At 39.2% G+C, this 144,179-nt stretch overlaps 2 protein-coding genes across 2 annotated transcripts; both read right to left on the minus strand.

Moving 5' to 3' along the window:
* Positions 1–47,948: 47,948 nt before the first annotated feature.
* Positions 47,949–96,719, minus strand: GHRHR (growth hormone releasing hormone receptor). The gene is made up of 13 exons (XM_061996917.1): positions 96,677–96,719; positions 65,257–65,362; positions 64,542–64,649; positions 63,238–63,338; positions 59,988–60,085; positions 58,180–58,312; positions 57,094–57,247; positions 55,784–55,844; positions 55,608–55,677; positions 54,155–54,246; positions 52,580–52,709; positions 51,021–51,062; positions 47,949–48,807 (listed from the first exon to the last, which is right to left on the minus strand). The coding sequence occupies exons 2-13, from the start codon at positions 65,327–65,329 to the stop codon at positions 48,685–48,687; spliced, it is 1,185 nt and encodes a 394-aa protein (XP_061852901.1). The 5' UTR covers positions 65,330–65,362; positions 96,677–96,719; the 3' UTR covers positions 47,949–48,684.
* Positions 96,720–101,016: 4,297 nt separating this feature from the next.
* AQP1 (aquaporin 1 (Colton blood group)) lies at positions 101,017–119,937 on the minus strand. The gene is made up of 4 exons (XM_061997436.1): positions 119,354–119,937; positions 104,206–104,370; positions 103,731–103,811; positions 101,017–102,829 (listed from the first exon to the last, which is right to left on the minus strand). Exons 1-4 carry the CDS (start codon positions 119,741–119,743, stop codon positions 102,650–102,652), a joined length of 816 nt encoding a protein of 271 aa, XP_061853420.1. The 5' UTR covers positions 119,744–119,937; the 3' UTR covers positions 101,017–102,649.
* Between the last annotated feature and the right edge of the window lie 24,242 nt (positions 119,938–144,179).

Raw genomic sequence — 144,179 nt, forward strand, 5'->3', positions numbered from 1 at the left:
GCATCGAACTTTATTTCCAACAACTTTCATTGTCCCTCTTTCATTGCCTGCAGCTGCCTGCTGGAGTTCCTCTATCATAATTCCATTTTACCCTTTCTTACCTCTGATTTTCTTTTTCCATACTCTCTTCTTACACCACTCTCGTCACCTTCCATCATGTCTTCCTAACAAAAAATCAGAATATGCATCTTCTCTCCTCTCTCTTGACCTACTACTCCTGTGCTCTAGAGCTGCTCAGATAGTTTTTTTTCAAATTTCTTGTAAGATCCATGATGTTTTCTTTTCCTATCCTCTAATTTCTCTAGACACTTTTCTCCTCTTTCAGAGAATCTTCATTCAGTCTTTCTCTACCCTTTTCCAGGTCACATGGCAGGGATCAGGTAGGTTCCTGAACTGGGAAGGTTCGGATTAATCAAATACTAATTATGTTCTCTGTTTTCCAAAGAATTATTGCCAGATGCTTCAAATCCAAAGGGGTTGTAGGTGAGTTCATAGTCTCTTCTCTAATTCACCATAGCATTTTCTTCATTAATCAATACATAAAGATAACTATCACACTGATCCATCAGTCCATTGAACTAGGAGTCTCCATCAACACAGACACTTCATATCTAAATCATTCTAATAATCTTTAAAGGCATTATATTCTATGTATGCAAGAAATTCCTGCTTAAGCTCTCAACCTCACACAGTATTTCTACTGTATCTTTCTCTTTGTTGTTGATACTGTTTTAAATCCCAGCAAAACCTGCTTTCTCTATCATCTGCTGTATCACATCACTGCCAGCCACTTCCTCTCCTTTGTTTGTTTCTAATAGCTTTTATCAAACTCACTCATCATTTTTTATTTACTAACAAGCTATTAACTTAAATTATCTGTCACCCTCAATAACCCTATTAATTGCCAAAGGCTTATTTACTTTGCATGTTCTGCCTTTCTCAGATGAGATAGGTTTCCCATTAATAACGGAAAAAACCCTATTTTGTTATTCACCTTTACATTTGTCTTCACAGCTTTTCTTCACCAAACACCTCAACCAGTCAGTGGGTTCTGTGCTCATAATATTGCCCATTGTGGTGACCAATGTTACATCATTCATTCCTTCTACTGTCTGTTTATCCATCCATGTCCAGCTTTATTTTCATGCCTTACTCTTTCTTGAAGATTCCTGCAGTAAGAAATATTTTATCTTATGTTTTCTGTCTTAGAGTTCCTTACATTTCTTCTTGAAGCTTTCAGAGAAAGTAACAATAAAGGGGGAAAGAAAAATTAGCTGCACTTCTAAATATACTCAGGCAAATAACAAATGTGAAATATCTTACTATAACAAAAATTAGTGCTAAATAGTGTTAATCCTACAAAAACGTCCTTGTTTGCAAAACAGAGTCAATTAATGAGTGTTTTTGTAAAATGTAGTGATTTCTGAGTTACTGCCAACTTCCCATGTAGTAGTAATACTGACCTGAAATTCCTCTTTCATTTTCGTCTGACTACCAGATCTGATCAGGAAATAGAAGGTATTTTACTCTTCAACATGTAGAGTTCATGGTGAAAAGGGAGTAAAAATCTTTAAGTGGGCCTAATATCAAAATCTTTCTTTTAGAGGATTCCCATCTGAGTACTCATGACTTGTTGATTCGTATTCCAATACAAAGGGTAGAAGTAGCACCATCTGAAAAACTAAGAAATCATTAATCTCAAAATGATATTTCTGATCCTAAAAATATGTCTTTCTTGGAAGACAAAAGTGATTACTTTACAGTGAGCTTGCACTCTTGTCCCAAGTGGCTTAGTCAGTGCTTGATAGTCTCACAAGATGGTTTCATTCAGCCAATCTAGGTTTTGTGACCTACACAACTATAAGACACAATATACTGTGATCATGTCTTCTGAGAGTGTTCATGAGCAGCAGAGTAGAAAGCTGTCATTGTTTGCTTCAGCTAGCAAATAAACACCACAACAGTCTCTCACTCAGTGTCCCCTATCCACTCCCACTCTCATTAGGATGACAGAGGCCCCAGTGAAATGGGAGGAAAAAGATAACCAAGGTCATTATGGATTAAGATAGGGGCAGGGAGGGCTCGCTGACAATTTCAGACAAAACAGACTCCAGTACTTGACTTAGGTAAGTAGGAAAGTTTACTCTACTATCTACAAGAAATAGAACAGAAGCAAAAAGGGAGTAGGTTGATGAGAAAATTACAACCAGCACTTTAAGATCTCCCTCTCCCATCCCTTCTTTCTTCCTGGTCCCAGATCACTGTTCCTGATATCTCTACCTCCTCTCCCCTAAAAGGCTCAGGAGGGCAGGGAATGGGAGATGTGGTCAGTCTCTCACAGATGGGCTCTGCCGCTTCTCTCCTCTCAGATGAGGACGACTCCTGGCATTCTTCCCCTGCTCTGATATGGAGTCCCTCCCACAGGACACAGTCCTTAACAAACTTCTCTGGTGTGGGTTCTTCCCAGCAGCTGCAACTTCTGCCGATACAGGGTCCCTCACACGGGACATAGTCTTTAGTGAATATTCTCTTGCGTGGATTCTTCACCATGGTTGCAGTTTCTGCAGATACAAAATCCCTCCCTCGGGATACAGCCTCTTCTGGGCATAATTTTAATGAGCTTCTTTAGTGTGGGTTCTTCGCCACAGTTATAGCTTCTGTGAATATGGGGTCCCTCATATGGGACATGGTCTCCTCTGGCCATAGTCACTGCCCCGGCACGGGGTCTTTAATGAAGAGAATCACTGCCCCTGATGCAGGATCCTTAGCAAAATGAGTCACTGTCTCTGATGCAGGATCTTTAATAAAACACAAACAAATCTCAGCTTCACCAGCCCTCTCCATAGAATGCAGGGGAGTCTCTGCACCAGCACACCTCTTCCTCTCTTTCCTCACTGACCTTGGAGTCTGCATGGCTGTTTCTCTCACTCTGCCCACTCCTTGCACCATCACCAGCCAGAAAAGAAGGGACAGAAGGAAAGCAGAAACTAGAAGAAGCCTCCTCTTCTGGCTTCTTCTTAAAAAGTGATCATGGAGGTGTCTAATTGGCTCAGCCCTAGAAGTGGGTCTGGCTCAGAGCTGGGGAGCGTTTCAAGCAACTCCTTACAGGAGCCATCTTTACAGCTACTTCCCCCTTACCAGAAAAGTCTGTCATGTCAAATCATGACACTGTTTTTCAGAGTATTCAAACCATCTAGAGTATCTCTCTAGTTCTACATCAATTTTGAACACACATCTGAAAAATGTGTCTTCAGTAACTGTCCTTAGTCTACTTCTACTTTGTGTGGCAAAACATGCAATGACAATGTTAATTACAGATTGCTCAAAGGCTGATCTCCTAGTAATACATCTTTTACTATTTCTCCTTTCAGATTAATCTGTTTCAGTCATCCTTCTACTTTGTTCATCAGCTGTAGGGGCCTGGGCTATAATGAACATTGTAGAGTTAGACAAAGACTGAGAAAGTTAGAAGTTCATGTTTGAATCACTTTCGGCAGTAGAAAAAGAAAAGAATGCCTATGTGACAGCAAGCTTGAGCAGGGAGGAAACTGAAACTACAGACTAACAGAGACAAGGTCAAAACAAGAAGACAGGATAGAGCATTCAATTAAGCATTGTGTGATCGCATGTATGTGACTAACAAATTGCAATATATGTAACTAACAATGGTATAAAGCTAAGCAAAATGTAAGGTAAGCATAACCATAGCCTAGTGTGAGAGAAAACTAACTGAAGGCCAAATAGATGGGGTGATATTTTAGGCACAATAAGGTTGATGTTTAAGTACAGTAAGGTTGGTGTTTTAACACAATAAGGTTGGTGTTTTAACACAATGAAGTTGATGTCTAAGTTGTTACAAAAACAAAACTTTGAAGCTTTATGCATAGCGCATGAACCTTAGTATTAAGTAATTATCATGAATTGTAGCACGTATACAGCATTTGGAAAAGTATATAAGTGATGATTATGTGACAGTAAATTTGGAGTTGATGCACATCATATTGGTGTCTGGTCACTCCCGTCTCACATGATGAAGAACAACCCCTGCAATCAGCTGCCTATAATTCACCCAAGCAACAGCTGTTCCTGAGATGTCTTGGGGAGAATCTTTCCATGTCATTTTTCCCAATATGGAAGATCACCCATGAGTTTTTCTTCACTCCAGTCACACTGCTTTTGAGTCACATTCTGTGCCTTTGCCATTGGCTGCTCTAAGGATCTGTTCTGATGGTGGAAATAATTTTTCTTTTTCACAGTATTCTCTCTCCAAAAAACACAAATGAGCATGTTTCCCTTGCCACACTTTTCCCTCCTGCAAATCCCACCTATGTGATTATTATATTAGATGTTGTCTTCTTTGTTCGCACATTTTTTTTGTAGAAGATACCATGGCAGAAAGCAATGTGCCCTCATAGCCAAGAAGGTCAATGGCATCCTGGGATGCATCAAGAAGAGTGTGTCCAGCAGGTCAAAGGAGGTTCTGCTCCCCCTCTACTCTGCCCGGGTAAGGCCTCATCTGGAGTCCTGTGTCCAGTTCTGGGCTCCTCAGCTCAAGAACAACAGAGAACTTCTGGAGAGAATCCAGCACAGAGCCACCAAGATGATCAGGGGACTCGAACATCTTTCATACAAGAAAAGGCTCGTAAGAAAGTCTAGAGAAGAGGAGACTGAGGGGAGATCTTATTAATATTTACAAGTATCTAAATGGTGAGTGTCAGGAGGTTGGGGCATCACTTTTTTTCAATGGTATCTAGCAACAGGGCAAGGGGTAATGGGATGAAGCTGAAACACAAAAAGTTCCATTTAAACCTAAGAAAAAAATATTTCACTGTGAGGGAGATGGAGCCCTGGCACAGGCTGCCCAGAGGGGTTGTGGAGTCTCCTTCCTTGGAGGTCTTCAAGACCCGCCTGGACATGTTCCCATGTGACCTGATCTAGGTGGACCTGCTTCTGCAGGGAGGTTAGACTAGATGATCTCTAAAGGCCCCTTCCAACCCTACCATTCTGTGATTCTATGATTCTATGAAATGGAGTCAACAAAATCAGAAGAAAAAGAAAAGACATGAAAAATGCAGAGTTAATGGCCCTTCCATGATTTAGGAGTATAGTTCAAGTTTCTTAAGCATCAGAAATCAAGGTGGATTTTTTTTAACACACATTTGTTCTATTTTGGAAGTATTTTGGAGCTTGGAGTGGGTGGAGTGGATGCCTTGTGAAGCATTCTGTTTGCAGGTCTGATTTTAATTTATCTAACTCCAAGTATCTAAAAGTTAGTCATCTAGGCTGACCTAGTCACAAAGTTCCTTCATCACGAATGACATAAAGACACCTTTAAAAGGTGACTTCTTGGTCTTTAGATAGTTATTTTGTTATGGACTGACTCTGAACAAACGTATCTTTCCGTTGTACTTCAAAGACAATTTACATGACTGGTCTATTTTTTAATGACTAGAATCAGGTGGAATGAATCCTGTTCTCTATACCAGTTCTATGGTTGCTTTCAGCTGTGGGAATCTGAGCATAGGGGTTAGCTTAATTCTTCTAGTGCTTCCTGTCTAACTTCTCTAAGAATTTCAGTAAATCCCACAAGTCGGCCATAATATATATGTATGTCTAAATTGTGTTTAAGATTTTTGACTCACCACAATGCTAAAGCTAATGCAGGTCACGTTTAAATGGGAAACTTCAGGAGTTCATCTGCAAACCTTACATTTTCTGCAAAAAGATGTGACTGATAATATTGTCCTTATAGTGCTTTTGGTTGATATAACCTGTAACTGCTAATGTATAAAGATGCTTTTTCAATAATTAAAAATGTGCTTTTAATATGAAAATACATTATTACCTAAAGCCTAGTTATGTTCAGTTACTGACATAATGGAAGAAGTTCAGTGACACAGAATATGGTCCTCATACAACAGCCCATCACACCAGTAAGAGTTTGGCCATTGACTTTATAGCCCAGTCCTGCAGCTACTGGATAATTTGTCTTCTTTTGGTGAGACTGTACTTCTACTGAAACTTTCACATTAATCATCATTTTGTCATAAAGATGCCTTGACAGGCAGTCGGACTGAAAGAATATGTAGAGAAGTAGAGGAGGTAAAGAAAACATTTTTTTACCCAGGTATGTCATCAGCCAAGCTCATAGTCTTGAGACTAGTGGGAAAGAAAATTTATGAAAGATTGGCAACACATACTATGTGTCCAATCACTGGAAAATAAAAACAAGGATAATCAAGACAGAACTTTTATGGAAAATAAAAATAAAGGAAAAAAAAAAAAACCTAAAGAAAAATCCACACACCTGATATAGAAAAGATATCTCTCTGAGTAATTGACCTGGACACTTTTACTTCAGTTTATAAGTCCCCTATAACTCTTAATCTATTTAATCACCACTTTAATATAATTTTCCCTAATGTAAAGATAGGCAACTAGAAGGCAAAAAAGAGTCATGCCATGACTAAGGTTATACAAGAAGTCCATGGCAAGTCAGAAAATTAATCGAGATCTCTTTACTTCTAGGCTAATATAATTATTTTAAATACCGGCCAAATCCCATCAGATAAATGAAAAAAACAAAACAAAACAAAACGAAACCAAAACCACATAAAAACATAAAACCAAAAAATCCAATTGAAAAGCCAGAAATCCTAAGATTTTTTCAAAATATCGCAAGGACTGAGTCACAAGGAACATTTTTCACCAGCAAGAGAAGACACCAAAGCCTCATGTTACATAAATTCAGAGCTGAATATCTCAAAGTGAACAGTCATTTGGAGACCCAGCAAAACCGATGAAATCACTCATAAGTTCTCTGCCATGTTTTCACTAGCTTTGTACACAAGCAGGCACATTTTTTTTGCCAATAGCTTTATGTAACTGAGAGCTTCTCTGTCAGCAATATGCTACTTCGTGCATGCAACTTGGCAAACAGACAGATCTTACCAGAAATAGGGTGTGAGATGACATAGTTTCTGTGTAAAGCTGTCTTCTTCAAAGTACAAATAACATTCTTAGTAAAGAATTTTAGGATATATCCTTTTCTGCTGAGTCTGTTCAAATCCCACATTCTATTATCCATACACATCATAGATGAAGTATTGTAAAACTGTCTTTTGTGTCTTTGTATTAACAGGCTGTAGAAGAAAGACATTATGATTCTCCTCATTGCTTTGACAACCAGATTTGGATTTAAAAGCAAGATTTCTTCCTGGGGAGATATATCTGACCATGGGAGACTATCCAGCTGGAGACAGTGTGGAAGGGTGCTGTAGGGATGACTCCACAGGGTGCTTCTCAAGTCTGTGAATAAGAATAGATGGAAATGTAACAGCCACAATGTTGACATGGATGGGAAAATTGTTGTGACATATATATTGGTCTGCGTTAAACTTTGGGTCTCTTCAGCTTTGTGAAAAAACATAAGAGCATTGCAAAAGACATTTAAACAATTTGAAATTCATATTTTGGGATCTGAGTTAGCTCTGCTGTGGAACACAAAACTGTATTCTTCCTCTAAAACATGGGAAGGGGATCAGAAAGAGGGATAGTTCAATAATGTAAGCAGATTCTCACATGAATGGTTCTAATTTACTGGTGAGGTCATCCTCCATACAGTAAAACAGAAGTAAACGCAGAAATGGGTATCTACTTTTTACAAGTGTGATAAATAAAGAGTGTATAAGACAAGCTCAGTACCGCGTGCTCCAGGATTCTGAAATGATGTCTCCTTGATGCTTTTTGCCTGTGTTTAATGCCTTTGCCACCACATACATCCCAAACAAAGACTTTTACTAGTGTTTTACAATCAGATACACGTAGAGGTGGAAGGATCATCTAGCCCACCTCCAAAATGAAAAATGGGATCAAACACTCTGATAGGTGTATTCTTGAAAGTATCCATTAATAAGCATTCCTCCATTGTTGTAGGTAGCTGTTGTAGGTAGTTGGTAGCGTTAAGGACCAGACTAATTTTACATTACTTTATATATGTATAAATACCTATATCATAGGTATTGACAGGTCAGCCATTACTTCGGGGTTCTTTTACAGTTGGTGAGATGAACAGAGATGTGGAGCATGTGATTCACTTAATTTGCTTCAGACATCTGCTCTGGCATGAGACATGCATTTTTTCTGCATCTACCTATTGAATAGAAGATGTTTCTGGTCATAGCTAAAATGGAGACAAATATATCTGTTACTTGAGTGCCACCTCAACTTTTAACAGTATGATTCTGTTTTGAATTCAAGTACAGACCAAAATTCAATGTTACCTCCAGGTCCTCTTTGAGTTTTACCTTGTGATTAACCAAATGTTTGTCATGTGAATTGTATATTAAATGTTACTTTTAAATCATCCTTATTTATTTAGCAATTTATTTATTTTAAGGATTGCTGTAATATATTTTAATTCTGTTTGACATGGTAGTAATTTTAAAATTTAATTAGATCCAGATTAATTATAATCCAAATGCTAAGTATGTGTATACACCTTTCTAAATACACACACCCCCTATACATGAAGATTCAGAAGTACAGATCTATTTTATGCATGAATGTAAATAAAATCCATTTGTGTATTTGAAGATAAATGTAGATTAAAAACTAAATAGTAAAGTTACTTATATTTCTTTGTGAAATTTTGCAGTTTAAAGCTTGAAAATAAACCTAGTATAGAAGACTTCAAATATAATGAGTTATGCCTAGCAACTACCTTCTTGTTTGCACCACCAAATTGGAATATACTTTTATCTTTGATTCAAATGTCTGTTCATTTTGAAAATGACAAATGAGGAGGAAAACATTTTCACTGACATTGGGACATTAAATTCTTAGAACTCACAGCTACAAAAGCACTGAGTGGTCAAAATTATGAAAAATGGTATTCCATTTTCCCTGGGAGATATATATCTTAGACTGCCCAATTTATTTTTATGCACTGCAACATTTATTACTATAGTAACAACATAGAGCTCTCTAATTTGCTTGATTGCGCTCTCAGAATCAGAGGAAAAAGCAGATTGGCAAAATTTTCAGTAAGATATGAATCTTTCTACTTAGAAAAATGTCCAAGAAGGAACATTCAGTCCTCTGTTGTAGCTAAACAAAAATGAAGACATTTTATTTTCATCTTCAAAAACACCTGATGGAAGAAAAAACCTCAACCACTTTCTGCTTTCTTTTAGCTTTTATTAATTCTAATTTTGACACTCTGAGTATGGAACTTTCAAAATAACTTGGGACTCCAATATTTCTTGATTTATATGGTTCTCAGCAGAATCACACCTTCCCCAGCATTAATGTTTTGATCCACTCTTTTTCATTTCATTATTTCATTTCATTTCATTTCATTTCATTTCATTTCATTTCATTTCATTTCATTTCATTTAGTTTCATTATTTTATTTCATATTTGTTAAAACACTAGTAACTCTAAAATTCAATGTAATTTTTTTTTTTCTTTCAAACTCCACATATAAGGATCCAGAATTTTTCTCATTGCTATTACTGGGAGAGATCAGGCTTGTTCTGGCTAATTGAAACATTCTGAATCCCTGGTACTTAATCTGTATTTGCCAAGGAGAGCGTCAATGGTATCTTTTTTCAGTCTAAATTTCCATTGCCGTCTTGACTGTGATTTCTCTAAATGAACATCTATGGTCAAAACAACCACTGTAGTTACAAACACCCAAAGAAATGTCCAGGGACTAATTATTTCATCTTTTTCTTGATATGTATTTCATTTGAGATCCTGTAGCAGAACTTCAGAAGCAGTATAGGCAGGTTCTTGATTCAGCTGCTCAGAGGAACTGGCACTGTGGCACAAAGAGTTTTGGCAATCTGCAGATCCAGTTTAACTCTGTAAAGGGAATCATGACCTTCCATCAGCTGATTCTCATTAATACTATTGGAAATTGCAGAGAAAGCAATCAAAAAAAAGAAAGGTAGGTCTTTCTGCTAGTTGCTCTGTGTATGAGGTTGAAAAAGCTACACACAGTTGAGTGAATGCATATTTTTTATTTCCTGTCTACACCTATTTTCAGGAAAAATTCACTTTTTACATCTGTAAAGATCTTGGTCAAATGCAAGCACTTTCATCCTCATTTTAAAGCACAGAAATTATTCTTTTTCCTACAAATTTCTTTTGATAACCTGTACTATTCAGACTTATTGAATCAAAAAGTGTTACCCTTCACTTGAATATAATGTGGAATACTGTTATTCTAGGAATGTAAAATAGGAAATGAGTTATATTTGGCATGAGAAAAAAAAAATATTTCTGGCAGAAAAAAGAATTCACTTGCCTAGAGATGTTATTATGTATGCTGAAACCAAAGTGCTATTCAGTTACCCTTAAAGCAGCATAATATACATAGAGAAAATTTATAAAGCAGAAACTCTGTCACTTACTCTCTAGTGTAATTCATTCACTGTATCCACCTCCTCTGAAGTCATTATACACTTGATAATAGAATAATCAAAAGCAAACAGATAATATTTTTTCTATAGTCTGTTCCGGCTGACATCAAAAGAGTCAGGAAAGCAGAAATGATATACAATTTGAGTAAACTAATTTCAGTGCTCTGCATTTGTTTAATGGTCAAAACAATGTGTGGGAGTAATGAGGGTTTTTTGGGTTTTTTTCTTTTTTAGTTCAATGGTGATTTATGTTATTATTTCCATACTAATGGCCACAGATTGTACTTTTGGAATGAACTCATAAGAGATGAAGTAGAAAATGAGAGAAGTAACAACACCTACTTGATAAACGCAGAGGTCATATAACTTCATGCTGCATTCGATCTATAAACTGATATTCCACCAAGCAAAATGACAACACTCTCTTGCAAACTCCTATAGACATAAAGCTGCCATGTCATGGAGAAGAATACCAGGGCTGCTAATGTACTGGATCTAGAAAATAGACCTCCTCACCATTTTCTCCAGGTTTCAGATTGCCTGGTGCTACTGAATTTATACAGAACAGGAGTTTAATGATCTCCTTCTGTATAATCCAGATATTTGGGTTGCAGCTACAGCAAAGAGAGTAAGGTACATTCTTACAGACATTACTTTGGCCCACTCTTAAACTGATATACAGGGCAGTTATGATGAACCACTATCTGTTGCCATCCTGTGCTATACAGGAGAAACAAAAATAGAGAGATAGTAAACATCCGTACTTTACCCTGCAACTGAGAGGAAAGGGGAAGAACTTTTACTGTATGCAGTACAATGAGTCAAAAATAAGTTGTATACTAGCTATTACCCTTGATAGTTGCTGCTTTGGATACCAAAGATCATCACTCTAGCTGTTTGTGTAATGTTGGAAATGGAAGTAAGATTTCATGAACATCATTTAATATTCAATGGCGGCTAATAAATATGCATAACTTAGAAGTAGTAGTTTTAGTAAGAAAATTAATTAGATTACCTACAAGCATTCCATCATGTCTTTTAAAATCCAAGCGTCATTCAGTTACCCACAGAGTACTATTGACGGATAAAGACAAAATTATTTAACTAACTACTTTGTTGTTTAACGCAGTGAGAATATACTATTCTTCAGTGTTTTGCTGAAATGGGGACTAATAATAAATTTGATTTTGCTTGGCTTTTTTTTTCAATGGAGACCTTTAAAATAATTATATATTTATACTTAATTTTATGTAAGAGTGTTCTGGTTTAGCAAGGAGCAGCTTTTGGCTTAGTAACAGGGGGAGCGGGTTGCAGTGAAGACCTGGTAAAAAGTTTGCGGACTCTCCCCCGGCTCCTGGGTTCACACCCACCTCCGGCCCGGCTGGGCCAATCTGGCACCTCTGCCATCACTATTTAGGGGACGGGAATTTGAATGCGAGGCAGGAGGTGTATGAGTGATACAAGATGGAGGCGACCACGCGGACCCTTCAGCCAGAGAAGGAGGAAGGAAGGAGAAGCAGTAGATCAGAGACCCTTCTGCAAGCCGTGGCGAGAATGCAAGCTGTGCCCCTGCAACCTATGGAGATCCATGGCAGGATCGAGAGTTACCAGTGAGTGAGCCCGGACGGGCGAGGGACTGTGTGGGGAGATGGCCATGGCCCTGGCCGTGCTGGAGAGCCTGCGCGCCGCAGAGCAGCCCCACACAAGAGGCAGAGAGGAGCTGCAGCCTTTGGAATAAGTGCGAGTCGGAGCAGCCCGTGCAGGGCTGCCATGCGTGTGAGTTACCCCACGGACTCGCAGGGAGGACTGGTGTGGAGTTCACCCGTCCTGAGGAGGGACAAATGGCAGAAGCTATCGGGAACAGACTAACTGAAACCCCCACTGCCTGCCCCCCCGAACCGTTCAGGAGGGGACAGGGTAAAAACACCGGGATCAGGGCTCTGAGCCCGGGAAGAGGGGAGGTGTGGCAAGAAGGTGTTCTTAAAAAGGCTGGTTGGACTCTTCATTGATGTATTACTCTGTGTTGTTTCATTTTGGTTATGTTTTGGGTTTTTGGGGGTATGTTTTAGTTGATGTTGCATTAAATGGGGTTTTTTTTTCAGTTTTCTTCCCCAAACCGAGTGGCCTGGTCTGTTTTGTCCTGAACCTTAAGCTGTAATTAAGCTCTCCCTGCCCTTGAGCAATTTTCAGCCTCTTAGGTACTCGAGGCTAATCGTGGTCTTTGTTCCCTGATGGGCCTAAACCACAGATTAGGCCTAAACCTAAAGGGACAGACCATTAGCTGGAAATCACTACATTTTTTTTCTACTGAGGAGAGACAGCTAGCTCTGCATTTCATGTTTTAAAACATTCAGAATGTTTTAAAACAACTGCAGGTTTCCTCCTCAGTTTCTAAAAATCCATGTTAAATGAATTATCTGTTGATACAGTCTCTTCTGCAGTTTCATACAGTAATTTAATCTGAAAATAAGATTTCTAATGAATACAGTAGAAAGTTCAAACATGTTTTGAGAAATTGAAAATAGGATTTTAGAAGGTGTTAATGAACCTTCAGTATAGCAACTCTTCTTGATCTCAAAAAAATCTAGGTACTCAAACTCTCAATACAAAAATTTTTCAACTTGGCTTCTTTGTACAGCAGATTTAACCCATCTGAGATATAGCATAATGGAAATTTTATCTGACATTTATATTATCTACTCATAGCTTGTAACTATAACTGTAAAAGGAAAGGAATCTCCAGTCCAATGCTCATCCAGTCCACTTTGGGGGTTTGTACCATTATATGAATTGTTTAGGTTGGAAAGGACCTTTAAAATCACTGAGTCCAACAATTCCCCCATCACTGCCATGGCCACCACTAAGCCATGTTCCTCAGCTATAGGGCTGGAGACTCAACCACTTTCCTGGCAGTCTGTTCCATGTCTTGATGACTCTCTTGGGAAATACTTTTTTTTCCTAATGTCCAATCTAAACCTCCCCTGGTTCAACTTTAGACCATTTCCTGTTGTCCTTTTGAATGTTACCTAGAAACAGAGATCAATCCCCACCCCAGCACAACCTTCTTTCAGGAAGTTATGGAGAGTGATAAGGTCACCACTCAGCCTCCTGTTCTTGAAGCTAAACATCTCCTTATCCTCAGCCTGCCCCCATAAGAATTGTGCTCCATATCTGTCCCCAGCTCTGGTATGCATCTCTGAAAATGCTCCAGCACCTCAGTGTGGGGTGAGGGTCCCAACACTGAACCCTATATTGAAAGTGCAGTCTCATCAGTGCTAAGGATCCTAAAGGATCTTTCCTGGAATTCCAGAAAGCAAGTTGCGTAAACATTCTCTGTAATATCTGTCAACTCCATGTAGATGTTTTGGATACCCAGTGACAGCTTAAATTGCAATAGATGTCTATACATAGGTACTTGGAGAGGGGTTCAGGCATCTAATTAATGTATGGAAATCTAGACTGCAACAGCTAAATTTTAGGTCTCTGAGTCTAAAACCTTAAGTTAGAAAACATGAATTACATACCTAAAAATAGATGCCATAGCTCCTGCAATTAGTGATTTCTCCCTCTTTTTCCAGGAAGACGTTTCCTTTCAATCTCAGTTAAAGGTGTAAAAATTCTACAGTCTAGACAATACAATCCAAACTTTTAAAGGCTAAAGGAAGAAAGATGTAAATACGGGTTGGATCCATTATTATTCATTATTGAATATTACATTTGCTAACATCTGAGGGGTAACAGTGATGTAAAGCTTTATACTAACATGTGCTAATAAACCTTATACTAACTTATTGCAATAGTATAAAGCTTATTTTTCAGACAGGACAAAATTCACACAAGCTGTAAAAGGTCACGCTTATCTCCTCACACAATACCTCCGGGGTCCTCCAACTTCCTTGAGGGCAGAAACCGGTTCTGCAAGGGGCCAAGTGATATCTGAAGATCAGGGGTGAGAAAGCCTCAGGACTTATCAGCCTTCATCTCCCAAGGCCCCAAAGACCATCACCGGCCATCACCGGGGGACATCACGCAAATGAAAGGAAGAAAAGACCTAATTTACATGCGAAATCGGGGACAGGTTGTGTCTGTCTAAGCAGATAATGTCATCATATGATTTTGTAACTTTGTAACAAATATAAGTCAAGCAAGTTGCCGAGTCGGGTGCACACGTTTGTGGTGGGGCGATCCCCCGTGTGCCTGGCGCCGAATAAACATACCTTCTTTATAACTCTTTGAGTTATAGAGTTTGATTCCGCAAGTCAACAGTTTAAATGAACTTAAAAGTTGCTGCAAATAAATGATCAAACATACACCACGTATTTTGTTCATTTAATTAAATACTGTGGCTTCTTTAACCACACAGCATCTTCCACTACATTTTTGTCTGTGAAGATTGCCTGAAACCATACAGCAGAACATTTTAATATTCATTTAGAATCAGAAGGGAAAAATCTCCCTTTTGAAAAAAAAAAAAGGGCTAATGGATTCAGAGGAACATGCTGGTGACAGAAGGGGAGGAAAGGAGTAGAAATACATTAAGGTCTTTAATTGAGCTCTATCACTTTTTAAACGAATAACATGCAATAGCTCTTTGGCAGTAGTAGCTAGGCTATTTTAAAGAACTGTCTGACAGTAACCACAGGCCATATTAATTTTCCTGATACTTGAAAGCATTAGACCATCACATGATAACTTAATACTCATTAGATTCTCTTCTAAACCACCTCTGATATGCTACAGGACTGACTAACAAAGAAGAAACAGACTTACCTAAATTAATGTTTCCAATTTCTGAGACAGATGCCTAAATTCTATTCCCTCGATCCTTTTCTGAAGGGTTTTTTTTCCTGATTGCAACATGAAAATGAGTGTATGGTGAAGTAAGCGACATGTGCATGATTCTGCCCTTTAGCCAAGTGGTGGTTGACCATGCTTAAGTTGATTATCAGTTGTGGTGTGAAGTGAAACAGATGAATTAATAAAATTTCAGAGTGTCTTGCAGTTTTCCCCTGAGAAGCAGCAGCTCCCTGCCAATTGGTGGTAACTCTTCACAAAATGCAAACTTGTTAGCAGCAATCACCTGCTGATTCTATGAGATGCTGCACACTCAAACTGTAGTGTTACGAAACTTCTGTTCAGAGATGTGAATGATAGCACCATATGCCAAAATATGGAACAGGACTTGCCAGAACTCATGTGAAAATCATGTTTTCTTTTTGAAAAGATCTATTTAACTTCTTTAGTAGTTAGTGGAGATAAGGGGTTTAGAACATGTTTTATTTAATCTATTTTAGATGTTTATTTCTCAAGGAGAGAGTAGGTTATACAATCCACTGACTATATTCACTAAATCTCCACTGTCTATAGAGGGAATAAAAAATTCTACATCATATATAGATATCTACATTATAAACATCTACACTTTGTCATATAAACCACCCACTTCATATTGAAAATTAGCCAGTCATCAAATTCCCAAATAGTGAGCCGGTAGGGCAGGAAAAAAGCAGCAGGCAGTGATCAAGAGCAATCTTCATATTAACAGAAACAATTCCTTGAGTGACTGCACTTCCACCAATCACCTTCCATGAGCTGATAAATATTGACTTTGGGGCATGCACAAAACCTTTTACATTCTGATGGCACTGAACGGTTAAGCATGTAGTTCACATTTCATAGAATCATAGAGTCATAGAATCATAGAACAGTAGGGATTGGAAGGGACTTTTAGAGATCATCTAGTCTAACCTCCCTGCAGAAGCAGGTCCACTTAGATCAGGGCACATAGGAACATGTCCAGGCAGGTCTTGAAGATCTCCAAGGAAGGAGACTCCACATCCTCCCTGGGCAGCCTGTACCAGGGCTCCATCATCCTCACACTCAAATATTTTTCTTAGGTTTAAATGGAACGTTTGGTGTTCCAGCTTCATCCCATTAGCCCTTGTCCTGTTGCTAGATACAACAGAAAAAAAGGATGTCCTAACCTCCTGACATCCACCATTTATGTACTTGTAAATAATAATAAGATCCTCCCTCAGTCTTCGCTTCTCTAGGCTAAACAATCCCAGTTCCTGGGGTCTTTCCTCATAAGACAGACGCTCAAGTCCCCTGATTGTTTTGGTGACCCTGCACTGGACTCTTTCCAGAAATTCTCTGTCCCTCTTGAACTGTGGAGCCCAGAACTGAAAAAAGTACTCCAGATGAAGTGTCACTAGGGCAGAGTAGAGGGGGAGCAGAACCTCTATTGACCTGCTGGTCACACTCTTCTTGATGCACTCCAGGATGCCACTGGCCTTCTTGGCCATGAGGGCAAATTGCTGGCTTATGTTTAGCTTATTATCAGTCAGGTCTCTCTCTGCAGAGCTGCTCTCCAGCAGGTCAGTCCCCAGTATGTATTGGTGAATGGGTTTGTTTGTCCCCAGGTGCAGGACTCTGCACTTGTCCTTGTTGAACATGTCCTCGTAGAAAGCTATCAGGTTGGTCAGACAGGATTTCCCCTTGGTGAATCTATGCTGACTGCACCCTGATAACCATCTTTTCCTTCATATATTTAGTCACTACATTCAAGATGAGTTGTTCCACCAACTTTCCAGAGATGGAGGTGAGGCTGACTGGCCTGTAGTTTCCCAGGTCATCCTTCCTGCAATTTTTGAAGACTGGAGAAATATTAGCCTTTCTGCAGTCCTCAGGCACCTCACCTGTCCTCCATGATTGTTCGAAAATCATGGAGAGTGGCTTAGCAACCATATCAACCAGCTCCCTCAGCACTCTAGGATGCATCCCATCAGGACCCATTGACTTATGAGCCTTAAGCTTGGCCAATGAGTCTTTAATCTATTCCTCTTCCATCCAGGGCAAATCCTCTGTTGTTCAGGCCATCATACGATCCTTGCTGGACTGGGCTTCCCAAGGGCTGGCCTGGGCCGTAAAGACTGAAGCAAAGAAGGCATTTAGTACTTCGGCCTTCTCTGCATCCTCAGACACCAGGACACCTCTGTGTTTATCAGTAGGCCCACATTCCCCCTCGTCTTCCTTCTGCTGCTGATGTACTTGAAAAATGCCTTATTACTGTCTTTAACTTCCCCAGCTAAATTTAATTCTAGAAGGGCTCTAGCCTTCCTAGTTGCACCCCTGCATGCCCTGGCAATGTTCCTATACTCTTCCCAAGAAGCCAGCCCCTGTTTCCACCTCTCATAGATGGCTGCTTTTTGCCTGAGTTTTCCCAGAAGATCCTTGCTCATCCATGGAGGCCTCCTATCTCCTTTTTTGTGCTTTCCTACATGTTGGGACACACTGATCCTGGGCTGGGAGGAAGTGGTGCTTGAAAACTGATCAGCTCTCTTGGGCACTTCTACCATCTAGGATCTTATCCGATGAGAACCCTCTAAACAGGTCTTTGAAGAGACTAGTCAATTCACCTGAAATCCAGGGTCATGGTCCTGCTTTGTGTCCTGCTTCTTCCACACAGGATCTTGGATTCTATCATCTCATGGTTGCTGCAGCCAAGGTTGCCTCCAGCCTTCACATCCCCAACCAGACCCTCCTTATTTGTCAGTACCAGGTCCAGCAGCACACCCCTTCTTGTTGGTTCCTTGATCACCTGTGACAGGAGGCTGTTGTCAACGATCTGTAGGAATCTCCTGGACTGTGTGTGCTCAGCTGTGTGGCTATCCCAGCGAATATCATGAGGATCCAGGACTTCTTGGACTTGTGGACTTCTGCTAAATACAAAGACGTTAGGGTCAGAGTTGGGTGCAGTTCAATAAGATCCTGAACATCTGCAGACCAGTGAGAGACCTCCAGAATTTGGAATAACAACCTGCAAAAGGTGTTAAAAAGGAGGTGAAAGTTAGTTCCTCTTCTAGTTTACCTCATCAGGTAGTTAAAGACACTGTTAAATTATTGCTGCTGTATTCTGGGAAAGGGATATTTTCTTCCTGTATGCTATTTTTTCCTCCTTCTTTTGTTCCATATCTCACAAAGAAGTGTTGTTTTGTTAAGACAGTTGATTCATAGTTTGGGACCAGAGCTCCTTATACTCAGGGGTTGATTTTAGCTTCCAGATCTCTGGGCAGGGTCTCAAGCTGGTATTTCCAGAAAGCTCCTGGAATTCAGTCATACTGCTACCAAACAAAATGAAGGAATTACAGAGAGTCTGTTTACTTCTATATCCAAACACATGATTTATAAAGGCTTAAGGATAGGAAAGATCATCAGTTTGTCTCAATCTTTCCCACTTCCATTTAGGCTTTTAATTTCATCCAGTCTCTTTAGCAAGGGGGCAAAGAGCTCTTGATGTCTTCAAATGGGCTCTGCTTTGAAAAGTGTCTTTTCAAAACCTATAGAATTGACTGCTGTGCTCAGAAGGAAGCTGAGGCGAGAGAAGAGAATCATTAAGTCACAGATTATTTGCTCTCATTATGAAAACTAAATTTTATTTTAATTTACTTTGTCTTCTTACTGTTGATCAACACAAGGCTTTCCTACACTAATACCTCTTTAGGATCACATATAGCCACTTTCATAAATCCTAATAACTGCAATTTCCCTTTCAATAAATCTAAACACTAGTGCAACCTGACTCAACATAAATAACTACAATAAAGTATAAACATTTATTTTAGAAAGAAAACCAGCCTCAGGATTAATTTGAAGGAGCTTTTTAATTGAGTTGCCCTCTCTTCCTTGTTCAATATGCAAGAAGAAAGAAATGAATTCCTAATATGCCCTAATTTTTCAGAAAACAAAATCTGTCTTCTCTCGCTCTTAGAGCAACGTAAGTCCTTCGTCTCCGTTCTTCCCCCTATACCTCAGATCATCGGCAGATGTTTATGGCATTCATTGTGTAAGAAAGTTTTTGCTTTCTTATGTACTGTTCAGGAACTGTCAACAAAGGAGGAGAATATTACAGCCCTGTAGCTACTGCTCAAACAAAAGGAATGTCCATGCGAGTGAATCGGTACCTACTTTAAGAACATCAGACAAGCTCTGAGTTTCCTTTATGCAGGCCTCACACTAATAATAATTATAGTCTATAGCTCTTTACTCATAGAAAGATATAAAGAAATTTGCAAATGTAATTTTTTTTTTTTTTAAAAGGGAAGAAAAATAGAGTCAACTTTTTAGGGTGTGATAAGGCAGAAATACATGTCACAGTGATGCCATTGGGTACAGTGGCCTGTCCCAGTGAATGATCTCACCTGAGAGTTCCTTGCTCCTCTCACAAAATCACAGAATCTCAAGGGCTGGAAGGGACCTCGGAAGATCATCTAGTCCAATCTCCCTGTCAGAGCAGGACCATCTAGAGTAGGTCACACAGGAACTCATCCAGGTGGGTTTTGAATGTCTCTAGAGAAGGAAACTCGACAATCCATATGGGCAGCCTGTTCCAGTGCTCCCTTACCCTAACAGTAAAGAAATTTTTCCTTGTATTTCTTTGGAACCTTGTATATTCCAGCTTATACCAATCATCCTATCACTGGACATCAGTGAGAATAGCCCAGCTCCATCCTCTTGACACCTGCCCTTTATGTATTTGTAAACATTAATGAGATGAGCGCTCAGTCTCCTCTTCTCCAAGCTCAAGAGCCCCAGCTCCCTCAGCCTTTCATCACAAGGGAGAAGCATCATCTTTGTGGCCCTGCACTCAACTCTGTCCAGCAGCTCCCTGTCCTTCTGAGGGGCCCAGAACTGGACCCAGTATTACAGATGTGGTCTCATGAGGGCAGAGTAGAGGGGGAGGAGAACCTCTCTCGACCTACTGCCCACAGTCCTTCTAAATTCCCTCCAAGGATGCCATTGGCCTTCTTGGCCACAAGGGCACATTGCTGGCTCGTGCTCATTCTGCTGTCCACCAGGACCCTCAGGTCCCTTTCACCTACACTACTCTCTAACAGTTCATTCCCCAACCTGTACTGGTACATGAGGTTACTCTTTCCCAGATGCAAGACTCTACACTTGGTTGAATTTCATTAGATTTCTCCCAGCCCAACTCTCCAGCCTGTCCAGGTCTCATTGAATGGCAGCACAGCCTTCTGGTGTGTCAGCTACTCCCTCCAGTTTAGTATCATCAGCAAACTTGCTGACAGTGCCTCTGTTCCGTCAGCAAGGTCATTAATGAATATATTGAACAGTACCAGTGCCAGCACTGACCCCTGAGGGACTCCACTAGATACAGGCCTCCAACTAGACCCTGCCCCATTGATCACAACTCTGCCTTCTTCCCTTCAACCAGTTAACAATCCATCTAATTATCTAATCATCCAGCCCACACTTTTTAAGTTTTGCTGTGAGGATGGTGTTGGAGACATGTCAAATCCTTTACTGTAATTGAGATAAACCACTGCACTACCACCATCTATCCAGTCCTCCAGGACTGTAATATGCACATGACAGTCACAAACCTGAAACTCTTGTTGAGGCTCTCATTTTATGCATATGGACACCATTCATCAATTTATAGATGAAATCATACAATGAGTGATGCTATCACTGAATCATCTTAAGTGACACCTTGAGCATATTTCTCTGAATTTAATGTGTATGAAGAAAATTAAAAAAAATAATTCAAATAAGAGCAAACCCTGACTAATTTAAAGTAAAAGCTGCCTCCGACGAAAGTCTGAGTTTCTTATAGTTACTTATCTTTACCTTAAGAACTCCAACTCTCAAAGAATCAGTAACTAATGGGAGGAAACTTCAAGAATTCTATTATCCACAAAACTTACTCCTCAAAAAATTTCAAGAAATATCCTTTCCCTTCTACACTTCAAAATATGATATCCTGTCCCGCTCAGAAATAAACAAAATGCAAATATATCCATTTCTAGAAGGTGCAGAAAAGAAGTAAAATGTATGTCTGCCTTTCCTTATATCCCTTTTTCTACTGAAGTGAGGAAAAGTTGATGGGAAATCAGTGTGGATTTTCTCAGTAATCTCTTAGGTATTTGATAAACGGTTTCATAATTAACGATGAAGTCAGTGATTGACCATAATCCAGTCAATTATATGAATGCTATTCACAGTGAACATCATTTCAAAAAATATTTTCACTGGGTGAACAGAGATTTGTCTCTTTTTTCCAAGCAATTGGGAATGTTCTCGTTACATGTTTGTTCATCCTGTGCATACTAGGCATTTTAGGCACTTTCTATATACTTATGAGTTAAATTAGTCCTCCTTAGAGGTGAACCTAATTTTCTAGATAAAAACACACCAATTTAATTGTCTAAATATCTGTATCTACAGATGTGCAAAGTGTTCATTGTGGTCAAGGAAGGTCTGAGCAATACTATGGAGCCTAAAGAGTTGTTCATAGAATCATAGGAGTTGGAAGGGACCTTTAGAGATCATCTAGTCCAACTCTCCTACCAAAGCAGCTCAACCTAGATCAGATCACACAGGAACACGTCCAGGTGCATCTTGAAGACCTCCAAGCATGGAGACTTCACAGCCTCCCTGGGTAGCCTGTGCCAGTGCTCAGTCATCGCTGTGGTTTGGTCCAGCCAGCAATGAATCGACATGACAGTCTCTAACTTGGTGCCCCTCATTCACCTCCACCCTCGTTAGGATGACAGAAGCCCCAGCAAAATGGGAGGAAAAAGATAACGAAGGATGTTGTGGATTAAGACAAGGGCAGGGAGGGCTCACTGACAGTTATGGTTCCAGGCAAAACAGACTCCAGTACTCGACTTAGAGAGGAAAGTAAGGAAAGTTTATTCTACTACCTACCAGAAACAGAACAGAACAAAATCAAAAAGTGAGTAGGATGATGAGAAAATTACAACTAGCACTTTAGGATCTCCCTCCTCCATCCCTCCTTTTTTCACGGGCCCAGCTCACTGCTCCCAATATCTCTACCCCCACTCAACAACTCAGAGGGGCAGGGAGTGGGGGATGTGGTCAGTCTCTCACAGATGAACTCTGCTGCTTCTCTCTTCTCAGATAAGGACGACTCCTTGCATTCTTCCCCTGATCCGATAAGGAGTCCCTCCCACGGGACACAGTCCTTAATGAACTTCTCTGGTGTGGGTTCTTCCCATGTCCCTCACACAGTCCTTGGTGAATATTCTCTTACATGGATTCTTCACCATGGTTGCAGTTTCTGCAGATCCAGGGTCCCTCCCTCGGGACATGGTCTCTTCTGGGCATAATTTTAATGAGCTTCTTTGGTGTGGGTTCTTCCCCACAATCATAGCTTCTGTGAATATGAGGTCCCTTACACAGGACACAGCCTCATCTGGCCGTAGTTATTGCACAAGGCTCGGGATCTTTAAAGAAAAGAATCACTGCCCCTGGCTTGGGGTCTTCAACAAAATGAGTCTCTGCCCTTGGTGCAAAATGCAAACAAATCTCTCCGTAGAATGCAGGGGAGTCTCTGCTCTAGCAAACTTCCTCCTCTCTTTCTTTACTGACCTTGGGGTCTGCATGGTTGCTTCTCTCTCTCTTCCATTCCTTGCACCACCACCAGCTGGAAAAGAAGAGGGGACAGAAGGAAGAAACAGGAAGCACCCTCCTCTTCCGGCTTCTTCTTAGAAAGTGATCATGGAGGTGTCTAATTGGCTCAGCCCCAGAAGTGGGTCTGGCTCAGAGCTGGGGAGAGTTTCAAGCAACGTTTTACAGAATCCATCTTTACAGTCACTTCCCCCTTACCAGAAAAGGCTGTCATATCAAACCATGACAGTCATCTTCAGAATAAAATAGTTTTTTCTTATGCTTAAATCAAACTTTTTGTGTTCCATCTTTTTTCTATTACCCTTTAACCTGTGGCTAGATACAACAGAAAAAAAGGGATGTCCCAACCTCCTAACATCCACCATTTATGTACTTGTAATTATTAATAAGATCCCATCTCAGTCTTCTCTTCTCTACATTAAATAGCCCCAGTTCCCACAGTCTTTCCTCATAAGACAGTCCCCTGATCATCTTGGTGGCCCTATGCTGGGTTCTCTCCAGCAGTTTCCCAGTCGTCTTGAGCTGGGGACCTCAGAACTGGACACAGTACTCCAGATGAGGCCTCATCAGGGCAGAGGAGAAAGACAACCTTCATCGACCTGCTGCCCACACTCTTCTTGATGCATTCCAGGATGCCATTGGCCTTCTTGGCCACGAGGGAACATTGCTTACTCATGGTTAGTTTATTATTAACCAGGACTCCCAGGTCTCTTTCTGCAGAGCTGCTCTCCAACAGGTCAGTCCCCAGCCTGTATGGGTGCATGGGGTTGTCTGTCCCCAGGTGCAGGACTCTGCACTTGTCCTTGTTGAACCTCATGAGGTTCCTCTCTGTCCAACTCTCAAGCCAGTCGAGATCCCACTGAATGGCAGCACAGTCCTCCTAGTTTGGTGTCATCAGCAAACTTGCTGTTCCACTCACCAGATGGAAGACAAATCTTCTAGGGCATACCACAGCAGGTCGGTTTTGGTTTTCTGTTGGTCTCTTGGGTCACCCACTGAGACACAGCATGAATGTCTCAGACATCTTGGCATGTCTCCAGTATTGTTTGTCACCTGTGTAATCAAGCTGTTCACTGACAGTAATGGGGGCCTGGACAACGTATACGCATTTGGATAAGATACTATTTATATAGAAAGAGACTAGAAATACAGCCTGTCTACTTTCAGTTGGGAAAATATTTGCAGATTATTAGCCCCTTTGGAGCTGGAATGAACAATTTTCTTCTCCAACAGAACAGAAAGAAAAGGTCACTCTGATTTTGAGCTAATGGCTGTTGTCATCGACAAGAGGGATAGGATGTAAGCATTGATGGTCTCACTTTGTGTATTCCCAACTAAAACTTTCAAATAGTACCTTATTCTGAGAATCTTTTACAGTGATGGCTACAAGATTTCTCTTCACTAATGAGTCATGAAGGAAGGAAGAAAATCTAAGAGATTAAAAAATATTTGAGACAAGATGCTTAGAGAACATTCATCGTACTCTCCCACTCACTTTTTGTTTTTCACTTTCTGGTTTGGGTGGTTTTCTTTTTGGCAACAGCTCCTGAAGTGTTATACTTAGCATTAGCATCTAATTTTCAACTCACTTCATTGTACCTCACTTTTTTACTCTAGAGAAATAACTGTCAGGGATTTACAATTCATTATGTCTCTGTTACAACAGGAAGGCTCTCTGGAGAACAGAGTTTGACTTGTGCATCTGACATTGAACTGTGGTATGTTTTTAGGTAAATCCCAGCTTGGTTGGTTGAAAAGTCTCATTAAATTTAATTTACTTTGTTTCCATCTCTCTCTTTCTGCTCTCAGGTGAGATTCATTTACGAAAGATAGGCAGGTTACCTGCCAAAGTCTGAACTTGTTACCCTGACAGTCACTGGAGAGAAATCAAAAGGGCAATAGAATAATTTGTCAAACTCTAAGATAAAAACTACTTCCCTAGGTGTCTATTTCTCTCTAATGACCATAAAAATATTCATAATTCGGTGAAGTGAATTATATGCTTTACGAGTAGGACCTCAGGCGAAAATGCTTTAAGTCTGTTGTTAAAGTGGTCCGAAAGGAGAGCTCTCACAGTAAAATCAATTACAATCAATTAACATCTCAATTTCAATGATTCTGTAAAGCTTCAGGAAGTGTAATTAAACAGTTGCTTGTATTGAGCAGCAGAACTGAGAAGAGATAGAAAAACATACAAGTGCAAAACTTGTTTTTTGTCAACTTTGATTTCTAGCATGTATGCAATATGTTAAAAAAGAACGGCAGAACACAGTCGTATTTGTTTGGTATTTGGGTTTTGAATGTCTGTGTGTACCTCAGTTGTATTTCTCTCTCTGGTATTTGATATCTTAATCTGTAGGATTTTCCAAATCTATCTGTTACATTCTGATTAGGAAGCCTGTATAAAATGAAAGAAGGAATAATTATGCTTTTGCATAAATAATTGCATTAGCAATTAAATAATTGTTAAATAATAATTATTTAATATATTTATATTTAATATAGTTAATATTAATAATTATTAATTGTTGTTTAATTGCTTTTGCAATTAAAATCCCCCATAACAGGCTTTTGAAGATATAAAATATGCCTGTCAAAAGGAAAGCTGTACATTCATATATGTATGTGGTTAAAACAAACAACAACAACAAAAAGGATTTAAATCTCAGCAAGAGATGTTTTAGGTAATTATAAAGGCATTAGTTCAAGAAGTGTCTCCAGATGGACCGCATTATTCTAATTTCTGGATTGCATCAGAAGCAGACTATATAAATATGTAAAATAATTCTTTAGGTAAGCAGGGCTTCCCTTGGGGAAAGAATATAGGTTAGGCAGCCTATTTAGGCCTTTCTAGATGTATTTTCAATATCTTTTTCATTTTGTGCTTAGCTGCAATGAAAAAGTAGAAAGCAAGTCTATCAGGACATGGATTTCATTGAGAGAAAATTGAAGGAAATCAGGACACAGGCTGCACAGAGAGCTTCAAAACAGAGCCAGCTAAATTACTTGTTATTGATACATGACTCAAAATGCACAATAATAATTTTGGACAATGATTGCAGATTGAAATTTCATGTTTATATGAGCTACAAAACTCATGTTATTATTCCTCTGTTAGCCTCTTCAATTACTTAACAGCACTGAACAAATAAATTGGCTCTTTTTAGACTACTTGGAAGATGCTTGATAGAGAAATGCATGATTTAGAGGACCAGTATGGGCTATAGATAAACCATTTGAGGTGATGGTTTAGTGGTGGACTTGGCAGCGTGAGGTTAGTGCTTGGACTTGATGATCTAGGTAGTCTTTTCCAATCTAAATGATGATTCTTTGATGTATAAAATATAAATGAAAGCAGACCTAAAAGCAGAGTACAGATTGACCTCTTCCTGATAAATTCAGTCTGATAAGGTAGCTGAAAAATAAATATTATTCCTCGTAAAGTTTAAAACTTATCATCTAAGGCCTAACTCATGCTCCTTTTTTGATTCTCTTGACATTTTTTTTTTTTTACAAAAATAAATGAAAATGATTAAACTTTGATAACCTTTAATCATAATTGCTAGGGAAAAAAATTATCTTACATCAGAAATACTATCCCATACAGCTGGATTTCATCTAATTCAAACCAAGATGCGTGTCTCAGGTTTCTTATGTAGTCAATAGGCTACACAGGCATTTCTAGAGAATGGTTACATTTTACCAAGCAGAACATGTAAGATAGTGACATGAACCAGACTACAGACATGCTATGACCAGTGGCTTTAGTTGTTAGCTACGCAACTTTAAGTATCTGTCCTGGTTTAGGCCCATCAGGGAACAAAAGACCATGATTAGCCGCAAGTACCGAAGAGGCTGAGAATTGCCAAAGGGCAGAGAGAGCTTAATTGCCGCTTAAGGTTCAGGAGAAAATAGACCAGGCTACTTGGTTTGGGGAAGAAAACAGAAAATAAATGCAACATCTACTAAAACATAACCTTAAAACCACCAAATATAACCAAAATAACGCAGATAATACAACAATGAAGAGTCCGACCAGCCTTTTTGCCACACCTCCCCTCTTCCCGGGCTCAGAGCCCTGATCCCCGTGTTTTTACCTCGTCCCGCCGTGAACGGCTCAGGGGGGCAGGGAGTGGGGGTTTCAGTCAGTCTATTCCTGATAGCTTCTGCCGTTTGTCCCTCCTCAGGACTAGCAGGCTCCACACCCATCCTCTCTTCAAGTCCGTGGGGTACCTCAAACACACGGCAGTCCTACACGGGCTGCTCCGACGCACATTTATTCCAAAGGCTGCAGCTCCTCTCTGCCTCTCGTGTGGGGCTGCTCTGCGGCGTGCAGGCTCTCCAACACGGCCTGGGCCATGGCCGTCTCCCCACACAGTCCCTCGCCCGTCCGGGCTCACTCACACGGAGCTGCTGGCAACTCTCAGTCCTGCCATGAGTCTCCATATGCAGGGGTACAGCCTGCATTCTCGCTACGGCTTGCAAAGGGGTCTATTGCCTCTCTTTCCTTCCTCCTTCTCTGGTTGTAGGGTCCACGTGGTCGCCTCCATCTTGTATCACGGTTACACCTCCTGCCAGCACTTCAAATTCCTGTCCCCTAAATAGTGATCGTAGAGGCGCCAGATTGGCCCAGCCGGGCCGGAGGTGGGTGTGAACCCAGGAGCCGGGGGAGAGTTCACAATCTCTTTACCGGGTCGTCACTGCAACCCGCTCCCCCTGTTACCAAGCAAAAGCTGCTCCTTGCAAAACCATGACAGTATCTAAACCACGGCATATGAATTCCAATTCAAGAATCAACAAACAATCCTGCCTCTATTGCATGTATGTGTAAGCATGCTTTTTTTTTTTTTTTTAAACTGAATTTCATCTGAAAGGGGGCTGAATGATTTTCACTACCACATTGCTTTCTACAGAAATAAGGCAGGTAGGATACTGAGAGTGAGAAGAAAAGTTAATAGAGAAACAGAATAAAAAGCAGAGGTGCTCTGTGACACTTTGCCGGTACAGAACATGAAAAAAGATGTTAAGTAGAGGTGCCCACAAAAGAAAATGGAACGGGACAGATCCTCCACTTTAAAATCGAGGCAATTGCTCTGTAGCAGGTGAAACAAGGTGAAGTTGGTGATAAATGTCAAAAACTATTCAATTGGCCCTCTTTTTGCTATTCTGCTTACTTCAGAGTCCTCTGTAGGACACTCAGGAGACACTCCTGGATATTTTCAACAGGTAAAATGTTTAGTTTATTCTTCTCACTTTTCAGACGTTAGGGCTGTAAAAAGGAGAATCCTGCTGCTGCATGTTCTGATTTTTTTTCCAGAGAGCAAACTGAAGAGATTAAATAGATCTGCATTGTGGTCCTTAGAGCTGACTTTCCCCATCTGCTTTTCTACACAACTGGTGTAGAACTGTTCAATCAGTGCTCATGAAATGAGATTTTGCAGAAACAAAAAAACAAAACCTTATCATCCCCTTTATTGTATCTTCAGGAGTTCAGTTTCAAAACAAGAGGTGAAAAAGTATCAGCTTTGCAGTCCTATGGTTTTTGTTATGCTCTACATTGAATTTGCCTCACAAGCTTTTTTCATACTAGCTTTCCTGTGTATTTCAAATATGACCTGTATTCATCCTTAGTCAATTAATTTCCATATACAATTCAAATACTTTGGGTAGAACTCGATTAGCTTAACAATAGAGTTCCAAACCTCCACTAGTCAAGCAAGACTCTATGAATAAGTGATGGAGAGAAACAAAGGTCTTTCAGAGAGCAGTACTCATGACCTTAGGCATAGTACTCTCAGATGAAATAAATTGTCCTCTCCTTAAATCCACCAAGGCCAAGAGGACAACTATGTCAGACGGAGACATCAGACTTCCAGTACCATGTTAAAGGAGACAAACTGTGTCCTGCATTCTAGAGCTGCAGAGAATTTTCTTCTTATTAATACATTGTTACGAGCATGTTTATGTTCACGAAAGAATGTAGGTGTTAGATATTGCTGAGAGATGGGACTGGTATCAGTTAAATCTGAACTTGTAAAAAACAACTAGATTCAGTTGTTCATAAAAGCCTGCTGCTGTTTGAGATGTCCTGAAAATCTTGTACATCAATGTTTTACTGATAAATATAGTGTAGGAGCTGCATGAAACCTATTGTCTTCTGACAAGAAAGTCAGGTAGAAACATGTCTTGGGGGAGAGCTAATTAGTTGGTGTCTTAAGATGTTAGTTATCTATTGTGGTGAACATGATATGAGCTGCTCATCATTTGGTTCCAAAGTAGTTATATGTGACTGACAGACAGGATCCAGGTCAGATAACTGATGTCTTAAAGCAGTGTAGTGGGTCTGGGACGGTAGTGATTTTCCACAGCAGCTCCTGCAGTGCTGTGCTTACTGTTGATATCAATATTATGACTACCGCTTGCACAACATCGGGGCTGTCCCTCCCGCATTCCTTCCCCCACCTTCACCAATAGCTGTGAGTGGGCATGATCTTGGGAGGGACTATGGCCAGGACAGCTGACCCAGGCTGACCAAGGAGATATTCCATACCATATGACGTCAGCTCAGTAATATAAACTGGGGGAGAGGAGCAGGAAGGGGAGGCGAGATTCATTTCTGGCCTTCCCAAAGCAACCGCTACGCGTACTGAAGCTCTGCTTCTCGGGAGGTGGCCGGACATCGCTGCTGATGGGAAGTAGAGAGTAACAGCTTTATCCGCTTTTGCTTTGCTTCCCGCGCGCGCGGCTTTGCTGCTTATTTATTAAACTGCTTTTATCTCAACCCACGAGACTCCCATCTTATTTTCTCCCCTTCCCTGGCTTGCTGAGGAGGTGGGGGATAAAGCGGTGTGGTGGGCACCTGGCATCCAGCCAGGCTCAAACTACCACAGCCCTTTTGGCGCCCAACGTGGGGCGAGATAATAGCAGTTTTACATTAACTCCATTGCAATTACAGTAAACCAATGAGAGCAAAGTTCCTGTGCTGGTCACGGAGCCTTGCTGTTATGCAGCTTATCTTACACTTTCTAATGTTTGGGAACACGATGCTCCTAACATTGACTATCTGCTGTGCTTTAACCTTAATAGCTTTGCTAAGCTGGCTATATAATTTTGTGAAAAGGATGAAAGGGCCTGGGAACATGATGGCCCAAATAATAATAGCAAGTCTCATTCTGTTACTGATGAATTTAGTGTGCTGTGGGAGCTATCTTGTGGAGGCCATGGGGCAAAGCACCTCTTTCTCCTCAGCTCGGACTGATCTAGACAATTTTGTTACACAGACTTCCCAGGTCCTTAGTCACCCTTATACGAGAGTTTTAATATTACTAATTAACATGGTTGGTATATTATATATCTTGTGGAATCTGGAGTCATCTGGGTATCAGAGAGTACAAATTTGCGATGGAAACATGTTAAAATGCCCCCTGAAGCGGCCAGTCCCTGGGTGGCAGGGTATGTGGATGAATTTAGGCAAATTCCTAGGACGGTTATCACCTCCTGTAATCTGGGATTTTACATCTGAACAGATAAAAAACCCTGCTCTACTGACACGCTACCTGATAGAAGGGTGTCTTACCTACCCTAATGAGGCCCATCAGGTTCAGGCACTATACTGGGGCCTAGCCTCTGCCTACCGAGCTGCATTCCAGTCCTCTCAGAGAACTATGATTGAAATGGAAACTCAAACGGTACCTGAGACCAACATAGTTGAGTCAGTCGCAGTCCAGCCCTCTCAGAGAACTATGGCCGAGGTGGAAATTCAAACTATACCTGAGACTACCATGGTTGAGTCAGGGAACCAAACAACAACTACAGTGGTTGCCCCAGTAGTGAAAAAGAAGCAGTGGATAAGGAGGTCAAGTCCATATCATCGATTAGTAAGGGCAGAAGAGGAGGAAGAGGAAAGGCTAGAAGAAGAAACTGGTCCTTCGGTAAGGAGATCAGGAGAAGAAGTGAAAGAAATCGAAAAGGAAATGGAAACTACTCGGTCCCTCACCTCAACAGAACTTAGAGATATGCGAAAAGATTACAGTCGCCAGCCAGGTGAGCGGATTGGTGCCTGGCTGCTCCGATGTTGGGATAACGGGGCTGACAGTCAGCAATTGGAAGGCAGAGAAGCCCAACAGCTAGGATCTCTTGCTAGGGACCGGGGAATTGATAGAGGCATTGTAAAGAAGACCTCAATTTGTAGTCTCTGGAAAAGACTCCTCTCAAGTGTACGGGCAAGATACCCATTCAAGGAAGACCTTGTAAATGCCCGAGGAAAGTGGACTAGAGCTGATGAAGGGATACAATATTTAAGGGAATTAGCTGTGTTGGAAGTCATCTACGGTGATCTAGATAATGCCGAGGCCTCCACAGATCCAGACGATGTCCAGTGTACACGGGCCATGTTGAGAAAAGTGATTCAGAGTGCCCCAGCTACATATTCTAATATCCTGGCAATGGTGTATCATCCAGACATGGACATACCAACAGTGGAGAGGGTATCTTCTTGGTTACAGAACTATGAAGAGAGCCTCTGCACCTCCTCATCAGTATGGGATGATGGCCTGATTGTTAGATCTGCCTCAAGAATTCAGTCATCCACTGTCCCGACCAGGGGAAAAGGAAGTCCCAGACGCAGGAGTACACCGCGAAATGAACTCTGGCTCTTTTTGCGTGGCCAAGGAGAGGATATGAGGAAGTGGGATGGTGAACCCACTTTTAAGCTGGAAGCGCGTGTACGTGAACTAAGGGGGAAGACAGCTGTTAGAAAAGGACCGCCCAAGAGGGCTGTCAGCTGAGTGGCTGCCAAAACAAAGGAGGACAATCAACAATCTCCAAGACATAGAAGAACTGCAACTACTTCCTTCGATGCCAATGAGGAGACTTCAGGTCTGCAATTGCAAGGATCAGATAGCGAATACTCTGATGAAGAACAGAAATAGAGGGTCCCTGCCTCCAGCCAGGAGGAGGAAAGGGATGACCGAATCTACTGGACTGTGTGGGTTCGATGGCCTGGCACATCAAACCCACAAAGGTATAAAGCCTTAGTAGACACAGGGGCACAGTGCACATTGATGCCATCAAGGTATAGAGCCACAGATTCTGTCTGGATCTCTGGAGTGACAGGAGGATGTGAAGAATTATCTGTATTAGAGGCTGAAGTGAGCTTAACAGGGGACAAATGGAAAAAACACCCCATTGTGACTGGTCCAGAGGCCCCTTGTATTCTTGGCATAGATTACCTCAGGAGAGGGTACTTCAAAGACCCCAAGGGGTATCGATGGGCTTTTGGTATAGCCACTGTAGATACAGAGAAAATCAAACAACTCTCTAATTTACCTGGCCTCTCAGAAGACCCTTTTGTTGTGGGATTGCTGCAAGTTCAAGAGCAACAGGTACCAATTGCTACCAGGACAGTGCACCGGAGGCAATATCGCACGAACCGAGATTCCCTGACTCCCATCCGTGAGTTGATTCATCAACTGGAGGCTCAAGGAGTAATTAGCAAAACTCATTCTCCATTTAATAGTCCCATATGGCCTGTGAAAAAATCTGATGGAGGGTGGAGGTTAACAGTAGACTATCGTGGCCTGAATGAAGTGACACCACCACTGAGTGCTGCTGTACCAGACATGTTAGAGCTCCAGTATGAACTGGAGTCAAAAGCAGCCAAGTGGTATGCTACGATTGACATCGCTAATGCATTCTTCTCAATTCCATTGGCAGCAGAGTGCAGGCCACAATTTGCCTTCACATGGAGAGGTGTCCAATATACCTGGAATCGATTGCCCCAGGGGTGGAAACATAGTCCTACTATTTGCCATGGTCTAATCCAAACTGTGCTGGAAATGGGTGATGCCCCTGAACATTTACAGTACATTGATGACATAATTGTATGGGGCAACAAGGCAGAAGAAGTGTTTGAGAAAGGGAAAAGAATAATACAGATTCTCCTAAAAGCTGGTTTTGCTATAAAAAGAAACAAAGTAAAGGGACCTGCACAAGAGATACAGTTTTTGGGCATAAAATGGCAAGATGGGCGTGGGCATGTGCCTATGGATGTTGTGAATAAAATAGCTACTATGTCTCAACTGACTAATAAGAAAGAAACACAAGCTTTCCTGGGCCTTGTGGGATTCTGGAGGATGCATATCCCTGGTTATAGTCAGCTTGTGAGCCCTCTCTTTAGAGTAACCAGAAAGAAGAACTGTTTTGAGTGGGGCCTTGAGCAACAACAAGCTTTTCAACAAATTAAACAGGAAATAGCTCGTGCAGTCGCCCTTGGGCCCATCCGTACAGGATCAGATGTGCAGAATATCCTCTACACTGCCGCTGGAGAGCATGGTCTCACCTGGAGCCTCTGGCAGAAAACATCTGGAGAAACCCGAGGTCGACCATTAGGGTTTTGGAGCCGAGGATATCGAGGATCGGAAGCCCACTACACCCCAACTGAAAAAGAAATACTAGCAGCATATGAGGGACTTCGAGCTGCTTCAGAAGTCATTGGCACAGAAGCTCATCTCCTCTTGGCACCACGTCTGCCTGTGTTACACTGGATGTTCAAAGGGAAAACCCCTTCTATACATCATGCAACCAGCGCTACATGGAGTAAGTGGATGGCGTTGATTACACAACGATCTCGGCTGGGGAAATCTAATCGCCCAGGAATCCTGGAAGAAATCATGGACTGGCCAGAAGGCAGAGATTTTGGAGCATTGCCTGAGGAAGTAGCTCGCGCCCAAGAGGCACCACCATATAATGAACTATCAGAAGATGAGAGGCATTTTGCTTTGTTTACTGATGGATCTTGCCGCGTGGTAGGAAATCATCGTAAGTGGAAAGCTGCTGTGTGGAGTCCCACACGACGAGTTGTTGAGGCCACTGAAGGAGAAGGTGAGTCAAGTCAGTTTGCTGAAGTGAAGGCTATCCAACTAGCTCTAAAGATTGCAGAACGAGAGAAGTGGCCAGTACTCTATCTTTACACTGACTCCTGGATGGTGGCTAATGCTCTGTGGGGATGGCTACAGCAATGGAAGACCAACTGGCAGCGCAAGGGTAAACCCATCTGGGCTGCTGCATTATGGCAAGACATTGCTGCTCGGGTGGAAAATATGACTCTGAAAGTACGTCATGTAGATGCTCACGTGCCAAAAAGCCGTGCCAATGAAGAACAATGGAACAACCAACAGGTAGATAAAGCTGCTAAAATTGAACTAGCTCAGGTAGATCTAGACTGGGAGCGTAAAGGTGAGCTATTTATAGCTCGATGGGCCCATGAAACATCAGGACATCTGGGAAGAGATGCAACATATAGATGGGCTCGTGATCGAGGGGTGGACTTGACCATGGAAGCCATCACACAGGTCACCCATGAATGTGAAACATGTGCCGCAATCAAGCGAGCCACACGAATCAAGTCTCCCTGGAACAGAGGCCGATGGCTGGGTTTTCAGTATGGTGAGGCCTGGCAAATTGACTATGTTGGACCACTACCACGAACACATCAAGGCAAGCGGTATATACTCACCATGGTGGAAGCAACTACCGGTTGGTTGGAAATATACTCTGTAAACCACGCCACTGCCCGAAATACTGTCTTGGGTCTTGAAAGGCAAGTTTTGTGGCGACACAGCACTCCAGAAAGAATTGAATCAGATAATGGAACTCATTTTCGAAATAATCTCATAAACTCCTGGGCAAAGAAACATGGCATTGAGTGGATATACCACATCCCCTATCACCCACAAACCTCTGGAAAGATTGAGAGATATAATGGGTTACTAAAGACCATGTTGAGAGCACTGGGCAATGGGGCATGGAAGCAGTGGGATAAAAATTTAGCAGAAGCCACTTGGCTGGTCAATAGCAGAGGTTCAACTAACCATCCTGGTCCTGCCCAAACAAAACCACTACATACTGTGGGAGGAGATAAGGTCCCCGTAGTGCACCCAGGGAAATGACTGGGGAAGGCAGTATGGGTTGCACCTCCCATGGGAAAAGGCAAACCCATTTGTGGGATTGTCTTTGCTCAAGGGCCTGGCTGTACTTGGTGGGTGATGAGAAAGGATGGGGAAACTCGATGTGTACCTCAAGGAGACTTAACCTTGGGGGAAAAATAACCTGTTATGTGAGTTATCTGTTGTAGATGAACTTTGCAAGAAAAACTGGACAAGTGGACAAACCAAGCCGGTGCTGGTGCCCAACACTGAACATACTGTTTCCCCTGGCCTGGATATTCATCTTGATGGATGAGACAGAAGTTATGACCTGCTCCAGGGAACATCTACAGAGGATGAAAGATATAAGAATGTTGTTTGTTTGTTTGATGCAAGATGCAAGAGGGAATACAAGAATGATGTTTGTCTGTTGAAGAGTGGGGGTACTGGTTAATGAGAGTATATAAGAATGTATATGGGTTGTTAAGATGGTTTGTCTGAGCATGACGTAAATGGTATGGAATAAGGGGTGGAGACTGTAGTGGGTCTGGGATGGTAGTGATTTTCCACAGCAGCTCCTGCAGTGCTGTGCTTACTGTTGATATCAATATTATGACTACCGCTTGCACAGCATCAGGGCTGTCCCTCCAGCATTCCTTCCCCCACCTTCACCAATAGCTGTGAGTGGGCATGATCTTGGGAGGGACTATGGCCAGGACAGCTGACCCAGGCTGACCAAGGAGATATTCCATACCATATGACGTCAGCTCAGTAATATAAACTGGGGGAGAGGAGCAGGAAGGGGAGGCGAGATTCATTTCTGGCCTTCCCAAAGCAACCGCTACGTGTACTGCAGCCCTGCTTCTCGGGAGGTGGCCGGACATCGCTGCTGATGGGAAGTAGAGAGTAACAGCTTTATCTGCTTCTGCTTTGCTTCCCGCGTGCGCGGCTTTGCTGCTTATTTATTAAACTGCTTTTATCTCAACCCACGAGACTCCCATCTCATTTTCTCCCCTTCCCTGGCTTGCTGAGGAGGTGGGGGATAAAGCAGTGTGGTGGGCACCTGGCATCCAGCCAGGCTCAAACTACCACAAGCAGATATAAAAAAATTCTTTAGTTGTACAGGCAACTTGAGTTGTACTCAAGCACTACGGTTTATATCATGGACACTTGTATTTAGGAGTCTATAACTAAAGCTGAATCAAACTACTAAAAGTGGGAATATTAATACCAAGTGCTTAATGCAGTTGTACATGCACAGGACTTTTACGTTGTATGAGATGCCATAGACTACTCCGCTTAGCAGATCTGATTCCCATCAGATATGGTTACTCAATAAAATATGACAGAAATCCTAGAGGAGACCTGTGTCCTTGTGAACCATCTACTAGAGACCTAGTTAGGAATTTGATGGATGATCTTCAAGACCTGCCTGGACATGTTCCCATGCAACCTGATCTAGGTTGACTTGCTTCTGCAGGGGGGTTTGACAAGATGATCTCTAAAGGTCCCTTCCAACCCCTACCATTCTATGATTCTATGATCAATGTACATGTTCCTTGAGCTGCCAGATTGTGTGATAACTTATGCTGTGGATTATACTGACCTCAGCTTTTAGATATAATTATCATTATTGTTGTCTAATTTAGATGTTAGGATTTACTTGGTGTCCTGGTTATTTTTGAAAACAGTACCTTAAGAGAGACTGAGGTTTCTGACTGAGACTACCGACTCTCACTGTACGATAAAATAGTTTTTAACCTTCGACTGTACTGTATGATAAGGCAAAGCTTTCTCAGCCAATGAGTGAAGACTGATCATAGCATTTATTCAGTGACATTTTTGCTACATGATGTTGCTATTCAGGAAAAAAAAAATACTTTTAGTGTCTCTGTAGAGTTTAGAAGCCACAGGCAAGACCTTGTTCTTGTCTCTCACTGTAGTGTCCTCTCAAGAGGTTAAAAATAAAAGCATGAAGACTTCAAGAATTTAAGAGTTTCTGGTAAAACAGATTGAAAGAATGAGAACAGAAGAAGTTGAAGAAGCAGCATCTTCTTTTATGCAATATTTTTTTTTAATTTTATACAAAGAAAATACAACTTTGTAAAGGGAAATGAGCATAATCCCAAACAGTGCTCAGACAACTATGGCAAGCTGTTTAATTAGGTATGCAAATTTCAGAAGAATTAATCACAGTTTATGGACCCACAAAATATCATCGTAGTGTTCAGTTCTTTTAGATGACGTAAGATCTGAAAGCAGAAGACAGTCTTTGTGTATATTACTGCATTGGTGAATTTTTCAAATAGCATATTTTGTAATAATATAACAGATTTTGATGCATAAATCTGACTACATGCCAATTAAACCTGCAGAGCTAATTGCTTCTGGAAAGCTTAAAATCCTTAAGTTAGTTTGCATTGTTACTTCTAGACATTGCCTCTGGGGAGGCTGTGGGATATAAAGGAAGATAAAAATATGTGCAGGAAGACTTTAAAGATGAAAAAAGACTTAGTGAGTGGTGAAGAATAAATTAGTCCAAACAAAACAAGTGGGTTAAGTTATTTTACTTTCTATCAGCTATTCAGAAGTCAGAAATCAAATCTAAGTTGTAGATCATCTCTATAGTCAATAAAATTAAATCCCATGAAACAAAATCCAGAATTTTCAACTTCTAATTCATCCAGCCTCTGTTAGTCACAGTTTAAGGGAGATTGAACTGACATTTGGAAATGTCTATATGACCCTTTTGACCACCTACAAAATTAGCTTGAAGAAGAGGAGAGAATATGTTACATTGGAAAATGCCTACAATGATCATCTAGTCCAACTGCCTGACCAATGCAAGGCAAAAGACCCTTTCTTTTAAATGAGGTGAGTCTGGCTTTATCTGTCTATCCAAAAGAAAGTGTTTTTAAAATCATTGTTCATCCACATATGCAGTCTGTAGCTCATGAGAGTGCCACACACCAAGAATCTGAGTCCTAGATACCAAAGAGTATGAATTTAGACTTTTGACTTTTTAATTCTGAGCTTCCATGGACGTTAAATTTCTATTTCTCTCAATAAAGATAACCTTCCTCTCTCTCTAGTTTGAGAGTGCTTTAGAATCCAGGAAATTCTATCTGCAGAGGACAACCTAGAAGATATATACATGATTTATTTTCCCCTGGGTAAGGATATGAATCAGATTAATTACTTTTTCATAAGCAACTGCTGACAGGTTGACCCCAGCTATTATTACAACCATTAAGTAAGAAGGAAGATAATGTGTCAGTCAGTCTGTTGGACTTGCAATCTTGTCATCTGAAACAATCAAGCAGATATGTTCATCTGCCTGCTCATGTATTTTTCTGTCTATTAATATCTTCTAGATAACAATCTCTACCTGTCACCTAATAATCACTACTTTGGATGACACATTCTCAACTAGTACTAATGTAGAACTGTTCAAACCAGTTGAGTATTAGCAGTTTTCTTTTACTGATGGGTCAATCCAGTACTATTTCCTATTCATAGAGTGAAAATTGGATGTAAATGAAAGCAATTAACTGAAAGCAATGAACTGAAAAAAGGACAGCAGGATCAAAGGAATGCAGCAGAAACCCAGCACAGGAGAGGCACTCTCTCCTTTTCCATCTCCAGCAGATTTTACGTATTGAAGATAAGCATGTTATTATTCAGGACTTAATTAAAGATTCAGTCACTAATAAGCAACATTGTCAACAGCTGTTTCTGTTAAATATTGTATAAATCATCTCTCTACCCATTAATCAAGTGGACAGAGTTCTGCTCAGAAGAGATTTCCTACCACCTTTCTTCCACCATTCTTGTGATGCCTATTGTCTTCAAGGATGCCTTCTGTGCAATGAGACAGTCCTCAGTGTAAGAATGGACAAGAGGCAGCAAGAAAAACTCAATGATTGTTCGCACTCTGGAATGTCAGCAAAGCTCTTCCCTGTGCTATTAATGAGAATGGGACAGGCTACCCAGGAAGGGTGTGGAGTCTCCTTCTTTGCAGGTCTTCAGACCTGGACATGTTCCTGTGTGACCTGATCTAGGTGAATCTGCTTTGGAAGGTGAGTTGGACTAGATGATCTCTAAAGGTCCCTTCCAACCCCTACCATTCTGTGATTCTGCGGTTCTATGAAACCTGAACCGTGGAGCTTAATTTGTGTGATTTCCAGTGCATCTGTACTGAAAATGTGAAGGCAGTTCTCTTAAGATTTGGATTTTTTCCTAGAGGTTTTGTTGATTTATATCTTAGACAGAATCTGACTTAAGTGCCCCTTGCAGGAGGGAACTCTCACCAGCACTACCAATTTCTCCTTGTCTGAGTTCAGTCCATGTGCCTTCCCTGTCAAAATCCTTCTTTCTCCACTGCTGCAGAGGTCAGATACCTGCTCTCCAGCTGAGCATTTACAGTAAAGTAGTTAGTGACTACTCACCATATCTAGTTATTTGGGCTGCCCACATACCCCCTAGCAATGGGCTCTCACATTTTGGTTTTACCCAGCACATGTCAATTCCTGCAACTCCTTCACTTACAGGGTAAATTCACTTACAGGGAGACCAGACACAAAGGCCATTTACTTCTCTATTGTCTTTTCCTCTACACATTTCCCAATGTGGAAATAGCTACTTGGTGTTTGTGCAATTTTGCTGCTAAAAGCCTTGTTCTTCTCATTAACAACAACATCATCAAAAATCTATTCAGCATGTCACATCTCAAAAGCCTATAAGAGGGGACATGTTTGGTTTATGAGAATCTTCTATCACACTGCATTTCAGTGTTGCCCGTGTCCCCACTTGCTGATGCCACACACTGGCACAGATTCTAGTTCCAATCTCTTTATTGAGATCGAATTTCTCCTGAAATTGAGCTGTAGATCAAAGTTGTAAAATAATTTCAATAATTTCAATAGTTTAAGAATAGGCTGTCTTTATGAATTATCATTAAGTCATCAGCAGAAGACGTTTTAAGCGAATGTCTATTCCAATAGCCTAATGAAGGCCTAAGGAAAATGCAAAAGTAAAACATTCAAAAGGGTTTCATGGAGTCAAATTGTACTGAAATGTACAGGTCTGATATCTGAGTCTGCCTTTTACTTTTTCAGTTAGATCAAACATTTCATCATGAACTTCATAATCCTTCTTCAAAACCAATAATCTACACAAGACATCTTGTTTTGATTGAGGAAAGACTGTTGACTTCCAAAACTAACCAAGAAATCATTAAAAGAATGTTCTAGCCATCTGTAATAGAAACATTCTTGTTTTTTCTTTCTGTAATTTTAATGTTTCATTCCTCAAATATGTATCTGCAAAGAAAGACAAGTGGAGCACTAAAAGAAATATAGTACATGACCAAATGCTAAGCAGTCACCTATGAAGGGAAAGAACCTTAAAAATAGAAGAATATAGCTTCCTTTTGTCTCAGTATGTCATTATATGACTCACCAAATGTTCTTCTCCATCACATATCAGGAGTCAAGATACCAGTGTTCTGGCAGTTTTCTTGCTGGGTATGGAAATAACCACTTCCTGTTAAAACCATTTGAATTGTATTCAAGTAGCTGATAAATGCAAGCACCAACAGAAAAGAAGGGGAAAAAACAAAACAAAACCAAAAAGAAACAAAGAGAACCCAACATTTTAAATGTGAGCTGTGAATTTATCAAATTTAATCATATTCTCCACTGTGTGTCTGGGAGAAAAGAAAAATACCGGTGTTCCAATAGTTGCTCCTTTATTAAATGGCACTCTATTTTTTTTTTCAAAACTTTTAAAGCAGAGATAGACCAAGATTAAAATCCATCCACCAGTTAAAAGCTATTTTCCTTTTGTTATTGAGCTTCTGAAAGAACACTAAGGAAAACAGATGCAATAAAAGCTGAGGGATGAGGAAAGACAGCACTTGCACCTGCTTGCATTGCATTTTATCCTATGCCCATGCAAATCCCAGAAACAGCAAAGTAAATGCCACATGTCAGCAAATTAGGTAAGCACCTGCTTAAATAATGAAAAAAAATATTGGGATTTTCTGGAAAGTTAAGTGAGAGAAATCAGGATATGAAAAGACATTGGGTGTATTTATTAGTAAGCCTACAATTGCACTGGGGACTGAGACTGGGATTTAACTTTGTTTTTAACATGGCTAGGAAACTTTTTCCAATACCCAGGTCTCTCTGTGGTCCCACTTTGCTGATCTATGACAAAACAGGCTGCCACAAGCAATAATTCTTCAGCTGCAGCAGATCCAGCACACACAGGGTTATCTGCTGGAAAAGCCAACCCCAGGAATCGCACCAGGCAGACAGATTAGTCCAGGGGTCTGCATACCTAAGTAGGTCTCTGGGAGACTTCTGGATGCAAAACATCCTGCAAGGTCCTCACACTTCCTAGTGCAGGACAACAAAAGGGCTTATGAATGCATGAAGTACCCCATGGATGTCAAGCAAAACAGCTGACGGGTCACATCATAATAAAACTGGTCACTGATCAGAGCAGTCTTGAGGAGACTCCAGAATGGTCTTGAACGCTGTAATTTAGTACAGTGTCAGCACAGTGAGTGCAGGCAACGCTCACAACTTTCTGCCACTTGTCTGTATGCAGAAGCGCATACTGGCAGGGATCATTTGCCTAAACATCAGTCCATCTGCAGCTGATCTAGGTGGGCTTTCCTTTATTTTGGCTATAAAGACAGTCAGGACTGCCTGGCCTGAAATTAAGCATCTACCTCTTTGATGACTAGATAACATCAAGTGTATCCCATCTGCAGTGTATCCCATCAAGTGTATCCCATCAGCATCGAAAGTTTATGTTTCCAATACCTTCTTTGTTGCAGCCTTTTCTTTATCAACAGGAAAGTGAAAAAGCTATTTTCAGTCAAAATTGGAATGTTATTTTTTAATACCCTTTAATCTGTGATGGTGGCATGTGGAAAATAATTCTATTAAAAACCATTTAGCCATAAAATTTTCTTATTATTTGTTCTTTCTATTTTACTTATCCCCAAATACTCAAAAAAATTCTTGCCTAATTATCTCTGTACAATCACCTACTAGAACCAGATTACATCTGTATTTTAGTTTAGCCCTTATATCAAAACCAGTCCTCACAGAGGCCACAACAATTCTACAAGGTTTTCTCTCTAAAATCCATTTAAAAATATTAAAACACCTTAAACCATAGAATCATAGAATGGTCTTGAAGACCTCCAAAGAAGGAGACTCCACAACCCCTCTGGGCAGCCTGTGCCACTGCTCCGTCACCCTCACAGTAGAATAGTTTTTTCTTATATTTAAGTGGAACTTTTTGTGTTCCAGCTTCATTCCATTACCCCTTGTCCTGTTGCTAGCTACTATAGAAAAAAGGGATGTCCCAACCTCCTGACACCCACCCTTTAGATATTTGTAAATGTTAATAAGATCTCCCCTCAGTCTCCTCTAGACTGAATAGCCGCAGTTACTGCAGCATTTCCTCATATGAAAGATGTTCCAGTCCCCTGATCATCTTGGTAGCGCTGTGATGGACTCTAAATTCACTAATAAACTAAAATAAAGATAGGGAATTATTGGGATTTTGTCCCAATATTAGAGGGTCTCACATGATTTTTAGAGCTGACTTCATAAATGAATCCACTACTGTCCCAACTAAGTGACCGAGCCACCATGGAGACATCCGTCAGTGAGTTTTCTAAACTGTGAACAGCCAAACAGCTGTTGCATTAAGCCCTTGTCAGTTGTTAATTTTTTTCTTGGCATCTTAGGTGGATCTTAAAGCTTGAATTGATCTCCATACAATCACGGCAATACTGCTGCCTGTACCTGAGGTGCAGGCTTGCTCACAGAATCCATGTTTGCTGCTTGATATGGTATAGTCTGAGAGAGCCCTACTTCTGGCAGGAGGTGTTTTCACTCAAAACACCACTTCAAAGGCACTGATTGATACATTAAAATAATTCAGCTTTTGTTTTTTCAACTTTGCTATCTACCTGCTTCTCCATTGTCTGTCCAAATGGGAGGGGACAACCCCACAGAAGTCCATCTCCTCCCAGACACTCCCACCAACAATGCAAAGAGTTTTCACAGTTCCAAGAGGGACTGCAATGTATTCACTCCATGCTTGAAGTTGTCTATAGGCTGCCATGGTAAGCCATTATGACCCTGAATGGTCTCCAGTGTGGTTGTAAAAGTGAAGTGATACATACTCCATTCAGCTGTCAGTCAACAGTAGCCTTGCAAACATCTTGTGGGCTCCTCTCCAGCTGTGTTTAGTGGTCCAGGAGTCTGAAGACCATACTGAGGGATGAGTAGGAGTTTCATCCTGCCTGAGTCCACACTTACAGTCTCATAACCTATACAAGGCTTGAGAGGTTAGCCTCAAGGTTGCCTTGGGCTCGATCTGCTAAGGAATGTCCAGTGTAAAGACAAGGCATTACCCTGGAGTTGTCCCTAGGTGCCTTCATGATCATCTCAGCAATCCCAAGCAAGCAGAAAGGGAAAGAAAGATGTAAAGACCTGACTGTAGACTGGATAGAGGAGTCAATCAGTGCTGTACTGAATGCTGAGTCTCACTTGAAAGTTGGTAAAATAATTCATCCATTGAATAGAACATCTTAATAGCTCCCTGCGAAGGGAATTGCCAGAAGTACAACCTGGTTTCAGTGAGATGAGATCTGTGAAGGTCCTGGCTGCCATCTAGTGGAGCTGTGATGTGTCTTTATATTAAAATAAAGATATAAATTTCTACATATGGGAATAGCAGGGAACTGGCCTGGAAACTGTAGGTTAAATAGCCTCATTACTTGAGGGAAAAAAACAAACAAACCATACATAAAAAAATAAAGTAGCCTAGATACCAATGCAACTAAGGACAGAACCGCATCATAATTAAAGAAAATAGGGAATAAATGAACATTGAGGTTGTCTTACCAACTGTTTCTGAAAAGGTTTGTGTCCTCCCTCACCTCAGTGGAAAAACACACAAGTGTTTTCTTTCCCAGCTAAGGAAAAGTTGGGCTGTTCTCAGAGTAATCATATAGTATTTTATTTCCCTCCAACCCAAATTGTTTTCTAGCAGGTGCATTTTACCACACAACTGTCCCTTTTTTTTTTTTTTTTTTTTTTTTTGCTAGAAAAAGTGGCAGATGTCTTCATTGAAAGTTCACTTTATAATGTTCTTTCTGGCACCATTTGCTCACCCTCCTAACAGATCAGAACACACATCATGTCTAGCCTATACCTTCTCACTGATGGTGGCCAAAAATGACACCTCAGGAAGAGTGCAAGCGTAGGGCAGGCATTTCCTTTCCTTCACTGAGAACCTCCTAGACTCCAACCCACTTTTGACTGTTATTTTCCAAACTTTCCATTCCTTTCTCAACCCTTTGCAGGAAAGCCAGTGGTGTTCATGTGGGGATGCATATGGACAATGCAGAGCAGCCAATATAGTTGATACAAAACCGTTTATTGTTCACTCTCTTCTTCCTTATATACCATGATTGTTAGTTTCACCCAAGTGATCAGGCAAAGTCCAATTGATTGCTCTCACAGCACGTGCTCTTGAATGATTGGAAACAGCTTGCCAATTTCATCCTCTCAGCATTCCATTCCTGTAACAACTTGTTTCTCTTATCTCTTTCTAACTTCTTTGCTATACAAACCCTGTTTATTTAACCGTAACCTCTCTTGAAACTAAGGAAATATCTGGCTGGTCCAAATCATATCCTTTTTCAATTAAACACACACCCACAAACCTTGTGTTGAATCTATACAAAAAAATTACTTCAAGATGTTTCCTCCCACTTTCTTTCTCTACACTATGAAATTTCATCTGTATTGTAACAGGTAGCTATTATAAGAAATGAATATTTTTTCTAATATTTTAAACACAAAAAGTGTTGAGAGAGCAATCTGACTCAAATCACCTTTGGTGAAAGGAAGTGGATAGCTATAGTCCTCCAATTTGGAAGTGGATTGATGAGAAGAGGAACTACATAAGGTAAGCTTGGAGTGAGGAATATCATCACCATCATCTAGACAGCTCTGCACATGATCGAGTATCGTACAGATAAAATGGTCTTTCAAGTTAAGTGAGTGTAAAGGTGGAATAAAAAAACACATGTTCATGTAGACATTTGTGTGCACACTGCAATGTTAACTATTTATTGTATGTGGTATTTATTGTCCACTTTGATCCAGCAGTTCTGTTCAATCACATGCAAAATGTCAGGAAAATCCTATTGCTACATAAATTACAAATAAAATTTTCATTTTCTTTTATCATGTTATAAAATATTCAACTATATTAAAAATTTATAACATTTGAATGAAAATATAGTAGAAATAAACATTTCCAGTGATTTAATATTATGACATGAAATACAAATACAATGTACTTTTATTTGCAACTAAACAACTTTGATGTTCTGCAAGCATGAAATTTGTTGAATATTCATGCAAACTACAATTCCCTTTTTAACATCTTTAGTTATAAGATTTTCAAAGTATGTTATAAAAACATTTTAACTAACCAAAAACCTCACCATCATTCTGACATATTTTGCAATAGGCGAGATCTGACTAGAAGTTTTATTCCTTATGGATAACTACCTTAAGGATAATATCTTAATATCTTAATAATGAGAACAAAACTCAAGATAAACAGTGATTGTGTAGATGCAATTGTCTCTTTTGCCATCAAAGATGATGTGGATTACACGTGTCTGATCTCAATTTCAATCTCCAGGCCTCTCCCTGATCATCAGTGGATAGCACCATGATAAATAAAGGATGTTTCGTGCTTATTCCCAAGTTATTATATATAGATAAAGACATCTCCCTTTTCCTACAGATATGTACAGGAAATACAGAAGATGTGGGATCTTAACACATGGAAGGATTTCAGGTACAAATTGGTTTAGATGATAAATTTTATCACTGAGATTTTTGGCACTGGATACTTTTGCCACTTTGATTGCAATGATCAGTCTAAAACTCACTAAACACTTTGGGACACTTCTGATATTTTCATGTTTTCTCTTCTCTACAGTGTCTTTCAAAAAAATCAATGTCATCGTCATTGTTGGACATCCCTTTGTATAGGTACTGAGTGTTTACTGTATGACAGCTTGAATGTTAATTCAAATAAAGAATGAAAAACTGTTCTTACTTCACTCAAATTAGAAATTATTTCATGATGTAAAACAACAATAGTAACACTGTCTTGATGTTAAAGACAGAAGAACCATGATTACTTCCTGTTAGTCATAATATCAGTCATTGTATTAAGCATTCATTTTATTACTATACAATGTAAAATATATAATGTTTGTAGGAGAGACTTTGCCATTATTCTTGATTTCAATTGATGTTAGCAATAGTTATAATGTGTGGGGACGCAATATATGGCACAAAGCTAGATAGGAAAAAAAAAGAAGTACAAAAAGATGAGTACTTGACTGAGATAAGACTAAAAATTGATGATAAACTTATAGACAAGAGTCTAACAGAAAATGCTACTTGAATGTGTACAGAAGCAACTAATCAAATGGTGTACAGTGTGATCATAGAATCATGGAGTCATTTAGGTTGGAACAGACTCTTAGAATCAAGTCCAACCACTACCCTACCAGTGTCACATCCACCACTAAACTATATCCTTCAGCATCACATCAATGTGTATTTTAAATATCTCCGGGGACAGGGATCATATCACTTTCCTGGGCAGTCTGTGCCAGTGCTTGACAAACCTTTTGGTGAAGAAATTTTTCTTAACATCTAACCTAAACCTCCCTTGATGCAACTTGAGGCCATTTCCTCTTGTTCTGTCAATTGTAGCTTGGGAGAAGAGACAGACTCCCACCTCACTCAACCAGAATGTTCCAGAGAGTGATGTCTACCCTCAGTCTCCAGGCTGAATATCTCCATGTCCCTCATCTGCTCCCCATCAGACTGGTGCTACAGACTCTTCCCCAGTTTTGTTGCCTGTCTCTGGACACACTCCGTCACTTTAATGTCCTTCTTGTAGTGAGGAGCCAACATTGAACACAGCACTTGAGCTGCAGCCTCACCAGGGCCCAGTATAGTGGGACAATCACTATCCTGGTCTTGCTGGTCATACTATTTCTGATGCAAGCCAGGATGCTGTTGGCATTCTTGGCCACCTGGGCTACTGACTCATGTTCAGAAGGCTGCCAACCAACACTCCTGGGTCTTTTTCTACTAGATAGCTTTGCCCTCTGCCCCAAGTGTGTAGTGTTGCCTGAGGTTGTTGTGATCCAAGTGCAAGATCTACCACAAATATCTACATTGACAAGAATAATGGAAGGTAGGGTCTTTAGTGATGCCATGCTGTAAAATATATTACTTATGTTTAGAAATCTGGCAAGTGTCTTTTAAGGTAATAGGAGAAAAGTTAATCAGTTTTATACATTTTATTCTGATACAAGATAAAAGCCAAATCCAGGTGATTTAAGTTGCACCTAAGATGGCAGAAACCTGGGAGTTGCATCTAAAACTACTTACTGCACTGACAGCAGCTCAGCTGTTGCATCTGGAAGATCTGTTTTATTTCTGTCTTTGCTCATTGCAATGTAAATCCAGAAGCAATTTGCAGACCCTGAGAATCATTCTCTATCTTCAGGTCAATCTTCTACTGCTCTGGCCCTATTCCAAGTGAAAGTAAGTCACACATAGCAAAATTTACTCTTCAAAGGTTAAGGAGTTTCTGTTACTCACACTTTCCATACCTGTTTTATCAGACTTTGAATGTGACAGACAAGAACTTCTAGAAACATAATCTTATGTGATTAGTATGCACATGCTTCTAAACTAGTGGTAAGCTCAGTAAAAATAATTTCCATTCAATGCATTCCCTCTCCTTAAAAATGGAATTGCTTACGTTTTTTAATTCTGCTCAACATTTTATATTCATGATTGAATTTGCTAAAACAGTGAAGTTAATATTCATTCTATCAAAACTGATATTGATATCAAACTGATATTGATATAATTCTATCAAAACTGATATTGATATTCTGATTAAATCGAGTCACATCTTCTGATTTTAGCCACTTCTGTTTCCAGCTTCTGCTATCTCACGGGAGGATATTCCCTCCCTACTCTATGAGGATTCCTGCCTCCTGTCATATTGGAAAAAAGCTGACTAGAAAAGGACAAAGACCAAATGTTCAATAGCCCTGTTTAGGTGAGAACAGTTGCTCACATACTTTAATGCAGCTAAATAATTATTGTACATGATAGAAAGCCAATGGAAATTATTTGGACAGGCTGCTGGTATTCTTGCATCTGAGTGATCTGGGGCCAAGTCCTTAGTGCAGGCTTCTTTAAAAGCGGAAAACAAGAGCCCCAAGAAGTGTGTGTATTCATGTGCTTTCATATCTATTACTAACATGTCCATTTAATGTCAGAGTCATCATGCTAACACCATTTCAGAACTGTAGGACTTATTTACAAGCCAGAAAATTCATTAGATACAGTCAAAATTCACAAGTCGTAATATGAAGTGTTATATCACTGTTTGAGACATAGAGATAAGAATGTCATCATACATTTGAAAATCACTGGAGCCACACAAGAAGAGGTGATTTTTGTGTTTATTGTGATGCATAGTATATCGATAAGAGGATTATTTTGTGTTTAGAAGGATGGTCAGTGTTTAATCTGTTACTGCAGTGCTTGTCCTGCAAAAGGCACTCATTGAGGAGAATTGTTGTAGCAGTGGATTCTCCTTCAGTTTGCTCAGTATAAATTGCAATCATTATATTTTGGTGAGTTTGGATTTTTTCTGTCATTGGGTTTTAATTTTTTTCCTAATCAGGCTTTTATATGTAATTACTCCAGACCTTGAGATCTTTAGCACATGGATGTAGTCATTTTTATTCCAGAACTAGATGGCATGGTCCACCGTGTCCTCCTCCACACTCGCATAAGTCCATATCTCTTACCGTGCCACCTCCGGCCAATTTCCGTTTGCACCTCAAAAGGAAAGAGGAATGCTATGTTACAGTCATATACTGTTTGGGACTAGAGCGATGGGAAAGAGGAAAGACAGAAACAATGGATAAAGAAGTGTAAAATTTAGACATCTCAGTCCAAACTAGTTTCTCTGAGCTGCCTTTGTAGCTGATAGAAAAATGGCATCCTCCAGAGAATGTTTCATCTGGTCTCTCTCAGCATGCCCATTCCTCTGTGCTGATGAAAACATCTCATGTGGCTAGCTCGGAGTTAGCCTCTCATGTTGAAAAGAGTAAATGAACTCCACCCTGCTTTTCGAGAAGTAAGGACATACTTTATGTGAGTCCTATGTAATGACTATGAGCCCAATATGCAACATTTATCATTAGAGCTGTTACACAATTAAATAAGTGAAAAAAGGCCCATTTCTATTTTTAACTTACGTTGCTTCAATTTCTAGTTGTGTTCCTCAGTCCACCTTCCTATGCTGACCTGAAAAGTCTACCAATACTAAATAACATTCTCCTGTCAGAGTAGAATTATAGAATGGCAGGGGCTGGAAGGGACCTCCAGAGATCATCCAGTCCAATCCCTCTGCAGAAGCAGGTTCACCTAGATCAGGTTGCATAGGAACATATCCAGACGGGTCTTGAAGACCTCCAAGGAAGGAGACTCCACACCCTCCCTGGGCAGCCTGTGCCACTGCTATGTCACCATCACAGTGAAATAGGTTTTTCTTATGTTTAAGTGGAACTTTTTGTGTTCCAGCTTCATCCCATTACCCCTTGTCCTATTACTGTCTACTGTAGAAAAAAGGGATGCCCCAACCTCCTGACACCCATCCTTTAGATATTTGTAAATGTTAATAAGATCTCCCCTCAATCTCCTCTTCTCCACACTAAACAGCCCCAGGTCCCGCAGCCCTTCCTCATATGAAAGATGTTCCATTCCCCTGATCATCTTGGTGGCCCTGCGCTGGACTCTCTCCAGCACTTCCCTGTCCCTCTTGAGCTGAGGAGCCCAGAACTGGCATATATAATATATATTTATATTAATATTATATCTTTAGATTATAAATATTTATACCATCAGAAGAAATTAGATTTATTAACACATTAGTGAACAGGAATGTTAACTGAACACAAGCATCTTTAAAGCACCCAATAACTCATAGCCATAATCTCATTCAAAAGGCAAAGAAGTGTTAATATAATTGAAGACATTTGTTTTAATATTTTAGAAATTTATGATAAAATTGCATGGATCACAGCACACATAGACAATTAAATCTTCACTGAAAGCTTAATCTGCCCTAAATTTTAACATCAGAAAATGTAGATTTAGTCAATACAACTCAGGGAGTCTAGTGTGGTTCAGCTATCTCTAACACAGACAACTGTAGTTGGCTATTTCCATACTTTACTGACTGTGATGATTAGGGCCAAGTTTCCGCTCCTAAACACGTCTTTGACACTCTGTGAGATGCCCTGTGAAGTGATATGTATGAAGCAGAACTCTCTCTTTTTAGGACCTGCAGGTAAAACTAAGTGATCTGAAACTGAATCACAGTCCTACTCTAAATTAGGTATTTGGTTACACTGTAGGCAGAAAAGAGGTGGAAATTCCAGGGTTTCAAACCATCCTAAAATATGAAGGATAAAACATTATGTTTCCTATATGAGTAATTTAAGATGCACTCTTCTCATAACATCTGGATTCTAAGCTAAATTAAATTGTTCCAGTCCCATCAACAGTAGAATTCTGACATCCACTCTAAATGGAAAATGAGATTTATCAACATGAAAAACTATTGGGAAGCTTCATGAACATATTAAAAATACTGGAAAATAATGTTTGAGTGTTGGGCAATCAACATAAATATAAATTATTTCCAGTTCAATCATAGCCCTTTAGTCAATGGATAACTCTTTGCATCATTGCAGCAGACCGTACTTTCAGGTCAGGAGCTAGCATAGATTTTGCAAGACCTGTTATAGTACAAAAATATGCAGAAAAGATACAAAATGCTTGATGGAATAGCAAAATAGTAAAAGTCCGTTTCTCCACTAGATGGCTTCATTCCCATGAAGATAAATTCCCATGAATCTTCATTGATTCTCATGTTAACAAGAAATCCTAAGAAACTAAAAGGTTTGATTTTCTGCTTTTATGAAACTATTAACTTTGTATATCTGCCAGTGAAAGCAGTATTCAAAGGGATATAGTTCCTTTACCTCTTGGTTCAGGAAACAGTAGAGAACTGCTACAATAAACCCCTGAAAAAGATAAAACCAAAATTTAAAAAGTGTTCAATGTTAGACCTGTTTGAAAAAACTATTTGCAACATCTGACTTAATGATAATATTGTGTTTGTGAATTAATGCGTATAACTAGAGGCTAGAGGATTGCCATAAGTGGGAAAGTCCTTTATGTATCTCCAATGAAGGTGATCAGCCAGATAATAAACTAGTTAGTAACATTTCACCAAAATCAGTAATGTGATAAGCATTCATAAGAATAGAAAGTATGACAACTGAAGTTCTGCCACGTTTGTGCTTACAGAAGTATGGTCCATTCGACAGTTAAACACATTGAGAGCTAAATCTTTTTACGTTGTAAATCAGTAAGGAAACAAACTTTGTAAAGAACTCATACTGCTTTCCAGTCAACTTCTGTGTCATTCTTGTATGTCAGAGGAGATCAAATTCTGGCGTAATTAGTGCTTTCTATTAAGAATGTGAAATGAAATAAACCCAGGAAAATCCTAGGAGGTAGTTGGACCTATGTGATCAGATACTAGTTCAACAATTCACTCTTTTACTCAGCTAACTTATTCTTTACACTGTTAATTAATTCAATGCAGGCAAATTTCAAATCAGAGGTCAAGATCAAGGTTTGAAGGATATATTGGACAGGACTAACACAATCAATTAAATCCTCAAGAGGACTTAAGCAGCACAACTGCTGGATTTTTGGTGATGCTCGCTGGTAAATGCATATCCGCCAGTGAAAGCAACCATTCAGAGGGACGTTTCTTGTAGTCTCTGAGGTGCAGCTAAGGGAAAAGGAGGAAAGCAAAGGGCAGTTGGGCCCTGCCTTATTTATAACTCAGGTAGCAGACCCCTGGAGGGTATGTCAAAGGAACCGCATTAGCTGTTCTAGTCAGCACCAGGCTTCTCAAGCTGTCCATTTCCTGTGTGCCAATTCAGAGCAGGTGGTGGCATCCAAAGTACACCATTTTTATTACCCAGTTGAGAGACACATGTAGCACTCCTCAGGGAAGTAGTCTGTATGTGACTAATATGTACATCAGATCTCATTTTGGTATTTATATGTTTGCCTGCCAATTTATTATTTGCCAAAGACCTAGCAAGGGAGCTGGACCTATAACTTTAATTTGCCCTGGATAGTTTAACATCAGCCCAAATCAATTTGACCTCGTCAGTGACATCGGAGAAGATATATGGATTATTAATAATCCACATATGTAAGTATGTGGAATATATGAAGACTTTCCATGCTTGACTTTGACCCACCATCCAATTTATACATGCATCTGAAAGAATTTGGCTTGTATTTGAAAACTCTGCAAATACACAGTCTTTCTATCCTATAGCCAGGAGGATATAGGTCACACTTTCAGATATGGTAACCATGAACTCTATGAGGAGACACTAGCTTCAGAATTCAATGATTTTTATTGTTTTTCTGTGCAGTACTAGTTGTCATGTAGACACTAGATTAAATTAGAATAACTACTAAGAAGGAACTGAAGCTTTTGCAGTCATTTTACCTGAAAAGATCCAATGCAGAGGTCTAAGTAAAGACGAACCCCCAGGCTGGTATATTCTGGCAGAAAGTTGAAGACAATATAGTGGGTTCCAAATAATGGAATTAGAAGCAGAGTTGATCTTGAGAGACGTCTGACACAAAACATGAAAAGAATTAAGGTAATATTTCCCTGAGCAAAGACTAATGCATGCACAGAACCATGGAGTGGTAGGGTTCAGAAAGGACATCTAGAGATCATCTAGTCCTCTCAGCAGTCAACCCTCCTACTAAAGCAGGTTCACCTAGACCAGCTCATGCAGAAACATGTCCAGGTGGGTTTTCTTCTAGAGAAGGAGATTCCACAGTCTCCCTGAGAAACTTCTTTCGGTGCTCCTTCACCTTTACAGTAAAGTAGTTTTTGCTTATGTTCCAACATAAAGGAAATTTTCTGTGTTCCAGTTTTTCTCTATTACCCCTAGTCCTGTCACTTGAGACAATAGAAAAAAATGTCACCCCATCCTCCTCATATCCACCTTTCAAATACTTGTAATTATTAATGAGGTTGCCTCTCAGTCTCCTCATCACCAGGCTGCACAGACACAGATCCTGCAGCCCTTCCTCATAAGGAAGATGCTCTAGTCCCTGATCATTTTGGTAGCCCTGCATTGGACTCTCTAGAAGTTTCCTGTCCCTCTTCAGTTGGAGAGCCCAGAACTGGACACAGGCCTCACCAGGGCAGAGTAGAGGGGAGGGAGAACCTCCCTCAACCTGCTGGACATATTCTTCTTGATGCATCTCAGGATGCCATTGGCCTTCTTGGCCATGAGGGCACGTTACTGGCTTATGTTTAATTTGCTGTCCATCAGAACTCCCAGGTCCCTCTCTGCAGAGTTGCTCTCTAGCAGGTGAATCCCCAGCCTAGTAACACCCCTTATGTCACAGTAATGAATGGAAGTTAAAAACAGGATCTAGATGTCTAAATATGAAGTTTGTATATCTTGGGACTATAGTATTGGACAAAAAGCATAATGAGGAACCATCTGGAAACAGCTTTCTGATGCTCATTGCCTTATTAGTAACACATATTCACGGTTTTTCTTATGATGTTTTGGCAATCTATCTTTCTGAATGGGATTATAGTTCAGGAAAAGAGAAAGGAGTAGAAAATATTTTGCCCCGTTGTAACCATTGAATATTTGACAATTATTTGTAACTAAATATAGGTAATGTGGGCTCCTTTCATAGTCTGTATACAGGCAAAGACATCTATAATGGGTTATTTATCTCACTCTAAGTCAGAGGTCTAATGTAGATATAATGAATAGTTTCCTAATCTCCCCATTGATCAATTGGAACAGAGACATCTGAACTAATCTGAATACATTATGTTGAGATAGTCAATATTAGGTGAGATGAGTCTCATCCTTTTAATTATATCATTGGGAATGGGATAAGGTTTAAAATTTCTAAAATTCAATGCCAACCAACCCAAACCTGTCTGTGACACTGGACAAATGCTGCTCTGTTTAGAAAAGATTGTATATATATATTTAGCATTAAAATAATTGACTTTTCAAATTATTATTCCATACAGTACCTGTACTGAGAAGAGTTATTGAAGTTGATTTGTCTAGGATTTAGTTTTTTCAACAAAATTCTGATGATGTTGATAAATAGGACAAAATTGACCTGTTCACAATATTTAGGGGAGAAAAAAGGAGAAAAGTTTACTTTCTAATGTGAAACTTTGCAATGAAAATTTCTTTTTTAAATTCGGTTATTATGTAATATGTGCAGTTTGAGATCACCGTTGTAAGATTAGTAATGCAGTTCCTATTAGCAGCATTGAAGCATCTAAATAGTCTCCAGTCCTTAAAGAAATAGCTGAAGATGAATTTGACTCTGTTAAGCAAACAATTTTTGTTAATAATGTGAATGATTCTTTTTATTTTTCATTTGATGATGCATTATTTTGTCTAATATCTTTAGACGTTATTAGTAGACATCATCTGACTACATATAGGTATCTGCAATGGGATGACTGCATCTGAGCTAATCACCCTGTTCTGCTTTTGTAGTCAATGGAGAGACAACTAGCTTAGTCAATAGACACTCAGGTGGAGTTGGGGATGAGTCATCCCCTCCAAAGAGCATCTGAAGAGATCTCAGAAGCATTAACTCAGTTCCAAAGCTAGCTAAAGTCAACCCTAACTTGCAAATCAAATTTTGTACAAATACAATTTGGCACAACTTTACTATTGTAGCTGCTCAGTTTTACATAATCAGTTTCTCCCTATGCATTTTTGTGTGTCCATGCAGATCAATTCATCTTTAGATGAGGCTGAATGCTGAATTTTGACTAAGAATAGACACATTTTACCAGAAAGCAGAATCTCATTTTGCACATTGATTATGCCTTAAACATATTTTAGCAAAAAAAAATCATCACTGCAATCCCCCGAATCTCTTCACTTTAGATGTTGATGCCAGATGAACACTAGTAGGAGGGGAAATAACAGAGGTAGGAGGAAATTTAATACTTTATTAAAATATGGAAAAATAGAACCAAAATTCAACTTGAGCTTCTTTATTCATGGAGTTTGCATATATATGACTTATTGCATCTGTCCTTCGTAATCAGTGAAAGCTCAACTGTTTATTCAATAAATGTCAGCCTTAAGAGCTTTTATCATTGTTACCAGCTATGAGCAGAAAACTATTGCCCTTGAAAGTTTCTATTACAATTTATGGCTGATTCTGGACTCCTGAGCTAAAACTTTTCAGATATTATAAGGATGTTTAGACATTCACCTGCTGTTAATTTCAACCAAACTGACAACTCTGTGGAAGTTTTAATTTGTTCGAAGCATGATAGCTTGGGGGGAATGGCAGCTCTCTGCCTCTCTTTACTTTGCGCTAGACACAAGCAAGTTTACAGTAGAAATCGTGCCATTCCTTGCTTCAACCAACATTTCAGCAAACATTAACCAGATTTTAATTTTGAAATCTTTTTTCTTCTAATCACTAATGACAAACTCAGAAGAACCTACCGCAACAGAAATTATAATAGGTCCTTTGATTAGCCACCAGTAAGGAGAGCCTTGATTAATATCCCAGCATCTGAGCAAATGACAAGAAGTTTACAAAAAAAGTGTGCATATAAAAACAGCAATGAATTAAAAATACAATCCAAGAATACAAAATAATGTGGGAAACAATTACTTACGCTGTGTCTTCAAAATAGAATTTTGCTAATGTCCATGTAAGGGTGAAAAGTGTTGGAAAGCCTGTGAGAAGTTAAACAAAAACTGTGGTTGTCTAGTTTCATCAATTAATCCAAATCTTGTCCACTGAAACTCTGTTGTGATGATATAGATCACTTGTTTTCAGAACTGCAATTATCCTTTAGATCCTATCCATGTAACAGGATTTACTTTAAACTTACAATAAAAACCTGAAAAGAAATCCCCTAATACTTATGAGGAAGTTAAACAAGTGATGACATTGGCTGTTTGGTGAGCACCCATCACTGTGAAGATGTAAAGGGACACAGGAGTTACTTTGCACATAGTTCTGCCGCAGAGGCCTGAACTTGCAACGTTTTATTAACATGAACACAGTTCACCAGTGTGACCTCACTTGAAGTTAGCACTTGCATGTAGATAGCACATTAAAGCTCATTTTTATGTAACAAGGCTGCCTTTAACTTGAGAAAATACTGGGGAATAGCACTTTTCAAACACATGATGCCGTCTGCCTTAAACCTTCCTAAAACACCATTTGAAGTCTCCCCAAAACACCAAGAATTTTGCTTAGTTGTACCTTAAACTTTGATAGCAACACATAAGGATTGCCTCCCTAAACTGACCAAAAATTCCCATAGGCAAGTGCATTCACCTGCCATAAAGGAGTTTTCTGCTTTTTCCTTTACGTTGCAACTGTATGTGGTCAGCCACTTAGTTTGTGATTTCTAAGGCATTACAAAGGTCAGAACAATTAAATTTATTGCAAACTGCAAGAAAAAAAGGAGTGTGGATGCTGCTGTCTCATGCCGGCACTATTATTTAATAGACTGAGCTACTTTATTCATGCAATTGTTCGAAGTATGGGATATAGCAATATCAGGACCACAAGCATGCCTGCTGTGACTCCAGATAGCCTCATTCTCAGAAGACTGTGTAACTATATTCTGCATGAACAAGAACAAGGTATACCTAACTTTTATGGTTGTGGTAACTCCCTAGGGGTATCTGTGTTTTCAAAAGGGAGAAGAAAGTTAAATGCACTGTAACTCCCTCTGTGGGTTCCCATATGTACTTAGTTTTCCACTTATTTCACAGAGAATTTGATGCTGTACTTTTAAAAAAACTGATAGTTTCTCATTAATATGCATGTAAAAACAAATTCCAAGTAATGCCCAAGCTAGGCACTTCAGTTAAAGTATTTTTAATGGAGTATTCCAGTATTTTTAAGGGAATGGATGAAGCCTTGCTTAACATCTTGCTTTTTTTAATTTCATATAAATGCCTTACTTACCCCATCCAAAGAGAACAAGCCACCAGAAGTATCTTCTTCCATGAGAAAGGGATGAGAGTAGTAGACAGTTTAGATAAAGAGCCTCTACTAGCAGCCACATGAAATTGGTCATCATGAAGTAGTGACAGAAAACAACTGAGATCTTGCATTCAGTCTAGGGAACAGGAAAGTCATAGTTTAAGCATTCATTGTGGATACATGTGTTTGATTTGTAGATGTAGCAGGCACCTGTAATTCTGGCTTCGATCTGCAAAGAACAAGATCTCACACTTACACGCATGTTTAAAGTGAGACCTTCAAATGTAATATGGCTTTCTGACATGAAGGACATAGGTCAGAATCATAGAATGGTAGGGGTTGGAAGAGACTTCGAGAGATCATCTAGTCCAACCCCCTGCTAAAACAGGTTCACTTAGATCAAGTCAAATCTAGATGATGTTTATCTATCACAATACTCTGAAATCTCCACTGTATTTTCCTTTAGGTCTCCCAAGTATGTGTTTTCTCCCACAAATACACTACCTTCAAAATATCTTAAATGACTAGAGTAAAATGCTCCATTAACCCTTGGTCAAATGTCCAAGAACCCACTTTCCTACTTGTGCTCAGTTTTAGATTTTTGTGTGGCAACAAGGAACACAGAAGAATCATACCCTAAGCATCTGAGCAAAAACATTGCCATGTTGCCAATATTTGTGACTGTATCAAAGGTAAGTTGGTTAACTAGTACCTTCTGTATATTGCAGTTTAGAATTCAGAGCTTCCAGACAGAACATGAAATCCAACATTTCCAGAAGAAATACCTTTAAAACGTGGTTCTATGAGGTAGTCAGAGATCTTAAATTTTAAGGTTCAGATTATAGAAGCATAACAGTGTAATCATACTACTTTAACAAAGTTTATATCTGATTTAGAGTACTGCAAGATCACAAATTAATGCGTTCAGAACATATTGAGTAGAAGAATTTTATAATTTTCATTATCAGGTTAGAAGGAAAAAAAATGTAAGTGGTGAAAAAGAGCCATGAAAAGTGAAACCATTTATAGATGGTATGCAAAAACAAGTGCTGCTTTTCATGTGCTTACTGTAGAGAAGGTGCAATGATCAATGTCTTCCTCTCGGAAAAGGACAGCATCCTTAATAAAAATGGCAATAGCTTTTAAGATAAAAGTGAAAAAGAGTTGTACATGGATATAATTCCTTGGACAACGAAGCCTCCTGGAATAAAAGAAGAGAGATCTTTCTGCAGTAATTAACTGATTTTTGCTGGCAGTAATTAAAAGACACAATAAGCCTTTGCTTCTTCTCAGGTACTTCCAGACATGTATAGAAAGAACATTTTTGCCCACTGAACTCTCTCTGCAGGCAGGGATAGAAACCTTCTTCATGTAAAACAGTTCACCCACAGTCTACATCTTAACCTCCTTCCATGTTAGATGGTGCCCTGGTGAAGTTCCCCGCCTGCTAGATTTCAGGAATTGCAGATTTAGTTTATGTTCAGTATACCAGAACCAGGGTTTTGATTGGCATTATTTTTGTGCCAAGAGAAATCTGCATTTGAAGATAGATTTTCACTGATACTATTCTGATTCTGGCTTAACCATTCCTCAATATGCAGGGATATTCTATACTAAATAGACAGCTCTCAAAGAAGAGAGTAATGATTCCTTAGCAAGATTTTTCTATACTCTATGCTATCAGTGAGTTAAATTGCATAAAACTCCCATATAGACAGCTTTATCCAGAATTACAGATTTTTTAATTAGTTTACCAAAGTTACTTTTATGTATTAAATTAACCCAGATTAAAATTTTTAAAACAATAAGGCAGATATATTTGAAACACTCAGTTAATTCAAATTAATTTTTGAACATTACTAAATACAGGCTTTTGGAGGTTTCAACTTTGTATTTTCATTTTGAGATTAAGATTTGAGCTAATAAGCAAAAAATTCCATTAAAAGCTGAATTCTATCCAGATCCAGTAATCTCAAGGTCACGTAATCTTACAGATCACATAGTGTGCAGAATTTTATTACTGAACTCAAATGCCAACCCCATTGTTAACTCAACTTTTTCCTCCCTACTGCTAACTTTCTTTATGTCCATTGTTTCTTTCCCCTTATTTGGGCCGGTTTGTTTTCCTGAGGTCAAAGTGGATGTCAATAAACATATCTGTTGACTTCCAGACATGAGCTAGGAGCCAACAGAGGTCAAGAAACTTTCCTTAGAGAAAGCTGATTCTCACAGCATAATAATAAATCTCTATTTTTTTTATCGTCTTGAAGAAATGCTAGAAATAAAGAAAGGTTAATAAAATAAATTCTACATGGCAGCAAACCCAAATCTACGTTAAATGAGGAAATAAACCAACATTTTTTTCTCTAGGTACTCTAAATTATACCTGAAATGGTTAATAGCTGCATAGCTCAGTAGGAAAAAAATTCTTACCAAATGTAGTCAAAATCAGAGCCTAACATTCAAAATATGTTTTTAGTTGTAAATGTTTAAATAGTAGTATATACAGTTCCATAGGAAAGTTGAATTAGAATCAAGTTTTTTGTGTATATTCTTCTTATTAATATAAAATTAACTGAAGCCATAAAAGGAAAGCCCACATAGTTTATAAAAATTATCTTCATTCCTGCTAAAGCAAGCATATTTATCTATTGAATATTTAGAATCAAAGTGACTTGCTGAGTTTTACCAATAAACAGACAACTTTTCATTTCTAGCCTCAATTTAATATTATTTAACAAATATGGCCAGAAATTTGTATTTTTGTTCTTTTGGATTTCTATCTATATTACTTTGTTGTGCCTAATACTGTCTTATGCAGTCTAAGATACCAAGAACTGTTAAAAGAATCGAGATCGGAGGATAACTTTACATACCTGAACGCAATAAGAACGGTAACAGCAATAATGAGAGAGGTGATGGATATACTGTATCCTACAGTGTAGATGATCTTTATTGTAGAAAAGTAGGATTGCTATAAAAGAATAGAATTATTTGTCACATAACTTGCAGCCAAATGACAGCTGGTTTATTTATTTTGGCAGTTTTGCTTTGTTTGATTCTTTCACTCTGTTCATATCCTTGACTGACTTCTTTTTTCTCTTTTAATCTCACAGTTAAACTCAATTGAAATCTTTCATCACATTTGCTTTGTGAAGACCTATTCCATAGCTATATCAATATAACCAAGTCATAGAAACAAATATGTATTGGCCAGGATGGTTTCAATCTCATTCACAAAACTGTAAAAAAAAAAAGCCAGTCTTCCATTAAGGCATTGTAAAAACTCTTCAGCATTTTTATAAGCTCTGCATTTTATCCCTTGTTTTCGTCCACAGTAGTAGCAGAACAATTCTTCTGGCAGCTGGCTGCATGATGAATACAGAATTCTGTCAGCCTTTCCTTATATTTCTCCACTTTCCTTCACTCTGCTTCCTTTCTCACAAATTTGCTATCTATTCTTTTTTATTTTTGTTGTGTTGTGCTGCTGATTTTTTTCTGGTCTGTTTTTTTTTTTTTTTGTTCTGGCAAACTCCATAGTTAGTCAGAATGTCAATCAAAATCCATTTCAATATAAGCAGCATCTCTATCAGACATGATCTCTGAGTGAGGATAACCTGACTTATCCTTATGACATGAAAGCAGAAAATAGACTGAATAAGCTGTAGGTTGCAAATCTTTCTCTTCCATCTAACATGGTAAGTCTATTGGATCCTATTAAAATGTTTTTATATCCTAAAATCTATGCAGCTGTGCATTGCTTTGATACAGTTCACTGTGGGGAAGGGCAGATACTTGTTTTCAGCTTTAAGTATAACTTACAACATTATAAGGTTGACATTGGGTAGAATTTATTTCATTTATTTTGAGTACTTAAAATTTAGCTAAGTCTTAGCAGCTGATATAGTGACATATGCATGGGAGAGAACGGCCACAGGCCTGTACTGTTTAATTGTTAACACAATCCTGTTTCTTTTTATTCTTTCATTTCTAGGTAATAAAGGGAAACAAGCACCCCCAGAAGACAATTCAATTCATTGTGAGGTAAAACCTTTTCACTTCCTGTCAGCAAGAACAAGGATGTGTCACTATATCTACCTTAACAAGTGCAGTTTGATAAGTCTGGTTTAGTAGAGCTAAACCTTTGGTGCTGATGTTCTTACATCTATTTTGTGTGCATTTCTGACCAGCCATAATCTAATCTCATGGATTTAACTTTTGCTAATGGTCAGGGCACACTAAGTGCACCCTGAATTTGTCTTCCAGTTTGCTTTCATCCATGGGAAGCCAGATTATCCTTTCTGAAAACATCCCTCAGTGTAAATGCAATAAGTAGGGATAGCCAAGAGATTTCCTTGAATATATCACACCTGACCCTGATCAACTATGTCAGGATTAGTTTGGGCATACATAGTAGTTTTTTGAGACTGATGAAGTTAAATGCTGTGGAAGCCATACATGGTGGCCTTTTCTGTCTGGTGTATGATTACTGGTGTACCAGGTTATTCAGGCACAATTCAAGCCAGAGCTCAGAAAAATCTCTCAGAGCTACAAAGCTAGCCAGGAAGTCTGGAAGACATCACTCCATAAAAAACATATCAAAGCTATGTAGATTGATCTCAATTGACAACCTCTGCTTACAAATCAGAAATGAAAAACACAGAAAATAATAAAATCCTTAAGAGGCTAAACCTGCAACTACTGAGTTTACCTTGAGGTAAAACGCAGGCTGCTCATTTAAGATTTGCATCACAAATGTAAAGAATAAAATAAAAGAAGGAGAGAAAGAGGAGAGTTGCATTTCAGTGTGTTTATTTATTGGGAGCAGAAAGTACTCTAATTTAGAGGCTGGAAAGGACATTTGAATTAAACAGCATTATCAGGGTGTTTGTTTATTGAGAGCAGCGAGTACTCTAGTTTAGAGGCTGGAAAGGACATTTGAGTTAAACAGCATTATAGTAGTCATTACAAAAAAATACGGGGAAGACAAGAGTAATCTCTCTGTGATGACATAAACTAAATTCTCTCCATCAGGTTGAATGGACTTTATCAACTACTATATTAAATTTATTTTCATCCTCTCCATAGTGGACAAAAAAGGACAGAATTCACTTGACTTGTATAAACAAAGACAAAAGTGCGGTGTTTAGCCTGTAGAGAGGAAAGGTAGAGATCAAAAGTTAGACTATTACTTAATCACTTAAAGTGATTTCAACCTCCTAGCGATTTTAAATTAGTAAAGACTTCTTCAAATTCTCCACAGCAGCTAATAGGACAGGAAAGCTTAAACACCAAAACACTTTCTGTAACCATAATTTTCAGGACCGTTGTATTTTTCATTAAAATATGAGACATTTTGACTTCTCTTGAAGAGAAGTTATGCAAAGCTGAGTTCATCTGTACAATAAGTTTATATCTTCATTAGATAGAAATCAAAAACTAAATTTTTTCCTGAACTTGTAATCTCTAAATACCACCAGTTGTGCAAATCTAGATTAAGAAATATGTCAAAATCTGATCTGCACTAGAGAGAGGTAGATTTGAAACTTTATTTTCCATGTTGAAATTGGTATTTTCTGCTAGGCAGAATGAGAAACCAGAAATACTCTTTGTCATTTTCAGTGGAGGCTGGTGCCTGGTTTTCGAATCATCTGTCAATCTCCAGCTCTGCTAGTCTAATACTTTGGAGTCTACAAGATGATGTTTAGATAAATCCTTAGATAATGCTGAGTTTGGAATAGTGATATTAAAACTGCACATTTGCTGTACTGATACTGTGATGTCATGAAATCATCTTGCTGACTGATATTTTTAAATGCCTTAATTCATGTTTTATGAACATTTTGTGATATATCTCTAGCTGTTATATCTACAAGTAAGTACAGCAGAGCTTCAAGATTGTATGGAATTTGGAGATGGCTTTATTTTTATTACCCTTTTATACCTGAATAATAAAACTTCTGTAGTAATTTTTAAAAATAAAAGACCAGAGTAAAATTTGAACTGCACTCCATATTTGGTAAGAAATTTCGGGTTCATGCGAGTTTCCTTCCCCAGTGATTTTCAGGAATAGAAAGGAATCCTCTAATGTCAGCACACCACTGATACGTATTTAGTTAAACTTACTTCTTCAAGTGAAATCTCATCTTCTACTGGACAAGCAGTATGGTAGGGAGGGAAAGGGTCAGACCAGCCTTTCTTTGTGCAGTTTCTTTTTATTATCCCAGCTGAAACAGAAATACTTTTTTTTTTTTTTTTTTTCTGATTAAGAGCCACATAACACAGAAAATAAAAGCCAGGAGAAGATCCCTTGCTGGTATGAATGCTATATCAGAGAAGACAAACATCTCCAACATCATCTCACAAAGTTGATAGGACATTTTGCATGTCTATATACAAGTAGTCAGATCAAAAGTTTTTACTTTATCTGAAGACAAACAATGGGAAGAATTGGGACAACCAAGGTGACAGAGGTAGAAGTGGGAATGAATAAGGAAGAAATTGTGTCAGGGACAAGGAACTCCATTGAAGAAGATTGGGAAGCACTGTTCCATCAGACTTCTGCCTCACTGAACATTCACCCCACTAATGTATCGCTTCTCACTCCCAACTCCCTAGGGGCTTACTCTTTCTTTACAGATCAGAGGCTGGGATAAGCAATTTGTTCTATGAGGACATCACATTTCTATAAAAGGATTTATGAGTCAGATGAAGGATAAATAAGAGAATCCCAGGGCTGGAAATTAATCTGCACATATGAAAGGGATTTTCCTTATCCGTCATTTATAACTAGCATGTGTCGGGTGAGACAGAGGTTGGGCTTTGCAGATTTTTTCTTGTAGAACTGACAAATCTAGGTATTTCCTGGAAGACTGTTCCCTTTTTAAGGGCTCACAGTTTGTTCCTAGCCATATTCACCCAGCAAGTAAGCAATCACAAAGGCATAAATTTTCAGTCTTGCATTTGACCCAACACATCTGCTACTCCAATGACAAAACTGTGCTTTGTATCTCCTTCCTTATTCCATCCATCCCATTATTCACTCCTCTGTCTTTCATTTCATCCCACACTAATCAGAAAATAAATCTCATGCCTAAGTTCTGACTCAGACAACCACTATATGAGTTCTGGAGAACTAGCACAACAAGTTGATCCCAAAGCCTATGGAAACCAATGAAAATAATTCCATTGATTTCGGCGTTTGTCTCGGGGCCTGATCACAGACTGTGAGATTGTATCCAGTTATGGACAATGCTTAAAGTATGAGAACTGCTAAAGTCCCTCAGATTCTACTGAAATCTTTGCAGTACAGCTCTGATCCAGCTAGAGAGCAGGAAGTTGCAATGTTCTGTCTTCATTCCCCAGTTTTAGAAATGCTCTTGCCAGTCATGCAACATAGCAATTGGAGTATAACCATGACAACACATCACCTGGCTCCTTCATGAAGTGAAAGAGGATGTTTGGGCATGGTAAGGCAAGAGTCTCTCCAGCATCTGCCTCTGGCCAGCACAATAATTTGTCCCAAGTTCTCTTGCAACCTCAGACAGAAAGTGAAATATATTTTTAAGCAAAATTATGTTTCAGCAAAATAAAAACCCAAGACTTTTTAAACATTGCCAGTACAGCCCTTGCATATCTTATTAAAATAGTTTAGCTACAATTTTTATTCTATAATGAGAAATAAACACCTCTAGAGTACTATTTAATTTGATTTAATTAGATCCTCCATATTAGACTGAAATGTGTTTTCAGAAATAATGCAATAAATGAAAATGTCTTGTGAAAATGGGGAGAGTGATGCTGGAAGAAAGACTAGGTTACAGTACCTTTTAAGGAGTTACTCTGTTTTTAAAGATCAACACACCCTCACATAGCAAGCATGATGGCATCCATTTGGGGAAGGAGTGGGAGAAAGACATAAGAGATTCACTCAGATAGATTAACTGTTCACATTTGAATGTGAAAATAATGTTGAGAAAAAGAAATGAAAGGAATGTGAGTAGATGGAACAAGAGCTGACTAGAGAAGAGGGATGTAGGGTAGGAAGTAAGACACTTAAATATGCACATCAGCAGTATAGCCATGTCTGAACTCTGGTAGAGTATCACTTCTCTCTCACTCTTTCCATCCCTCACACATGGATACCTGCTGGTGTTGCATTTCCACGTTCTTTCAAGTCCTCCAAACATTCAGCCTCCTTTTTCTTCAAGTCCATCATAAAATCACATTCTGGGTGGACATTCCCAGCAACCTAGAGAGAGAGGAGTTTCATTTGATTAGTAAGAAGAGTTTGGGTAGAATCTCATAAGCCTTTAAGTCCAGACCCACTTTTGCAAACTACCAAGGCTGTGTTAAGGACATAGAACATTAGCTGAAGGTTTAGCAGTCAAAGGGTGCCATTGTCTCTGCACAGACTGCAATACTTTCAGTAGATTAACCCAGCTGAGCTCTTTCAAAAAAGGTTACACTATGCTACTTTACATCGGAACAAATCATTAGGCATTATAGCTGCTAAAAAGATGTTATCCACAGCTCGGCACTAGAAAGCTTGTAAGATGTCTCTGGGTATGTTCATATTGAAAGACTATTTTACTAGGGCCTGCATTTGAGCGCAGGATTCATTTGCATCCTAACTTTAGCCCCTACTAAGTCTAGGGATATTGAGTGCACTTTTATAGGCTCTTTTACTTAATAGTGACGAGTCCAACACTGCAGGACATGCTGAGAGCTCACTTACCCCTCAGCACAGACAAGCCCATGTCGACCTCTGAAGAAACAACAGTTTGAAACTACATACAATAATTGTAAAATTGTCTTCTGAATGAGGTCTTCATTCCAAAAGAAATTAATCTGTTCTCTCCCTTCTGCCATCTGTCTTTCGTTACAGAAGGTGGGAGGCAAAACTCCCGTCTTTGGAAAGCACCAAAGCATTTGTTTGTTTCATATGCTATCATAAAGAAAAAAAAAATGACACCCAGTATTTTAACAGAGAGAACGTTATAGTTGCTTTAGTTCTTACTTAGACTTGTGCTTACATAGACACCATAAGATAATTAGAAGGCATTCAGAACACCTTGGCCAGCAAAGGAGAAAGTCTGCAGCAGGCTGTTGCACACCATGAGTGCTGTGGGTGGACCCACTGTGCAGAATTACAGAATCACAAAATCCTAGCATGGTGGGGTTGGAAGGGATCTCTAGATATCATGCAGTCCCATTGCCTGCTAAAGCAGGTTCCCCTTGTTCAGGGGACACGGGAACACATCCAGAGAACTCAGGAAGATTTGGGAACCTCTAGAGGAGACTTCCCATATTTCAGCTTGTGCCAGTTACCCCTTGTGCTGTTACTCGGTACTGCAGAAAAAAGACTGACCCCATCCTCTCAACACTCATCGTTTAGGTATTTATAAGTGTTGATAAGATCTTCCCTCAGTTTTCTCCAGTCCAAATAGCCCCACGTCTCACAGCCTTTCTTTATGAGAGAGATATCCCAGTCCCCTCATCATCTTGGCTCTGTGCTGGACTCTGTCTAGAATTTCCCCATCTGTCTTGAACTAGGGAGTCCAGAACTGGACACAATACTGCAGATGTGGCTTTACCAGGGCAAATTAGAGAAGGAGAAGGAGAAGGAGAAGAACCTCCCTTCACCTACTGGCCACACTCTTCTTCTCATATATCTATTTTTCACAAAGAAAGCGATATGTGCCTTGTCTAACCAAAACCATTGTCCTCAGTTCCAGAAGGCCAGTTGTCATCAGAGACATTAAGCTTTGCTGGTGCCAGTGTGCTCTGTATGAATATGAATATAAGGACACATATGCACAAACAGAAAATAAACTCAGGGTGAGTTTTGCATGAACAGGTGGCTGACATATGTCTCAGTTTTGAACTACCCAGGGAAGATTAATATTCAAGGAATTTGGAAAATAAATAGCTGGTTTTCAGTTCATTCAGGAGGTAGATCATATTTGTTCCAATAAGCTGATGTTTCCTCTCCATGTTAATGTCCATATTTCACGTTGGTTTGCAGAGCATTTGAAAGTCATATTGACTAACACTTTGAGACACTCTGGAGAATACCAGATTGATTTCACAGCCTTTGTTCTTTTGGGATTTGGACTCTGGCAGTTGAAAATGGAATGTATCTGTATTTGTCCTTCATGGAGACAGTCTGCTTCTCATTTACTGCACTTTAGCACAATATGGCATTCCTGCCAAAACAACAAAGTGCCATGGGGTCAGTTTAAGGCAGCAATGAAAAAGAGGGCCTCATACTCAAGGCTGAATGAAGTTTGGTGTATGTGAAAGGAAGGTAACCATGAATACATGAAACAGAGGCCAGCCACTGGTTTAGTCCCAAGAGGAGATCTAAAGTGGAAGATGTCTCAGTATTGTCAACACCAATCACTAAAAGCCAGCAGTTTAGGGATCCCACCAACCACACTAAGATACACATTGGCAGACAGGATGACAGAAAATGGGTGTCTATTTTGAACATCTTTGTTCAGTTGATATCTCTTATGCCAAAATATATTCTTCCCCTTTTATGCTCTGAACGATGAAAATCTGAAAATCTCTCTACCCATCATGTATGGTAGCTATCACAAAAACCAGATTTCTTAGTCAGTAGAAAAAGCACTCAAGCCATTTACTGAAAAAATGTTTTACAACTTTCTCCTAGTTTGGTGAACTATGCCCAGAAAAACCTCAATAGGCAGGAAATATACCCATTTGTGTGGTCCTGAATTATTTCTCCTGGCACAAAAGTGACTGGTTTTTGTCTATGAAAATTATCTTTGCTCACTGAACTGTTTATGACATGGACAAAGTTTGTTTGGCTTATTCACCAGTCCAGGAAATCTAAGACTTTTCTAAATCTTTTCTTTCTAAGAGTCGTGAGAACACTTTACCACATGCATCTCAAATAGAAAGGTGAGGTTAATCAAGTGTCAAGTATGCAAATTATTACCTCTTCCTTCAACAAGACCTGTCCTTAGGAGATGCTCTCACAGTTTATACTCATGTCAGTGCTAATCATTGCTTGAATAAACACTGAGTGCAAGATCTGCTATGACAGAAACTCAGTTAAAATTTGACTATCAGATCCGTATGCTTTCTGAACAGCTCTGAGTATTATTCCCAAACAAGGTGTAGAATCAGGTTCTCAGCTACTCTAAAAACATTGATAGACTTGTTCAATCTCATTTCCTACCTCCTTCTCCTCTGCCCACTTCTGGAAGTAGCAAATAATGGGAAAGAGGTCCTTCTTTAAGACAAGAATAAATGTCTTGTGTGTGATTCAGTTATCTTTGGTGTCTACCTCTACAGAAACTTCATCTAGTCATCTTAGGTTCCTTTCATGAAGATAACAGCAGATGCTGATAAATGCATTTGAAAATTTTTAATGCATTTACTTTTGTATGGAATGAGCTATAGTTTAGATTCAATTGACTGTAATTCCCCTGATAAATCCATGGATACTTTCTAAACTCAGGCTTCAGCAGTGAGTTAGATGAATATCAGTTCCTAAAGAAATGAAGCTCCATAAAATCTTTTGGTTTGTCATTTCGATAGTTCACATTTTAGAATCCTCTGTACAGAAACTCCCTCTGCAATTCACAGATCACAGAATGGCTGAATATAGCCACAATCTTTCAGTATTATCTAATGCTAATGGACAGATGTAAAGTACTACTTCATTCTGTAGACCTTCTTGAGTAGCTACAACCATTTCACAAAGCTGAGCAGAACATCTGTGTTTCCTTTTAAAATGCTTTATCACCAGGTGAATTGCTCACTTTTTTATGAGTTTATTGGTTGAAATGTTCATGTGGAGTGCAGCAAACCCACATTCAATTCCATGTAAAACCTGAGAAGTTTCTAAATTTTGTTTCCTATTTTTTTAGGGGAAAAATTATATATCCAATAAGTATATATCCAATATAGTATATCCAATAAGGCTTGTTTAGGCAGAAGGTTCCTAACCATGCAGCATGAAACCATTCTGAATCTGCACATACAACTTTCAAGTCAAAAGTGGGATGTGCCTGAAAAATTTTGATATCTCTTAGCAGGACTTGAAAGAAAAGGAAATGGAAGCAGATAAGAATAGATGGATGGCAGTTTCAGAAGGCATCTTTCCAAGTCCATGCCATTCTGAATATATCTATTTTAGATCAGTCTTTCAGCTGATTCCATAACTACTTTTTGGTGTTACTGATGAGCAAGCACATTTGGGCCCTGATTTTCCTAGAGCTTTGCATTCCCAAAACTTCCATAACAATTCACTAAGGCAGAGTAAATTGGACAGCAAACTTACCGGGCACTAGGTAACCTTTAAGGGACCTTGACAGTTGGAAGTCAGCAACATCTTCATGATGGTTCCACTATCATCAGATAAAATAAATGAACTTAACTCCAAACTGAGTTGCTGTCAGGCTCCTGAGTATACTTGGTGACACTGCTCAGCCTACTCTGGGGCCTTATCCTACTCTGCCTGTGGGCCCAGGACTCCTTTTCAGCACAGTCTCTATCCCAACAATGCTGTAAGATGGGGATTGCAAGCTCCACCACAGCTCTGCCATGCCCAGACATAGACCCCACTATGTCTCAGCCCATCCTTGTCCCCATGACCCTATCCAATCAACCTGGGCTATGTTGAACCCTAAATCCCCTCAGACAGGCTGATCTGGCCCTCAGTCTGTCCTGCCTCTTCACTGGAGATAGTAGGATGGGCTCTGTCTGGCAAGGTCCTGCTCTGCCAATCAAGCTATCACTTGCAGAAAAAATATAGCTTAGAAAAAATATAACTGCTTTTCCTGTAGTCATGTTAACTTCTCGTTTGGACTTAAGGAGGCAGATATTTCCCCAATATTATTTTTAGAAGGGTAAAAATTATAAGAATTGAGTAAAATTGAAAATCTTTTTGAGAGAACCATAGCTAATATTTCAGGAAAATTAAAATACAAATAAAACAAACACTGATATGTTTCAAATAGAAAATAAATTTACAGTTGCTATGTTCATCATCTAATGTATTAAATGGAGCTGTGAGTTAGCATAACCACTGAAAATCCAGCAAATCTTTACCCTTGTTAGAGAGTCCCTTCAGAAAGTCTTTTTAATGTGGTAAGATAAAAATCCCGAAAAGAAAACCTTCTTCCAGATCAGATTCTAAAGAGGTACATGAAATACACATGTAAGACATTTTAAAAATTATTCTCTGTGTTTTCATAACATCATGCAAAATTTGTTACTTGAATTATGCTTTTCCTCTGTTTTCTTTTATAAACAGCAGTATAGATGAATATTTGCATTATTTTCACATTTTAGTAGGCCCTATACAAGCAATATGAACAAAATAATCTCAGTTTATGGCAGCTGAGAGTCAGTCTCCTAAACATTGAAAATCTCTGCAAAAGTTAAGTTCAGATCGTCTTCATACCAAAAATGAAAACAGATGGCAGTTTTTCCACCCTTTTCTACTCAGATAGGAGTTATTTGCCTATCCTCTATTATAATAAAGCATGGAACACAGACTAGGAGATTTTAATTATACACATACATAAATTTATATTTGATCAATACATAATCATATTAAAACCAATCCAACTTTATAGAAGAAAGTGTTATTTCTCTCAGGTAAACAAAATTGAGTCTTACAGAGACCTTTAGTGATGCTTTTAACAATTAGCAATGGATCCTGATATTACACTTACGAGCAATCATACTTATCTGCTTCTGCTACAGAGAAGTAGAGCTTGTCACACAGATAATACAAAAGAAAGTGTAGTTACTCAACTGAAAATTCTTTTTAGTTATTTCAGAGTGTTTCATTTCTCTTGACTCAGAAAAAACAAGCTGCTATGCCACCTCTCATGAAAAGCTCCATCAGAAGAGAGATCCTCAGTGAACAGGAACAGATATAGAAGGATCACAAGAGGAAGATACTGAAAAAATACTCTCAGAAGGGAAAGGAAAGAAAGGAAAATATCCTTCCCTCACTTTTCACAGACATTTCCTGATACTATGTGATCCTGAATGCTGGTGTTTTGAGCAACTTTGTTGTTCAGAACAAAATATCAGCAAGACCTCTAGGCTTTTTCCAGCATTTAGATATTTATTACGCTGCTATATAAGCATCTCTGTGAGTTCAACTCATTTGCTATTTGTAGCATCTCAACTACTCACCTATTAAATAACATTCATGCTACCAATGAGGCAGATGAAATAGTAACTAATAAGACTGAATAATATAAAATACAGGAAAACTCTACCAAAACTTATCTGCTCTGATGTAACAGCTCTCCTCCACTTTCTTCTTAGCTACTGTCTTCTAAAGCCTACATACAAGAGTGTTTCTGCCAATTATATTGTTTCTCTTTAGTGATTGTGTGGTGAAGCAACAAAGTACATTGATATATAGATCCCACAATATGTGTCCCTTCCGCCACTGTTCACACTTTTTGTAGCATCTTGCCTTGTTTAACTGGAATCCAAAGCAAATACAGGGAAAAGATACTCATGCAAAAAGTAAAGCTGTATCTGACCATCTGCTCCAAGAAGAAAAGGAACAATTATTGAAAAACTAAGTAAAAGCTTTTTTTCATGCAATTACTTACAAGCACTGCCAGACACAGGGTGTAAAGAGCCCAGTGGTATAAAGCACTAGAGTTCATGTTGCAAAGCAAAAGTCAGATTTCACTTCTTTAGTTTTTCTTAGTGTCTTTCTTCTGCTTTTTTGACTTCTCTTTCTCTTATCTGTTGCTGATTTGAAGCATTTATCTCTTTGCACAGAAATGACGCAATGGTAGAGCAAAGTGGGAAATAAATATTAACAACTCTCTAAGCTGTATTTAACCTGCTTTCCATGGTTTTTTACTTTGCTGCATGACCAAAGACTGGATGAAGTGAGTGATTGATTCTAAGAGTATAATGACCATAGTACTATATTTTAAAATATAGAGTCAAAAACTACTTACAGGCATGTGAACTCAAACTCTGCTGGACACCTGATGGACATTGATTTGAAGGCAAAAATCACATGGAATCCTTCTCACATCAGACTTCTGAAAGTTCAATATCTAAATTTGAACTAGCTATTTTCTCTAGTTAAAGCAGAGAAATTTCTATACTCAGTTTATTTGTCTCATACTGAGCTTTAAAGTTGGCTAGATAAATCCCATTCTGGAAATACCCAGTCTAGACATCATGAAGTCAAATGTACTCCAGACATGCTCCGTATTTATGCAACCATCTATCAATTTACATTATTATTAGACACTGACACAGGCTGCCCAGGGAGGTGGTGGAGTCACCATCCCTGGAGATATCGCAAAGCTGTGGAGCTGAAGTGCCTAGGGCCATGGGTTAGTGGTGGGCTTGGCAGTGTGAGGGGAGGGGCTGGACTTGATCTTAAAGGGCTTTTCCAACCGAAATGCTTCTATGATTCTATGATCTTGAAGGACTTCAAATTCCACATCAACATTAAGCAAATGTGCCAAGTCAGAGACACAAGGTATGAAATACCTTCAAAATACTGTTCTCAACACTCCTATTCTCATATCATGCCATTGCTTAAAATCTGTTCTTAACCACATGGTCCATCCTACAATCTGATTTCACTTCTGTCCTTACTTTTTGTCCATCTTCCCCAGTTATCTTATATTAAGTGACCTCTTACTGCTTATCTACACAGGTTGAGTTGGGGAATGTCGAGAACTTGGAAATGAGCCTCCCAGCTCCTAGAGTGACCACAGCTATGAGGAATTAAAGTTGTACTTATGAAGAGCTGGGCTACATTTGGAAACATCTGTGGGCATGAAGACTTTAGGATCTGCTTGTACATTGGATCTGCAAGGGAATTGTATATGTACAATACAACAAGGTGTCTTTGGAGAGCCAAAGTTGGCAAGCTTTCTTTTCAATGTGTCTGTAAGCTTTTTTTTTTTTTTTTTTTTTCCACAAAACCTTATACCTTGTCTAAATTAGGCAAGTTTTCACAGGGCTGTCTAAAACAAAATTAGAGCTGTACTCCCAACAATTTTCGTAATCCAGTTCCAGAGGACAAAGGTCTAGATCTTCTAAATGAAGTCTTGTAAATATATTTATTGTGGACAAATTATCATCTTTTTCCTAACCTCATTTCAGAAGTTACAGAATACCAAGAACTGAAAGATTTCTCTGCAGAGATATAGCGTGGAAAAAAAATCAGACTATAGTGTTAAATTTAATTTTTCAGATGATATAGTTATGAAAAAAATCTGGTAAGAGAACTCAGAAGCACACAGCCTTGATTCACTGTGTCACTTGCCTTCAAAATAATGTCTGGCAACAGTATTCGATTCTTATCAGTGTTTTGAAAATTACCTCATATTACCATTTGAGGAGGTAGACAACCTGAGTATTTACACTACTCAAAGTGCTTTCAGGAGTAAGACTGCAACAAGGAGTTTTAGGTGCCTTAAAAATATTTAATATTGATATAGTCCTTAAAAATCTAATAAACCATAGTGACTGGTGCAGTTGTCCTAGGCCCATGCCAGCAGAGACTGTGTTGTAGTACTCAGGCACATTCCCTCCCCTTTCCTTTCCAAAGAGATTTCAAATTAAAGAAGAAGCTTTGGCTGAACATCCATCAGGTTTCCTGTCATGTATTTTCACTACTGAGGTTAATGGCCTAGACTATCCAACAAATGGTTTAGAAATCATGCACCCTACAGCCATTTCAACTAGTGTTTGAAAAAGAATTATAAAGAATCTCAAATTAGTAATATCTCACATTTCATGGGGATGCAGTTTTTTGGTCCATGTATTAGAAAAATATGTGTTCTATGAGTAAGCTTTTAATGTGAGTATTAGAATTTTCCGTTTCAGCCATCACATCAAAACCATTGTATGTGTTTGTTCAGTGCTGTTGAAGTCATGCCTATAAAAACTGCAGAAGTCATTACTTAACCATTTTTCAATGTAGCAAAACACATAGAGAACGCTTTGTAAGACATTTGAAAATGCTTTCATATTTCCGGTACAGAGAGCATTGGTATAGAGGGATCTCATACTGAAGTCCACACCATGGGTCATTTTGGAAAACCTGCCTTTTCTGTATTTTCAACCTTATTCAGTCAATCTGAAGTACAAATATTCCATTACAGTGAGTTTTTTTCTACTATAACTGTTCTGTGCGTATTTCCAGCTGTTTGCGGTCAAGGAGAAGGACATGTCTAAAAGAAAGTCATGGGATTATGGGTGTTCATTTTTTCCTTAAGAATGAGTGTTTTTTCATTTAAGCAAGACAGTTTCCTCAATAACTTACAGAACTTTGAGCTTTTTAGTTTCACCATAAAAGTACATCTGAAGGACCAGCACTCCACAAGCATAGACAAAGTTATCACCTCCTACCAGTTCTATCCAAGTTTTTCAGTCTTGAATACCACTACCCCTGCAATTCCACTCCCACACTTCTCCTGAGCAGAGGCAAATATTTGACAGAATAGTAACTACTCCATCTTCTCTCCACTCATCACCTCCATGATGCATGCAGCTCCTCTGCCAAGTTATTTCTAGTGCTAGCATCTTGCATTTAGGACAGCAGAGCTGCAGAGGAGAGGTTGAATATGCAGCAGAGGAAATGTGTTTTTCTCCATGGGCTCTCCAAAGGTGAAAGTCTGACATTTTCAAAGCTCTCTCAAGGATTCACTTGCTGCTTTTAGCAGAAAGATTTCAGCTTGTCCTGCCAGCTTGTGTAGTTTGTAAGATAATACCTGATTTCACAGCAACTTGCTGGTTCCTCCCAGTCCTGCTACCCCTGCGCTCTTCTCACACACAGAACAGCATCCCAAAATTTATATACAACTCTTGGGGGGGTTCTACTACTTTTTCTCCCTCTGCAAGACTCCCTTCATTATTGTAGCTACATGGACATTTACATAGAAATTGATCTTACATAGTTGAATTGTGGTTATTTTTTTTTAATTTCATTTAAACCATATTTTTAAAATGTCTGTGGAAATCTGCATTGTTTGGAGTCAATCTGGTTTGATTACTGGTTTTGATACTGTGACGAAGCATAAAAATAATAAAAGTAACCTACCAAAGCTAGATGGCTTCACTGAACAGAATAACTAGATTTCCCCAGGCATCAAGGCCAAGGGCATAATTATTTTAGATTACCATTGTTCTCTCTTCACAGTCTTGAAGGGTACAAGATCCTGGCTGGTGGTGACAGGGCTTAATTTCACCCATGGTATGAAACTTTAACCAGAACAATGTAGTCCAAAATTTGTGAATATTTCAACAACAGTTAATGATAACTTCTTGTCTTATGATGATACTATAAATAAATTTTTCACAATCTTAATATTTAACTAAAAAAGATAACAACAACAACTTATTTTATTGACATTAAAAAAGGAAAAATTGAGCCTCCAAAATCAAAAGTAAACAATTTAAGTTAAATAGTCAATTTTTCTGACATGAAATTGCTGCAGCTTCATATTTCATAGAATCATAGAATGGAAAAAGTTGGAAGGGACCAAGAATTTTCCAAGGTACATACCCACAAAAAAAGTATTAGGATTCAATATTGAGAAAAGAACTGCAGTTAGCATTTTGACTTGAGTATTTTGGGGATGCATCAAGAAGAAGGGATGCATGGAGAAGAGTGTGGCCAGCAGGTCAAGGAAGGTTTTCCTCCCCCTCTACTCTGCCCTGCTGAGGCCCCATCTGGAGTCCTGTCCCCAGTTCTGTACTCCTCAGCTCAAGAGGGGCAGAGAACTTCTGGAGAGAGTCCAGCATAGGGCCACCAAGATGATCAGGGGACTGGAACATCTTTCATATGAGGAAGGGCTGCAGGAACTGGGGCTGTTTAGTCTGGACAAGAGGAGACTGCAGGGGGATCTCATTTCTCTTTACAAATATCTAAATGGTGGATGTTAGGAGGCTGAGGCATCTTTTTTTTTTTCTATTGTATCTAGTGACAAGACAAGGGGTAATGGGATGAATCTGGAATACAAAATGTTTCAGTTAAACATAAGAAAAAACTATTTTACTGTGAGGGTGCCAGAGCCCTGGCACAGGCTGCCCAGGGAGGGTGTGGAGTCTCCTTCTCTGGAGTCTTCAAAACTTTCCTGGATGTTTTTCTATGTGACCTGATCTAGGTGGACCTGCTTTGGCAGGGAGTTGGACTACATGATCTCTAAATGTCCCTTCCAACTCCTACCATTCTATGATTCTATGATTTTTGTCATGACTCCCAGAGGACTGGAAGATGGCTTATGTGATACCCATCTACAAGAAGGGTCAGAAAGAGGATCCTGGGAACTATAGGCCTGTTAGCTTGACCTTGGTGTTGGGGAATGTTATGGAGCAGATCATCCTGAGCACCATTGTGAGGCATGTACAGGATAACCAAGGGTTGAGACCCAATCAACACGGCTTAATGAAGCTTAATGAAGCTCTGCAGGTTGTTTGATCAATCTCATCTCCTTCTATGACCTGCTTAGTGGATGAGGGAAAAGCTGTGGATGTGGTCTTCTTGGACTTCAGTAAGGCCTTCTATACAGTCTTCCACAGCAACCTCCTGGAGAAATTGACTGCTTGTGGCTTGGATGGACCTCCTCTGTGATGGGTGAAAAACTGGCTGGATGGCCAGGCCCAGAGAGTGGTGGGGAATGGAGTTAAATCCAGTTGGCAGTCACTGGTGATATTCCCCAGGGTTCGGTACTGGGGTCTGTTTTGTTTAGCACTTTTATCAATGATCTGGATGAGTGGATTGAGTGCACCCTTGGTCAGTTTTCAGATTACATGAAACTGGGTGGGTGTATAGATCTGCCTGAGGGTAGGAAGGCTGTTCAGGGAGATCGGGACAGGCTGGAGCAATGGGCTGAGGCCAATTGTATGAGGTTCAATGAGGACAAGTGACGAGTGCTGGGTGCTGCACTTGGGCCACAATAATCGTGCAATGCTACAGGCTTGGGATAGAGTGGCTTGAGGATTGCCTTGTGGAAAAGGATCTGGGGGTGTTAATGGACAGCCAGCTGAATATGAGCCAGCAGTGTGCCCAGGTGGCCAAGAAGACCAATGGCATCTTGGGATATATCACAAATAGTGTGACCAGGAGGACCAAAGAGGTGATCGTCCCCTTGTACTCAGCACTGCTGAGGCTGCACCTCGAATACTGTGTCCAGTTCTGGGCCCTTCTCTATAAGAAGGACATGAAGGTGCTGGAGCATGTCCAGAGACAGGCAACAAAGCTGGTGAAGGGTCTATAGAACAGGTCTTATGAAGACCAGCTGAGGGAGATAGGAGTGTTTAGACTGGTGAAGAGGAGACTGAGAGGAGACATGATCACTCTCTACAACTACCTGAAAGGAGATTGTAGAGAGGTAGCTGTTGGTCTCTTCTCTCCAGTAATGAATAATAGAACACAAGTATATGGATTTAAGTTTTGCCAGGGGATATTTATATTGGACATAAGGAAGAACTTTTTCACTGAGGGTGTTGCTAAGCATTGGAATGGGCTGCCCAGAGAGGTGGTGGAGGCACCATCCCTAGAGATATTCAAAAGATGCATAGATGAAGTACCAAAGGATGTGGTTTAGTGATGGTCTTGACAGTGTTAGGTGAGGTGAGTGGTTGCACTCAATGATCTTAAAGGTCTTTTCTAACCATAACAGTTCTATGATTCTGTGATAATCCAATCAACAGGGTCAAAAGTGAAAATGGACTCAGTACTGCTTTGGTTGTCTACCAAGGTCAGACCCACAGGCACACAGTGTCCTGATGAAGTTTGTAACATGAAGGTAAATCTACTGTTTAATAAAAGGAAATTTTATCAGTTTTATCATCAACTGATGAATGCAATAAACACTAGTTTCCGAACTGAGTTATCATCTGGACTCAGTATAAAAGGGTGAAATTTTTAACCAGAGGAAATTTTCTTTCCAAGTGAAAGATTACTCAGTCAAACAGAGTATTTGTTTCTAATACAAGATATATTGATTACTTTTCCCAGCTATATAGAAACATGAATACTGTGTGGTCCAAAATGGCACTGTTTTGGTTCTCATTTAATCAGTTTCTCACTAAGACCTTGCAAAATCTAAAATATGGTCTTTAGTTTTATCATCTGCCCTTATTTGTTGGTCTTACTCCACCAGTTCCTTAAATGAGAGAAGGAAAACAACCCACTTTCTGCATTAATAATTTCAGTGTATAACAAAATAAGCTGCAAAAACCAATACTGGTCTGGAAAAAAAAAAAAAGCACACAAAAACAATCAATGAAACTATTGTTTATGGAGCAAGTCTCTAGGAAGTCATTTGAGGGTCAAGGTGACTACAAAGGGGAATGTGGGCCCGCTGCTAAATGCTGAGGGTGCCCCTGGTGTCTGAGGATGCAGAAAAGGCCAAAGTACTGAATGTCTTCTTTGCTTCAGTCTTTACAGCCAAGGCCGACGAACGTATGAACATATGAAGGAAAAGATGGTTATCAGGGACAGCCAACATGGATTCACCAAGGGGAAATCCTGTTTGACCAACCTGATAGCCTTCTATGAGTGCATAACCAGCTGGCTAGATGAGGGGAGAGCAGCAGATGTCATCTACCTTGACTTCGGCAAGTCTTTTGACACTGTCTCCCATAACATCCTCATCAGAAAGCTCAAGCAGCGTGGCTTGGATGAGTGGACAGTGAGGTGGATTGAGAGCTGGCTGAATGACAGAGCCCAGAGGGTGGTGATCAATGGTACAGAATTGAGTTGGAGGCCTGTAGCCAGTGGAGTTCCAGAGGGATCGGTTCTGGGGCCAGTCTTGTTCAACGTCTTCCTCAACGACCTGGATGAGGGGACAGAGTGTACCCTCTGCACGTTGGCTGATGACACCAAACTGGGAGGACTGTCCGATTCCCCAGAAGGCTGTGCTGCCATTCAGTGGGATCTCGACCAGCTTGAGAGCTGGGCAGAGAGGAGCCTCATGAGGTTCAACAAGGACAAGTGCAGAGTCCTGCATCTGGGAAGGAACAACCCCACACACCAGTACAGGCTGGGGGTTGAACTGCTGAAGAGCAGCTCTCTCTTCTCTGCATGGAGAAGAGTGTGGCCAGCAGGTCAAGGAAGGTTCTCCTCCTCCTCTACTCTGCCCTTGTGAGGTCTCATCTGAAGTACTGTGTCCAGTTCTGGGCTCCTCAGCTCAAGAGGGACAGGGAAGTGCTGGAGAGAGTCCAGCATAGGGCCACCAAGATGATCAGGGGACTGGAACATCTTTCATACGAGGAAAGGCTGCAGGAACTGGAGCTGTTTAGTCTGGAGAAGAGGAGATTGAGGGGAGATCTTATTAACTTTTATAAATATCTAAAGGGTGGGTGTCAGGAGGTTGGGACATCCCTTTTTTCTATAGTAGCTAACAACAGGAAAAGAGGTAATGGGATGAATCTGGAACACAAAAAGTTCCACTTAAACATAAGAAAAAACTATTTCACTGTGAGGGTGACAGAGCACTGGCACAGGCTGCCCAGGGGGGTTGTGGAGTCTCCTTCCTTGGAGGTCTTCAAGACCTGCCTGGACATGTTCCTATGTGACCTGATCTAGGTGGACCTGCTTCTGCAGGGGATTGGACTAGATGATCTCTAAAGCTCCCCTCCAACCCCTACCATTCTATGATTCTTTGAGTCTATGAATGCTCCCCTCTCCCTGCACCCTTCTCCCCTGCCCCCAGCCCCTTTCTCTTAGCCTTTATTGATTAGCAGACATTGCATGGAAATATCCTTTTGGTCAGTCTGGGTCTTTGGCCTCTGCTGTTTCTTTCTTCTCAGATGAGAACAACTCCCTATATTCTTCCCCTGCTCCAATACAGGGTCCTTCCCACAGGACACAATCCTTACTGAATATCTCTTGTGTGGATTCTTCACCACGGTTGCAGTTTCTGCAGATACAGGGTCCCTCCCTTGGGACATGGCCTCTTCTGGTCATAATTTTAACGAGCTTCTTTGGCATGGATCCTTCCCCACAGTTACAGCTTCTGTGAATATTGTGTCCCTTCCACAGGACACGGCCTTCTCTGACCATAGTGATACAGGATCTCCCCCTTGGGACACAGTCTCTTCTGGCCATAGTTTTAATGAAGAAAATCACTGGCCCTGGTATGCGGCCTTTAATGAAGTAAATCTCTGCCCCTGGCTTGGGGTTCTTAGCAAAATGAGTCTCTGCCCCTGATTCAGGGTTTCTAGAAAAATTAGTCACTGCCCTTGATATGGGGTAATTATCAAAATAAGTCTCTGCCGCTGATGCGGGGTCATTAGTAAAATACAAACAAATCTCAGTTTCAGCAGTCCTCTCCGCAGGATGCAGGGGAGTCTCTGCTCCAGCACACCTCTTCCTCTCTTTCCTCACTGACCTTGGAGCCTGCACGGTTGTTTCTCTCATTCTTCCCACTCCTTGCACCACCACCAGCTGGAGAAGAAGAAGGGACAGAAGAAGGAAGAAACAGGAAGAACCCTCCTCTTCCGGCTTCTTCTTAAAAAGTGATTGTGAAGGCATCTAATTGGCTCAGCCCCGGAAGTAGGGCTTGCTCAGAGCTGGGGAGAGTTTCAAGCAACTTCTTACAGGAGCCATCTTTACAGCCCTTTCCCCCTTACCAGGAAAGACTGCCATGTTAAACCATAACATACCCAAAGGAGGCTGTGACTGAATGGGAAGCAGCTCCTGGAAGGATCTGTGGAAAGAGGAGCCCACACTGGATCAAGTTTGTTGTCAGGATTGTCCTAGTGGTGCAAGCAGCATTCATTCAAAGATGTAGAGAGGCTAGGTAATGCATGTGCAGAGACATACATAGGCAACATAGTACAACCAACAGAGTTGACTCAAAGCCACCCTTTCTTTGCTAGCTACTTCCTTATATGCTGCTTCCACCCATGTGGACCGTGATCACCCAGGGCCCAACTGATTAACTTGCAGCACCTGTTTCTGATAATTGGAAGTAGCTTGCCATCTGCATTATCTTGTCCCTACCATCTTTATTCAAGCTGGCTGGTCCAAGCCACATTTGTGCCCACACAGGACTTTTGACCCTGTGAAGAACTCATGCTGGAGCAATTTGTGAAAAACTGAAGCCCATGGAAAGGATTCATGTTTCAGAACTTTATAGTGGGCTGTCTCCCATGCGGAGGATCCCACTCTGGAGGAGGGGAAGAATGTGAGGAGTCTTCCCCCTGAGGAGTAGCTAAAACAACGTGTGATGAACTAACTACAACAGCAATTCCACATCCCATTGTACTGCTGCCAGAGAGGAGATAGAGAAAATAAGGAGTAAAATTAAGCCCAGATGAAAGGGAGGGGTGGGGAATAAGTTATTTTTAAGATTTAGGTTTTCTTTTTCACTGTCCTGTTCTGATTTGATTGGTAACAAATTAAGCTAATTTCCCCAAGATGAGTATGTCTTGTCTGTGATGGTAATTGGTGAGTGATCTCCCAGTCATTACCTTGACTCAGGAGTCTTTTGTTGTATTTTCTCTCCCCAGTCCAGCTGCGGAGGGGGAGCGATAAAACAACTTAGTGGGCACCTGGTGTCCAGCCATGGTCAACCCACCACACTAATCACAGAAGTCCATTTATGATATGCTGCTTCTAGAATAAATAGGAAAGCAATTCACCTACAAAAGAAGGGTCAAATCTTGGGTGAGCTCAATTACTTGTTTTGCTTGGTCTAAGATCCTCATCTCTAGAGAGTTCAAAATTATTAGTCATACAGTGCCTAGCAGAATATGAGCTTGAACTGGAAGAACTATCCCTTAGCCCAGTCAAATAGTTAAGTCAATGATACCCAAGTGGTGGTCATAGTGTTGACTATGCAGTGTTAGCAGCAGCACAAGACGAGTTAAGTCAAGTGTTTGCTCTTGGTGGCCCATGGACCACAGAAAAGGCTAAGTCTGTAGTTATTCTGCAGATGGCTTAACACTCTAAAATGCTGGCCGAAAAAGTATGGGTTCTGGTTGCATTGGTTACAGTAGTAATGAGAAAAGAAACATATTATTATTTTGATTACACAGTAGTAACTGGGTAATTACACAATGTGGTAATTCAGGAATGATTAGAGAGAAAAGGGAACCATAATTAACTACTCCATCTTGCAACATAGACCCTTATTTGAGGAAATGACATAATAGCATTGAAGTAATAGCTCCTTATAAACCAAAGTACTATGGAAATAGTTCTCAGCTCAGACAATTTATTCACCTTAGAAAAGTACTGGCGTAATAACTTCTGAAGGAAAACAACAGGAATATGTGTACATATGAATGTACATATGATATACTTTAAGTTTTCTAGGAGACTAAATTCTGATTGTTTTCTAACTAGCCATCAGATTCAATGTCTTTTCATGTACAAGTTTGAACTGCCTTCTCGAAAGATCAGGATTTTACTTCTGTTTTGAAGACTACATTTTTAAAATCCTGAAACCATCTTCAGATCTCAGTAAAAAAGACCAAAGATGAGATTAACCCAATAAACAAAACCTCTGTTATAGTCATTCCAACCTCTTCAGATCATTCAGTATATCTACGGTGTAATTATTTTACTGAATCTGACCTCTGAGTAGCTCCATCATTTAGAGACTTTAAGCAGACTCAAGGTTTTTCTCTGTGAGAAATTCTGTGGTTTTTCTACAAATTGTCTATTTTTCGAAATTTTTAGCACTATCTTTAAAAATCATAATCCGTCAACATTGTTGTTTTTTGCCTGCTCCACTAAGAATCTTCCAGAAGTATTTATCTTCCTGGGCTAAAGCTCTAAGTAAGGAAAAAATATCCATACTTGCAAGAGTGAAGAAAGGAAGAGATACCTGTCAAAACAGTGATCCTTGTGAAACTAGCTCAAGAAATTTACCCATGGACAATTTTTAAGCCTTGTGTCTTCCCCACAAAATTGAAATGTCACATCTAAGCGAATCTCCTCAAAAAGTTGTCCCACACCAAATGAATCTCTTTGAAATATCTTAGTGCGTTATTACATCAGACTTACAGATTCTCATTTTTGTATCATCTCACAGATATATATCCTCTCTTAAGACAGTGCCAAACTGAGCGTTTAGACAATACTAGATGATGACCACAGATAGACAGAAAAAGGATACTCATCATGACGTTCTTTTCCACTGTCATTTAGACTAGCAAGGCGTATATGTACCTCCTTTCCTTACAAAGCTTTATAGGTTTATTTAGCTAGTAGGTTTATTTACAAGCAAGTATTGGAGTTTTACTGAAACTATTGCAAGTCTATTCTTCCCATATCGTATTACATTTGATGTATTTTGATGGTTTTCAATGATGGAGGAAATAGGAGAAAAATAGGAGGAAATAGGAGGAAAACCAAATAGTACCAGCTATGTTATTACACAGTTGCTCATAGACACAAGCCACAACACAAAATACCAAACCCCAAACAAAAAGCAAGGTTATCCATAAATATGAACAATTATGTATACGAGTTATGCAAGACTCACTTTAGCTACAATAACTGAGGTAATTAAGTATTTTTACTCTAATGTAACACTACTGCAAAGAGGATTTAATTCTGTGACAGATGGCTGCTTGACTGCAAAGATCTGCACTGATAGTGATTCACATCTTCCCTTGGCAACTGACTCCACAGTCTAGTTTTTTGGGTGGTTATGAGGTTTTTCCTAAAATTTGATCTAGTTCCTCCCTGCTGTATTGTAAACCCATTTCTTCTGCCCATGATGGTGACAAGGAATAAATGATGCTCGTCTCCTGTGTAATGTCTTTTTTTAGCTATCCTCAGTTAATCACCAATTCCATTTCTCTCTGGAATCGCATATTCAGTACTTTAGACTTTCTTCCTGAGAATTCATTTGCTCAACTTCCTCATTCTAGTAGGTTTCTCTGAGCTCCCTTTGGTCCCTTTGTCTTATTTAATGTCAAACTTGCAGTGCTTATAAACATATTGTGACTAAAAGAAAATACATAAGAATTTAAAAAATTATTTTGTATATCATGCAAAAGCCGATCCCATGTCAAAGTTTTCTCTTCTGTTAAGACCTAAATGTGACCAAAAGGGTCATAACACTTCATCCAAAACTGTGGTAAAGATAGTAACAAACAAAAAATTTTACACATTATTTCAGAATGTAAACTGCAGCTATAACTCTGTCCAGAAGACACAGAACAATTCATGTAAGGATTCAAGATGTCCTGCACATAATGCCTTCATTCGTACAAAGTCACTGAACTTGAATCTGTAGTAGCTGAGGTCTCTTAAAATGTGACACGAAAACTTATGCTCAGAAAAAAAAGAAAGTGAGGTATAACCTCAGCTTTTTTAATTTCTTTTAATGTCATATTTTCCACAGTAGTTACTCCAACAAGTAGTTAGGATGTATTTTAATTCAGTTCCAGCCAAAGGATGGATGAATATAACCTGGATGAGGGGACAGAGTGTACCCTCAGCAAGTTGGCTGATGACATCAAACTGGGAGGACTGGCTGATTCCCCATTCAACAGGATCTTGACTGGCTTGAGAGCTGGGCAGAGACGAACCTCATGAGGTTCAACAAGGACAAGTGCAGAGTCCTGCATCTGGGAAGGAACAACCCCATGTACCAGTACAGGCTGGGGATTGACCTGCTGGAGAGCAGCTCTTCAGAGAGAGACCTGGGATTCCTGGTTGATAATAAGCTAAATACGAACCAGCAACGTGCCCTCGTGGATAAGAAGGCCAATGGCATTCTAGGATGCATCATGAAGAGTGTGGCCAGCAGGTCCAGGTTCTTCTCCTTTACTCAGCCCTGGTGGGGCCTCATCTGCAGTCCTGTTTCCAGTTCTGGACTCCTCAGCTCAAGAGGGACTGAGAACTTCTGGAGAGAGTGCCCAGCACAGGGCCACCAAGATGATCAGGGGATTGGAGCATACGAGGAAAGGCTATGGGAACTGGAGCTGCTTAGTCTGGACAAGAGGAGACTGCAGGGGAATCTCATTTCTATTTACAAATATCTAAATAGTGGATGTCAGGAGGTTGGAGCATCCCTTTATTCCACTGTATCTAGCAACAGGACAAGGGGTAATGGGATGAAGCTGGAACACAAAAAGTTCCATTTAAACATAAGAAAACACTATTTTACTGTGAGGGTGACGGAGCAGTGGGACAGACTGCCCAGGGGGGTTATGGAGTCTCCTTCCTTGGAGGTCTTCAAGACCCCTCTGGACGTGTTCCTATGCAACCTGATCTAGGTGGACCTGCTTCTGCAGGGGATTGGACTAGGTGATCTCTAAAGGTCCCTTTCAACCCTACCATTCTATGAGGAGATCCTGCCTGGAGAGAATCAATCGGCTTCAATCCTCTGCCTATGAGAATTTTTCTTATTTAATTCTCTAACATACCTGGTGCTTATGGCCACCAGATCTGCAGATCAACTAGCCATACCTGTAGCATAATGGCCATCAGTTGAGTTGAACTTGCTGCTATACCGCAGCAACCTAGTCTCTCTTGCTCAGTGAATTAATCAGGTTTTGTAGAATTACAGTATTTCCAGATTAATAAGTTGTCTAGAAGGTTTTGTCATTTTTGTTGTAATGAAAGCGACTTTAAAAATATTTTCTCCTATCTGATCAAAAGCCTGTAGGAAAATTAACTGTGGGCATTATCTTGATTTTGGGTTTTTCCGAGCTTTGTTCCTCATAAAGACCAAAGGAGAGGATAGAGAAGGACTGAACCATAGGGCTGAGAATGAACAGTGTAACCAATTGACCTCTGAAATAGCAAAAGCCATCAAACTTGCCGTTTGTGCTCTGATCAGAAAGGAGGAAGTGTAGTAATTTCCCTTTCTCATTCCCATCTGACTATGTCAAGATGCTAGCATGCTAGCAAAACACCACTTGCATACTAAGGTGGGGCAGAGACTTGTACAGGAAGAAATAAAACTGCAAACAAAGCAGAGTGGTAAACTTATCAAGTAAGTCTTGACAGAAACAGGAAAAAATTTATAAATCTAGTCCATTTCTGGGAAGTTGGTGGTGTAGGATACGGTGATGGCAGAACTTGGGAAACAACGAATGTCCTCTGACATGTTCTTGAGGGATGAGCAAGAAGGCTCAAAAATTTCCTTTTTTTCCTGTGTCTTGGTAGACATATGCGCATGGACAAACAGTAATTGAAGATTACTGTTAATGACACTGCACTTACCTAATTTCTTGGGAAGCTACAAGTACTGAAATAATTCTTGACAACTCGTCCCTATGCAAGAACTATGTGTCATTTTCACAGCAAAGTGATGACATGATCTAAAGTCTGAAAGAGAGCAAGAGTCTTGATTTGTGTGACACAGGACACCTGAGTGTCTCATATGGAATGAGTATCTCCAGAACTGTAGAACTCGGTGTTGCACAGCAGGCATCTCGCTATGGTTATGAATTCAATGGATTTATGCTTGTCTCTGATCATGCATATTCACATGGTGTTGCTGAAATTCTCCATGAGTGTCATGAAAGAAGTTGTCTCTATGTGGTAAAATGTGAAACAGAAATTTTAAAAACATTCTAGATGATGGATTTGGGTTTAGATTTTGGTGTTGTGTTGCTAATTTCCTCTCCCCCCTCAATACATATAGAATCTGTTTTAACTTGGGGGTGAAAGGGTTTGTTGGTTTCTTTTGGTTTTAGGGTGAGAGGTTTTTTGTAAGAAACTGGATTTTTTTCTTACCCTTGGGTGTTACCATGCATTAGCCATACTCCTTTATAAAGTTTTTCCAAAGACTGTGTGACTAATATTGATTTTTTTTTTCAAGTCTATTTTGCAATTACTGTGGAATAAACAGCTTTCTTTTTTCTTTTTTTTTTTTTCTTTTCTGTTTTGGAATCTTATTTGCCTCAAAATAAAGCAAAGGTTAATCTTCAAGTTGCTACACTGATAGACTACATCTCTTGCTTTCTCATTACCTCATTGATAGAAAGCAAAAATTTACTCTTAGGGCCTGTCACTGACCATATCAGCTCTATCTTCCTCTTCCAGTGAGAATGTCTCAAAATATCCCAATTTTTTGGGAACTCTTGCTAATCAACAAGAGTCCAATAGTTTTCAAGTAGAAAATTTTCTCAAATTTAAGTTGTCATAACAAGCTCTAGTCCATGGAGTTCCTGAGTTCATTAATTTTTGTGCAAAATCCAATCTGGTACATGTGTTCTCACCAGCTATCAGTGTGAGCTAACTCACTTCTTGATGTGTTGGTCATATTCACACTAACAGTACATATGTGGGCAATTACTAGTTGTTGGGATGACAAATTTGTAGCCCCACTGGTTTCACAAAAATGTATTTGTCTATGCATAAGTCCCTTATTACACAATCTATCTTCTAGGCATGTAAAAAGGTGAGAAGTTCATTCCTCTTGACTCAGGCAAAATCAGACTTGTGACCAAAGATGAGAGTTTGAGCAATAGTTCTCAAAAGGGTGAAGGGAAACACCTATGAAGGAAGATATAAAGCTGTTTATATAACATGACTTATGGTAAATCATCAATGGGATCAGAGCAGTGCCAGCGTAATTGTGAAAGAGTACAAGTGAGTTGAAAACTCTATTTAAAAAGAACAAAACAATATAAGTGGTGTCGTCCTCTGCTCTGAAGCACTTGTAGCAAACTAAAAGTGAGGGAGTTATTTAAAAATCTTCAGAAGACTCAAAGAGGGCAGAAGTACCTGATGACAGTACTATCAAAGTCAGACATTTGAATACTCAAATAGATTATGTTTATTGAGGCTTATTTCTTTTCAGTTATTCCAGTTTAGTCAAGGAAATTGGAGTAATGCAGCTATATACTTCTTCAAAGCAATATTTGTTTCTTGTTTTCTTCATTGACAAGAGAGGAGTTGATGCAGCATTCATCAAGTAAGATGTTGTGACCTTTTGTCTACAGCCACTAGACACAGAACACTTTGAGTAATGAAAAATTATAGATGGGATATCTCTTTTTTTTTTTTTTTAAAAAAAAAGAATTCTACAGAATATGGAAAGTAAAGAAAACAATCTCACATCAAGTGGGACCCAGGTAACCTTTTAACAATCCTATCATATGATGTTGATCTTGCTAAGGCATTGCCATGATCTTTGCCATACTTTTTCATAATATTAAAAACACTCTCAGAACTACAGTTTAACAAGGACCATGTTTAAACTCCCAAAACCAAAGAAACTGATATTAAGCTAGAAATACTGGCCATAACTTCATCCTGTGAAATTACATCAATAAAATAATGGCAATAGACATGATCTGAAAACTGTACTTCAAAGTAGTTGCAAGTTAATAAGCAATTAAACCTCAAAACACCTTTATGAGGTAATAAAAGGTTCCTTTTGCAGTTCTAATATCAAAATATTCAGAGAGATCTTGCCCTTAGTGTGCTAATTGCTGCATAAATAGAGGCAATTAATTTCCACACACATCCCTCTGCCTCAGTATAGAAGTTCTGTCCAAGTCAGAAACAGGGAAACTGAGGTAATGACATATTGCAGACAAGATTTTCAGAAATACGAGTGAATTAGGGGAGTAAATACCCAGAAAATAACTTTGAGATATAAGTTCCTAATTCATTCCAATGTCTTATAACACCTCACTTCGGGGAAAGAAAAATCAAACTTAGATGTTCACCTCCTACATCCATATTTAGGTGCATGTTACAATTTGATGCTAGAGCATTCTGAAGTACTGCAGACATCCTCTGGGCTTTTTTATTGTATGTTCCTACTTGGACATTGCTTCTTTTTTCTTCAAAATAGCAAATATTGCCCAACATAATTTGCATGGGACTGTAAATGGATTGGTGCCTGGGACAGAAGCAAAATCCAGAGCCCTTCATCTGCTCTCATTTTCTAGACATTAGCTTTGTAGTTTTTTTTGAAAACTACATGCTATAACTTCATTGTTATCACAGTCTGTCTTAAGCTTTAGCTTGGGATGACTTGGCATCTGTTGTGATTAAATTGAATTCTTATCATAACCGAAATACAAGTTCTCATTGCGTGTTTTCCCAGAACACAACAATATTGGCTTGACACCAAGCTGGCACTCTGCACCCTAGACCTTGACTAGGAAATTATATCTGTAGATATGTACACATGCAAACATTGCTACATACACACACATGCGAACCCTCACACACCCACATCCCCACAGCTCTGCAAGCACGCAAGATATGGTGGTGACAGAGGATACTCCAAAATCTCCAAAAGACCAATGGAAGTTGCAAATTTATTTGCGATGTAAAATACACCTTGATCCAGTTTGAAACACCAATCCCCTGTGAGGCTTTTGAGGAAATTGAAGCCTTTCAGAGATCAACATTGATTCCGCATAACAGAGTTTCTTCAAATCTTTAAATGAAATTTAGAAAATTCTTGGGTTTTGTTTCATTTGACCACAACCCTAGTGCTACCCCTTCTTCTCCATCTCCTTTCTTCACTGTCTATATTTATTAAAGGCAAGCAGCCCCACTTTCCAGCTCTTTGTGAGCAGAGGTAGTGAAAGCACATTGGACTTCCCACTCATCTGAATGTCCTGGCAAATCACTTAGGTCTCACCATCTCATTATTCTGCTTGTTTGAGGGACCTATGCTATTTTTTTAAAGAACAGAGCCCTTCAAACTGATTAGTAACAAACTGTGTCTCCAAATGCCAAAGAGACAGCATAGAGCCACTTTTTAAAGTAGATTCGCTGTCCTCCCCACTTGGAGGTAGAAGGGCCTGATTGAGAAATGCACTCTGATGGCACTGAAGGTGGTTTGTCAAATTGTCAAAGTGTCTCTGCACCTTGTTGGAGCCAGCTTTGGGAGAGGGAGGAGGGAAATCTCTCTCCAGATACTGTCTGTCACACTGGAAGGTTAAGAATTAGCCTTTGTATGTAGTAAAATCAGGGAGAGGAGAGGCAACTCCTGGGAGTGTCAAAAGCACTTATGCCAACATTGTACCAATTTACCTTGGCAAACTCCACTAATCTTATCTCCTCCCAGTATCTTCAGTCTGCTTTTTGATTGTCTTCAAAGGGCATTTCTCCTCTGTTGAATCACATTATGTTTTGTTCATCCCTCTTTCCCAGAGAGTAAAAAGCTTGCTTTGCAAGAAGCACACAAAGAAATTACATGTAATAAATGCCCATGATGCCGGAGAGTAATTGTCTAGCAGGGCTCTGACACACAGCAGTTGCGAAGCTTTTCCATCAAATGACATCTGTGTGGGCAAAAATATTTCCTCATTGCTCTCATTCTTGCAACCTTCCTCTCCCCACTTCAACCATTGTCAACCTTTCAGCTGCAACTGCCACCCAGTTTGCCAGTTGTCATTACTTTTGGCCCCATTTCAGACAAAGACTGTTTTTAAACTGACAAAGCTGTACTAGGTTCACACTGCCTTGAAATAACAATCTGAGGTGAAAATGTTTGCAGATAATATTTGCTTGACTAAATGCTGGGTTCAGATTTCCAGCCCCTCTTTAAGTTCAGATGAGGAGGTAAATTCTCCAGTAGCAGGAAACAGACTAACATATTCATCATACAATGTGCCTTTCTGCTACTCATAGATTGCTTCAGTAACAGTCTGCAAAAGGCTTACAGTCTTTGAGTCCTTCCCTGACAGATCAGGGATGTGGTTTTCTCTTTATGCTTCTTCAGCATAAATGTTCTGCAGACTTCCATCATTCAAAGGGTAAAGGTTCGCTTGCACATCCTTCACCAACTTCATTGAATATTTGTCACTCACTGGACAAGATGTGAACTTTGCCCTTAGGAAGTTAAGCTTGTGTTATGCCCTTATTTGTTCACCAGTCTAATTTTCACAATTATTTCCATTTCTAATGAGATTTCTGAGTAAAAGCAAAAGTGAAGCTGGATATCCAGATATTTTCAGGTGCTGTGAGACAGCTAGTAACTTCTACAGTGTGCTATAGAAATGCCCTAGATCAAAATTAAGAAGAAAAACTAGGTATACAAAATGCTCTAGGGCACCTTTTTAAAACTTTATATATTTGAGGAACATTGCTTTATTTTGTGGTAAGAGAAAACTCAGAGAAAATCAAAATAAAGACCATAATAGAAACAAAAGGAAGGCTCCTTGATTGATGATCCCAGTCAAAGTTGCATATCTGAAATGCTACTGGATTTCTTAGCAGGAGAACCCAGACAGCAGATACATATAGTTATGTGTATCATACATTCTCTATGACACTTCAGAAACTAGTAGGTAAATTTTGTAAACTCAAGCTTTTAGTTACTTACCTCCACCCTTCAGAGTGGATTGTCTGTCTCCTTTCCTTCTCTTAGCCATCTCTTCCCCTCGTCTCTCCCTGCATCTTGTGCATTTAGTAATTAGGTAGCACTTATAAACACTTTTTTTTCCAGGAGGAAGGGAGTAGGGGTGGGTTTTTTTCCTATCAAAATATCTATATTATTGCACGCAGTTATACAATGATCCCAAGAAACCAGCAAGGGAAAGGTGAAAGTATCTTCCATTTATATGCTAATCACTGATGTTCCTCAAAGGACAGTGTATGTTTTTTGTGTCAATGCATAAATTAGCCCAACAGGACAAGACTGGATTCAAGACAACTATTTGCATTGCCTTTAACCCCATTTCATCCCAGATGCTGCTCTTTCACACCTCAGCAGAATCCAAACTTAGACTTTTTTCCATTTACTGTTTGTCTCCCCTATTGAGTCCAACCCATCTTTCCTGTCTTTCCTCAGGCCCTGATATTACTTGTTGTAGCACTTGTAAAGGTGGTTAGTAAGAACTCAGAGTCAGGAACCTGGTGGTTTGTCATATAGAGCAATGAAGAAATATTAGAAGAAGGAGCTTGGGAGAAGGGTGAAAAAAAAGCTATATGTCTCTTAAAGTCAAGTTGTCCATCAAATGTCTAGAAATTATTATGTTAACCAAGCCTGCTCCATGGAAACTAGCTGTATTTCAGGCCAAATTAAAGTGCTTATCATCCTTATACTTCCTTTTGACTTTCACCTCAATGTTTGACTTCTAATTTTCTGTACTCCTGAAAGTCTCCTTTCATTAATTATATTTAAATTCCAGACCCTGCTCAAACTGTCTGCCAAGTAGTAGTATGCTGGAATTACCAGACTCAGAGATGATATGAAATTCAACTTCTTGTTTTGAGTGGAAGCAAAAAAGAGGACAAGAGACCTCATTTTCAGAAAGGTGTTTGATGCAGGATGTAGTAAGTTCAGAGCATACAGAATGTGCAAGAGAGATATTAGGTCCTGAAATACAGCATCTGCAAGAAGCCCTATGAGAAGAATGGGAGCTGAGCAGCCCAGTTCCTGTTTTTGTGGTGTGCTGATGGATGAAGGACATCTGCTCTGAAAGTCAACAAGGAAAGATACTGCAGAGCTGAGAACAAATTCCCATTAAGGCAAAAGTGTGAAACATGGCACCATCAGGGCCAGGCACAAAGCAGAAATGGGATGGGTCCATTGACATATTCCAGTACGAAGCAGAAGACAGGCAAATCATATTGGGGTAAATGTTATTGAAGAAGTTCTGAAATAAAAAAGGATGGAAATATTGTGAGGTGCAAGAAAACAAAAGATTCAAAAAGGATGCATCGTTTTGACAAGGGATGTTCTTTGTGGAGCAGCAGACTTTGCAGTCTCTTTGGCTGAAGGGAGCAAAGCAGAATAATCTTTCTAAAAGTGTCTGAAAAGAATCGGAGAACTGTTCCCACTGTGGCTCATTCTTCAGTCTCCAGTTTGAACACACCAGTCTGTTTATTCCCACAGTGCAGGGCTGATCTTAAAAACTTTACGAGCTTTTACTAACCATTCCAGCCATCTCCTTCTATTTTTAAAACCCCAGGTTGCAAACAGAGTTGTTTGGCTGCCACTCTTCTGGGGACTGCATTAAACAGAACTGAACAAAGCTACCAGTCACCCTGTTAGCATCCCTGGTGCTCTGAGGGATTGAAATGCAACAGAAGAGGAGGCAGGACTGATCTTGTACAAATGAGAATGTTTAATGGAAGATCCATTCCTATTAAATCTCAACTTTGGAGGGACTAGGAGGCTTCACACTTCAGTATATAACCATCAGGCAGCAGTTAGGTCAACTGAGTTAGCTACCAGCTAAATTTGGGTATGGAGAATGTGGAAAACCAGAATTTTTGTGTCACTTTTAGAGAAAGATTTCTTAGTTTTAGGCAGATGTTGAAGGCCATAGACATGGATGGAGAAAGTTGTCTATTTGTTTGCTCTCCTGTTAAAAACAATGTACCCAAGTTCAAAGTTTCTCCTACACCCCAGCAGCCTGTAGGCTGCCCTTCCAGCTTACACCTCCATTAGAGTAGGTTTTGGCTGCAGTCATTCTCAGGGAATGACCCAAATCTGCCTTGGCTGTCCTGTCTCATGTATCTTGATCCCTGAGCTCAAAAATCTTCAGAGAACAGTCAAACCACTTCCACCAGCCTAAGGGACAAGTTAATGAGACAACTATGTACTAAAATACTAGAGTTCTTCTGAACTTTTATTACAGAAAAAGCAAATATTTTCTATCTAGATCTGGATGTGATTGGGAAATAGTCGATGTATAGGAATATAAGATCCTTCTTTCTCACCAGATAGGCTTTCCTGACAATAACGTCTACACTGAATGATTTCTCTGGTCCTTGACATTCATGCTGCAAGGATAGTTTTACTTTTTTCCTCTCCATAGTTTATACTTTTGCACTTTCAATGCTAAATTGAGCTATAAGTTTAAATCTGGAGTGTAAAGATCAAGATCAAATATTGCAAATGCTTCTAGTTTTGTTTTATGATGTTTTATTTTTTTATTTAAAATTACATATCCTGTGTTGCTGTTCTGCTTGCATATATATGGAGAGACATAGACAAGGAAGACAGGTCACTAATAGAGTGGATCAAGGCCTCATCAGTATAATCAGGGAAGTTTCCAGTTATTCAGCTAATTGTGTCATCTGAGTAGCTCTTTATGTTTCACTAACTGAATTCACTAAGACTTTCATAGGCCTTTAGAAAATTACCTCAAATGTGAACTCCTACCTTGCCAACATCTAAATTTAGATGGCTTGGCTTGTGAGTCAAAACACATCTTCTCTGGAATAACAGGACCACAATGCATCTCAATATTATTAAAATTAATGTTTTGTTAATGATTCAAAACATTTGCAGAATACACTATGACAAGATTATATTTCCCTCCTCCATGAAAGCATAGATATTAAAAAAAAACCCCACAACTAAACCAAAACAGTAAAGCAGATCTATCTAAATCGTGCCTACGAATATGCTATCAACTGCAATCTGAGTCTTCATCAAAACCCACCCAAGAACTGTGTTATGTCTTCGCTAAGAGGAGTTGGAAAAGTGTGTTCCACACAGATTCATTGGTAATTTTATATCACTCTGGCCCACACTCATGCTTTTCCCTATTTAGGACTACATGCATCTACACAAATGCACATTTTACTAATTTACATGGAAGTCATGCACTAGCTGCAGAATCTGGCTGGGTACAGTGCACCTACAAGAGTGTGTGATCCCACTGTTTTTCATACCTCAGCAGTCACTAGATGCCATAAGTTTCCAATTAATTACATCTGCAGACCTTGTAGATCTTCAATTTCTATTCCATTTTTTTTCATGCACACTAAACATTTAAGTGAGTTTACTATGCTAAGCTCATAGGACTGGGCACCATTTAAATCACTTTTGCAGATCTTTATTTGGAATAAATGCATACTAGTGAAACCCTACAATTTTCCAGAGGCCATTCTTAAAATTTAACAATGATTACAATGTTTGAATGGACTCAGGAAACAGCTATTTATCAAGAAACCAAAGTCAAGGCTTCTTAATGATATTGGACAAGACTAATTGGACAAACAATCCCCTAAGGAAAGAAAGAGGTTATTGTTCAGACAATAAAAAATGTAGCATAATAATTAACCACTCAATGTTTTGACAGATGCAATAGAAATGCAAAGTGCTTAAAAAGTCATGTGGAAAGTCCTCATGTGACAAGCCAAGGTGCTTGAAAGAGGACATAAACAGAACTAAAACAAATACTTAAATCACTTCAATGTCTACAGAGACTAGGTTGTGTTTAAGGTCTCTCAAAGCCTAAAGTTCCATACAGATCTACAGCTTCACTCTGGTCAAAGTTCAGTTAGGAGTCAGAAATCAAAGACTTCCGTAAGTCACCTGAAAACCGAAATTCCCCGATTGCATTTGATACGTATCAAGAAGACCAAGACTCTTACCAAAGGTCTCATTCACCTTACTTGATTTTAGTTTTCTAAAAGCCCATTTCTGTGTACCCACTGAACAGAGATAGGTGACAAATGAGATTAAGAAATTCCATCCTACAAATATCATGAAGACATATCCAGTTATTTCAGAATCTGCTAAGCCCAACAGCAAGTAGTATGACATGATTTGTAGCAATACAGTTAAACTCTTCTCCTCCCAGTCCAGGGTGGCTTTGTCTAAACTGCACATTTGGAACAACTTTGGCACATCCTACCTTCTCATCCTACTGAGTCTGAGCAGTGACACAACTATAGAAAGCATACAGTGGTCTTTGCTAGTGTGGATATAGTGTAAATACAGGTCTAGATCTACAGATGTAGATCTCTAGGAGGAAGGGAGCATCTGGTTCAGTCCCGAGTTGAGCAACATTGCACAAGTGATGAGCAGCATCTCAGGATCTGCTTGGGTCTAGAAAGATGCTCATGATACAGGTAGGTCCAGCCTGAGTTCTGGAACATCCTGTCAGGTCGATGAAGGAGAAGGATGTAAATGAATGAGAGGGGAGTGCATTAACATAAGTATTTAAAAGGTGTTTGTCAAGAGGATGTGACAGCATTCTTTCTGTGGTTTCCAGTGACAGGACAAGAGATAATGCACAAAGGGTGGAACAAAAAAAGTTCCACTTAAGGAAAAACTATTTTACCGTGAGGGTGAGGGAGCCCTGGCACAGGCTGCCCAGGGAGGATGTGGAGTGTCCTTCTATGGAGGATTTCACAACCCACCTGCATGCATTCCTGTGTGACCTGATCAAAATGGATCTGTTTATCAGGAGAGTATCAGGGGATTTGGACTTGAGGTTCTTCTCTCTGGAGGTTCCTTCTAATTCCCACCATCCTGCAATTCTACGATTCTGTAATTCCATGCTCCAAGTGCCACATCTAGACTAATGTGTTTTGGGGTTATGTTTTGTTTTGTTTTAAGGAACAGTTTAGAAAAAAAGATTTTCTTCAACATACGATGCACTATGGGCATCTTTGGCTACCACCCCCAGCAGCATATGGCAAGAGTTTTCTTCACAAAAAACAGGTGTTTCTTAAGTTTTTTTCAGTAATGAGGTAGGACTTTCACATTCCTGCGAGTCTTTTGCTTGCAAGCCATGTTAATGGAAATGTGAACATAGATTTACAAAGCATTTTCTCTGCATTCAACAGGCAAAGGTTAATGCAAAAAAGATGTAAGTATGTCAGCCTCAACAATGACAAGAAAGAAATTAAAATTTATGCTAGAGTGAAAATACCCACCTGTGGTAAATAAATCTCAGTCTGCCAGTTTATGTCTCCTTCATCAATAACCTGCGTAAAGAAAGACTCGATGAAGTACATTTGGAATATTAACAGAAATGAACCAATATGGATCTATAAGGATTAAGACCTAAAAAAAAAACCCCAGTCTCACAGTACAAAGCACACTTGTAGCAGAACATTCCAGGCTTCTCCACGAGCAGCAGACAGGTTAGTGCTGCTTGGACATAAAGGTAGTGTGTCAAATTGTCACATCACAGATCTTTCTAGCTCTCACAGATTGAAAGAAATGTTTGAGATTCAGTCCTGTGACTGGATAATGATCAGACATGTTTGAGATCAGATCTCTTACAGCAGATATGAAAGTGCTAGTGTCCACTCCCTAGTATCACAAAAAGCAATTTACACCACCATGACAACACAAAACACTGTAAAGCCAAATAGGAATATGATTTAGATCTTCTTTTACTCATTGAGCAATGCTAAAACACTTTTGAGCAAATCAGATCTGGCTCCAAGACAGAAAACACAGTCACGCTACAAGTGACCTCTCTTTCAATACTGCACGGTTAGGATTTAAATGCGGCAGGCCTATCACTTCCCCTTGTCCCCTGTAATTCATGTCAAATTCTTGATTAAGTAATAACATGAAATGATGAAACAAGAAAGCATTGGAAATCCTCAAAGGAAACCAAGTGTGTGCTGCAGCTTGTTGTTTTTGTAGTCACATCCGCCTTTTGGGAAGATTGCTACCTGTAAGTGCTCCATTTACTTTTCAGGAAAATAAAAAAAAAAACAAAAAACCAACATTACTGTTTCCAGCAATTGCACTTAATAACCACTTTTTGCCAAGAGTTGCTGTTTGTGTCCCATGCTTCCAGAGAACATTGGGTTTTTGTTTTCAATGGGGAAAAAAAAAAAAAAAAAAAAATTAGTCACAAATAGTGCCTCCAGGTTTTAGTCCAGGAGTAAGGATAGACCCTTTAGAAGAGGGAACTAACTGGAAGCTAAGGGCAGAAGAGATCAAATGGAGAGATCACCTTTCACTGATAGCAGTCCTCAGGACCTTGAAAATTAAGTGTGAAGGAAAAGAAGAGAAAAAGGAAAGGAATTTCTTAAAATGCTACAAAAATGGGAAAATGATTTCACTACATTGATCATTTTTTACAGACTTCTTAATTCATGTTCTAAGACAAGAATAGCAACAAAACAGAGGAAATGGCACAATGAGGGCAATTCATGGCAAATTTTAGATCATGAGAGATCAGGAAGTTCAAGAGATCAAGAAAAAGGGAGTATATTGAGTTTCTGTGGCCCTTTCTTATAAAAATCTATAAATCTCATAACACAATGATTGAAAAAGTTGAAGACTTTTAGTCCAAACAGTCACAGCTCAAGAGCAGTTGGATATATAGAATCATAGAATCATTACGGTTGGAAAAGACCTTTGAGATCATCAAGCCAGACAACTAGCTATAGAGAACTATATAGTTCAACCAAGGTGAAAGGAGAGTGAATCCTTGCTAATGATATCCACCACTTTTTATTCAATGTGTTGAATCTCTCCATCCATCCTTTGTTCCTACGTTTATTTTGTTCTCACCCTCTTTACCAGATTCTGAATATGCAGTAATTTATCACAGTTTTATAGGCAATAGGGCTGATGTCCATATCTGAAGACTAGTATAGCTGAGGTAGCTAACTGGTTCTGCCAATTACTATTAGCTGTCCACCTCTACCTGCAGGATTAGACAGGGTATAGAAGAACAGGAATAGCCATGAACTGACATTCATGGTGATACAGAAGTGTCAGGAATAGAGGAAAAACTTTTTCTTACAAGCAAGCACACAGCAATAAATAACTGATCTGGTGATAAATCAGGATTTTATCTGGTGATAACTGAGTATTTATCTGGTGATAAATAGTTAGGGTCAAAGTTTGATTTGCCAAAATAAGTAACAGACAATGACTGTGGCTTCAGTAAGAGCAGGATTTCACTGAGAGGGTTTAAGAGAAGTCCCTGTACTGTCAAATCAGAATTCAGAATTTAGTGTGTTATCTCCCATTGAAGATCTGAATATATTATATTTCTTAAACAACACAGGGGAGTCTTGAAATCAACAAGAATTGTGCCTTCTCATGAACAACATTCATAGCCCCATGTGGCATAGCATTTCAAGAACCTAAACTGATGTAATCTCATAGATGGCTAATTATAATTATCAATGAATCTATTTAAATAGAGGTTTGACTTCACAATTCATTTTTATAAAGTCTATAAAATTATACATTTGTCTTCAGAAGGAATTCTGGGAAAGTAACTTCTCTAATTTCAGAAAATATATAAATAAAAATATAGTCATTTCGAGGACAGCAGACTTGAGTAAAGCAAAACCCAGAAACATTCTTGACATGGTTGTTTACTAGAGCCAAGGCTTTGAATCTTAACAGTCATGTTCTTAATATAATATTGTTGTGTGACTCACGGCACAAAGAAACTTCAGCTGGGTAAAAGGAGGAAAAATGCTGAAACACTATGAAAAACTTTATTAGTATTATTGTGTTATTTTAATTTTTGAAAACATTAAGCTGTGAATTGTGACTGGTGCAGCTGGTGGATATGAAAAGACAATGGAAGCTTCCTGGCTTGTTGGCTGTCATGTTTCAATCGCCTTTCTTTCCTTACACGTGTTAGAAGTCTACATAGACTCAAGAAACATGAAATCTAAAATTAAATTAGCACTGTTACAATGGAGCGGCAGAGTATTTATTTACTACTAAAGACAGAACTAAAATTAGGACCAGTACGTCCAGTCTATAGAATTAGGACCAGTCTATAGAATCAGTGGAGCAGCAAGTTTTTTCTCTAGGGATAAATTCAAAGCACCTTACTCAGGCTTCTTCTAAGTTTCCCTGTGCTGGTACATGCAAAAATCAGATGGTATTTTGTCAAGTCTCTGAATCACAGGGTATAACTGAACTCCTGGTTCTCTCTGTCTCTGGGATGATATCTGGCCCTCAAACAAACCAAAGTGGGTCATCTTTGCATTTTTCAACTTTTCCCAGGAAAAGTTTGGAACAAAGTTAGCTGGAATGGCCCATACAAGCACTGAAAACTGTATTCCTGTACGTAGGAATGTTCCCCTGTGCTTTTTCATTTACTAGCATCACCTTTTCCTGATAGAATGTATGATAAATACAGAGGGCACAAACATGATATATTTGTCCATAGATCAGGAAATAATCAGCGCATACATCATGGAAGCTGTTTTAAACAACTGTGTTCCAGGATTCCTCTGGATGTAGGAAAGATTTTGTTGAATCACAGGGTGATCACAGGTAAATACTTTTTCCCACTTGGCGTTTGTTAGTGGGTTTTGATCCTTGCTCCTTCGTGCTTTTTGTTCCTTTGCTGGGTATCTTCCAAATATTTCACTGAGATGATGATAACTTAAGTATGCTTGTCTAGCACAAAACAAAACCGCTAGAGCTGAGTAGGGATACCATTAGGAGGTATGGCCTTGTGTTGTTTAGAAACTGCTGTTCTCAGTTCAGAATCTAAATACTATCAAAGGACTTTAAATGTATAATTAAGCAATTCCTTCATTATGAATAAGGGAGAGGTTTAAACCTGGAATTCAACTGAAATATATTTTCACTTAATTTCCAAGATCTTTACTGTAAGTTGTTTAAATGGTATCACTCTGAATAAATACTCCAAGTCACTTCATTTACTTTGACCTGTTTTTTGTTTCTTCACTGGAGAAGTAGTAATTGTACATCTTTCTTCTACATTATTTATTGTTGTCGTGAACATAAGCAGAAGCTAGAGTAACTAACATTGCTATTACACACTAAATGGAAAGGCACTACTTCCTGTCTTCAAAGTTTTAATATTGAAAACAGGGCAAGCTACTGCTCTTTGCAGGGTGTAGACTGAGGAACAAACCATGAATCTCACATTTTCTCTGGGTGACTTCTGCAACTATTTTGGCTCATAGATTCTGCATGATAAAAAGGGTCAATGAATGCACCAGGATATCAGCAAATAAAGTTGAAAAAAGATTCTGGAAAGTGAGCATGAGGTTGTGGTGTCCTTATTCATTGCTAAATATAATTTAGGTAGAGCTTATGGCTAGATGAGGATATACTTAGCCTGTGATACAAAGGAAGAGACTTCTTTTCCCCAAAGGCTAGCATCAAATCAAAGGATCAGTCAAGAGAGGAAAAGGACAAATTGTATGTGTCTTACAGGTTGTCATCTGAAGAACAGTATAGAAAATGAATTTGCATTGTGCTATAAGGGAAATTAAAAGTCAAGAATCATGAACACTTCACGTGGTAGCACAACGGATTTTGTTTATTTTTAAACCACCCCAAAATTCGGTCATGATGTATGTACATAGACAATACACAGGATAGCACATCAAATGTAGATAAGAAAGATACTGATTCCTATGTCAGCCCTCCCTCAAATCCCATGTCCACATTGTCTCTCTAACAGGAGACATCCATCATATTACCTCTGGGGCGTTTGTCTGAACGGTAAAGTGTGCAGCTTTTTATGTAGGTTTCTCTGGGCCTCATGTTTTGTGCAAAACTAATAGTGTAGAACAGGTGTATCATCATGTATCTGCTTTAACTATATCCTATAGTTAGTAGGTAAGACAAGCTAATGAGTTTCTCATGAAATCTTAAGTAGCACACACACAAAAACAAAACCAGAAAACAGTCTTCCACATCATTTAGAGTATTAATTTTCTTTACATTTCCAGTGTCATTTATTTTGCTAAGCACTGCTGCAATTCTTTCCACTTAATGATTTTATTTTCTTACAAAACAGTATACTAGGCTTCCTGTATAAAACAGATATATAAACAAATATATATATATATATATATATATATATAAAACCAAAGCAACAAACCCCAAAATGGACTTACACACAGGTATGAATGTATTTATTCCTTATTACAAAATATGCTGTGTGTATATCTATTCATTGTCCCTGAATGCCATAGCATTGGCTGTTAGAATGGTGTCAGGAAAAAAAGGGTCCTCTTTTTTTTTTTTCTCTCCTGATTTGCTGTAAAGCATACCGTTAAATTATGTAAGATGAACAAAAGCAGAATAGTGACAGGAATAATCATGTCCTGTTTATTGACACCATGTTATTCTTGTTGCTACTGTTATTACTGCTCTCCAATTTGACTTCTAGTTATCATTTCCCAGGAATTACTATATCTATAAATTTTTTGTTATATATTCTCTTCTCACAATGACCTGGATGCAGATTTGGGGAAAATGAAACACTAGGGAATCTAAATGGATCCTGAGACTCTGGAGATTCTTGCCCTGCTTAACTTTTCTGTCCCTCTTCCTCAGAGATTATAAATCATTTAGAAAACTAAGGTTAACTCTACATAACAAGTAATTTTACTGGCCTTTCCTTCCAAAAGATGCTTCTGGGCAGTTATTTGAGATTTTTTAAGTTTTTCACATGCACTACTGGCATTAAATACCAGCTTTGCATATTTGTATAAATAATTTTTTTCCAGAATAAAAGGGCCTATTTATTGGTATATATGGTCTTTTGCCTTCAGGATCTGTTCTTTCAGGAGAGTGGTCATTTGAACTCCTTATTACTACTGATGTGCTGGGAGAATGACTCCCACTAAACCCACCAGAAAATGTGATGGTGGTGAGGGGTGAGTTAAACTTCAGCTCAGTTTATGTAGCTTATACAAAAAATGACTAATGACTTCTTGGGCTGAAGACTCTGTAGTTGAAAAAACTCAGGTATAAAAATTCTATTAAGATTGGGGATAAAAAATGGAAAACCATATTGAATTAAAAACCCCAGAGTACTGCTGACTGGTTTACAAAGACTGATAAAACACTGATAAAATCTTCAGAAATCAATGTACTGTTGATTGCTTGGTTGGTTGGGGGTTTTTATATCTTATCCTTCTTTATTTTGGCTTCATTTCAACCCGGGAGTTCATATCATCGCCTTCCAGATCATACTCTTCTACTTGGCCACTGGTCCACACCTTTACACGGTCAGTCAGGTCACTGCTTCTGGGAGCCAGGATGAAGTCGTAGATCAGGGCAGCACTGGCTCCTCCAATGACTGGGCCAACCCAGAAGATCTGAAACACAGTTTCAAAACCCAGTTAATATATGAGGTGTTACCTATATGAGTTACCTATATCTTATTCCTTTACAAAGGAAAATATTTTTTTTCTGTGAAATTCTGAAAATACAATCTACTAACTTAGTTGCATTACTTTAGTAGTGTTTAAGTGTGAGATAATGGCAACATTTCCCCATTTACTATCGTGTTTTACTCTTTAGATTAAAATGGCGTCCATATCCACAATTTCAGAACTCGTTTTACCACTAAATTTCCATGAATGTCTACGCAACTGGTTGCCAAAATCATGAGTAGGAGAGTTGGAACATGTTACATTTTAAATACTCAAGAACACACACTAATTTAGGGCTTATGTATTGAGTTTCAGTGAAATATGAAATTTTTAATGAACTTCCTCATATTAACCACATTTAACCAGAGAGACTAACATAAATTTTCTAGTGTTTCCAGACCACTTATCCAAAAAGCATAAAAACAGATGCTTCAATTTAAGAAGATGAATATTTTATTAGCTTCAAAATATTGGATGATCCATTTCAGTTTATGAACCTGCATAAGAACCTTCCTAAATTGTTTTATCAGATTAAGCAGTGGAATTTTATAAATTCAATTCAGGATTCTATATAATGAGGATTTAATGTTTAAAATATTTGAAATCAATAAACATAAAGGGAAATAACCAAAGAAAGTCTGCTGTATTTCTTTAAACATACACTATCAGCTTGAAGACTCTGTGACCTCCTGAGACTGGTTAGGAACAAAAGGAGATTTTGCTTTGTTAAATGAAACAGAAATAGCAATTCACTGACTCAGTACTAATGTTATGTTTGTTTCTGAATTTGTAGATTATTTATGTGCAGAGCTCCTGATAAGCTATAAAAAAATATTCAACTTACCCAGTGGTTTTCAAAGTTGTTGGCAATCAGTGCTGAACCAAAAGATCTGGCTGGGTTAATTCCACAACCGGTGTAATCAATCTAGGAGGTGGAAAGAGAAACAATGGTGAGGCATTGATGCACATATGACACCTTCATTGCACAGCAGGGCAAGTGACAGCCTGCAGCATGGTTCAGATGCTCACAACAGCTTTGATCATCCCACCCTGCCTTCTTAGAAAAAACGGGAAAGACTGTTTGATATGTGCCCATCCCATCCTACCATGGAAACAGATCTTAGTGCAGTGATTCCCCACAGATATGCAACCTCATCAGTAACTGCCACAACCTCATGGGCCAAGAAAGAAAGGCCATACGCGGTGCAGAAACAAGGTTCACATCTGAAGTGAAAGAAAGAAGAAGCTGTCATCTTGTCTTCACCAGCCCATCCTGTGGTGGAACATTGCAGATATCAACTGTGAGAGATAAAACTTACAGCAAGAAGATGTCCCAAAGCAACAGAGAGACCAATGGCCAAAGGTGCTGATCCCGAGACATCATTTCTTCTCCGGTCTGTGGTGGCAAGGACACACAACACCAGCTGGAAGGTAGCAATAATTTCGATACCTAGTCCTTGGCCTGCATTGATTCCCTCTGAAAGCTGCATGGAAACAAGTAAGAAAATGTCGTTTGATATTCCTACCTGACTTCATTCAGAGTGACAAAGGTTTGCAGTAATACTTTCTCAATAGGAAAATTGTGAAAAAATTGTGAACAGAAATTAGTTTTGAAACACTCGTTGTTGTACTAAAGTTTATTTACAACTGACTTTTGCTGCTGATCCAACATAGTTCCATGGTTGCTACATCCAGATAAAGTGAATGCTCAACCACTAGACACAATGAGAATGTAAGTGATCTACGAGTGAGAAACAAATGACCCAAAGATTCACCTTCAGGAGAGTTTGTGAACTGTGAGAAGTTTATTCATTGCTTCTGGGAATGAGAATCCTGTGGTCATTTGTGGTCATCCTGTTGCCTTCAGCAACAGTTGCTAAGCAAACAGGAAGGAAAAGGAAGGGAAAAATAATAAGAAAATGTGTAGCTCTGGGTAGCTTGAGAGTACCTGTCTCTTCTATTGTCACTTAATCTTTCCTTCTCCCACCACTACTAAATTCTTGTAAAAGAAGATGAACTCTTTAAAACAATGACTTCACGTGGAGAACATCCTGAAAAATGCTGGCCCCATAGGCAGATTTCCACATTAAAACACCTATACTGTGATTCAATTGACTGAAAATATGCCTCTAATGCCACTTGAAATACCTTGAGATATTTAGGACATTCATGTGGGACTGGTAGAAGTAACAGAAGTCTTACAGAGGATCAAAGGTATCTTAAATGTTTCCAGATGTCAATGTTTAGGCAATGTATCTGTAGCTCGGATGAGATCCACTCAGCTGACGAAATGTAGGCAACCATTTGAGAGTCAAATTAATAGCTTTTTATTCACTAGATCTCATTTGACTACAGCAAGAGTTTAGATACTTAACTCACATGTAGACTAATTTTAGATGTCTTAGGCTCAAATTGAATCTTACTAAACTTCTTAGGGAGTCATAAAAAACACTCCACAATTCAGGAATCCTATGGAGTTGATGGGGGAAGCATTTCAATTTCTCACTGAAGTAAAGCAGATTCTCTAGAAAAACTGACTCCAGTAGACATAGATACTCCAACTATGTTATTAATCATGAAACCAGTAGAGTTCCTTATTAGTATAAATGCTGTAGAACATATTGTATCCACAGTAATTCACAAAAATGAGGGAATGAAATGCTATCATATTTCAGGAGTGCTCTTAGAAACTTGTGTGTAACAAGAAATCATGGAGCTAAGCCATTTGATTTTATCACCAGTTTTGAATTCTGCTTCTGATTGTTTATTCAGTGGTGTCTTGGTAAAGACAAGACAAGCCTATAGCCAAGCTGTTAAGCAGACATAAATACATTGCACAGATAGGATGAAACTTGTGCTTGGACACAGGTCAGAGAAACTGAGAATGTGAGTGACTCAGAATAACAAACAAACTCTGCAAAACATACTTAAGAATAGTGCTACCAGGAGGTTATCCCACCTGTCATAGTCTCTGCATTAAAAATTGCCAGGCCATGAATGGCAAAAATATAATTAAATGTTATTGAGACTTGTCCAGAACAATGAAACTATGGAAAATACTTTAAATCTGGTTTTGTGGTTTTACACTCTAATTTCCCCAAAACTAATATCTGAATAACCTTAAAACTTCAAGATGTTTAGCTAAACTTTTTTACTTTCCACCTTTGCTGTTTACTTTTCTTGCTTCTTCTCTGTAATAAAGCAGAAAAATATAAAATTCCTAAGCATTGGAAAAAAAAGAATCTAAACCTTCTGCCAGCATGAATCTGATTGGTTACATTAAAAATAGTGAAAACATATCCATTTTTAAAACTTTCAATCTGAAGCATTAATAATATATTTTTATATCTTGTTCTTTAATACATATGACTGATATCCTTTGAGTTAGAATCAGTTTACTCATGGATAGAAAGGAATTCTGGTTGAAATGGTGGGCATTTTGATTCCTTCAACATCCATACAGTAGAAACTGAAATCAGTTAATGAAACTTTCAGTATTAATAGGACTTACATGTAAGAAATGCAAGTCCGACATAAATATATCAGATGAGCTGACAGTAAAAATGACACGATCCAGAAATTGATGCTGCCTCATACATCAGTAAATGAATATTCTATTACTTTTAACCTTCCTAAAAATATTCTTTTTTTTTTTTTTTTCCTGAGGAAACAGTGATATTTGAGAACCTCTACAAATGCTTGAAATGGATCCCATTGATATCAATAGTATCATTTTAAGAATTTGGAAAATCCTGTTTACATTTGTAAGGTCAAATAGTGAAAAGGCAAGTGTATTGGCAAATAAGTGGGTGATACTGAGATGCACAAAAGTAGATAAGAAACTAAACTTTCTTCTATCATAATAGAAGAAAAGTAGATCTGAGTAAACACTGACCTACCATTAATCTTTCCCTTAGTTTGAAGGGCTTCTAGAAAAGAAAAAAGACAATAAGAGCAACATTATGCTTTTAAAACCTCTGATAATCCTTATCTTTGAGAGATCATACTCTTCCTTTCCCTGCAGGAAAACACAGTCTACAGCTGACGTGACTTGAGGTCATCATCCCTGGTAATCAACACTTATTGATGGGCTGTGTGGAATCAAAGAAAACCTGGAAATATCATAGGAAACCTTTTGCTTTCCTCTAGCGTGTAATTTTATACAGCTTGCCAGGGACGTAAGATTCCACTGTGAGAACAAGGACACTGGGCCATGTTCCAAAATGAGGCAAACTGAGGCAAACCCTAAACGTTCTGCTGCACTGCAGTCTGTGGATTTGCAGATAGAAGTGTATTATATACATTCATTATTTGCCTAAATTGTCAGAGCTATAGTATTACTACAGCAGCAGCCTGTTGATCCATGGTGCATCAACACATGGAACAGCATAAGTCTTCATCACTCTAACCATATTCCAGTTAAAGAAACACATGGGCAGGAGGAAGGTGTATTACCCAATTACATATGTATGTGTGTGTGTGTATTTATATAATCCCTGGTCATGTGGATTTTCAAATGTTACTCAGTTAAAAGTACAATATTAAACATTTTTCACATTTTTAGTCTGCTGGTTAAAGCCTTGACAGAACCTGACATGCATAACCAACATGAGCTGGTTACCCTTTTATTGTATTTTCCATGCCTTATTAATTTTTTTTTTAAGGAAAGATTGAATTTGTGTAGATACCTGACTCCAGAAGCTTCAGGCTTGTCTAAAGGTTAATCTGAATCCAGTAGGAAGTAGTACTATACATTACAGATACCTGACCAATTGAGGCTGTCAATAAAGTAAAAGTAAAAGTCAATCACTACTCTTAATATCCAGCATTCTGCAACTGAGACTATCCAGAGTATAAGGTGGCCATATTTCTGGTTCTTAGATAGGTAGAATAATGCCTTGAAACATAAGACATAGTCATCTCTACTGTAGTTTTGGGGTAAAGGGATCCTTGCCCAGTGATCTTTCCCTACCCTGCAATGACTTCTTTACCAGCAGTCACCAGTATGTGGTCAGCACATACAATCTGAATCTGCAGTTGCCCTTGATGTATCTGCTGGAAGACCTCTGACTTATTCTCATCTCAATCAAATAACTCTCATATCCTCTACATTTCAGATGATGCTCATTAAGGCAACTGAAAAAATGTCAGATGGCAAGAAACAGCACAATAGCTCTCTGAGCTTTTTCATAGTTGACACTTGGGTAGCTTGAAGAGTGGATTTGGTGCTTTATGGAATCAAATATACTCTAAGGGCTTAAAATGAAACACACAAGCCTGCATTTATGTCCAACAGCTTCCCACACCATGGAAGTCAATCCAGGCATCTTTTTTTGTTGAGATGAATTGCTGCACAAAACTTAATTTCTAAGTTGCTATTTTAACAAAAGAAGCACCAGAAACACACCCAAGAAATATTTTACATCATTGGCAAGATCTGATAGTCATATGCAGACATGTATCTGATCATCTGACTCAATCTTGACTACCTTAGCTTGCAGAGTAATTCTCCCTTGACTGTAGTAGCAGCCAGATGACAAGCAGAAGCCTACATGACGACACCTTTAAGTGAGGTGTATCCTGAGCTGAATTCCACTATCAATACTTTTTCCTGAGATCCCTATGATTCTGACTAAGTTCCTGGAAGAAAAATTCACTGATGTTTGGTAAATTCATAGAAATCACATCTCATACAGAAAGCTCCTGAGCTGCAACTGGTTGGAACATAAGGAAGTACTTGGGGAATTACAGAATCTCAAGGGCTGGAAGGGACCTTGAAAGATCATCTAGTTGAACCCCCCTGCCACCTACAGTAGGTCACACAGGAACTCATCCAGGTGGATTTTGAATGCCCCCAGAGAAGGAGACTCCACAACTCATCTGGGCAGTCTGTTCAGTGCTCTGTCACTCTAACAGTGAAGAAATTCTTCCTTGTATTTCTTTGGAACCTCTTATGTTCCAGCTTATACCCACTGCCCCTTGTCCTATCACTGGACATCACTGAGAAGAACTTGGCTCCATCCTCCTGACACCCATCCTTTACATAATACTGAAGCCCTCTGCTCTGCATTACTGGACATGAGATGAGGTATAATACCAATTCACCAATTATTTATCTAGTAATGTTACTGCTGCTCCAGAGCAATGAGGTTTGAATTCAATGTTTTTGAGCAAGAGGTTGGACTAGAGATCTCCCGAGGTCCTTTCCAAGTTGAAGTATCATATAAGAGACTTTGGTTCTTTGAAAAGGTTCTTCCTGTGGGACAGGGTTCGACAGAATTGTCACAGTGCTACTCTAGCTTGTCTTAGTTAATCTCTAGAGATAGATAATGACATATGCAGTTAGTGGATACACGGTCAGTGGATCAATCACTGTGAAGGCTCTACATAGAGAAAATACATATTGGTGAGGAGTGAGACATGGAATACAATTAAATGAGGACCATTGAACCCAAGGCAAAATTAATAGAAAATCATTATCTAGTCATGACTGTGAGAGTAACTAGATGAGACAAACACCTGCTTTTTGTTCTTGAAGAAATGAGTAGCAGTTGAATTTCTTCCATTTCTCCAACACATCAGACAGAAGACGGGAACTACAGAAGTTTATTTTTCAGAAGTGTACTTTATCATGTTTAGCTGACTCACTTCCACAGCTTCAAGCAATAATGTTTTCTTTCTTTTTGGATTTTTTTCTTTTTTGTTTGGTTGGTTGGTTGTTGTTTTGGGTTTTTTTTTTAGAGCAGGATATTTATTAGTTGTCTGCCTTCAGAAGAGAAGCGGAGACAGGAAATTAAACTGGCCCAAGGTAAACCCAACTCGGTGCTTCTCTAGTGCCTTCATATTTTTCTCATTATGAGTAAAAATATGTCAAATTCAAACTCGTTTCCCATTGTATGGATGAGACAGTTTGTTGTGCAAGATGGTTTCACCATGTGGTGCTATACTCCATCTCATCCAAAAAAATCTTAGCCGTGAGTTGTGTCTCCTAGGTCCATCTTACCTTCCTATAATGGAGTTTAGTTTCTCATTGCTCTAGAAAAAAAAATTAGGCCTCTAGAAATGCATGTCTATTTTTCACCAGTGAAATGTCAGCTTTCTGCATTCTTATGTAACACTTCACTGCAAGCCCTGATGGCTGATGTTTTTTAGAGAGAAAAGTTAAGTCATAGCAATTCAGTGCAACATACAGTATCACTGATGGCTAGGACTTCTCCTCTTTGCATATCTCAGAGAACCCCTAGTTAAGGCCACTATTACAGAACTCCAGAAATCAGGTCTGGCACAGAATATGAAGCATGTTGTGGATTGACTGTAAATGTAATGCCTTTCATTAAAGTGTTTTAAATATTCATGTTGGGAGAAAAACTGTTCTGCTGTCCACAAAATCTAGCATTTTAAGGAGCTGCACTGCAATGAATAATATCTTTATATCAGAGAGAACTCTTTCTTTGTGTGTTGAATTCAAACAAACAGCTAAGAACTTATGTTAAGTCTCCTCTTTTCAGCATTCCAAATTATTAGCTTATCTCTATCATGGCAGACTTTTTCTTAAAGAAAGACTTTAAGCATTTTATTCAAGAAATTTTTTCCTGTCATATTGCATTTTCCTGGTGAAAGCTTAAGCTTTCCTTTTTTTAATTTCCCTTATTTTCTTAATAAGGAAAACTCTTCACATTAGTTTAAATGGTTCATTCTCTTTTTTTTATCTCCACATTGTAAATATTAATTATGCTGCTTTATACCAACTAAGTGTTAGGCAAGTGTTTAGCTGAACAAAGTGGTTAATACATTGTTCTTCAAATGTAATCTCAGACACTAATCTCCCTACTTCCCTCAAAACCATCTTCCATGATCTGGCCTGTCATCCTGTCATTTTGTCTGTCTTATCATTCTTTCAGCTTTAGCTCTGTCATGAAAATAATTTGATAACTTTTATCTTGTTAATATACTTTTCTTCCACCAGAAATACGCCTGAGATCTCAATAGCTATAAACCTTCCTTTAACTCACAGTCAAAATATATTCAGAGACTCTATGCCCAGTTATTTAACTGCAGTTACTCTCTTTTTTCCATGCTATTTAACAGCATCACCCTTAATGGGTGTTTCTGTGCCCATTATTTAAGGTTAAGGATTCAGAGAATACAAAAATCTCATTTCTTTACTAAGCAGAGACAAGCAAAGATCTAAAGAGTTTAACTTAAAATTATACAACAGGAGCACTGAGAAGAAGCTGTTTATGAAGCAAAGTATTAGCTTTGGATCATATCCTAGATCAACAATAGAAGCATTCAGCAGAACCTAGGGACAAAACATATTGTCCTTTGCTAGATTATCCTTCCTATAAATACAGCCTTAAGAGCTCTAAAGGGAACTCATTCAACTCCCAAAACAGAAATCATATTTTCCATTCTTTGGACAGCAGACACCCTCCAGGAATGAGACAAACCTTCCTCCTCCCACTCTATCTTCAGGCTAATGAGAAACCATTCAGGGCTTTGTGCTGCAGCAGCCTGGTATGCCAGAAAAACAAAGGTGACGGTTTCATTTATATTAAACCAGAGCAAATAAAGTTTACATGTAAAGCCAGTGACAGGCAGAAATGTCAATTCCTCTATAGAACTTGCATTTAGCACAACCACTCATTTACACTTTTAAGTTTTGATGTGCCTGTGGGAAAGTTGCTTTGGGAAAACTTTTTTTAAAAAAATATATTTTAAATCTTGCTGCTGAGAAATCAGTTCTATTCGGAGGATGAGGAATAGTGAGTTAGGGTTTTGAGTTTTTTTGTCTTTACCCAGCAAAACCCAAACAAATAGTTCATTTTCCATAACACTTGTCAGCCCAGGGTCTTTCAATGAGGAATTTTGGACATATCTGAATTTTGAGCCAAATAGAATCTTCCTTTTCTGTGTTGTTTCTGGATTAACTCACTGGATTTACAGAAACCTCACAGTACGATTGTTGGCAATTGCACCAGAGTGATATTCATTTTATACTTCTAGATAAACACACCAGCAAACCTGTGAAGTTTTCAATCTTTCCAAGTCCGTATAGTCTTGTGCACAGCACTGAAGCTTTGGCATTTCCATGGAGTTAAAAAGTAGCTCTGAATATGGGTAATGGATTTCAGGAGTTAGGGGAACAATTCCAGCTTCTTCATTTCTCCACCTTGTTCCTCAAGCAATAACTCATATGAAAGGAAGGAAAAGGGGCCAAACCTGATTTTATTCATTCTGCAGTCCAAGTACAGTCATCATTAGCTTTAGGAGAAGTTTGTATATGTAAGGATGTGCCATAGTTCTGCTTTGAAAGCATTCATTGGCTTCACTTGGCCCAGAATCAGTGTCAAGAGCCTGGAAAAGTTTGATTATCAGCAGTTCTTTTCAGTGAAGCAGCTCTACCAGGAAAGTACATGAAGATTTCTTTGCTCCTTTTCGGTCCACAAATGCCAGAAGAGAAACCTCTTGCAGAGATTTCAGGACATATTTTTGCCTTTCTGTTGTCTTATAGTTTCCTCCAGGATGCCTGTCAGGTTGTCTGTATTTGATTTAACAGGTTGAAGTTGTGCCTTGGTCTCATCTCATTGACCTCAGTGGAGTTGCAGCAGTTAAAGACCAGAACTATCTGTGTTTCTACACCAGAAAGCTAAGTCGTTTTCTATCAGGTTGCACATTAATAAATACACAGGATCACATATTGCTTCCAGTCAGGCCAGGAAAACTCCAGGAGATACTCACTTGCTCCATGTAATTGGTATTAATCTTATTCTGGAGGCACTGAGGAGCACAGCTACAGACTATGATGTCTCATTGTGCAACATACCATGTTAGCCTACAATGAAATGAGTGCCTCTGCTTCTGCATATTTGTAATAAAAACCCAACAGTTTAAGACAGGAAATCACAGAAACTGAGGAATGCAGACACACAACATACAAATGATTTGCTATCTGGAATGGAGATTTTTCTAAAAACAAAGGTTTCGTTGACATCTTCAATTATGATACCAGGTAAGTGTTTCTCATTGAATTATCTTAATTAAACTAGAGACTGGACAAATCAGCAAAAATTTAGTACTGCTCTAAAGAAAACATGCCATTTCCCCTTGAGACAAACAGGAAATTTTTCAGGGGCTATTTTTTCTTCCTTTAATGTGGTTTAGCATCCTTTCTTTTAAAATGCTTCTCCTAAAGGTAGCCGTATGCAGCCCAGATAGTGACATTGTTTAGGTTCTCTAGTTAAAGAAATGCTATTCTCAACTCACCCAAAGGTTCACATGATCTGCTTGAAGTACCTGAGCCCCGCTACAGTGACTTACATGTTATTTTTACCACTGACTCCTACTAATAGATCTAAAAAAAAAAATCCAAACCCCAGTTAATTTAAATCAGAAAGTAAAATTTAGGTTTATCTCATCTGAAGAATCTTTCTGCCTATTGATCTATTCTACTCTAGTGTGTAAGTGTATGTGGAGGTGTGTATACACTTACATGTGGCATAATACATACAATGCTACAGAAAGGAAAACAATTTTAACTGCTTATTCACTGGTTGGGAAGGGTAGTGGCAAAAATTCATTTCCTTGTATTTCACACTTAATCCTACGTAGTTTCATAGCTGGTCAAAGTCAGAAAAAAATAAATCATTCTCCAAAATTATCAACATGACTTCATTTGGATTAGAGCACAAACCAATCTACCAAATTAATAATATTTTTAGGTCTGTCGCAATTCATTATTTTAAGACCCTTTGTGAAACCTTTTCATCAATTTCTATCATTTTTAAGTAAAAATAAATAAAGACAACCTTTAGTCTGAGGCTTGCAGAGTATTTTTCAGACAATACACCAATTATCCCTTGATCCTCTGGATGTAGACCCAGTTCAAGGTACAAATCACACCTGCAGGTGGATGATCACTAAGGGCCTTGCCTTCTGCCAGGAATGGCATGCTGCTGCATCTGCCAAAAGCTCAGGATATGACTATGTGATTATAGAAGCACTAAGCATATCTTCATAGAAATGAAAATAACTTCTGAAATCTGAGATAAGGATTAGAGCCAATCCCTGTTATCCCCAGATGCTCTGGAGTATGGTTGATAACCATCAAGTTTACATCTCAGCCCAGATGATTCTGTTGTCGCCATGTGAATACATCAGAACTGACCAAGATTATGGCCAGTTTCGAGCAGGTGCCTTTCCTGTGTCCCACCTCCCTGGCCTGGTGCAATTCAATACAATGCTGGCATGCCATAAAAGACTGCTGCTGCAAAATTCAAATTGAATAATGAGCTATTGTTGTGACACTCTTTGTTAAGAACTAAAAATCGCAGACTAATCTCATGTACAGGAACCATTTTACTCTCTCTGAATACATAAAAACTTCTGGTCCTTTGTAGAAGTTTGAGTGCTTAAGCACGCAAATGTCCCAAAGGAACAAGATTGGCCAGAGAAGCCTGCATTGAGTGGAACTATACTGAAACCTGAGAAAGCCTCAGTATATAATCTTCACTGGAAAACACATCCAAGGATATTTAACAAGCACTGGAGGTCAGGAACTCAGCTGCATGTCTCATCCTTCCAGCAGCACCTCTGGAACAGCAATTTTCCACACTGACTCAGAGGAAAAGCAGCATCACTTACTCAATTGTCCACTCGCACTGTCAAGCTCTCAGTTTATTTTGGAAGATCTTCCAACTCAACCCAACTTTTTTTAATTTGAAGCTTGAGGACTCATATGGTGCTGACACAGAGAGGGAGATCACAAGGTAAACACTGAGTCATCTGGACCAACCACACAAGTCCTGCTCCCCATGATCAGAGAGACACCATTGATGCACTGGTTGGGATCAATAGTGAGGAATCTGATTCCTGTCCATGGTCCACCTCTGAGGCAACTTTCTAAAGGATGGAAAAGATTAAGCAAGGAATATGAGCATCAGTTTTATTGTTTTTTTAAACACCACTAAAAGATGTGACAGGTCTCAACTTTATAAAAAAAACCTCTCAGTGCAGGGGCAATTTTATGCTTGCATTAGAGGCCTCTGTGCCTTGGAAATTCGTTGGGAAAAAGATCACCAACACTGGTGTTCTAGAGATAAGGTGATACACCTGAAGAAGCTAAGGATCCACAGATTGTGTTCTCTATCTTTTGTATGAGGAATCAAGGACATCAAAGGGTTCTTTTCTCCCTGTCTTTGAGAAATGTTTTGGAGTTGGACACTGTGTTTATCACAAAAAGATATTGCACCCATATATGCACCCACTGTTCTGCCACAGCTGATAAAATTTTGGGGACACTGCTGAGCAGTAGTGGCAGAGACACATCCAGTCCCACTGGAAATCCAAATGGTGTTCCAGCAACAAGTGACTTTCCACACTCCAAGAGTGGTGTCTCTGCGACTGTTCATTTGCCTTAAGAAAGCATTACAGACCCCTGAATCCACGGACCACAGATCTCTTCTGGCTTTTGCAGAAAGTTCTCCAGTTACACAAACAACATTTATCAGTTCACTGAGTGTTTTTTAAACCAAAGTCCCTCTATTTGTTATTCTTGGTTGTTTTCTTTCTCTTTGTCTACCCTGAGCAACACTACTTTTAGGTCTGTTTTCCTTGCCTACAATTTTTGATCCACTTATAAGCCGAAATTTTAAGGCACAGTTTTCAAATAGTTTCCAAATTGTAGCCCCAAGACTTAGGGGGCATGTTTCCTGGTGCTCTAATCAGTATGCCAAAACACAGAAACTATGAAATTGTAAAGCAGTGTCTGCATTTTTCACAAACACTGATTATTTTCTCTCTCTCTCACACACACACACACACAAGAAAAAGCTAAAGATATTTTCTAAGTATGTTTTTAAAAGCTTGATAAAAGTTCTCAAGATAATCATTACTGAACTGCAAATATTGCATTACTTTACAAGTACAGAAGTCTCCTCTCACTTGCATTTCCTGCTTAAGCATTTTGTTGCTTATTAACTACCCACGATTAATAGTTTCTTCCATTATCCAAACTACAGATCTGTCCTCGCCAGACCATAGCCAGCTATGCTGGCCAATGAGTGCATTTTGGATTAGACATTCTCTATTCTTACAGTTTTACCTTATGGAAATGTGTAAAATGTAGTTATCCAATTGCCAGCAGCAGCAACAACAACAAAAATGATTAAAAAAAAAAACCTAAAAAGCAAACAAAAAACAAACAAAAAACCCTCCACAAAACAAACAGAAAACAAAAAACCCATGAAACAGAAACAAAGCTTTTCCAATCTCTAAGTTTTTTCTTTGGCCACTACTAAAATGTACAGGAAGTTACGTATCTTAAAAAGATTAAGTAATCTAAATACCTCTCTAAACACTCTCCAGAATGTCTTATTCAGAACCAACCAAAGTAAAAATATTACCATCAACCTCAGTGAAGTTTGGATCGAGCTCTACATATGTAATTGTTTTACTCATGTATAAAACAGACTTTAATACTGAACATGTTAAAGGAGAATCCTGCTTTTTCATTTTCCTTTCCTTCTCTTCAGTCTTACACTTTCCATGGCTGGTTTGTGTTTCCCTTTTTTCCCTTTTAGCAATCAGAAAGGCAGAGATTCATTCAGGTTCATTCTGAATACTTAACAGAGGTTGCTAAGCCCTGGAACCTCGTCATGCCAAAGGAGAGCTGTCTGTCTTTGGAGCAAAGCTCACTTGACCTAAAGGCTATTCTCTGTGAATAGAGAAGCCCATGGAAGGGAGTTCCTCATTTGGCCCTTCAGTGCAGGACCTACAGCCAGGCAGGATAAATCTAAGTTCAGGTATGCAATCTCACCCAGTATCCACTGACTCCATTAAATTGCTTAAAAATGACTCTCCAAGAGCATGTCAGAGTCAGAGCAAAGGACACAGTCATGCACACCCAAGTCCTCTTCCCAATCTTGTCAAACAATCAGAACTCCAATTCTTTCTTCTCCTCAGTAGTGAATGTACAGCTCCACATGAAGTGCAAGAAGACAAAGCAGCTGAAAGGGATGCCAGCTCTGTTTCTCCCCTCATCCTCAGTTAAAGAGCGTGACATAAAAGCAAATCTGTTGGGTTTCTCATTATTGTCTATTTGTGCTGGATTGTGGTTTCAGGATACACCCTGTTCCTGATCTGCCTGTGATCTGCTCTGCACAAGGACAGTCATTCTGCTGTTCCCCCTGTGTTGGGTCCAGACTCATCTCACCCTTCAACTGCAAATTCTCCTCCACAGACAGTCCAAGCTAGTCAGTGGGAAATTAATGGATTTGCTTTCCTTTCTAGTTTGTTGTTTTGGTTTTTTTTTTTGCAAGGGAGAATAACATATGCTGCCTTCTCCATCCCCAGGGAGGTTTCTCCACTGGTCTACTAGCCAGAACATTTCTAACTGCATGTGAAAAATAAGACAAAAAAGACAAAATTCTGAGTATTTATGAATGACAAGTGCTGAAACTGAGGCTTTTAGGAACTATTTTATCCATTAATTCCCACACGAAGACTGCTGCCAGATTTGTAAAACTGGTATAACAGAGACTTACGCTGTCTAGTTTTGCCTACAGTGTACTTTATAGCCTTGAAAACAATATATTTGACTGTGTTCCAGAGGTGTTCCTCAGGGTGAAACAAGACATTCATCCTAACATATAATTTTTTTAGGTTTCTGAAGCAGTGTCCTAAAAACTTTCTAAAGCTTACTAAAAACAATGATTGCATTGATCTTTCCTGATCTTTTAATTTCTCCCCGTAGGCCCTTCTCTTCCTAGATGTCCTTGTACAGAGCTCTGGATTACATCTTTGTAGCTTGAAGAGCTACTGACTGTGGAGCAAGCAGAGCTTGGGGTTATCATCTACACCCCCTTTACAAAATGACAGCTTCAAAGCTTTTGGACAGAGGAAGGGGCAAGCCTTTGGGATTTTGCAGCAAGCAAAAGGGGAAGACGAAGCATGAGTGCTACTGAAACCAGACCTCCCATGTTTAATGGCAGTTGGACCTCTCAAGGAAACCACTTGGGCGGACACCCTGTCCCATGCGGTTGAGTACTTCCCTCTGGCAGTGGTTTCAGAGGAAAAGATCACATATCACACACATAGCCAGAGCCTTCTGGAGTTAATGAAAATGAAATGAAATTAAATGAAATTAAATTCTCCTTTCCCAAAATGTTTTGCTTTAACCCATCAAAATTTCCAAAATCATTGCATGACTGAATACCTGCAGGCACCAGGCTCGAGAGAGTTAAGCAGCCAATCTGCAGAGTAAAATGAGGGTGGATGACACCAGGCTGCTCAGGAATAATCTTCCTAATGTCAGATTTTATTATGCTTTCAAAAATGGTGTCATATTCTGAAAAAAACCCCAAACCTATAATTCCACAGCATGAAAAAATATATTACTATATTTTTTTATTTGATTTCTCTTTTCATCCTTTCTTGCCCTTTTTGCTTAAATGATTTCTGAAGAGATATTGTATTTGCAGTTTTATGGCTCTAATATCCTTGTGGCTTAAATGGTCGCAAAATTTCAAATTAGCTTAAGTTTCAAACTGCAGTCAGGAATATTCTGCAAGAAAGGGGACATATCAAAAATGTAACATACTTGTTCTTAACAAAATTAGGTGAAATAAGTCACCAGAAGGCATTTTCCATTTATAATACTCTGTACTGCACTGGGTGTAGCACTACCTCTGTCAGTGGGATGATTTCAAGTTTAAAAGTATATCTAACCTTTCTTTTTTTCCTCCTGTTATGGTGCACTGACAACAGTAAAATGACAACATTTTGAGCAGGAGGAGATGTGGCCAGGCAGTTTTCAGTTAGTATAATGTGAGCACCTGACTGGGAGAGGGCTAAAACCTGCACCCTTCACATCTTTTTCCAGTACATACTTGAGAATTATGGGGTTTTCCCATTTTTGCACAGCAAAAGGAAAAACACACAGAAAGTGCAGCTGCGGTTCTACGTCAGGCAGGACTGAGACTAACACAACAGGTAATGTTCACAGCTTTGGTGATAGGTTTTCTCTTGCTAGACACATCTCTCAGTATTCCCATAGATTTTCATAGGACACCACGCCGTTATACAAATCATTAATTAAGAATAGTTTCATAGAAGCAAAACCAACATTTGTATATGCACATTAATCAGTGCATTACTTGACACCTTCAGAACTGTGAAAGAGACTCAGTCATGCAACTGACAAAGGTTTCAATGCTAAATTGGTGTCAAAAGGCACCTTTCAGCAACTTAGGCATCCAAAACTGAACATAAGCAAAACTGATTACAATCACAACGTCCTAAAGCACCAAAACAGGAGTGGGAAGGAAGGAACTATACTTAGGACATAGATTCATTCTGGCATCAGTCAGAGCTGGATCCCCTGCTACAATAACCAATTGTAGGCTACAGGTATTACATTTCCACAAAAAAAAAAAAAAAAAGAAGGATGAGTTAAAAGTTCTTACTTACCGCATTTAGCCCCAGGAGGTTGTTTGGGAGAGAGGAGGTGACTCCTGACAGAATAGCTGTGGCCACCACTGCTCCCAGGCACTGGGCAATGATGTACATGAGTGCCTTGAAGATGCTGATCTGGCAGCTGAGCAGGAGGCCCAGAGTGACAGCAGGGTTCAGGTGAGCACCGCTGATGTGGCCCACGCTCTGTGCCATAGTTGCAATGGATAGCCCAAAAGCCAGAGAAACCTTTACGTTATCCTGAGACCTTGTTGATGTTTTGTTGCCCACCACTGGGAAGCTAAAACCCAGAGCTGAGCCAATACTGATAAAAATAAAAAGGCTCATGGCAAGGAACTCAGCCACCACAGCCCTCCAGAACATTTTCTTTTTGAATTCACTAGCCATCTTTCCTTTCCCCCTTTCTCTCACCCTCTCCTCCTCACTTTCCCTTCTCTCCTTTCTTTTGCCTGATACTTTTCCTTTGTGGTCTGAGGAGAGATCTGGAAAAAAAATACAATCCTTGGATTATTTATAGGGCTTTGGGTGGTCTGTAGGAGGGAAGGGGTGTTGCACAAAAGGAGGAAAGAACATCTACATAGATGCTGACTGCTAGATTGATGTAAGACACTGTATGCCTGCCAAAGTTTTTTCTTCCTTCTTTTTTTTTTTTCCTTCTCCCCTCCCTTAACAACAGTCAATCTCTGCTGCCGTTTTTAAGAGGCTTTTTTAAATTCTTGGAAAAGTCTATAGGAGTGCCTCCGGAATTTTACCCTCACTTTTTAAACTCCTGTATCACCATTCAGCACACGAGTTGGAAAGAAGGCTTTTATGGGTTTTCTGTCTTGAGGTGGACTGAAACAAAAAGCAAAGTTATCTGAGCAGGCTGGTAAGTTATTCACGCTCAGCTCCACCGGAGGCAGATAATATGTGAAAAGAGTAAACAAAATTGACAACTAAATCCACACTCTGGACATGTAAGTACCTCAGTTTCTTTAGAAAACAGGTAGAATGTCTCTTCTGCTGGCACTGTGGAGGCTTGGATTTGCTTTCGATGAACAGCTTGATGGCTGTACTGACAAGCACATGTATTGGCAAAGACTCACACAGGCTGATGTTAACTGATGAATACTAGGGATCGGTTTTAATCTCTGTGACTTCTGTGTAAATCTGACATAACTCTGACAGTAAGCTGGAAGCTTTCTATGTATGTAATTTGGTGCTAAAAGGCAGATGATTGGGGGGGCAGTGGGGGGAGGGGCAGTGTTCATTTTCTTTTTTTACTTTTAAATTACTTCTTCACTCTTTTTCTTTCAAGCACAGAGGTCCTGCAATGAAGACTTATCTCACATCACCCTGCTGAATGTCAGGCTTCCTGGTTGTCATCGGGGAGATTGGATGCTGATGCTGAGCTACAGGACTGCCCAGAGGCAGGGACAGCAAAGGAGAGGGAAATTACATGCTTGATTTTGCAGACAAAATGAATCTCCCAAGCAGTACTAGAACACTGTTCAGAGCAAAAGGTGTAACTGGCCCTATATGTTTCACAGCAGGACTTGTGTCCATGCCTCAGATTAAACCCTGTATTATCAGATCTCCACTGCCTTTAACAGCTGGTGGAACCTTCATCAGTGAATCAGAGGATTTGCTCTGACTTCAAACAGCGCAAAATCTGATCCAGACTCAGAAACTAACTCTCCAGGCACAAGTCTTGAATGATGTGTATTTAAAATCAGCCTACTTTTCTGCCTGCTCTTTTTTCTCCTTTTTTTTTTTTTGCTTTGTTTTTTTTGTTTGTTTGTTTTAACACACTGGTGTAAACTTCTAAATTGTACTTAATTCAAGGTTTTTTCACTTGGACAATATGAAGATAAAACCAAACACATCTGGATAGTATTAGAGAGTCAATAAGAGATTTTAAAATATATTTGATTTTCAAAATATAATTCATATACAAAGCTGAAGACTGTTTAAATAAAACTCCAGATGTCTGTAGGCTGTCATCCACAAGTTCTTATTCTCTCTAGACATCAGATGTTCTTCATTTTCCATATAACCTATTTTATTTCCTTCTGTTTTATAATGTACTTACACAACAGAACTGCACCAGCAAAAAAAAAAAAAAAAGGCAAACAAATGGGAACAAATGAATTTTTTGTTTCACCCTTCTGATTATACGAGACTTCAAAGAAAAACTATGTGACAGACAAATAAAAAAATCACATTTTGCCAAATATGGTATATGGTGGAAATTTAATACCATGGTTCTAACTGTAGTCTTTTCAGTGAGACTTTCTATTTGCTGCACACAGTCTCTGAGACTTGAAGGTCCCAAGTGTCCAGCCTCTCATGTCCTACCAAGCAGATGCTCAAGTGATTGAGCATGTATTACATAACTCAGGGAACTAAAGAAAGCAGCATAGGGTTCTGTGCAGTTTACAAGAGCTTTCATGTGTCTGAGATTGACACCTGTGGGATGGAGCTGCCTAGACATTTAACTGTGTCCACAGGAAATTCCCTTTTTACTCACTTCTTCCTACAATTAGGATCGGAATGACCAAGCAACCTCTGTACCAGTACTGATAAGGTGAGAAGGAATCCCTCACATGAGAATTTCTAAAAGCCAGGAAAATTAGCTGGGGAAGTATTACAAAATGTTTCCCTTATTTCTAGTTCCCACTAAGTATCCCTGACTGGCTTGTTTCAGTGACAGGGTAGCAGGCCAGCAAGATTTTTAGCCTGAGCAGTGACATATGTGAAGAATAAAAATTAAACATGCCTGGAGAGAAGCAAGTTGATCACTCCCCTTGAGAGCTGATTATTATGGTTATATTTTCATCCTAGGACTCTGTATTGGTCTCTGTATAATTACTGTCCCACCTGTCTTTACATATTTTTGAACTCCATGTCACAGTAACTCAATAAAATTGTCATTCAGAGAGAAAAGAAGAAAAAAAAAACCAATCTGAAATAAATTACAGAAAGAAACTGTTACTTATAAACAGGGGAAATACACACTTAAAAGATGTATGGAGCTGCTAGCTAATCTTACCTATCTGCATTCTGATGTGAACAAAAATTTGATCATCAGTACTGTGTTGTTATTAACTGCTTGCATGGTGATGATACCCAGGGCCTCTACATCTTCAGTTACACTCAAAGAGAGACAGCAGCCTTGTCCTAAGTGAAGAATTACCAAGTGAGGAAACGGAAGGATACAGAAGGAAAAGAACAAACCTTCTGCACAAGACTTAGAGGGAACTGTCAGAGTGAACAAGTTAAATCAACAACCTAAGAGCAACAAGGAAAAAGGAGAGAAATTAGGTGAGTAGAGCGGCAACACATCAGTTGGACTTCTTCAGAAGTATTCACTACAGCACAAGTCTAATTGGTACCCAACTCATTATGTCACTTTTCCCTCAAATGAGCTTCATTCTGTCTTACTTAGGCTGATGGCAAAGATGGGAATTTTCCATTTAGGTGAAGGAACAGTCAAAGTTGGAGGCCATAGGGAATGTATGTCAGTTCAGCAGCCAAATAATTGGCAGAATCGGGCAAAATTCAGCAAGCTGAGGTTCCAGATGTTCTTACCCCCACATCTCAGAAATGGAAAGGAGTCCAGAACTGCTGACTGGAGTGAAAATGTTTTCCCATGTATTCTGCTCTATGCTGTCCTTACAGAAAGCTGGAGTTCAGAGGTTGTGTTTCCTATAAGAGTAATATCACTGACTTAAATGGATTTACAGCAATATTCAGGAACTCCTTCCTGAGCTTGATTTACTTTCTAGCTAGAAGCAGAACCTGTCTCATTTTGCTAATGTAAAAAATGTGAGGTGGCAATTGAGTCAAAGTAAAGACAGTTGGGAATTTCTGCAAGAGAGGTGCCTGAGCACAAGAGAAACTTGACAGCATGAGTAAGGTGTCCAAGAACTGGGAAGGGTTTTAGACTGAATCTCTGACTTAAACTCTTAAATCTAGGAAGGATTGAAGATTTCAGACACATTCCACTCTTTAGCAATTGCTATTATCTGCTTTCAGTATCCATTTGCTCCCTATGCCAGCCACTGAAAATTCCCTCCTTAGCCACTTGTCCTTTTTGGTTTCCTGTACAGTAAATTCAGAGCCTATAATATCCGCGTAAAGAGCTGGACACTTAAGTCGCTTTTTGAAGCTGAACCTGAATTCTCAGAAATTCACCTAGGAGGAGCAGTAGTTATTTATCAGCCATATTAATCACCTGCTTCTGCAGGAGACAAGATATAATTGTCACTCTCTAATGAGCAAGTTTCAAAGGCATGAAGTCCACACTATTAATTCTGATTTGGGTATGATTCAGTGAAATCAAAGCAGGTTCTAAAGGCTGATTAATTTTTCCTTCTTCTCAGAAAAAAAAAAATATCTGTACATTCTCCATGTTTTCCTAGTTATAATATTTCTTTTTTAACAGAATTTCTTCTTTTAAAAATATTTTCACTACATAGAGATCTATGAGCACTTCCCTACTTTTGTTGTTTATTTTCCTTTTTCTTTCCCTTCAGGCTGTAATAAGACACCAGAAAAAATTATGAGTCAATATACAAAGGGACAAAATCTGTGATTGTACAATTAAATGAAGGAAATTCAGTATCAGCAGAGGCAAACTTATCAACATCACTTACCAATTTAATCCAGACAGAGTGAGATGATTAAAAAAATTTTCTCTTGAAGGAGATATTGAAGGCCTCAGAGGAGAAAACTACTCATGAATGTCCTTGGAATTTACTTCAAATTTAATTTCAATTTGTTGTCTCCTTTGAGAGTAAAAGATTCTACTGCACTTCCTGAAAACATATATAAGACAGTGCTAAATGTGTTGGTACAGCACAATTTGTCACCACAAGTACAGTAAGGCTACATAGGTAGCATTTGTCTCCTCTATTTGAGGGTATCTACCATGAAAATATTTCCAACTGAGATGATGTCCTTTATTTGCCTCTTAGTGAATACATAGTATGTGCCTTGTCAGAATGCGATCAGAGCCTCAGTTTTAGCCATCTAAACTCTATTGGCTCCATTTACACAACTATTTAGGCTGCCTAGCTCCAGAGTCAACACCTACCTTTCCCTGGAAATCCCAAGTGTCTAGTCATCAAAGCTTTACAACTGCCACCCATGTCAGTGAAAAGGGTGTTATCTTTTTTTGTTTGTTTTTTTGACAATTCTGGGACATGAAATAGTAAATGTGACTCTCTTCCAACTGCTACATAAAAAGGAACTTCCCAGACAACTTCTAAACCAGCCTGCATCAGGAATCATATTTTTCTTTCACTTCATTCATCTTTCTTTCACTTTATTCTCTTATACCACCCAGTTGAACACAGGAGGTAGCATTGTGGACCATGAAGTCTTTATCACTGCCTGCTCTCTTGACATAGAGTTTGTAATGCTAGAGAGGGTGTATAGAAAAATTGGCTTTCATGAAGGCCATCCTTTATATGAAAGCATCTTCCAAAATAGGCCCTCTTTCTCCCCAGGCTTACTCAGGAGAGAGAAACCATATGCTCTACTGATTAGCAGCAGACAGCTTGAAACAGTATTAATATACTAATGTCTCTCTTTTATTAGCAATGGATGTTAACCAAACAAATGTCAATGCACTTCAGGAGCAAGCCATTTTTGCATGAGAAATGGGGTATGAATCTCTTACTATAAAACAGTAGAAAATCTTACATCCCTCTCCAAACAGAACATCTCATATATGTATTATTTAAACATGGCTGTCTTGTTAAATGTTTGGTTTGTTGGCAATGAAAAAAAAAAAATGTAACCACATTGAGGGTTAAATTCCAATTATTCTTTTCTTTTTTCTAAATAGACATATTTAGCAACAATTGTGCTTTTGAGTTTCCTGGGCACAGAGCATCACTGGGAGGTTGACCAACTTTTTTTCTTGAGGTTTTTTTTTGACCTGCACATTGTGTTACGTAAAATAAGAAGTCTGCTAGGAATACTGGGCATGAGACATCAGTGACTGTGCTAATGAAAGATCTGGTAGTTCATTACAAACACAGGAGGCAAATAAACCATTGTTATTGCCATAGGAAGCTTTTCAGTATAGATCACATCTTGCTTGGTGTTTTTTAATGTGCAGAGAAACCAGGTCCTATCTTCTCCCACCATAAGCTGCAAAGCTCCACTGGAGCAAGGCTGATTGTTTTATTGTTTTCAGGAAGGCTTTTTAATATAATTCTCCTGAGTTTTATTACACAGATTTCATCATTGTCATATAACCTATGCTCTGTTCCACCATTGCTCAACTGCTCAGGCTCACAGCATGTCTTTGGCACAGTCCAAGATGCTAATTCAACATCAGAGACTTCTTTACAACAGTGATTTTCTTTTAACTGCCAAGTGTTATAGGGCACTGGATGTTGAGCTGATATGAAAATAAAAGGGAGACCTTGAGGTGAAACTTGTGACCTATTTCCCAAGCAGGAAAAATCCTTGAAGTGAACTTTGTCAGCTTTATCAGGCAGCCACAGCCTGTGAAGTGTCAGCTGGACTTGTCAAATCTATGAGGTCACATTGCAGCAGCAAAGTAACTCTTCATCTTAATACAGTCTGCAGAAATATAGCAATAAAACAAAGTAAGCATAGGCAGAGCACTTCATAGTAAATGGATCATCTTGGGAAGTTGCTTGGTTTTTTCTGCATCTCCAGATGAACTTAGAATACTCCAGAAAGCAGTTTACTAGCCTGTCTTAAAGACCTTCATCAAGGACTGTGATTATTGAATGCTTTAGATACTCAATTCCAGAATTTACCAATAGAAAGTTTTCCTAACGTGCAAACTTGCCAAATCACCCTTGTTGCAATTAAAGCCTGACAATGTGCATCTTGGAGAACAATTTATTCCATTCCTCTCAAAAATATGCGAGTTTTTGAAAGATTTTTTTTTTCTAGCTTAATCAACTCCTTTACTTACAAACTTTCCTCTTTTGGTTCTTGACTTTTGTAAATATAGTTCTTTCTCTGGCATTTGTATGATTACAACACTGTGAATTTTCTCTATCGAATAACCTTCTTTGTACTTCAGACCAGTTTTGCAATTCACAACGTTCATCTTAAATTCTAATCTTGCACCTCCAGAATAATCCTACTCCTTCTAACTCTATATTGTTTGCACTTGTTCACTACTCCATCACTCAAGACATAAAAGGATTGAAAATAACACACCAGAACAAGATCTAAGTAAATCCGCTATCTCAATAACATCCTCGGTTTTGATAACAAACTATTGCTGTCTATCTTTCAGGTGTAGTTTTCCAATAGTCACGCACTTACTCTAATTTCACAGTCCTGGCTGCTGTTGTCCTCCCTTGCTTACAGGAACAGAAAACTCACAGTTTGGCTAAGGTCAAGAGTTAAAGTAACTACTGCAACTCAACTATATGTAAGCCTTAAACCAAAAGAAAATCCTTAGCAATAGCATCATTCATCTCATCTGACTTCAGAGATCTGCCATTGTTTCAGTTGCACTTATTTCCCTTGCAGCCAATGGAAAGAAATAGGCACTTTTGGCTCTTGACTCACTGAATCTGTTTATACATCTGCTTTGGATGTATGACACCACAGACATCATTGACCAGATCTTTATTTCAAAGTAAACTTTGTTACGTAAAACTACTATGCTTGGTTGCGAGACAAATTATTAACAAGACCTACCACATTTCTCCACGAACAAATGTAGAGCAGGTTGGCACTGGGGAAGCAGTAAGATCTGTTGACATTGTCTACTCTAGTTTTAACAAAACCAAAAGCTACAACTGTAAATGGACTATAGTCTTGTGAACATGAACATTACACAGTGAATCTGTTTCCTGGTGGTTAGATTTCAACAGGAAATAGTGTATTTAGCAACATGATTAACTAGCACACACATCAGTAAGTGTACTGATCCTCAGGAATCTAATTCTGAAGTTAATCTACAGACTTATATGGCCCAGGTATACAGGCACATATAAGCAAAGTATCTGCAAGGCCTTTAGCTAAGATCTATCCTTTTACACACTGAGTCTCATACTGATTGCATTCAATAACATTTGGGTTTACATAGCCTTGGCAGAAGTAGGTAGAACCATTTGTCTCACATCTGGCACCCTGCAAATCCCCTTGTGATCTGCATATGAAAGGACTGAAATGCTAAATACTACTTTTTATGAGGAGGATGGGTTTAAATGAAATGCAATGACCTCTAGGTCTAGGTAGAAAGATCTACCTTTCCTCTATCATACATCAAGATGATGCAAATCACATTCAGAAGGTTTCTGTCTTCCTCTGGTAGCTATAGAGACCTCTAACTCAGACTCACAAAGCAGTGACTTAACCCTTTAACTTGGACAAGATTCTGTTGTCAATGTGTACATTGCGTGGTGGTGTGTCTCACCTAGCTGGGTAGAAACTACCCTGTAATTGATGGTAAAGGACACCTGGGGAGGGACTCACGATGGCTAATGTGGCATAAGTAGAGATCTGAGCCACTTCCTTAATTTCTGTGTTCATGCCCTTCATTTAGAAAAGGCCGGAATAAGTATACACTCCACTAGGGTTTGCAGAGATCTCAGTAATTCCAGACTAAGTATTTCTATTCCACTGTGAAAGTGTGTGGTTTTATATCACACAGTTTTCCAAGCTTTTTCAACCAGTGGGACTATCAGAACAACTGTGAATTATTCAAACATTATCTTTGAATCTTAATATTGTTTAGCCAATTACAGCATATTAGCAACACAAGTTTTTCATTAGCATGTTAAAGTCCATAAAGTAAATTATTTTTTTTAAAAAAACTTATAAGCGTTGCTATATATGCCACAAGATTTCTTTAAAGGAAAAAAGAGATATTGAGAAAAAAGACTTGTAACACAAAATCTAAGTAAAATCATGGCAGTAGTAGACATATAAATTAAAAATCCAAATACCTGTTAATAGTGAGATTGGCTTAAACGAGCATCTTTTGAGTGAAATGCAGGAGTGTGTAGTCTTTAAAGAGTCATCCTTGCTTTGCATTTTCACTTTCATAGAATCATAGAATGGTAGTGGTTGGAAGGGACCTTTAGAGATCATCTAGTCCAACCCCCCTGCAGAAGCAGGTCACCTAGATCAGGTCACATAGGAACATGTCCAGGCGGGTCTTGAAGATGTCCAAGGAAGGAGACTCCACAACCTCTCTGGGCAGCCTGTGCCACTACTCCATCACCCTCACAGTGAAATAGTTTTTTCTTATGTTTAAGGGGAACTTTTTGTGTTCCAGCTTCATCTCATTACCCCTTGTCCCATTGCTAGCTACTATAGAAAAAAGGGATGTCCCAACCTCCTGACACCCACCATTTAGATATTTGTAAATGTCAATATGATCCTATCTCAGTTTCCTCTTTTCCAGACTAAACAGCCCCAGTTCCCACAGCCTTTCCTCGTATGAAAGATGTTGCATTCCCCTGATCATCTTGGTGATGATCATCTGGACTCTCTCCAGCAGTTCCCTGACCCTCTTGAGCTGAGGAGCTCAGAACTGGACACAGGACTCCAGATGAGACCTCACCAGGGCAGAGTAGAGGAGGAGAAGAACCTCCCTTGACCTGCTGGCCACACTCTTCTTGATGCATCCCAGGATGCCATTGGCCTTCTTGGCCATGAGGACACATGGCTGGCTCATGTTTAGTTTATTACCAATCAGGACTCCCGGGTCTCTCTCTGCACAGCTGCTCTTCAGCAGTTCAACCCCCAGGCTGCACTGGTGCATGGGGCTGATCCTTCCCAGGTGCAGGACTCTGCACTTGTCCTTGTTGAACCTCGTGAGGTTCCTCTCTGCCCAACTCTCAAGCCGGTCGAGATCCCGCTGAATGGCAGCACAGCCTTCTGCGGAATCAGCCAGTCCTCCCAGTTTGGTGTCATCAGCCAACTTGCTGAGGGTACACTGTCCCCTCATCCAGGTCGTGGATGAAGATGTTGAACAAGACTGGCCCCAGAACCCATCCCTGTGGAACTCCACTGGCCACAGGCCTCCAACTAGATTCTGTGCTTTTGATCAACACCCTCTGGGCTCTGTCATTCAGCCAGTTCTTGATCCACCTCACTGTCCACTCATCCAAGCCACACTGCCTGAGCTTTGTGATGAGGATGTTATGGGAGACAGTGTCAAAAGCCTTGCTGAAGTCAAGGTAGATGACATCCGCTGCTCTCCCCTCTTCTAGCCAGCTGCTTATGCACTCATAGAAGGCTATCAGATTGGTCAAACAGGATTTCCACTTGATGAATCTATGTTGACTGTCCCTGCTAACCATCTTTTCCTTCATATGTTCAGTGACTACATTCAGGATGAGTTATTCGATCACCTTTCCAGGGATGGAGGTGAGGCTGACCAGCCTGTAGTTTCCTGGGTCATCCTTCCTGCCCTTTTTGAAGACTGACATGACATTGACACGTGGATTGCATGAAGGAAGATTTGTGTCTTCACAGAGGGGAGAAAAATAGGAGGAAGGATGACGATGGCTAAGACTTTCTAAACAAGCAAGAAACCAGAAAAATCAGATAGTTGTCTGGTTCATTTCAAATAAAAGTCCTTTCCCCTCACAGAACAAACCTCACTCCAAGAAGATCTCTCCTATAATGTGGGGTGGTGTATCCACTAGCTCAAGGATATGGAGACAACATTCATCTCTCATTGATATAAGCGAGGAACAGCTGACTTGCATGAGAGTTGGATTAGACCATCATGGAATTGAAAGGAGGTTGACTTTCTTCTAATGTAGTGCATCTGCATTTCCTTTTTGCCTTTGTTGCGCAGGAAGTCTTTAAGAAAGGGGAGAAGCCCTTCTAGTCTGGTGATGTCCAGTAGAACTACTCAGCTTTTGGTTTTCAGCATCCAAGGGATTTCTGAAGCCCTCTGACACCTAATCTGCTTCAGCTGGTGGAATAAGGAACCAGCAGGAATGGAAATATATATAATAACCCAGGATTTCAGAATTTGCACTGAGAAAGATGGGTGTTGTAGAAGAATGTGTCTCTGCTTAGCTTGTTATTTGCAACACAGGCTAAATAGTGTTCCGTAAATTAAGTCTGCTCCAGTAATTAATTCACATTCTCACAATGACTGGACAATGGTTAGAGGAAGAGTGAGAATGGGTGATCTTCTATGTTCTGAAAGATGACATAAATAAGAAAATTTGGCAGATTTGAGAAAGTATATAGCTTGGACTAATGAGTAAACAGCATGAATGTAAGTTGTAGCTATGGGACTTCTTATATTGACTGTTCTCAAATTTGAAACCTCCTGAGATTTCCAAGGCACAGCTGGACTAAGTCAGGGAGTTGTCACTGCCACAGATCAGTGGTATTTCTTTTAGCAAAGGTGTTACTAATCCAGCTCTGGATTAGGGAGTGATACTGTTTGCTTTGGTTATCCACCAGCATAGATCCAGACAAGTGAAGAGCTGGAAAAGGAAAGCTAACAATCAAGCAAATGATCATTGTAAAGTTTGCCTCAACTGTGTATGTTTTACATCAGAATTATGCCAGGATTGAAAATTAGGAAAGGAAAATGTCAGTTCATCTGAGAGAGGGAACTTCAAGGGAAATTAAAAAAGGAATAGCTGTACTTTGTTGCTTGCATAGGGAAGCATTTTTTCCTGGTAATGATGTTGCACAAATTGTCTGAAACATAAACGTTATCTGAAACTCAGCAGGTCTTGCTAACAGCTGCTCCCAAAACCAAGAGCACACTCACCCTCTTGGAGTACTGAGTACATCTTCCAGACTATGGTCTTTTTAGTGCCACATAGATGTAAGCTCAACAGTGGCTTGAGTGTCCATCATTCTGTAACCATGTAAATGTCATCAAATAGTTATCATTGTTTTGGATTTTCAGGACAATAAGTTGCAATGGCTGAAAAGAGCAGTTCCCCCTTGCTGACTGTGATTCAAAAGTTATTTAAAATAATAGTCATACTAAACGTAGCCCTCACTCTTACTCCCTCTCTCTCTGTGTAACGTGAGGAGCCTGAAATAAGACTGAGATGAACAGTAAACAAGCAATTTCACACCAATTAAATGCACATTCTTCAATATTTCACATGCTCTTCCAAAGGATCGACAGTTCACATTATTTTGCCTACATTTCATGGCCTTTGCTCTTCAAGGGATATTAAGGAAGAATTATGGACAGCCAAAAAGGAGAAGGTTGTCTCTAGAATATCTCCTACCAGCTGGACAGGTTAAAAATCCAGCAAGATATAAGATTTGGATAGAAATTTCTGATGCCTCATCCTACTCCAAAATGTAATTGAACTCAAATATTTCAAGGTTGTTAATATGCTAGTGTTTCTTTTAGTTTTCTCTTTTCATCTACTGGAGAGCCACTATAAAGCCTGCTACAAGATTTTTCAGCCTTCTTGAGGAGATGGAGATGATAGTTCCAGATAGAGCCTTTGAGATAGCTTAAGGTTGTCAACCAAGGGCTTATTTTCATCAGATGGCATTGTGTCTTAGCTTTCCTTGCAACAAGCTGAAGAAATTAAGCTCCTTAGGCTACATAGTGAAAGATTTGTTTTCCTGCCCTGGATTGTATTTGCAGTTCTCCTTAAACTCTCTCCTTTGTTCACATGTCTTTTCTGAAATGTGCAGTCCAGATCTGGACACATAATTTAATAAATGTTGTAAATGGTATAGTTCATAGAGGCAAAGTCAATTCTTGTCTTCTACTGAATATTCTCCAACTACAACCAAAAGTTACACTTGCTTGGTTTTGTTATTCTTCACATTGAGGCAATTATCAATGTTTCATTTGACACTTGCCAAATAAATTTTTCCCCTCTCACACACAGAACCTGCAGTCTTTCAGACATTTAACCCTCAGTTTGATTTTATTAAAACAAATTTGATTGGACTGTGAATATTTAGTAATTCCTAGCCTATTGATTATTTACTAATCTACCTTTTTTTGTGATACCATAAAACTGAACTCATTATGTGATACTATGCTCTCTTGGGGTGTTTCATAGGAATTAGATACCATTGATTTTGCTTTTTCTCTCTTAGTTGCTTTCCTGAAGGCTTGAGTACTTGAAAGATCTCTGGAAAACTGGAACATGTAAAGTCATTGATTGACATCAGAAATCACTTCCAAAAGGGTGTCTTTGGATGACCCTTCGGATAATCTTATTTATTCTTGTTGCAAAGTCCTTCATTTTCTTATTGGGGAAGAGATAACTACTGCTGTTGGCTCACTGAAGAACACCCTCTTTCTTTCTTTTTTTTTTTAATATATGATCTTTATTATTTTAGTACAAGGATAATCTGTCTTTCCTACCCAGTCCTGGAGACTTTTTAATTCTGATGTCAACCAAGTTTAAGTTAATTGGTTTCTCAGTTCTCTTCTTTATATCCAAGTCTGTAACTTTTCCTGTGACAAGTCCTTATAGGCTGTTCTTGTCAATTGTTTTATTTATTGTGTTTTGAAGATATATTTTTCTTCTTTTTTTCCTCCAAGTTCCTAATGTTTGTATGTTCCTTAGTCTCTTGTTCTTATCTCTTGACTGTTTTGCACTCATTCAATCTACAACAGTATTGGGCAAATTCAAAAAACCTCCACATCATCTCTTCATACCCTTTGCAAAGTGGTCAGCAGTTAATGGACATCCAAACTCTTTAGTTCCTTCAGGATTATTAATATAAAGAGAAACACTTTGACTCACATTAAGTTTCCAAAATTTTCTTTAGGAGCCTTTATGCCAAAAGCTATAGTTACAAAGCAGACTTCCAGCACAAACAATAGGTGAATTACTTCTCTGTCTAACTGCACTTTATGTGTCCATGTGATCTGGAGAGTGGATGAAGAATGGCTTGGAGTTCAAGGCTCACACTCCTGTCCTTCGATGTGCTTAGCAATATCCAAAAACTCTCCAATAATTACAGTGTTACAGGTTTCACTCATGGTAACGACAGGAATCAGGGCAGATGAGAGGTGAGGCCTCAGATTCTCAAGATGTAGTTGAGGCCTAGATGAAACTGTTGATTTTCTAAACATTATTTTTCATGAGCTTTTCCAGGATCATCGAATAGCTCTTTACCCATAAAACCTGCGAAAAGGGGAGAATAACACATAATGCAGATTTCTAAATTATAAAGACCTTTTACACTTACAGGAACTTTTGCTTGCACTGTAGTGGGTACTGAATTGCTCAGAGAGCACACATAATACTAACCAGCTAAAGTCTTGATATCTTTGGCAGAATTGAATACATAATGTTTCTCTTAGAATAACATGTTCTTGAACTGTTTCTACAGTGTGTTTTCTGCACATATGTTTCCCATCAGTAGCAGATGGGGAAATCTTACCAGAGAGCACTAGTATGTCCAGTTTACAGAGATAAAAGGGAGAAAAGTTAAAGGTTTCTAAGACTGTCGTTAATTCTTTCTGGCCTGTCTCATTCTTCCTTAGAGTTGTCTATGTGTTCAAGGACACAAAACCTGTGCAAGGCTTTTGGCAGAATAGAATGGTTTCAGCTTAAAGAGACCTTTGAGATCATGGAGTCTAGCCCTTGTCCAAGTCCTATCAACCACTAAATCATTTCCTTAAATGCAACATCCAACCATCTCTTAAATGTCTCCAGGGATGGTGACTCCAGCATCTCCCTGGGCAGCTGTTCCAATGCCTAACAACCCTTTCAGTAAAGAAATTCCTCCTCATATCCAGCCTGAACCTCCCCTGGTGCAACTTGAGACCTTTTCCTCTTAATATTGCTTGTTACTAGGGAGAAGAGAACAACCCCTACCTCTCTACAGCTTCCTTTCAGGTATTTGTAGAGAGCGAGAAGGTCTCCCCTGACCCTTCTTTTCTCCAGCCCCAAATCCCTCAGCCATTCCTCACAGGAGATGTGATCTCTGAGAATTAGACAATTCTGTTAGGGGTGATGCAAGTGTTAAACACAATTGTAAGGAATATTGCAATATTATTATAAAATAAAACAAAGAATTCCTCTACATCAGTCACGAGGTAATCCCAGTTTAAGTGGACATGGAGGTAAAAAGTCATAATGGGTTAACATCAAGAACATACTGCATGGAAACTTCATATTGCTCAATGAATGTACACAACACAGTTTTACAGACCAGTAAACAGTCCAATTCTTCTGTCTAAGTATAAGTACCTGTGACAATTTTATGAGTTGCAGAAATATGGGATCTCCTTGTGCTGTTTCTACATCATATCTGCCACCTCATGTGAATATCTCAGCTACCTAATGGTAAAGAGCTTCCCAGCTTAAATGGCTAAATGATGATGTGTGGGAATTTAATATCAGTGCCCAGGCACGTGAAAGTTGTGTAGGCCCCTTTACCAACAATAGATAAAGATCAACATGGTCAGGTGGTAATGCACCCTGTCCCCTTACCATATCCAAAAACAAATGATGCAAACCATTTCCTGGAAGCACCAGCTTCTCCCTAGAGAGGAACTTACTGATTTATTTTGAGATAGCTAAAAGCAGATCCCAAGCTTTACATCATATTCCATGAATATTTGTCCAACACTGTTTCTCATACCAGCAGAGGATGAAATGTAAGTGATCCATAAGGAATCACTTCAGCCTCACTCAATTCCATTTGGAAGCCTCTCTGGCACACATGAGGGCTTGTGCTAACACTTTCCACTTTGACAAACATACAGGACTGACACAATCTCATTCCAGCAATGAAAACGTAATTAATGGTGTGTCAAAATGACTCACATTATCACTTACCTCATGTTTCTCTTACATCTTAATGCTGCATAGTCTCATTTTCCAGCTACCACCCCTGTCCACTGAATTATGTTCCTGCTCATTGTGGCTTTTTCTCCTCACTTCCCTTCGAGGATAAGTTCTAAAGTTTCATAGTCTTCAAAATTACCATATTGTTGGAAAGGTTGTCATGTCATTAGCCATCTCACCTTGCTCCAGTTAATATACTGTTGGAAATTACTTTTTCTGTCTGTACACAGAAAAGCAGATCTCATTTGGGCTGCTATCATCTTGTAAATTTGGTCTCAGATCTTCAGCTATGCAACTTTACCTTGCTGCTACACATCCCAAATTTTCCTTCACCTTTCCTTATCTAGGAGTTATTGATATTTCAACTGCCTTCTCTGGTCCCTGACTGCCGCGAAGTTTTCGGCTCTTGACCTGAAAAAACCAGACTCAAAGTCTGCAAACCAGGCTCGAAGCCTGAAACCAGGCTCGAAGCCTGAAAAATGAACCAGACTCAGCCTGAAAAACCCAGGCTTGAAGCCTGAAACCATACTCGAAGCCTGAACAACCAGCTCCAAGCCTACTTCATGCGGCAATCAACCCAGGGTCCGATTCTCAGCTGGGTGGGAAGAAATCAGTCCTACTCAATGTGAGTGATAGCAGAAACCTTCTCTTTATTAAAAGCAGGCTCTAAATTATATCCAGCAGCTTCAAAGCTAGCTCAGCAACAGCAGCTAATAGATTACATTTTCTTGTTCATCCTACTTGCGGTTTCTGTGATAAGCAAGCTCGCTCACATTTTCCCATCTTGTTTTTCTCCAAAGTTATTTTCCACCTTGAGCTGTTAGCTCGTTAGCTGAAAACAGCCCGACCTTGAAGGAGCAGAAAGCAGCTTGCTGTCTACATGACAGCAACTGCTTTAACCATGGCTCTGACTCTGGTCTTGATTGTGCATTAAATTCATATAACTAGAGCTCAGGCTGCCTTGCCCTAACAGGCCTAACATTATACCCCGGGATCCATGTCCATGCTCCCTTAACCATTTCTCCACACCTGACCTCATTCCTTTTCTATCATATAAAACAAACTACTCTTTTCAATCTCAGGGCCTTTCATGGAGGGTATTTATCTGCTTTTAGTTCAGTAGCAATGAGCTGATATAAACCTCTAGGCAGGCAGTGAAGACTCACTTCTTTACCTATTTGTTTAATTTTCAGGTGAATCCATCTGAGACTTTTTCCCAGGTTATGTTTTACATGCCAAAAAAAATATTTATATGTATGTTTAAAACATTCTTGGATGTTCTTTACCCAGCTCTTTGCAGAATCTCAGAATGGTTGAGGTTTGATTGGATGTCTGGAGGTCATTTGGTCCGACCACATCAGCAGGGTCAGCTAGACATAGTTACTCAGAGTCATGTCCAGACAGATTTTTAATGTCTCCAGGATGCAGATTCCACAACATCTCTTTTTGAAACCTATAATTTCTCTTCCAAGATCAGCTAAGAAATCATAAGATGTTCACATCTTAAACTAAAAATGTGCCAAAAAACCTCTCACTTATATCTTGAAAAATGTATTATCTATGCATTTGTTAAGAACAATTACTTTTATATTTATTTTTTCATTAATGGTGGTCTCCTGTGGCATTCAGCTCAAAAAAATCAGAAATTTGTGTTTGTATCTACATGTAAACTAGGTGCCTATATTATTAGGGAATTGAGATTCTTATATTAGGGAATTGAGATCTGGGATTTTATTCAGCTACCTTAATAAAGGCATCAAGGTGGCATATTTTTAAGTTAGGGGCATTTGAGTTTCCTTCTCCCATCTGATAACCAGTTACTAGTCCATATATCTGTATGTCCTCTGTAATGGCCATCATTTCTGTGTAGACCATCCCAAATGGCTCTACACTTTATCTTTAGGCAACTGAACCAGTTAGTATAAACAATGGATTGTAGGGACTTCAGAAGCTTCTATTGTAGAAAATGCATTCATTTGATCCTTGGATTATCCTCCAAACTTACCTGATTATATTGATTGGACATTCACAGATGGGAGACAAGACAGTTCCATGTGGAGATCTAGATGTAAACATCTAAATAAGAAGTGTTTTAATCTCTGAGGTGAAACCCAGCACATTTTCCTAGCCAACTTGCTTTCATAGTATGCTGTCTGCATCACATTGTGTTTCTTGAGAAGGTAGTTTCAAATAACAGCTGGAAAAGACACATTTAGAAGAGAAATACCAAATATTTGTCACATGTTCTTTTATAAGGCTGCATTTTTTTTTATTTGGAAGCAGAAGGTTTGGAGACCTTCCAAGAAAAGTGTAATCAGTATATATTATGTTTTGTTCAACAACCAAATGTTATAGACAATTCCAACTATATACAAAACTGAAAGGGTCATATTGAAGGATCAATTTATTTTTTATTAAAAAAACTCATCAAAGATAATACCTGGCTGCAAACATTGAGAAAGGAAATGTATTCCTTGCAGACCATTATGAGTCACTTTTAATTGTACCGTGTACGTATCGATTGTACACTTACTTACAGCAGTATTTTTGTACTCCTCTGTCCGACCTAAATTTAGATCTCTTAACTGGGAAGAATTATTTACTACCCTTGGAAAATTGTTCCAGCATATGACAGATCTCCCTATTATGAAGTTGTTTATTGCATTACATTTAAATAATTATACTTTTTCTTTCATTTTGTTCCATCCTCCTGGTTATATTCCAATGCATTTAGAGAATTGAGTCTCTTTTTCTCTGTTGCCCTCAAAGCTTTCATTACTTTGGGATTGTTCTTAGACCTCTCAACCATTGTTAGACAGTGTCATTTGGCAAAGTAATATACAAGTTATTCATAAGAACAAAAACACAGTGAACTCAAAATATCCAGTCTTTTTTTTTTTCTTACCACAGGTTAAAATTAGAAGAAAATAATCAGCTAGATATAAACATGGTGAACTTACAGTTTCCAGCTGTCCTTTACCACCTTAAAATGTGAAGTTAACTACCCTGGCTCCAGTTTTGAACTCGTTTACTCCAATGTAAATATGCAACAACTCTATTGAAACTGAGAACATACAGAATAGTAAGAATAGTAAGTTGGGACCCCTAGGTGATGTTATTTGCCAGCAGAGATTTTCCCAGCACAATAAATGGAAATGATCCAAGAGAAGAAAACAATGAAGCTATCTATGGTGGTGTACTGTGAAAGAATAACAGAGAAAAAAGCATTGTTGTTGGAGAAAGCAGTTGGAGTTGTAAGGTTGCCCTTCTTGCAATGTATTTATGATGCTGCAATCAGTTCTCTGAAAAAAAAGAGCATTCATGAATGAGCTATTATACAGTAACTTACTCCAGGGCCTGGCTCTTTTCCAAGTGATTGTCACTCTGCCTGCAGTGTGAATATGTTGGCCCTGGGCCTTTGTTTCAAGTACTCTTCAAAGATGCTCCTTCTCAGTGCAATTGTCCCACACACCAGAAATTGCAGATTCATGGTTAGTTATTCCTGCCACAGACCACAGCAGTCCATGATCTACAGCAAAGCCTGTATTCATAGAGCTTAAATGACATAAAAGCTTTCTTTAGGGCAGCACCATACCATGTAAATAATATACTAAGGCCTTCTCTGTTATGTGGCAAGACCACCCTCTGCTTTATGTCTCCTGACTCCTTTTGTGGAAGGTCACAAGAAAACCGGCTTAAGAAGATAACCTCTGATTTTCAGACCAGACAATTTTTTTTAATTTTTGCAAAAAAAAACCTGATACAGGTTGAAAAACACTCTTCGATTTTTCTGCAATTCTCATGAAGTAAAAAGTTAAGTCTCAGCAAAATAGTCTCAATAGTGGTTTGTAATCTGACAATACATGGAAATAGAATGTGAGAAAAAAGGCAAAAAAAAGAGTTCTAGAAAACAAGAAACAGAATTTAATCAGTGATACCAGGCCTTGTTAAGGTTATAGAGTGAAAGTAGATTTATTGTATTGTTTTGAAGATTTCAAAGAAAGAAAAGATAACATATTTCAATCTGGGGTTTAACTGGTATTTGGAAAACTTCCAGCGGTCAGTGGTCACTGATTGATCAAGCCACGTGCTTTAAAATAAAATACAAATGGCTTAACAAACCACTGGAAATTTGTGTAGCCAAGAAAAAGCAGGGAGCAAGACGGGTGGGATAGGCAGAGGCACATTTCCAACTCTCATCTGTATGGAATGCTACAGTGCACCAATCCTTGTCACATGTAAAGAATTTCTTGTTAAAGCAAGTCTGGGGATATGATGATGGAAAGTGTATTTTTAACTTTCAACTACATACTATTCTACATTTCCCTCTATATTAAAAAAAAAAACTTAGAGATTATAAGACCAAACAAAACTCAGGTGCCTACAACACGTGCTGTTAAAGAGAATAATTGATGAATCACAACCACCTAGGCTCAACTTCTCTACACATTCAGTGGGGAAACCAAGGTATTCTTAGAAGTTTAACTTGATACCTTCCACCAACACAGGTGAGAAACCAGTGAACCACAGCATTTCATTCTCACATATGTGGATGGGATCTACAACAAAGAGGTTCTCAGTTTCAGCACTTCAGCAAAGATATCTGGTGGACTGAAATCTTTCTATGGTGTTTCTGAAGAGTTGGTAGCCTAACTTTCCTAGTAGAAAGTCTGGAGAGCTGACCACATTATGCTAGAGATGATGGTAGCTACTTAATGAGATAAATGGTTGACTGCTGGAGATACATCCTGGGCCCTGGACTCTTTCAGTTTTCTAAGACAAACACAGACAATTTCAGTTACCTTGATCCACAAGGTACTGTTACAGGAGATGAGGTGATGTGACCTGTAGCTGGAACTCCTCTGTGGACTTTCATCAGGACTGCTTTTAGCTCACGTGGGTAAGCATTAGGATGACCGGAAATATTCCCAATTCTGGCATTTGTGACACAGTGAGAAGACAAAAATGACATCAGCAGCGAAAGAAATTTCCAGATTCTTTCACTTGCTATTTTTTTCAGTGTTCAAAAGTCACAAAATCAGAGTCTGTTTACACACCGTAAAATGCAGACAAAATTCCTCTACTTTTGACTTTTCTCAAATACTGGATTTATGAAGTAGTAGTACTACACTAGCAGTATACTAGTAGTAGCCTATCTGTAAACACTAGAAATATAACCAGTGAGCACTAGAAAAATTCCCATGATGACAACAAAGGTTTTATACAATGCAGGAGACAGGAACTTTTTTCTGACTTTTAAAGTCACTGAAATCTGATGCAGATTGAAAACCCTCAAGTACACCAAAGATTCTAAAAGGAACAGTAGTATTAAACTGGACTTAAAAGTCACCATCCTTAGCACTGGTTAATAGTGTCTAGAACAGAAATGAGTAGTGCAATTTTTCCAGTGGGGTAAACTATAATCTGCTTCCAGTTCTCACTCCACTGTTTCAAATTCATGAGCTGAATCAAAAAATGGCTCTGACATTACTGAATGCAACTAATTGGGCCATGAATGAGTAGCCTCAGTTATGTACTCCCATCAATTAGACTAAGTACATAATTTTATTGAACATAAAAAACCCTTTCATTTGCTGAGAACCACAGCATGATTTGAGAAGCAGTTCTCTGCTGAACTCTTCCATATTCTGTCTCTAATATCCTAAAATATCTCAGCCCTGGAGCAAAAGTATTTAAAAAACTCACATTTTCATTCCACGTACTTCCTCTGCTTGGATGTGAACAGTGTCCACAGTACTGTGTGGGGAGGTGGCCATGGCACAGGCCATGTTGGAGAGCCTGCGGGCCATAGAGCAGACCCACACGAGAGGCAGAAAGGAGCTGCAGCCTTTGTGGTGAATGGACATTGGAACTGCCTGTGCAGGGCTCCGTGTGTATGAGGTACCCCATGGAGGAGCAGGGAGGACTGGTGAGGAGCCCATCTGCCCTGAGGAGAAACAAACGGCAGAAGCCATCAGGAATAGACTGACTGAAACCCCCATTCCCTGCCCCCCCAAGCCATTTAGAGGGGGGAGAAGAAAAAGACACCAGGATCAGGGGTCTGAGTGCGGGAAGAGGGGAGGGGTGGGGAGAAGGTGGTCTTAAAGGGCTAGTTGTACCCTTTGTCATTGTACCACTCCATGTTGTTTTATGTTAGTTATGTTTTGGCATTTTATGATTATGTTTTAGTTGCTGTTGGATTAAATTCTTTTCTGTTTTCTTCCTCAAGGTGAGTAGCCTGCTCTGTTTTGTCCTGGACCATAAGTGCAATTAAGCTCTCCCTGCCCTTTGGCAATTCTCAAGTCTTTGGTACTTTGAGTCTAATCATGGTCTTTTGTTCCCTGATTGCCTAAACCAGGACACAGTAAAATAGTTTTTTCTTATATTTAAATGGAACTTTTTGTGTTCCAGATTCATCCCATTACCCCTTGCCCTGTTGCTAGATACAATAGAAAAAAAGGATGATACCTCAACCTCCTGACACCTACCATTCAGATATTTGTAAATATTAATGGGATCCCCCCTCAGTCTCCTCCTCTCCAGACTAAACAGCCCCAGCTCCTGCAGCCTTGCCTCATATGAAAGATGTTCTAGTCCCCTGATCATCTTGGTGGCCCTATGCTGGACTCTTTCCAGAAGTTCTCTGTCCCTCTTGAGCTGAGGAGTCCAGAACTGGACACAGGACTCCAGATGAGGCCTCAGCAGGGCAGAGTAGAGGGGGAGACCTTCTGTCTATATTCTTCTTGATGCATCCCAGGATGTCATTGGCCTTCTTGGCCACATGCCATGCTTTACTTTAAACAATTTTTCTCTTTCTCTTTCATCTTCCCTCAAAATTATCAGAAAGAACAGCCAAATCCTTTCCAGGAAATTGCTTTTAGACAAGTTATTATGCTCTGCTCTAGAGACAAGATGACCAATTTAAAACAGACATAGAAACACTCCAGAGTGTTCTAAATTGGAAAAAAAATTAAAAGTTTATAAAGGTGATATCTGACTCAAATTAGAGAGTATTTCAATTAAAATTCATCCCATCTGCTCACATTTCTATTCAAAGTGTCTATAATTTCTACAAGTCCTATGGTTAAGAAGTATTCCGGCACTGAATTTAAGCAGTTAACCTGGTTTCTCAGACTAATCTAGACTCTTCCATACAGGCATCCTTGGTATCATGTGAAGAACCTGACAATGTCTGTATGCAGTTTAGTTTGCACTTTATAGGAAATAAAATTTTACTTGGGTAAACACAAAACAAAACCAGAAAATCCTACTTTAGTCAATAATCTTACCAGGAAGCTCGCTCCTTCTTTCTTTTCTTTCTTTCTTTCTTTCTTTCTTTCTTTCTTTCTTTCTTTCTTTCTTTCTTTCTTTCTTTCTTTCTTTCTTTCTTTCTTTCTTTCTTTCTTTCTTTCTTTCTTTCTTTCTTTCTTTCTTTTTTCCCTCTGTTTCCCATACTTCCGGTTGTATTAGGGAGTCACTCTGTCCAGTCACTGTCTCCTTGCTAGCACATTAAAGATGTATTTCTCTCTCTTGTTTTTTTAGACAATTGAACTAAATTATCGCCAATGTGTTTTCTGGCCTCAAACTAAGAAAATTAGGTGGCTTGTATCAGGTCTAACCTTGTACTGATAACTGAGATTAATTATTCAGTTTACTTTCATATATCTAATATGAATGGGGCAAGGGGGATGTAGGAGCCTATTTATCCTGGCTGTTTGAGCCAGGTACTAGATTTGAGACCTGCATAGTCTAGGCTGGCTAGGCAGGATAAAGTGGAATGCTCCCATAGTTAAAATATTCCCAGTTAAATGAGGTTTAGATAGCTTAACAATGGAAATGCAAAGTGTACTTCTACAGCTACAGCTTTCAGATTTTTTTTTCCTCTTGACTTTCAGAGATAGAATATAATTTTTAGATATATTCTGGGCATTTGGATGCTAATCAAGATTGTCAAGCACTTTGCTGCTCTAAGAGACTTTTAGTTGTTCACTTGGAGCAAATGTTTTCCACCAAGCAGAGAAGCAGGATATTGGAGTAAAGATTAAGTGCCTCCATTTCCCAGCACTGAATCAAATAAAAGTTTCTTCTGCCCACGCATTGCTATCTCAGCTTAACAACAAAAACAACCTGCCAATCTCTCCCCACACAGAAACTTTCAGAGTTTTCATCAAAAGTAAAGTTCAAGTACAAAAAAAAATTCTCAAGTATTCCAGACAGAAATTGCCATCATTCCTTTCAAATCATCTGCTGTTATTTTATTTGAAATCACTGCATGAATCAGATTAGGAGCAAAGGAGTGGGCTATTTCCTGTACCAAAAATATGCTACAGATAAAGACAAGAAAGTTTTGCTCCCCTCTAGAGGAGCATTTGTTGGCCAAAACTATCAATGTTTCTTTAGCAAAAAACTTCAGTCTGAAAAGTCAGATCCAAATGCAAATGGGAGAATTTACTTGTAGTTGTAGGTATAGGGGAGATTAACCTGGGAAAGGCTACCAAAGCAAAAAAACAAAGTAAATTCCAGGACACCCTGCTCTAAACAGGGACAAGAAAGGAAACAACAATAAATAATAACAATAAAGCTGATATAGCTAGGGAAAAGAAAAGCATTTACACTGACAGAGAACAAAGAGCATTAAAGACAATTTATCTGAGTGTAATGGAAATAATATGGCAGATCAAGAAACTAAATTAATTCTCGAAACCTGGTTATTACTGTAGCCATGGGTCTGTGGTGACTTACTAGAAGCAAGATGGAGAAATTAATTAATAAGGAACTCATACAGGTCAATTATTCATCTAAACTGTAGTCAATACAAAGCTTTGGGGCGTCACATCACTAATGCGATGGAATATATTTGATATATATTTGAATCATTTGCATTATTTTAAACATCTCTCAGTATGCCCCTCTCTAATCTGCAACCAGGAACTTACTCAGCCCATTGATTCATATGAATCACAGTGTCCTGAAAACAAATAATAGAGACACTGGAAACCTCAGGACAAGATACAGCCAAATTCCAAAACCACCCAGGCAAAATATTCATTGCCTTTTGGCTC

This window comes from Colius striatus, chromosome 5, assembly GCF_028858725.1.
Source record: "Colius striatus isolate bColStr4 chromosome 5, bColStr4.1.hap1, whole genome shotgun sequence".
Classification (NCBI taxonomy): Eukaryota; Metazoa; Chordata; class Aves; order Coliiformes; family Coliidae; genus Colius; species Colius striatus.

What these genes read in the sequence shown, in the direction of transcription:
- AQP1 (XM_061997436.1), bottom strand. Translation starts at nt 119,743, where the DNA reads ATGGCTAGTGAATTCAAAAAGAAAATGTTCTGGAGGGCTGTGGTGGCT. An exon ending in CTTTGGGACATCTTCTTGCT is followed by an intron (nt 103,812 to 104,205) that starts GTAAGTTTTATC and finishes TCCACCTCCTAG; the next exon opens with ATTGATTACACCGGTTGTGG. An exon ending in ACAACTTTGAAAACCACTGG is followed by an intron (nt 102,830 to 103,730) that starts GTAAGTTGAATA and finishes ACTGTGTTTCAG; the next exon opens with ATCTTCTGGGTTGGCCCAGT.
- GHRHR (XM_061996917.1), bottom strand. Translation starts at nt 65,329, where the DNA reads ATGATGGACTTGAAGAAAAAGGAGGCTGAATGTTTGGAGGACTTGAAA. An exon ending in AATAACTCTTCTCAGTACAG is followed by an intron (nt 52,710 to 54,154) that starts GTACTGTATGGA and finishes GTTTTGTGTCAG; the next exon opens with ACGTCTCTCAAGATCAACTC. An exon ending in TCTGCATTGGATCTTTTCAG is followed by an intron (nt 51,063 to 52,579) that starts GTAAAATGACTG and finishes TATCTTTTTCAG; the next exon opens with GGGTTTATTGTAGCAGTTCT.